This window comes from Schistocerca piceifrons, chromosome 3 (genome assembly GCF_021461385.2).
Source record: "Schistocerca piceifrons isolate TAMUIC-IGC-003096 chromosome 3, iqSchPice1.1, whole genome shotgun sequence".
Classification (NCBI taxonomy): Eukaryota; Metazoa; Arthropoda; class Insecta; order Orthoptera; family Acrididae; genus Schistocerca; species Schistocerca piceifrons.
This window is the reverse complement of record NC_060140.1, coordinates 848,575,391-848,719,569: the sequence shown is the minus strand read 5'-3', so window position 1 is coordinate 848,719,569 and position 144,179 is coordinate 848,575,391. Positions and strand designations below refer to the sequence as shown.

The following is a 144,179-nucleotide window of genomic DNA, read 5'->3' as shown; positions in this document are numbered from 1 at the left end:
ACCTCAAAGTTTTTATTTCTTCTCCATGAATTTTAATACCTACTCCGAATTTTTCTTTTGTTTCCTTTACTGCTTGCTCAATATACAGATTGAACAACATCGGGGAGAGGCTACAACCCTGTCTTACTCCCTTCCCAACCACTGCTTCCCTTTCATGTCCCTCGACTCTTATAACTGCCATCTGGTTTCTGTACAAATTGTAAATAGCCTTTCGCTCCCTGTATTTTACCCCTGCCACCTTTAGAATTTGAAAGAGAGTATTCCAGTCAACATTGTCAAAAGCTTTCTCTAAGTCTACAAATGCTAGAAACGTAGGTTTGCCTTTCCTTAATCTTTCTTCTAAGATAAGTCGTAAGGTCAGTATTGCCAAAAGGATACAGCACCGAATCCAGAGTGGTGGTTCACCAGCCTCTGCATACAGACTCAAAACCAGGCTGGTCCGAAAGGCTCCAGTCAATATCAGAATGCCTTCATGGTGGATAGTACTAACATCTTCATCTTCAGGTAGGAGGTACAGCTGATATGTAGATCACACTGCCATAATTTAAACATGATGGAAGAAATGCCCTATCAAAATGCTGGAGGCGGGACCTGTCAGCTCCTCATACTTCTCTGCTAAGGCATTTCAAAATATTCGATTTGAAGCCCTTTGTTTGTGGGTCTTTCAAGTGTGGGAGCCAAGTTAATTTCTAGTCAAATAATAACCTCAAAAAACGCACAGTTTCTTGAAAACGTAAAATATTGTACACCACTGTGAGCACTGGTTTGTTAAAACTTTGACGAGTATGGTTAAAATTGATACATGTAGTATTCTTGGGTGAGAACCAAAAACCAGTTGTCCTGGCCCAGGTTTCCAGCCTCCTAATAGTCAGCTGTAGCTGCCTCATCATCGTTATAAGATCAGATGAAGAGGAGAGGATTACAAAGTCATTCACAAACAAAGACCATTTGACAGGGCTCCTGACTGTGGAGGAAATGCCATTGATAGCGACGGCAAACAATGTGACACTGAGAACACTGCCTTGGGGGACCCCATTCTCTTGAACATAGCAGTCAGACAAGGCATCACCAAAGTGACATTGAAAATGCCGGTCCTTGAGAAAAGATTGGCTAAGAAGAGGCAGGTGTCCACGTAGTCCCCAGTCATAAAAATTGGTGAAGAATGTTGTATCTCCAAGTAGTCATATGCGTTTTTGACTTTAAAATAAAAACCAACAAACCTGTATCGCCATCTTCAGTAGAATTAAGTTGTTGAGGGGTGGAGCAGTACCGCCTCAAACTGCACTGGGTGTGACTCAGGTGACCTCAGGATTTTAGCAGCCTGACGAGGCATCAGCTGACCATGCGTTCAAGAGTCTTACCATACAACTGGTGAGGGCTACAGTCCGGTAACTGTTAGGGGCACTATGTTCCTTCTCTGGTTTCCAGAATGGAGTTAATGTTGCCTCCTTCCAAGTGATGGGGTTCTGTCCATCAAACCAGATCTGATTGAAAAAGAGAGGAGATATCCTTCCACTTCAGGGCTCAGATGATGAAGTATGGTGTAACAGTCTCATCACATCCTGGAGCAGTGTCTCTGGCTCCAGACAAAGCTAATTCCAGTTCCCACATGGAAATGGAAGGTTGTAGACTTCATAATTATGCGAGAAGAAATCGAGCTCTCTCATCTCTGCAGTCCTATGAAGCACCTGAAAAACAGGAGCTTGTCTGGATGACTTAGTGACATTAAAGAAGTGTTGAGCTAAAACCTCAGCCATGTCTTCTGATGTGTGCACCAAGATCCCATTACTTGGCAAAGTCATAAGGGGACATGTACTGCCCTTGCCTGAAATCTATCTTATTGAGTCAGAAACTTGTGCAGTGAAAGTGGACCAATTAATGTTCCCTCCAGGAAGTCCTCTTTCATTCTCTTATCACTTGCCTCGCACGTGCTCTCATAGATCTGAAGGCATTAAGGTTTTCTGTAGTTGGACGGTGTTTGAAGTTCCACAGAGCTGTTCGTCTGGCCCCGATTGCCAATTGACAGTTGTCATTCCACCAAGGTACAGGCTTTCATCTAAGTTGGTTACTAGACAGAGGGATGGACTGTGGCAGCCTGATGAATCTCACAAGTGATATGGGCCACCATCTCCTGTGCACAATTGTTTTATTCAAAAATAGCTTGTCTACTGTACTCCCATTTCCTCTTTGTATCATCCATCTGCATGCTCTCCTGTCAGACGCCATCCTAGTTGCCACACAGATCCACACTGGGAAGTGGTCACTAGAAAGTAAATCTGTAGCTACTTCACACTGAACTGAATCTACAATAGCTGGGGAAACAAAAACAAAGGTCAATGGCTGAAAAAGACCCTGTAGCTGTGGAAAAGTGTGTCATCTGACCTACGTTCAGAAGGCAGATATTCTCACAATATACGAGTCACTCGATCATACGACCCCTGGAGCAAGTGGTAGCCAAGCCCCAGAGCACAGTGTATGCATTGAAGTCCCACACAAGGAGGAATGGGCGTGGGAGTGCCTGGAAGAGTTCTTTCATTGTGTCTGCATCCAAAGTGTCATTAGGTGGAAAATACAAGGAATGCACTGTGATATTAAAGGGTGCCAGAACTTTCACAGCAACTGCTTGTATGGTCGTGGTAAGAACGACAGGAGAGCAGTGGCATCTGTCATGAAAACAGCCACTCCACCTTTAGCCCTATCTCCAGTAATATCGTCCTTCCTGTATAGGTGGTAACCCATAATGCAGGTGTGTGAGTGACTAAGATGTGTTTCTTGTAAGCATATGCAGAATGGTTTCTCCTGGACTAGGAGCTGTAATTCTTCCTAATGTGAGCAATATCCATTTAAATTCCACTGCAACACAGAAGTCCTTGTGGAAGCCATTGTTTAACAAAGGTTGTTCTTGTCTTTCTCCCTCAGAGATGGTGATTTACTGGGGAGTTCAGAGGGAACGTTAGCCAGTTCCAAGCTCTCCAGTTCCTCCAATTGGGAGTCCTTATCCTCACGAGCATATAGTCCCTATCAGAGAGGGAGAGAGATTGCTGATCTAAAGGATTAACTAACACTTTCTTCGATTTGGAACAACTTTTTGAAGGACAGTTTTCTTTCCTTATGAGAGGAGGTGGTTGCTTGGGTTGAGGGAACAGCTTAGTTGGCTTTTGATGGTGGACTGTGGTATGTGGCTTAGATGATAAGCTCATTGCTGACAGCTTCCAAGTGACTTCTGTTCCAAGTGGAGCATTTTCCCGACAGGTACACTAACAAGTGCATGTGCTCACACTTGAATCTGTGGTCTGAGTTTGTGTGGGGGCATCACACTTAGCAATTGGCATCTTAAGGGCTGATGCAAAAGAAGTAGCAAAAACTGGTGGTTGCATAGCTTTGAAAGCCTTGCTAGCCTCACCATCAGGTATGCACCTGGACTTTCAACTCCTGAATTTGCCTTTCCTCATTGTAAATCTTACACTTTTTGCTCCACACTGGGTGACCCTGGTACAGTTTACACATTTCGGAGGAACTGCACAATTGCCCAATTCACGAGCTGAGCCTTCACAATTATTACACGTAGCCTCACATTACACCCCATAGTGGTATAGCCAAATCTCTGATGTTTTTAGCATCGCATTGGGTTAGGAACAAATGGGCAAACCTTAAGATGGATATAGCCTGCAAGGAAATGCTCGGGTAATTCCAGAATACTAAACTTTAGAATAAATGTTGCAGATTTTTCCAATTTGCCATTGACTCTCCTCATATACCTCTGCACATCCGTGACAATCATTTTTCCATTCTTCACACAACTCTCGGGGTCCACCTCCATTATATTGGAGGACGTAAACAAACCCTTCCTAATGTTTAGGGTGTTATGCAACTCAATCTCGACTGGGTAGTCACCTGAGGCCTTACATCCCAGAAGCTTACATATTTGGTTTGAATTAGCAGTTTCAGCTACATGTGTTCCATTATGAAGTTCTTTGAGGATTTTTAGAGACCCAGTGATACCTTCCAGTGCCTTGTGAATATAGAAAGGGGAGATCTTATCAAAGGTTTCCCCTGTTCGCTTGATTACAATGAAAGTGTAATGGCACACTAATGCCCTGTTACTGTGATCCTGAGACATCTTTTTAGGCGGACTTACCAACTGAGATCTCTCTTGTGAGTGGGTGTAGGTACTACCTGATGGTACACCCATCCTGGCAGTAGTAGTAGTTTGGTGAGACCATACCACTGGGATCCCACAAGAAGCTAGGGACACACCCATTGACCCAGGCAGGGTCCTGCATGCCTGAGCAAGCCTTATACAAATGGATGGCAGTAGGTGCCCCAGAGGTTGCCCGCTAGACTCTTTTACCTCAACATCCATTCACTTCATCAGGATGTAGCACACCTTGAGGTCGAGGGGATTTCTTTAGAGAGGTGTCTACCTTTCTTGCAGTCCAGACGGTGAAGACAAGGCACCCATTCTCTGAATCACACAACATTCCACCACTGTGCACCTGGAAGCAGCATGTGCAGTGCTGGATGATGATGATGATGCTGATGATGACGGTAATAGTAAGTCGGACAGTGGTGGCCATTGTTGGGGTGCTTGGCACTGCATTACACACACACACACACACACACACACACACACACACACACACACACACACAACAACAACACACACACACACACACAAGAGCGCGCGCGCACTTGCTCCAATTTAATCCTTGTTTCTTGATTAAAACACTTACTGCACTGACAGCACACACTGAAGTAGAATCCATGTGCTGTCCTCATGTGGAGCAGCTGCGTACAGTGAAGCAGAAGGTGGCTACATTGTGAGTGCAAAGTAGAATAAAGCGAGCAAATTTTCTTCTGGCGTGGTTGTCACAGGTCACCAATATGGTACATCTTCACTACGGGTATAGAAGGAGGTACCAGTAAGTCATTCAACACGGTTATGAATACTTTATTACATGAGAACACATGCAAGACACCTGCACAGTGCAAAGTTTGAAACCAGACTGTCTTTGATCTCCAGTCCCACTTCAGAATTGTGGCTCTGAGGTCTCTGGCATTGACAGTGCTTGTCACCAAACACTATTGTCTGTTATTTTTAATTTTGTCCTTTGCCAGAAGCAGTTGCTCTAATTTCTAGTATAATAATTATGCATATCACCTCTCGCGTCCGTCGGCCATCGTAATTTAATATATTATTATTGTTATTTTTTGATTGTTGCCGACTTATGTGGTGGGCCTTAATAAAAATATTTCATTTAATTTTGATTTACGATTAAATGCTTTCCTGAAGTTCTCCTTTTTAACAATATTAATCTCAAGTTATTTGTTACGTTAATGAATGTAGACTCGCTGAATCTTAAAACATGAGCATATAAATTGAACAATGTAATAAACTTTTCATATTAATTTCCTCGGCTAGTCAGTTCACTTTAAAGAAAGAAATCTTTAGTTATTAACTACAATTGCGGCCCACACACGCGTGAGTATTTTTCTTACCTCCGTTAACCATTGTATTGTAGCCGGAGTCCTGGCTCTGGCTCTCGGCTAAGGTACTGAAAATAAGAATCTTAAAGCTACGTATTTCTGCAACTTCGTGCAGCTGTGGAGAAAAATTAATATTATGTTAATAGCAGGCGAGTATTTCGCTTCCGCTAATTTTTCATAAGTTAATATCGCCACGTAATGGTGTCGTTGGCTGCATCGGCCACTGTGATTGTTGAACTGTAAATTACTTGAATGCAGGTTAATTCAAGAAAGGCGGACATGAAATCGGGATCACCTCTTACAAATTAAAAGTGCACAATGATATTAAATCAATATATTATCTGCTTAACTCATACAAATATGCTTACATTTGCCAGCACTCGCAAGATGTCCGTCTATACACAATCAAGACAAGAGAAGAAGTGAAGACGACTAAAAAATTAATAAAAGAGCGTAGCTTGTCGTCTCTTTAGATCACTTTGTTATATTTCTTTGCATTTGAAACTTAGACAGAGAAATTGTTGTTTTACGGCTACATGATAAAAATATATTATTCAATTTTTAAATGTCTCTTCTTTATAAATACTATTTTTTAAGTCTTTTCATAATATAGCACTGGCGACACTATACACCACACTTGGGTACTTTGTTTCTACTATTCAGAAACACAAAGCAAGTTTATACAGATATAAGGAATATACTGTTAAATATTTATAGTCCACAAAGGTTTCACTAAAGGACTCTCTGGACCTTAGTCCATACATTACTCTAACTGCTCTCCTGTAATATCAATATTCTATTCAGGGGCAGGTTTGCAGCACAGCCACAGAGTTCAATATCATAATAAGGGATGGATAAATTGTTCCATAGTACACAATTTTTAGAGTCTGATTTGGATCAGTCTTTGCAGTTGGCTTATCCAATACCAGCTGCTGCTGATTTTTTTCACATACAGAACAAATGTGGTCTATCCAACAAAGATTTTTTTTTCCATGTGAACACCAAGAAATTTAATGTTATCTGTTTGTAATGATGTAATACCACATATATATTTCTTAATTTACACTTCATGAGAGCCAGTTGTTTGAAATGTTAGAGGCTGGTATTTACTGATGCTAGTGATTAGATCTTGGTGTCAAAAATGTGTGGTTACTTGGGTGAAGGACTGTGTCATGCCATTGAAATAAACCACGAAGAGGAAGGAACCAAGGCTTGACCCCTGCTGCACCCTCTGGATTACTCTATGACATTTATTTATTTTGCATGAAAGTTTAGTTCACTGCTTGCAATTTCTTAAGTATGTGGACAGTAACTGCACATATAAATCCTTAGTGTTATCTTTCATCAATTCCTTAATGAGCCTCCCATGCTTGACAGAGTCAAAGACGTTGGAAAGAATTAAGAATATACCTGTTGTCCTTATTCCTTCATCTAGAAGGTTGCACATTTTATGCAAATTCAGTAACTGCAGTTGTGCAGCTATCTTTCCTAAAGTCATGCTGTGTTTCTGTTAAACTATTTGTTTTTTGTAAATTAACCAGAGAGCAGTGGAATGACAACCACTTCAAAAACTTTTCTAAAGGTAGGAATCAACGATATTTGGCAGAAATCTGAAGCCTCTTTTGTACTCCTTTCTTATGCATTAGATTTTAACAACACTTATTTTTAGACTACTAGGACGTTTTATTTAATACTACAGTATTTAAGGTAAGTTATTGATTTGACTACTACTTTGATACTTTTTTTTTAAACATAGCATTCGATACCATCCCATGAAGCTGAGTATTTGTTTTTTAATGTAAGGATTATCTTGCTCATTTCATTTACCTTAACCTCCTGATTCAAAATCCACTGTTTGAGTGAACTAATTCAGTATCACTGAATCACATCACTCAAACAATAGATTTTGAATCTGCGGAGGTTAAAGTAAATGAAATAAGGAAGATAATCCTCACATTAAAGAACAAACACAGCTGGATGGGATGGTATATCAGGTGCTATAGTTAAAAAATGTATAAAAGAAATAGTTAAATCACTAACTTACCTCTAACTGCAGCATTAAAGAAAACACCCTGGTAATCTAAAAATAAGTCAATATCAATAATCTGTGGTTGATTTTCTGCTGATGATATGAAATATTTATTAAAAAGGTTGCATACTGCATTTGGGTCTTTTATAATATTATCATCCCATATAACGCACAAGAGTCTGTTAACCCTAACTGTGTCGGTTTTTAATACTTACTGATCAGTTTATTGGAGGCCTTGCTTACATTGGTGGACGGTGATATGTCATTACCATGGATCTGTTTTCTAAGGTTTGAAAGTTCTGCTTTAGTTTTTTTCTGTTTGGAAATATGCAGTTTTGTTCATCTGTACACGACACATAGGTCATGTATATTCTAAGTACATCAAAGATGGCTGGAAATCTTGGTTTTGTTATTTCTTTCACTTTGGGTGCATATGGGCCCTGCCTGCATTTCTATAATGGAGCAGCAGGAATCAAAGTGTCTCAGTAAAATAGTGTTATCTGACACTTCCACATGGTAGACTGGGTACATCTCTCCCCAGATTTTTTAATTTTAAGGGAGCTGATGTTACTGTTATGTGGTTACTTCCCCAAGCATTTACTTAAGGTTAGTTCATTTGTACATGCAGATGACAAACTTAATGATAATCAGTAATCAGTACAAAGGACAAACTCCAAGCCACAGTCAATGAAAACACCGACAAATACACAGAAAACTGTAAGCATGAACCTCCAACATGTGAGAATATTAGCCCTTGTTATGCACATATACATGTTGGCAGAAACAGCATTTTAAATCTACAGCATAACATATTTCCTGGCCTTCACTCAAATAAAATTTTTATATAACTGAAACAAGCTATGAGAATAATAGCATCTAAGAAAGTTGAGCACCATAAACCACTATTCCAATCATTAAAAATCCTGCCATCACCAAGCATTTATATACTACATTTAACAGAAAAGTGCTTATAACCCTTTCACAAAAATGAAGACACTAGTAAAAAAAATGTAATTATAAAACAAAATTACATGTCAATTGTGTCAAATGTACAGTAGTAAAAAATACAACCACCTCCATGCAGATAAAAGGACACCCAATGGCCATTCAAAATAAGATATACACTGAAACAGTTACTATAAAGTTACTGTTTCTATATTTCTAGAAACAAAACTGTACATATGTTATCTTTCTAGTCATACAACTATGGTATTTAATATGGTATACTTCTTAGTAAAGCTGATGTGTTGTAACTCACCATATAGTGCAGATGCTGAGTTGCAGATAGGCACAACAAAGAGACCCTATCGATTAAAGCTTTCGGCCATTAACACACACACACACACACACACACACACACACACACACACACACACACAGTCTCAGGCAACTGAAACCACACTGCGAACAGTAGCACCAGTGCATGATGGGATTGATGACTGAGTGGGGGTAAGGAGAAGGCTGGGGTGGGGAGGGGGGGATAGTATGGTAGGGGTGGTGGACAGTGAAGTGCTGCAGGTTAGACGGAGGGCAGGGGAGAGGTGGGGAGGGGGGGGGAGGAAGTAGTGGAAAAGGAGAGAAATAAAAAAAACTGGGGGTGTTAGTGGAATGGCCACAGGAAAGTGGCTGGATGGATGAGGACAGTGACTAACAGGGGTTGAGGCCAGGAGGGTTATGGGAGTGTAGGATGTATTGCAGGGAAAGTTCCCACCTGCACAGTTCAGCAAAGCTGGTTTTGGTGGGAAGGATCCATATGGCACAGGCTACAAAGCTGTCATTGAAATGAAAGATGATATGTTTGCCAGCTTGTTTAGCAACAGGGTGGTCCACTTGTTTCTTGGCCACAGTTTGTTGGTGGCCATTCGTGTGGACAGATAGCTTGTTGGTTGTCCTGCCTACATAGAATGCAGCACAGTGGTTGCAGCTTAGCTTGTAGACCACATGATTGGTTCCACAGGTAGCCCTGCCTTTGATAGGATAGGTGATGTTAGTGACCAGACTGGAGTAGGTGTTGGTGGGAGGATGTGTGGGACAGGTATTATATCTCGGTATATTACAGGGATATGAGCCATTGGGTTAGGGATTGGGAGCAGGGGTTGTGTAAGGACAGACAAGTATATTGTGTAGGTTCAGTGGACAGCAGAATACAACTGTGGGAGGGGTGGGGAAGATAGTGGGCAGGACATTTCTGACTTCAAGGCACAATGAGAGGTAATCGAAAGTTTGTTGGCGGGAATTCTGACGTGTCCTGGGGTCCACACAAACACCATGGAATGGTGGGACTGTTCCAGGGCATAGGTGGACTCCTGAATTGACGTTACCAGAGTGTGGCGTAGGTAGCACTGGTCGATAGCTTGTAAGCTGCTCAATGAGTCAGTACACAGTAGAAATGACTTACCAGGGCATGAGCGGATGTACTCAAGAGCATGAGATATGGCCGCCAGCTCTGCAGTGAGAACACTGCAGCCAACTGGCAAGTAGTGCTGCTCAATACGTCCTCCATGAACATAAGCGAAGCGTACGTGACCATCAGCCACTGAGCTGTCGGTGTAAACCACTTCAGAGCCCCGGAACACGTCAAGAATTGAGGGGAAGTGACAGCGAAGAACGGTGGGGTTAACGGAGCCCTTAGGGCCATGAAAAAGGTCCAGACAAAGCTGTGGCTGAGGCGTACACAATGTAGGCGTACATGAATGGATCACATGTAGAGGTGGTAAAGGGAAGGACTCCAGTTCGGAGAGAAGGGAGCGCACGTGAACCGCAATTGTTAGGCCAGATCTGGGCTGCTGATGCAGGAGATGGACTGTTGCAGGCGGGAAAAGTAGACGGTAATTCGGATGCTCAGGGGAACCATTAATGTGTGCTGCGTAACTGGCGAGCAGTTTTGCACATCCAATCTGCAATGGAGGGACACCAGCCTCCACCAGTACGCTGGTCACCGGAACTCGTCCTAAAAGCTCCTGTCGCTAATCGAACCTCACACTGGTGCACAGGGTCAAGGAATTGCAATGCTGAAGGCACTGTCGATCCATAAATGACACTCCCATAGTCAATTCGGGTTGGGCAAGGGCTCTGTAGAGCTGCAGCACTGTACAGCGATCTGCACCCCAATTGGTGTTGCTCAGGCAACGGAGGCATTGAGGTGCTGCTAGCACTTCTGCTTAAGCTGATGAAGATGAGGGGGCCAAGTCAATCGAGCATCAAAAACAAGTCCTAGGAATATATATGTCTCCACTATAGTGAGTGGATCATCATTCAGCTAAACTGTGAGTTCCGGATGAATGGTACGACGCCAACAGAAGTGCAGGACACACGACTTTGTGGCTGAAAACTGGAACCTGTGGGCTAGAGCCCATGACTGTGCCTTGTGGATGGCTCCCTGGAGGCGCCACTCAGCAACAATAGTACTGGAGCAGCAGTACGAAATGCAGAAGTCATCTGCATACAGAGAATGTGAGACGGAGGGGGCGCTAGACCATTAATGACCACTAAAAATAGAGAGACACTCAATACAGAGCCCTGCGGGACTCCATTCTCCTGGATATGGATGGAACTATGGGAGTCACCAACTTCGACACGGGAAGTACGGAGCAACAGGAAGTTTTGGATAAAAATAGGAAGTGGTCCCCAGAGATCCCACTCATACAATGTGGCAAGGATATGATGGTGCCATGTCATGTCGTATGCTTTACATAAGTCAAAAAAGACGGCAGTCAGGTGTTGGCATCTGGAAAAGGCTGTTCGGATGGCAGACTCGATGGACACAAGATTATCAGTGGTAGAGCGACCCTGGTGGAAGCTGCGCTGACATGGAGCCAGCAAGCCACATGACTCCAGGACCCTACCCAACTGCTGACATACCATATGTTCCAGCAGCTTACAAACAACATTGGTCAGGCTGAATGGCTGATAGCTATCCACATCAAGCAGGTTTTTACCGGGTTTGAGCACCAGAATGATGGTGCTCTCCCGCCATTGCGATGGAAAGACACCATCGCACCAGATACAGTTGAATATGATGAGAAGATGTCATTTGTAGTCAGATGAGAGATGGTTAATCATCTGGCTGTGGATGTGATCAGGCCCAGGAGATGTGATGGGGCAATGTGCAATGGCACTGAGGAGCTCCCACTCTGTAAATAGGGCGTTATAGGATTCACTGCAGTGTGCAGTGAATGAGAGGACATTCCCTTCCAGCTGCTGTTTGAGTGTGCGAAAGACTGGAGAGTAATTCTCCAATACAGAGGGGCGAGTATAGTGCTCAGCAAAGTGCTCGGCAATGGCATTTGCGTCGGTACACAACTCGACATTTATGGTAACACCGGGGACAGCTGTTGGTGCCTGGTACCCGAAAAGACGTTTGATCTTTGCCCAGACTTGGGAAGGTGATGTGTGGCACCCAATGGTGGAGACGTATCTCTCCCAACACGCTTCCTTCCGTTGTTTGATAAGGTAGCGAACACAGGCACGGAGCCGTTTAAAGGCTATGAGGTGCTCCAGGGAAGGGTGCCGCTTATGCCGCTGTAGAGCTCGCCAATGCTCCTTAATTGCTTCAGTGACTTACGGCGACCACCAAAGGACTGCCTTATGCCTCGGGCACCCTAAAGATTGAGGGATCGCATTTTCTGCCACAGAAACAATTGTGCTAGTCACCTACTCAACCATCACATTGACATTACCGTGTGGGGGAGATTCAGCGGTGACAGCAGATGTGAAAGTTCCCCAGTCCGACTTGTTCAAAGCTCATCTGGGCAGGCGTTGTCGTGCCTGATGCTGGGGCAATGACAGGAAGATGGGGAAGTGGTCACTATCATACAGGTCATCATGTGCTCTCCAGTGGATAGATGGGAGTAATTACCATGAGCCACACTGAAATGTGTGGCAGCCCCAGTAATTAAGAGGCAGAGGTCGAATTGCGACAGTAAAGTTTCGACATCTCTGCCTCGGGCAGTAAGCATGAAACCGCCCCACAAGGGGTTATGGGCATTAAAATCTCCTAGAAGTAGGAAAGGTTTAGGGAGTTGATCAATCAGTGCAACTAATACATTCAGGGGTACTGCACTATCTTGAGGAAGATATACATTGCAGACAGTTATTTCCTGCGTCATCCTTCTCTGACAGCCACAGTTTCAAGAGGGGCTTGAAGGGGCATATGTTCACTACAGAGCGAGTTTAGGACATAAACGCTAACTCCACCTGACACTCAATTATAGTCTTTACGGTTCCTGTAATATCCCTTATAGATGCGGAGGGCATGGGGTTAGCATTGCTGGGAACCACATTTCCTGAAGGGCATTGCAGATAGCAGGTGTAAAGCTTAACAGTTGCCGTAGCTCAGCTAGGTGGTAGAAAAAACTGCCGCAATTCCACTGCTTGTTGACATCGTGAATCTGGGAAGGCATGGAACATTTAAGGAGGCAGTTTATGCCTCAGAGTCACCTGCTGCCACCGATTGATTGCCTGAGCAGCCTATATCCATAGTGTGTGTGGGTCTGGCGAGATCTAGGTCCTCAATGGATGCCAAAATCTCCACCCCATCCTCAGCCGCAGAGATTATAGGTAGCTGTGGTGTGGGTGCCACCACAATTTCCTTGGTCTTAAGGGTTTTCTTTTTAGATTTCTCTCGTTGCTCCTTGGGTTTCCCTGGCTGGGAGGACTTCACTGGCAAAGTCTCCGGGACTGAAGATGAGCATGAAGCCCTATGACCAGCTGCTTTTGGGCTCTTCTTCAGCCACTGGCGGGTGTCATCTTTCCCACTAGAAGAAACCTGACAAGGGAGTGACCCAAGGGACCCCTTCATAACGAGAAAAGCCGAAGAAGACTTACGTTTCTCCAGCTTAGAAGTGGGGACGGATGTCCCCAATGGTTTGGGGGAGGGGGGGGGGGGGAGCATTGCTCCCGAAGTAGGTGGTGCAGGAGAAACAAGGAGGGAAATGGCCCCCACCATCAAGGGGGCAGGTGTAGTCTTCTGGCTCTGAGAGGTGACCTGGGTTGGAGGAGCTGATGGTGCCAGAACTGTTGTGGCGGCGGCATAAGACGACGTAATATGCACAGGATGCAGGCATTCAAATTTTCTCTTAGCCACAGTGTAGACCAGTCTGTCCAGGGTCTTATACTCCATGATTTTCCTCAATTTCTGGAGAATCCTGCAGTCAGGCGAGCAAGGCAAATGGTGCTCTCCGCAGTTGTCACAGATGGGAGGCGAGGCACATGGAGTATTGGGATGTGATAGGTCTCTGCAATCTCGGCATGTGACGCCGGAAGTACAGTGGGAAGACATGTGGCCGAACTTCCAGCACTTAAAGCACTGCATCGGGAGAGGGATATAGGGCTTTACATCACACCGGTAGACCATCGCCCTGACCTTCTCGGGCAATGTATCACCCTCAAAGGCCAAGATGAAGGCACCGGTGGCAACCTGATTACCCTTCGGACCCCAGTGGACATGCCAGACGAAATGTACACCACGCCGCTATAAATTGGTGCGCAGCTCATCGTTGGACTGCAAAAGAAGATCCCTGTGAAATATGATACCCTGGACCATATTTAAGCTCTTATGGGGCGTGATGGTCACAGAAACATCCCCCAGTTTGTCACAATTGAGTAACTCCCGTGACTGGGCACAGGATGCTGTTTTGATCAAGACTGACCCAGGTCACATTTTGGACAATCCCTCCACTTCCCCAAATTTGTCCTCTAAATGCTCAACAAAAATCTGAAGCTTCATCACCATGAACGATTCCCCATCAGCTCTCGAACATACAAGGTAGTGGGACAAATAAGATCCGCTGTTATCCTTAGCCTGATGTTCCTCCCATGATGTGACCAGGGAAGGGAACGATTTGGGGTTGTGCTTCTGTGTGTTGAATTGAGCTCGCTATCACTTAGAGACTGCTAGTGTTTCACCACCAGCAAGAGATGATTGTTTACACTTCATCACTTGTCATGCACCCTGATGCTACCCACTCTGACCAGGGCCCTTCCCACAGGCGCTACCCAGCCGCAGCAAAGGCCACCTGGCAGGATGGCCATTGACAGGAGTCCCAATGCCCCAGGGGGATGGGCATCTACCCCTTGGCATACATGGGGAGTTAATGGCGCAGGTATCAGCAGAGTGATCTCTGTGTGGTCAGGGGGCAACAACCAACAGGGTACATGATGGCCCCACTACAACTCACAGGTTCCGTGCTGGATATCAGGTGCATTGTCAACGCAGAAGTCGACACTGAAAATGCACCCAGGAAGGTGTCCTCGCCCAAGAGATGGAGAATGAGCGGGACTGCAATGCGATGACAAGGAAGTGGGCTAAAGATCTCAAGGCACGATGGACACAATGCACCTTGTAAGGTGCCCTTCCCCAATTGGTTCTCTCTTCGGGAAAATTTTGAAGAACGGAGGTCAAACCCTACAGGGGACCATCACATAAAGGCTGAAACGTGTGAAACACCTTTTAGTCACCTTGTACGACAGGCAGGAATACCTCGGGCCTATTCTAAGCCCCAGACCCGCAAGGGAGTGTACACCTAACTCTACTGATTTAATTCATGAGAAAAATTAAAATAAAATATATGGTAATCATCCATGAGAAATAAAATCAAGAAAATGAGATACAAGGTTTGAATCATATTTGAATCTTTACTGGTAGAACACAGTTCCTGTTCTATTAAAGAATGTCTGGCAGTGTACTTCTAATTTTTGTATTCTTTAATAGTTTGCTGTTAAATTATTTCAGGAATATTTTATTGTAGTGCTGTACTTCCATAGTATGTAAAAAAGTTGCTATAATGTAATGCACTTTGCAACCATACATTCCAGTAAAACTGCTTAAATCAAATTACTGTATTAATAAGTCTATTTCAGCGACGAAAATGCAGTTCACAAATGTACTTATTGAAGTCTTTCACAAACCACCCACAATTACTTCATTATAATGCCATATCACAAATCATATGTACACACATCATGCATGCAAACACTTTTAATCTAGTTTGTAAACTTAATATTACTTCATTAATATTCACGATTTCTTTGAGCTTCACATCCGTGAATCATTAGACTTCAAGAGTGAAGGTTGGTTTGTGGGGGTTAAAGGGACCAGATGGTGATGGTCATCGGTCCCTTTTTCCAAAAAAACTAAAATCTCCCACAGAGAATATAAAAAAACAAACAATAGATAAGACGTCAGACGACACAGGACAAGAAAGACTCAGACAGAGATCAGACAAAACAAATCAAAATCACACAGAGTGTGATGGTGGTTGGCCGACTATAGAGAAAAAAAGGAAAAGCCAACCACCGAGAACACATTAAAAACTCAGTTTAAAATCAGAGGCCAAATGTCAGAATCAACACTAAAAACATAAATACTCAGATTAAATGATAAAAACCCCCTGCCCGAATAAAACGCAGAACTAAGTCCACCATGGCAGAGTCGTCTATTAAAAGGGCAGGGAGCGTGTCAGGCAGTGCAAACATCTGCCTGAGCACAGCTAAAAGGCGACACTCCAACAAAATGTGGACCACACACAAAACGGAGCCGCAGCGACATAGAGGTGGGTCCTCACGGCGCAATAAGTGGCCGTGGGTCATCCGTGTGTGCCCAATGCGCAGTCGGCAGAGGACGACAGACTCCTTGTGAGAGACTCGCAAGGAGGAATGCCACACAGTCATCGTCTCCTTGACGGCACGGAGTTTGTTAGGGGTGGCCAGACCGCGCCATTCAGCGTCCCAAAGTGAGATAACTTTGCAGCATAAGACTGCCCTCAAATCAGTCTCCGGGAGGCCAATGTCCAGAGATGGTGTACTGGTGGCCTCTTTCGCCAGGCGGTCAACATTTTCATTGCCGGGTATCCCAACATGACCTGGGGTCCACACAAAGACCACAGAGCGGCCGCAACGGGCAAGAGTATGCATGGACTCCTGGATAGCCATCACCAGACGAGAACGAGGGAAACACTGGTCGAGAGCTCGTAAACCGCTCAGGGAATCGCTACAGACCATGAAGGACTCACCTGAGCAGGAGCGGATATACTCTAGGGCTCGAAAGATGGTGACCAGCTCAGCAATGTAAACGCTGCAGCCGGCCAGCAAGGAACGTTGTTCAGAATGGTCCCCTAGAGTTAGCGCATAACCGACATGACCAGCATCCATCGAGCTGTCAGTGTAAACAATGCCAGAGCCCTGATACGTTGCGAGGATGGAAAGAAAGTGGCGGCGGAAGGCCTCCGGAGGGACTGAGTCCTTCGGGCGCTGTGCCAATTTCAGCTGAAGGCGAGGGCGAGGCACACACCACGGGGGTGTACGCAGAGGTCCCCGGAAAGGAGGCGGAAGAGGTAAGGCCCCAAGCCCGGAGAGAAGCTCTCGGACGCGGACCGCGATCGTACATCCAGCCCTGGGCCGACATTCTGGAAGATGGACGTGCGACTGTGGGAATAGTAGCTGATAGTTAGGATGCCCGGGCAAGCTGAAAACATGGGCAGCATAAGTGGCCAGCAAACGTTGGCGCCGTAACCGCAGTGGAGGGACACCTGCCTCCACTAGTATGCTGTCCACAGGGCTGGTACAGAAAGCACCAGTGGCAAGGCGTATCCCGCTGTGGAGGATTGGGTCCAGCACCCGCAATGCAGATGGGGATGCTGAGCCATAAGCCAGGCTCCCATAATCCAGACGGAACTGGATTAACGCCTGGTAGAGCCGTAACAGGGTAGATCGGTCGGCGCCCCAGCGGGTGTGGCTCAAGCATCGCAGAGCATTTAGATGCCGCCAACACATTTGTTTAAGCTGCCGAATATGAGGCAGCCAAGTCAACCGAGCATCAAAGACCACCCTCAAAAACCTATGTGACTCCACCACTGCAAGGAGTTCGCCATCAAGATAAAGCCGTGGCTCCGGGTGGACAGTGCGTCGCCGACAGAAATGCATAACGCAGGTCTTGGCTGCCGAAAACTGGAACCCATGAGCTACAGCCCAAGACTGCGCCTTATGGATAGCGCCCTGTAGCTGACGTTCAGCAGCTGCAATGCCAATAGAGCTGTAGTAAAGGCAGAAGTCATCAGCATACAAGGACGCTGAGACAGACGTTCCCACCGCCGCAGCGAGCCCGTTAATGGCTATTAAAATCAGGCAGACACTTAAAACAGAACCCTGTGGCACACCATTCTCCTGGACTTGGGAGGAACTATATGAGGCCACGACTTGCACGCGGAAGGTTCGATGCGACAGAAAATTTCGGATAAAAATCAGCAGTGGACCCCGAAGACCCCATCCATGAAGCGTAGAAAGGATGTGATGACGCCATGTCATATCGTACACCTTCTGCATGTTGAAAAAGACAGCGACCAGGTGCTGACGGCGGGCAAAGGCAGTACGGACGGCTGACTCCAGGCTCACCAGATTGTCGGCGGCGGAGCGGCCTTTACGGAACCCACCCTGAGACGTGAGACGGAGCCAGAAGGCCCCGAGGCTCCAGTACCCAATTCAACCGCCAGCTCACCATCCGTTCAAGCAACTTGCAAAGAACGTTGGTGAGGCTAATGGGCCGGTAGCTGTCCACCTCCAAAGGGTTCTTTCCAGGTTTCAAAACGGGGATGATAATACTTTCCCGCCATTGCAACGGAAACTCCCCCTTGACCCAAATATGTTTGTAAAGGTCGAGGAGGCGTCACTGGCAGTCCACTGAAAGGTGTTTCAGCATCTGACAGTGGATGCTATCTGGCCCAGGAGCGGTATCAGGACAAGCGGCGAGGGCACTGTGAAATTCCCACTCACTGAAAGGAACATTGTAGGATTCAGGATGGTGGGTGCGAAAAGAAAGGCTCCGACGTTCCATCCGCTCTTTAATGGAGTGGAAGGCCAGTAGGTAATTGGAAGCGGAACACAGAGCAAAATGCTCTGCCAAGCTGTTGGCAATGTCGTTGGAGCCTGTACAAACTGCTCCATTCAGTGAGAGCGCAGGGACGCTGACAGGGGTCCGATAGCCATAGAGGCGTCGGATCTTGGCCTAGACCTGCGATGGAGAGACATGGAGGCCAATGGTGAACACATACCGCTCCCAGCACTTCCGCTTGCGTTGACGGATAAGGCGGCGGGCCCGCGCACGCAGCCGTTTGAAGGTGATAAGGTGTTCAACGGAGGGATGTCGCTTGTGACGCTGTAGCGCCCGCTGGCGATCTTTAATCGCCTCAGCGATCTCAGGCGACCACCAAGGCACAGTCCTCCTCCGAGGGGACCCAGAAGAACGGGGAATGGAAGATTCTGCGGCAGTAACGATGCCGGTGGTGACCGAGTGAACCACCGCATCCATGGCGTCATTAGAGAGAGGCTCAATTGCGGCAATGGAGGAGAACAAGTCCCAGTCAGCCTTATTCATAGCCCATCTGCTAGGGCGCCCAGGAGAGTGACACTGTGGCAGTGACAGAAAGATTGGAAAGTGGCCACTACCACACAGGTTGTCATGCACTCTCCATTGGACAGAAGGTAAGAGGCTACGGCTGCTGATCGAAAGGTCAATGGCGGAGTACGTGCCATGCGCCACGCTGAAGTGCATGATGGCACCATCATTTAAAATGGAAAGATCGAGCTGTGCCAATAAATGCTCAATGGTGGTGCCTCGAGCTGTTGCCACTGACCCACCCCACAGAGGATTATGGGCGTTGAAGTCGCCCAGTAACAAGAAAGGTGGCGACAACTGGGCTATCAGCGCAGCCAGAACATGCTGCGCGACATCACCATCTGGTGGAAGGTAAAGACTGCAGACGGTAACAGCCTGTGGCGTCCACACCCGAACAGCGACAGCCTCCAAAGGTGTTCGGAGAGGGACAGACTCACTGTGCAGAGAGTGAAGGACATAGATGCAGACGCCACCAGATACCCTTTCTTAAGCTACCCGGTTCTTATAATAACCCCGATAGCCACGGAGGGCGGGGATTCGTATTGCTGGAAACCAAGTTTCCTGAAGAGCAATGCAGAAGAAAGGGTGAAGGCTGATAAGTTGGCGGAGCTCAGCTAGATGGTGGAAGAAACCGCTGCAGTTCCACTGGAGGATGGTATTGTCCATGTCTGAGAAAGGCGTGACGGGACTGGGAAGGCAGATTACGCCGCTGGGTCACCACTGCCGCCGATTGAGCACCTCTGCTAGTGCTATCCATGGTGTCTGAGGGACCGGCGAGATCGAGGTCCTCAGCGGACGCCAGAATCTCCACCTCATCCTCAGATGCAGTTCTGGAAGGTTGCGGTGGGGTGGGTGCCACCGTCAGTTCCTTGGGCTTAGAGCTCTTCTTAGATTTCTCACGCTGCTCCTTGGGTTTCACCGGCTGGGAGGGCTTCACCGATTCAGTCTCCGGGACTGAGGAGGATCGCAAAGCCCTACGACCAGCTGATTGTGGGCACTTACGCCACTGTCGGTTGTCAGCCTTCCCGCTGGTGGAAACCTGGGAAGGGAGGGACCCCTTGCGAGCGTGAGAAGCCAAAGAAGTTGGACACTTCTCCGGCTGAGAAGTGGGGACGGATGTCCCGGATGTGTGAGGGGGTGTTGCTCCCAAGGTATGGGGCGTGGGAGCAACAGGGGGGATAGTGCCCCCCATGGGCAAGGGGGCATGTGGAGTTGCGTGGCTCTGTGATGTGACTGGAGTATGCTGAACTGATGGGGCTAACACGGTTGTCGTTGCAGCAGCATAGGAGGAAGTTATCCATACCGGATGTAGTCGTTCATATTTCCGCTTGGCCTCAGTATACGTCAGCCGGTCCCGGGTCTTATATTCCATGATTTTGCGTTCTTTCTGTAAGTTCCTGCAGTCTGGCGAGCAAGGTGAATGGTGCTCTCCGCAGTTGACACAGATGGGAGGCGGGGCACATGGAGTATCGGGATGTGATGGGTGTCCGCAATCTCGACATGTGAGGCTGGTAGTGCAACGGGAAGACATGTGGCCGAACTTCCAGCACTTAAAGCACCGCATCGGTGGAGGGATATAGGGTTTGACGTCACATCGGTAGACCATCACCTTGACCTTCTCTGGTAATGTATCACTTTCGAAGGCCAAGATGAAGGCACTGGTAGCTATCTGATTGTCCCTCGGACCCCGATGAACACGCCGGACGAAATGTACACCTCGGCGCTCTAAATTGGCGCGCAGCTCGTCATCAGACTGCAAAAGATGGACCCTATGGAAAATAACACCCTGGACCATATTTAAACTCTTATGTGGGGTGATGGTAACGTTAACATCCCCCAACTTGTCACAAGCAAGTAACCTGCGTGACTGGGCAGAGGATGCTGTTTTTATCAAGACTGACCCAGAGCGCATTTTGGACAAGCCCTCCACCTCCCCAAACTTGTCCTCTAAATGCTCGACGAAGAACTGAGGCTTTGTGGATAGAAAAGACTCCCCATCAGCTCTCGTACAAACTAAGAATCACTGCGAATAACTGTGACTGCCATCCTCAGACTTACACTCCTCCCACGGTGTGGCCAGGGAGGGCAACGTTTTCAGATCGTACTTCTAAGCATTAAATTGAGCCCGAGAATGCTTAGAGACTGCTGGCGGCTGGCCACCAGTGAGAGATGATGTACCACGCTTCATTGCGGGTCATCCGCCCTGATGCCACCTACTCCGACCAAGGGTCCTCCCCACGGGCGCCACCCAGCCTCAGCAAGAGCCACCTGGCAGGATGGCCATTGCCGGGAGTCCTGATGCCCCAGGGAGATGGGCATCTACTCCATGGCATACGTGGGGAGTTAACGACGCAGGCATCAGTAGAGCGATCCCTGTGTTGTCAGGGGGTTACAACCAACAGGGTACATGGTAGCCCCACCACAACGGACTGGCTACCGTGCTGGATTTTAGGTGACACGTAGTCCATGGTCGTTGTCTCCGCAAAAAGCAACACTACACAGTGCATAGTGAAAATTGCATCCATGAACACATCCTCGCCCAAGAGATGGAGAACGAGCGGGACGGCAATGCGGCGACGAGAAAGCGGGCTAGAGGTCTTAATGCACGATGGACAAAATGCACCATGTAAGGCGCCCTTCCCCAATCGGCTCGCTCTTCGGAAGAATTTTGTGATATGGAGGTCAAACCCGACAGGGGACCATCACATAAGGCCGAAACTTTTGAGACTCCCTTTAGTCGCCTCTTACGACAGGCAGGAATACCGCGGGCCTATTCTAACCCCCGAACCCGCAGGGGGAAGTGAATTTAGAGTCCAAAATATTTCATGAATGTACTAACAGAAGAAGATACTTCCGATGGCATGTGTATGATGATGTCAGTGATTGTACAGTGTGCTCAGTGAAAATAGATGCAGATGGCATTTAACTATATTTTGATTGCTCTCTATAGACCACAATTAAATACTCTCGTCTTGGTTATTTTGTACTTATAATGCTGAATGTCACTGATTGTTTCTGTGCTAGTGTGGTGGTTTCTTTGTTAGTGTGGTGGTGAGTTTGACAGTGTCATTGACCTGTGAATTGTATTCTGCAGGCTCTGTCTACATCTTGAACAGTACACCTGCAGGGTGTTTCACGATTCACGTTACACACTTCTAGAAGCTGTAGAGGGGACTTGTTAGATGAAGTTTTACACTGGAGCCTATGTCTGGAAACTTCATCCGACGATGATATAGAGTGTCAAAGTTTTAAGCGTTGGCACCTGAATTTGTATGTATATGTATGGTGTGATTCTATGATGATGGTCCAGTCTTTCAAGGATGATGGAGAAGGATAAATGCATGAATCTGAGGAGAGGGTCCTTGTACAGGAAACAAATGGATCAAAAGTTGTAAGTGAAAACTGTTCTGATACCTCCGACAGTGGAATACATGTACTAGTACCTTTGTTGCTGAGATTGTAGAATACGCAACTTTCAAAGATGGTAGTATGACCCAAAAAAAGGAAACAATATCCAGTAAATATGGGCCCTAACATGCAGACCTGAGGAGAGATGAACACTTTTACATCTTTGCTCCTGTGAAATACACCTCCTCTCCTAAACAAGTGCTCATAGCTTGTAAGGTATGTATTTTAGAGTACATATTTACTGCACATTTTTTCTTGCTTTGGTACATGTTACCTCCTCTGAATGTTACCTGCCCTACAATCTTAGCAGTAATAACACCAGTATATGTATTCCACCGTCAGATGTATGAGGACAGTTTTCACTTAAACTTTACACTCATTTGTTTCTGGTACAGGAACCCTTAACCTCAAATTAATATAATTATCCTTCTCCATCATCCTGGAAAGTTTGTAAAATCATCACAGAATCAGGCTGTATATACACATTCAAATACAGGAGCTGGTGCCTATAGCTTAGATGCTCTGTAGCATCATCAGATGACGTCTCGATATTGGTTCCTTGATCTATTAAGTCCCCTCTACAACCTTTAGATGTGGGTAATATGAATTGTTAAACACCCTGTATGTATTATTGCTGTTTAGCATATGTGCATGTTGTTGAGCACAACAATTTGACACAAATTTTATGTAATTTGTGGAAGTCTTAACAAATATACCGAAGTTACTCTTAATTTCATTATTCCTTTGGCTTTAGTAGTAAGTGTATGGTGGTGAGAATACTACGTGTAAGTCTTTTCTTGGTAAATTTTCTTGACAAATTATGTATTAGTATCTTCATGATATGGATGATAAATAAAGCTAAATTACTAGTGCTCCCCTTCTTCAGAAATAGCCCTCCCCCCCCCCCCCCCCCCAAAAAAAAAAAACACACACACACACACACACACACACACACACAAAACAGAAGATTACTTGCTGTTTGTGATTTAATCACAATGTGCCTTGCTCACATGAATTTTTAATGGCTGATGGAACATTTGCTGAAGTTGTCCTTGCAGGAAGGAAGATCAGGGTTTCGTATACCAGTGAAGATAAGGTCATTAGCGATGGAGCTTAAGCTCACTTGGATCAGAGAACCAGTGTTCTTTTCACAGAACCATGTCTGTATCTAAGTTGTTTAAGGTAACTATGTGAAAACTTCACTCTGAATGCCTAGATGGAAATTTGAACTGCTGTTCTCTCACATGTTGGTCCGTTGTGTTAATTTGTTCACAAGCTTGCTTCATAAATTACCCTCGGACATGGCTCTGAAGACACACTGCACATCATGGCATCAGAACTTGTAAAATTCAATGTAGTGTGAGATGACAGTAGAAGCCACTGAAACAGGCCCTTTAACAAATTCTGTAAAAATAATCTTCATAATTTGTTAGCAGTTGTTCACTGTTCACATTACACTTCCTTCCATTCTTGCAGTTTCCTCTTTGAGACTACTACTTCATAAACATACTGCCTCCGCAAGTACTGAGTCAGGTACTTTAGAAGGAGTGTGTCTCATCTCTTGTGGAAACTGGTAGATTTAGTCATGGACAAGTCTCCAAGTACAACTTATTTCAATTTCTTTCAGTGTCACATTATTACTGACCAGTTACTATGGAAACACTCCAGCCATGGCACAGAAATTCTAAAAATGTAAAGGATCATGCACTGTTAGAATAATGTGCAAACGTGGTCCCAAGGGAGACTGTCAACTCTCTTTTATTAACATGAAAATAGTAAGAACAATTCCAGAACGATGTCCTGATCAATCTACAGCCTTCAGCAGCTTCAAAGTTACTTACTGTTTATGACTGTTTACTGAAAAGGGGGGGGGGGGAGGAGGGGAGAAAGAGTTCTATCAACTGAGTGAATTCCTTGATATGAGCAACACTGGTATTAGTGTTGAAGAATACTTGTATAAAAGTAATCCTACTTTTTATAAGAATTACGGAGTAAAACAAGAAACAAAAGCAATAGCTACTTTAATGATGAAGACTATTCCACTGTTTGTAGTCAACAGTAAATGAAGCATTGAGATGAATTAAACTCTAATCAGGCTATTTGTTATAACATCATTGTGATACGACTTTCAACATTTTATTCCACAATGTTATTGTCATGACTTGCCTCACCACTATTAACCTCTTCCAAATTTTTTGCATTCCACAATAGTTATAGTTTTATTAAATAAATTGGAAAATGTGCAAGTATTAGGCATAATGTAATTTAAAATTTTTGAATAAGATATTACTTTCCATCTGTCAGGCATAGTGTAAGAATATAATTTTGGTCTGACAGCTCAACCTGTTTTCAGCTTATAAACTGCCTTTATTTTAACACACAAAGAAGATATTTATTCATTCACACATCCTTTCCCACAACTCCCACCATCAAGGAGAGCCTTCAGGGATATTGAACGAGCAACGTTAAACATTTCCATGGAGAAGCAACCAGCAAGTTCTATAACATATACTAACAGCCAATTAAAACTACAGTGAAATCCCTGTTTTACATTTTCGTGCCATCCAGACCTAAAAAACGCAAAACTGAGGAAAATGTTAACCCCTCCCTCCCCCCCAGAATATGAATAAAAATACACGTAACTGGAATATATATATATATATATATATATATATATATATATATATATATATATATATATATATATATATATATATATATATATATATATATATATATATATAAAAAATATATACAAAGATGAGGTGACTTACCGAACAAAAACGCTGGCAGGTCGATAGACACACAAACAAACACAAACATACACACAAAATTCAAGCTTTCGCAACAAATTGTTGCCTCATCAGGAAAGAGGGAAGGAGAGGGGAAGACGAAAGGAAGTGGGTTTTAAAGGAGAGGGTAAGGAGTCATTCCAATCCCGGGAGCGGAAAGACTTACCTTAGGGGGAAAAAAGGACAGGTATACACTCGCACACACGCACATATCCATCCACACATACAGACACAAGCAGACATATTTAAAGACAAAGAGTTTGGGCAGAGATGTCAGTCGAGGCAGAAGTGTAGAGGCAAAGAAGTTGTTGAAAGACAGGTGAGGTATGAGTGGCGGCAACTTGAAATTAGCGGAGATTGAGGCCTGGCGGATGACGAGAAGAGAGGATATACTGAAGGGCAAGTTCCCATCTCCGGAGTTCGGATAGGTTGGTGTTGGTGGGAAGTATCCAGATAACCCGGACGGTGTAACACTGTGCCAAGATGTGCCTTCGCCCTAGCCAGATTACACTCCCATATTCTATTTTCTCAGGCTTGTCTGACATTTGGCATCACCCCCAAAGGCCTTACACTTAAAGTTCCCATCTCTGGCTGCAACCCTTCCTTCCATCAGTCCCTATACCAGTTCCAAACTGAACAATCCATTGCCCTCACCCACCTAATCCTTCACCTACACATCAACTCAGCCAATGAACACACCCGTCAACTCCTATCCTTAATAAAAGTCCTTAATCTTTCCTCTCCCACATCCACACCGGCTGTCCAGAGCATCCTCCTACAGGCCAACCGTAAATTAGAACAGCATGCCACCCTCCACCTCAAAAAACTATCCAATCTCCTGGTTTCCCACCTCCGGAAAGGCAACTCACTCACCCTTCACAACCTTTCCAGCAAACCTCAACCTCCTCTCATTGCACACAAACCCAGTCTCTCCCATCTACTCAATCTCCCACTTCCAGCTCCACTCCCTCCAAAACCTCAAAATTCCGATCAACACAATCTGGAACCACAACACCCCAATTCAGTAGTTAACCTTTCCTCCAAACCTCTCTCCCAATCCGAAACCTCTGTCCTATCCAAAGGCCTCACCTTCAGCCCCACTCCCAGATTCAACCAAACAGCCCTCGTCAAAGATTTACTGTCCTACACTCGTACTCTCTGCTGGAAGTATCACTTTGCCACGAAGAAAAATGATCCTAATCCTACTCCTAATGATCCGACTCCTCAAGACACCATCCAAATTGAACCCTGCCTGGAACAGTTCCGTCCTCCGTCACAGCGGGACCCACCTCCTCTTCCTCAAAATCACCCTCTCCAAACCTTCCAGGAATATCTGACTTCCAGCCTTGCATCTCAATCCTTCTTAAAAAACCTTAATCCTACACCCAACATCACCACTGCTGAAGCCCAGGCTATCCGTGATCTGAAGGCTGACCGATCCATCATCATTCTTCCGGCAGACAAGGGTTCCACGACCGTGGTACTTGATCGTCGGGAGTATGTGGCTGAGGGACTGCGTCAGCTTTCAGACAACACCACATACAAAGTTTGCCAAGGTAACCCCATTCCCGATGTCCAGGCGGAGCTTCAAGGAATCCTCAGAACCTTAGGCCCCCTGCAAAACCTTTCACCTGACTCCATCAACCTCCTGACCCCACCGACACCCCGCACCCCTACCTTCTACCTTCTTCCTAAAATCCACAAACCCAATCATCCCGGCCGCCCCATTGTAGCTGGTTACCAAGCCCCCACAGAACGTATCTCTGCCTACGTAGATCAACACCTTCAACCCATTACATGCAGTCTCCCATCCTTCATCAAGGACACCAACCACTTCCTTGAACGCCTGGAATCCTTACCCAATCTGTTACCCCCGGAAACCATCCTTGTAACCATTGATGCCACGTCCTTATACACAAATATTCCGCACGTCCAGGGCCTCGCTGCGATGGAGCATTTCCTTTCACGCCGATCACCTGCCACCCTACCTAAAACCTCTTTCCTCATCACCTTAGCCAGCTTCATCCTGACCCACAACTTCTTCACTTTTGAAGGCCAGACATACCAACAATTAAAGGGAACAGCCATGGGTACCAGGATGGCCCCCTCGTACGCCAACCTATTCATGGGTCGCTTAGAGGAAGCCTTCTTGGTTACCCAAGTCTGCCAACCCAAAGTTTGGTACAGATTTATTGATGACATCTTCATGATCTGGACTCACAGTGAAGAAGAACTCCAGAATTTCCTCTCCAACCTCAACTCCTTTGGTTCCATCAGTTTCACCTGGTCCTACTCCAAATCCCATGCCACTTTCCTTGACGTTGACCTCCACCTGTCCAATGGCCAACTTCACACGTCTGTCCACATCAAACCCACCAACAAGCAACAGTACCTCCATTATGACAGCTGCCACCCATTCCACATCAAACGGTCCCTTCCCTACAGCCTAGGTCTTCGTGGCAAACGAATCTGCTCCAGTCCGGAATCCCTGAATCATTACACCAACAACCTGAAAACAGCTTTCGCATCCCGCAACTACCCTCCCGACCTGGTACAGAAGCAAATAACCAGAGCCACTTCCTCGTCCCCTCAAACCCAGAATCCCCCACAGAAGAACCACAAAAGTGCCCCACTTGTGACAGGATACTTTCCGGGACTGGACCAGACTCTGAATGTGGCTCTCCAGCAGGGATACGACTTCCTCAAATCCTGCCCTGAAATGAGATCCATCCTTCATGAAATCCTCCCCACTCCGCCAAGAGTGTCTTTCCGCCGTCCACCTAACCTTCGTAACCTGTTAGTTCATCCCTATGAAATCCCCAAACCACCTTCCCTACCCTCTGGCTCCTATCCTTGTAACCGCCCCCGATGCAAAACCTGTCCCATGCACCCTCCCACCACTACCTACTCCAGTCCTGTAACCCGGAAGGTGTACACGATCAAAGGCAGAGCCACGTGTGAAAGCACCCACGTGATTTACCAACTGACCTGTCTACACTGTGACGCATTCTATGTGGGAATGACCAGCAACAAACTGTCCATTCGCATGAATGGACACAGGCAGACAGTGTTTGTTGGTAATGAGGATCACCCTGTGGCTAAACATGCCTTGGTGCACGGCCAGCACATCTTGGCACAGTGTTACACCGTCCGGGTTATCTGGATACTTCCCACCAACACCAACCTATCCGAACTCCGGAGATGGGAACTTGCCCTTCAGTATATCCTCTCTTCTCGTCATCCGCCAGGCCTCAATCTCCGCTAATTTCAAGTTGCCGCCACTCATACCTCACCTGTCTTTCAACAACTTCTTTGCCTCTACACTTCTGCCTCGACTGACATCTCTGCCCAAACTCTTTGTCTTTAAATATGTCTGCTTGTGTCTGTATGTGTGGATGGATATGTGCGTGTGCGCGAGTGTATACCTGTCCTTTTTTCCCCCTAAGGTAAGTCTTTCCGCTCCCGGGATTGGAATGACTCCTTACCCTCTCCTTTAAAACCCACTTCCTTTCATCTTCCCCTCTCCTTCCCTCTTTCCTGATGAGGCAACAATTTGTTGCGAAAGCTTGAATTTTGTGTGTATGTTTGTGTTTGTTTGTGTGTCTATCGACCTGCCAGCGTTTTTGTTCGGTAAGTCACCTCATCTTTGTATTTATATATAATTTTTCCCACGTGGAATGTTTCCTTCCATTATATATATATATATATATCTAAAAAGAAAGATGATGAAACTTACCAAACAAAAGCGCTGGCAGGTCGATAGACACACAAACAAACACAAACATACACACAAAATTCTAGCTTTCGCAACCAATGGTTGCCTCGTCAGGAAAGAGGGAAGGAGCGAAAGCTAGAATTTTGTGTGTATGTTTGTGTGTCTATCGACCTGCCAGCGCTTTTGTTTGGTAAGTTTCATCATCTTTCTTTTTAGATATATTTTTCCCACGTGGAATGTTTCCCTCTATTTTATATATATATATATATATATATATATATATATATATATATATATATATATATATATATATGATTAAAAATTACAATCCTCTCCCATACTTTGTATAAAATCTGTCTAAGTGAAGGAAATTAAAAGTACAATACAATTTTTAGAACATTATTTGCAGTAATGAATTTCATCAGTTCTTAAAAAATTGCAGATGTGTAACGGCAAGTAAAAACTCTTCGAAAAATTGAAATTAGCGTCTGGGTACAAGGTCATCGAGCTGTTTTCAGACACACTATTACTACAAATTACACGTTCAAAACATGCATTTTTGAGAGATCATCCTTTGTGCTCACCCAGAGAAAAGGAAAATTTTATGAACATGTTGAATTAAACCAAAAACATCACAGCAGATAAATGGTTAAACCTCAAGCATAATTGTTGACATTTGCTTACAGACATACTTCATCACCATCGCTGTTATAGTTAAATGCTCGCCTTATGAGCTGCACTTTATACACTCACCACTGTTAAAGTGTTACAGTTTGTGGTGCAAAGTACATGCATGAGTAGTGCACTTAGTTGGTGCAACTGTATCATGTCTGATGTGAACATGAAAGTCTTTCAAATGTGCTATCGCAATACCCTCCTTCTATTTCCTTCTGATATCTTTGTCACGGCACATCACCTGCATGAAAAGTATATTTTCAGCACTTCACAAAATGCTTTCATCCCTACCTGCAGTCCTGTTGCTGAAAGGCCACCCCCCCCCCCCCCCGCACACATCCAGGACGTGTTAGTGCGGTGGCTGCATTGGCTACTGAGCGACTTAACAAGTCGTCAGCAAATAAGAGTTCACTAACCGAAAATGAGTGAAGTTTCCTTGATTATGACTGAGCGTATTCTTCGAGACTCAGTGTTTGAATTTAAAAACGTTGACGGTTTGACATTGTTGCTGAATACAGTACATCAGAAACACATGCAGAAAGATGAGACTGAGTTATAAGTGGCACAAGAAAAGATGGTGGCTGGACTCATTCGTCACGTATTGGCTCGGTCCAGAACACTTCGCATTTACTGTCATGGGTTTTGACAGGGGCTACAAATTAATTGTGTAAAATCAGAGAATGTAAAATCAAAGTTCCACTGTAGTTCTAACCCAATCATATTATCTGCCCCTGGTAGCTGAGTTGTCAGCGCGACGGAATGTCATACCTAAGGGCCTGGGTTCGATTCCCAGCTGGGTTGGAGATTTTCTCCGCTCAGGGAATGGGTGTGTGTTGTCCTTATCATCATTTCATCCCCATTGACATGCAAGTTGCCAAAGTGGTGTCAACTTGAAAGACTTGCACCACGCGAACGGTCTACGTGACAGGAGGCCCTATCCACAGGGCATTTCCGTTTATCTAATCATATTGATATTTGCAGTAATCACTTGCATTCCTTCTGTCCAGACTCTGCAGCAAAAGTCCTTAATATGCAAGCCCCTCACTAGACTCATACCTCTTTCGACAGACCTCTTATCACCCCCTGATCCATACACCACCGCCTTCTACCTGCTTGCTAAAATTAACAAAAACAATCTTCCTGGTTGCCGTACAGTAGCTGGCTTTCGAAGTCCTCAAAGAATGCACCTTGGCCCTGACTGAACAGCAACTCGAAACTTTCATCCAGAGCCTCGCATCTTATATAAAAGACACCACCATCTTCTTGAATGTCTGCCAAATCCATTCCACACAGTAGTGTTTTTATTTAGAACAGGATGTAGCAGAAAGATCTGACAGTTCTCAAATAATAATACCCGATTTGTCACGCCTTTTAATATGCTTACTGATACAACATTTTGCAAGTATTTCACAGGGGGAGGGGGGGGGGGGGAGATCTATAAAATGAAGTCTTAGAACTTGAAACTGATGCCACATTAGTGGTGTCCATTTTTTTGCTATGCACTCTTTGAGTCTCCTTTCGCCCAAACATTTGGTACAGCTTGATAGAGACTTTCTAGCGAATGGCCTCTTTCGGCTTTTACTATGTCTTTAACCCTCAAATAATCAATCACAATGGTGACAAGTATAAGGTAGAGAACTATCGGCCAATATCACTCCTTCCAGCATTTACCAAAATATTAGAAAAATTGATGAAGCACAGAATCAACAAATAGCTAAATGACACTTTATTGCTAAACAATACTCAGCATGCGTTTCAGGCAGGTAAAAATATAGAAACAGCAGAAATGTACTTCATAGAAGGAATAATCAAAAATATAGAAAAAGACAATAGCGTAGCAGGATTAAATTTACATCTCTCCAAGGCATTTGATATTGTCAGTCATGGCATTCTTTTAGAAAAATTGGATATATTAGGTATTCAAGAGTCAGGGAAAAGTGGTTTGAGTCATAACTGTAAAACAGAACACAGATTGTAGGATGATATCAGCTTGCTTCAACCACAAAATAAATTTTATATCATACGAAAAAATAGAGGAAATAGAAGTACCACAAGACAGTATCCTAGGTCACACATTGTTTCCTGTCTAACAAATGACATCCACACATCAGATGGTGTAGCACACGGCATTCTATTCACAGATGGTACTAGTGTGATAATAAGTGCACCAAAGCAACTGCTTCAAACAACTACTGATCAAGTCATAAAGAACGTCCACACCTGGTTCAGTGCAAACAGGTTGCACTAAACACAAATAAAACAAATTACATCCAGTTCGAAAATATAAGCCAAAACATAAATCTTCATCTGCTGTTGGGTAACAAAACCATAGACAGAGGACCATGTACTGAAGCTTTCACAGAAACTAAATTCAGCCTGTTTTTCTCTTATAATTATTGTAAATGATAGTATCACAGAGGTTTTGAGGTTCCAGAACTTGCCACATATTATATAAACAAAGATGATGTGACTTACCAAATGAAAGTGCTGGCAGGTCGACAGACACACAAACAAACACAAACATACACACAAAATTCAAGGTTTCGCGTGCGAGTGTATACCCTTCCGTTTTTCCCCCTAAGGTAAGTCTTTCCGTTCCCGGGATTGGAAGGACTCCTTACCCTCTCCCTTAAAACCCACATCCTTTCGTCTTTCCTTCTCCTTCCCTCTTTCCTGATGAGGCAACAGTTTGTTGCGAAAGCTTGAATTTTTTGTGTATGTTCGTGTTTGTTTGTGTGTCTGTCGACCTGCCAGCACTTTCATTTGGTAAGTCACATCATCTTTGTTTTTAGATATATATTTCCTATGTGGAATGTTTCCCTCCATAACACCACACCGTCATCCACGGGCTCACTGCAAACTCTTATTCACAAAGTTTCAAATATTAAAAATATTCATTACAGACATACAAATGTGTTGTATATGTCAGCGCCCACCTTGTAAATTTTCAAACAAATGCCAACTTCCATAACAGCAATAACTGAAATAGCACAGAAGTCTATACTTTGCGAACTAAAAGAAGAAACACTCAAATGCATGTGAGCCACGCTGGTCCAAACCTTTACAACAGACTGCCAGTCAACACTAGAAAGTTAGACATGAAAACAAATTTAAAGCAGAATTTTAAAAAAAATTCTACCCTAACAATGTTTCTCCCCAGTAAATGACTATGTATACCAACAAACATTTTCTGAAATTATTTATATTAGGGCAAAACTGAAAATTCCATATTTCACCCCTAAACCTCTTAAGTTATTAGGATATGTAACAGAAAGCTGTTGTGTGGTATACCACAAGCATGAAGTTGTACAACGTATTCTATGATTTTGCATTATTCTGTGTTATATTTTATGACCTTATTTGTTTGTGTCTGTACTTTTTTTATTTACCTATGTGTATGTTCTATTTGCTTGAAATGGTTTCCCGTAAATTACATGTACACTTGGCCAACATCCATAAAATATTTATTGTCTATGAATGGATACATACAATAAAAATAAATAAATAAATAAACAGTGTCAGTTGTGTGAGCAGCTACCCCATCTGGTTGGAACCACATTAATTTAAGATTTCGAAGCTGTCTTCTTAATTCGGCTACCGAAATGTTCAAGTAATGCTCTTCAGTTACCAAAACTGTCTGCATATCTAAGGCTCACATGATGCAGTTCAAAATCAAACAGTCAAAATGTGAGCAGATTAAGATTGTGCACAACAATCAAGGTATAAAAGAAATTGACTCAGTCAAATTCTTAGGTTTAAATGTAGATAAAAAACTGAGCTGGCAGGCACACATTGAACACCTGGCAAACAAACTGAGCAGCTTTGCATTTGCAGTGCAAATATTATCAACTGCAACTGACATGGACACATGAATAGTAGTATATACGAGCTACTTCGAATCCATTTTTAGGTATGGTATTGTTTTTTGGGATAACTTGCCAAACGTGGTACGGATACTAAAAATGCAGAGAAAAATAATACGAAATATGTGCACTGCAAACCACAAAGAACCATGTCGACCATTATTTAGAAAACTAAAAATATTAACTTTGCTGTCCTTATACATAAATGAGATTATTATATTTTTGTACACCAGACATTAAGCTCCCCACCTACCACCTCAGACTGTATGCCCAGGGACCTATACATGAGAATGAAAATTTGAAGTAAATTAAAAGAGAAACAGTTGATGCAGAAGAATTTAGGTTCACTTAAAAGAAACGTATATGAGGTACTAACACTGAAGTGTTATTACTCAGTGGATGAATTCATGCGGGACAAACTGGAAATTTGAGTTGGATACAATGTATTACATATTCCAAGAAATATCCTTATTGTGTTATTATTTATTATAGTGCTATTATTTATTAATGTAAAAATCATTGTAACTGTTTTGTAAATTATTGACATGTCTCCTGTACAGAAACAAAATGGATTGCAAATGTACATCATGAAATGAATAAAACACAATTCACAATTCTGCCATCCCCCTCTAAGAACTATTGCCGAATGACATACAACTACTTACAAGTCACCATGTCACTGTTGAAGACATGTTATTGCAAGTCTTTAGGGATTTTATTTAACAAACAGCATAAATTAAATAGTGAACATAATCAGATAAATGGAAACGAGCTTTGTCATTCATCATGAGATCAATATCCCCAGCGAAGCATTTGTTCTTCAACTATTACATAGTCTGAGTGACCTTGGAATTCCATTTCTGAACCATGGCTATTTGTAATGATGAAAGTGTAAATTCTGATGAAGTATTCATATTACACTGTGGTCTGAGGCATGCATAGCAGAAGCATGCTTTCCAAACTGGATCATATAACTAATATTCACAACCTGTCTAACTTATTGGAGTTTTCTGGTGTTTGGGTTGATAAGGGACCCGCTAATTGTCATTTTAGAGCTGAAGCTGTTTTTTCTTTCATCCTTAATAAAATTGTTTTATGGAATAGAACCTGTCCTTTTTGATCCTCCTGAAAGTCCTGGCGGAACTGATCCCCGAGTTACAATGCAAGAATTGCTCATTCAAAACAATGTTTTCACAACAAATGCGTAGTGCATATACATCCAGATCTTCAGGGTTTCTGAAATGAAATGACATAAGCAACAATGTGTTGGTGTGCAACAACGTTAGCTCCATTCACGTAAAGCAGGTCGTAACGTACACTTCGGTTTAACGGTAGAATGCTAGGGAAGTGCAACCAGTCTACAAAGGAGACTGCTTGCTAATCACTTGTTCCACTGGTTCTAGAGTATTGGTCAAGTGTGGGAGACCATACCAAATAGGACTAACAGCGGAAATTGAACATATACAGAGACAGGCAGCATATTTGTTTAATCCATGGCAGAGTTTCACAGAGATACCGAAGGAACTGAACTGGAAGGCTCTTGAAGATAGCTGTAAACCATCCCGAAAAAAAAAAAAAAAAAACAAAGTTTCAACAACCGGCTTTAAATGGTGGCTCTAGGAATATATTACAATTCCCAACATATTGCTCACATAGGGATCGTGAGAATCAGATCAGAATAATTACTGCATGCACAAACGCATTCAAACCATCATCCTTCCCACACTCCATACCTGAATGAAATAGGAAGAAACCCTAAAAACTGGTACAGTGGGATGTACCATCCACCATGCACCTCACAGTGGTTTGCCAAGTATAGATGCAGAGGTAAATGGAAATGTTGTGATATATGAGAGTTACCTAGACCATCATAAAAAGAATTTAAAAAACTTTACTGTTCAGACAGCACTGTAGCTGATTATATACTGGAAGAGTTAAAAACCAGAGCAGTATGAATTTTAGACACTGCAAATCTTTTACGACTACCAATGATCTTAGCTGGGGTTGGTGTAGGAGCTGCATAAATGGAAGGAAGTTAAGAAAATGAGAATTGACAAAGGAAAGAAAAAGGTGGGTGTACAGATGGCATGGTGGCAGTAATGAGGAAATGGTTGGGCAAAGGGGATGGACCAAGGACAACGATTAGCGTATAGTATATCAATGTGTTTGCTAAACACAGAATATGTTATAGAGGAATTCCATGCCTCTTACGCTATAGTTGGGGGGGAGGGGGGGTGGCGGAAAGCCTGACAACATGGTTTCAAGCATATCTGTTACAATCTGCAACATTAAACTGAGCGACATGTTCCACAATTGGATAGTTTGCAGTCACATGCAAACTGCAAAGTTGATAGAGAATTTGACTGCATTCCCTGGAGCAAATGGGAACTTACCCTGCTACCCACGTAGTCTCAATAATCCCTATCCTTCATCTGTCCCATCTCTCATCCCCTTTCTTTCTCTAGTTCCTAAGACAGTCTCCCATTCTCCCTTGTCATTTTTTCATTCCACACTTGGGCTTCACTTATATTCGTTTTCTTACCTAATTCTCTTGACGTCTTCCTTTTTCGGTACTATTTTCCCAGTATTTCTTCTAACAGTTTCTACTCTGCCCATTAACAGTTTAACACTGTACAAAATTATTACTGTTTCACCACTCTATTGAAAATTGTAAACAATGTGATGCTATACCAATAAATTGTCGACGTTAACAACCTGACAGTCACAGGAGCCGCAATTAATAGTCAAGGGTAACGTCGCAATACGAAAATATTACAACAAAACAACTGACAAATTAACAGGATCTGTATGGGAATTTGAAGTTTCGGCCAGGGTACGAAAACACTTTGTGAGATGTAGGCATGTGTCCGTTGTTCAGTCTACAAGGAAATACTCTAGAAACGAAGAACACTCTTCTAGCGATACGCTTACACCTGCTATACGTACATATACAACCATTAACATTATTTCACCTAATATGAGAACTATATGTCCTGATTAATGGCGTGTTTAAAATTGTTCAACGAAGTTGCCGATTTCATCTCGAAGCACATAATTTTCCAATCACGCCGAGAAAACCGGTGACTCACAAACTTTCTGAACTTTAATTGCGTCTCGTTTATTTATGTTTCATTAACTTTTAGCTAGTCACAGGCGATTCTGGATTGAAATCAGTAATTTTGTTAATTTACAACATCATCAACCCACCTGCCACTCGCATTTAATAGTAACTTCATAGCTGAAGTTTTTTAGTACGACGAACACGCAAAATATTTTTTTCACAAAAAGATGACAGCGTCCCACTTCGTATCTTAGTCTCTATCATGTGCTGTGTGATATCCGACTATCTGGTAACACTTCTGCCAAAACGAATATTAAATCGTATTTTCAACTACGCAAAGTATTACAAAGCAAACTACATTAGTATATTTTCAGGCATTACATGTCTCGTCTATTAGGAGGTAAACCAAGCAAAATTGGGCGTTATTACGATGATACTACGAACGGACAAGATGTAGTGGTACCCAAGCGTTCCCGCGCATACTTCGTATTCCTCGACAGAAATGTTACTTCCTCTCTCACCCATAATACAAAGTTAAGTTGCTCTTTCTATTTCTGCTTTTCATATTGGTATCACTGTCATCGTTACAGAGCTTAAAGATCACAGTACTGCTTATGGACTTCCTGAGCCGTAGGGGCGGAACACATGCGCACAACTAAGTTCTTAGAAAAATGTGCAATGTGAAAAAGGCTTCTATGCAAATCCAAAATTGATATTCTTACTTTAAGAATCTATAATAGTATTTATAAGGAACAACTTACCAATATTGCCTTCATTTAACACTTAAAACGCTATTCATTCATATGTTTATTTCTCAGTAACAGGTCTAAGTCACTTTATGTTGTTTGAAAACATAATTTATCTTAAAAAAATGTATATGAAGAATGTTTTAACTAACAATTAGGATTTTTGCTCTGAAAAATTTCTTTGCTATTTCATGTATCGAGAGCAAGGAAGTTCAGTGCAAAGAGCCACCAATGGAAAGCACCCTACGTAATCCCGCCGACCAAGCGCTCGGAACAATAGAACGCCATCGTATCGCCATTTTGTAATCTGTCGAGAGGTTGGAGGCATTGAGCGTTTAGTAGTGTTGTGTAATATTTGATCATTTTTACCAACTTTTCTGCAAATTGCGGCAGTATGGCAGAACTTCAGGGGCCAGCAGTGTCGCAAGATGCGTTATCCGTAGCACAGTTGGAGTTAGGAGGTAATCCAAACGCATTTGCATTAAGGAGGCCTTTTGATCCTGTTGCACATGAGTTAGACGCTACTTTCCGTCTGACGCGTTTTGCTGATCTGAAAGGATGAGGGTGTAAAGCTCCTCAGGAGGTTCTGTGGAAACTCCTCGAGGGGCTCCAGCAAGACGATAACAATGCACAGGATGAACATGCACACTTCATGCATATGCATATTCCTCGTATTGGAATTGGTATGGATTCCTCCGTGACTCCACTGAGGCATGGAGGGCTGTGCCTTGTGCAAACAACAGATTTCTTTTATCCATTAGTTGATGATCCCTACATGATGGGTAAGATTGCTTGTGCCAATGTGTTGAGTGATCTTTACGCCATGGGTGTTACGGAATGCGACAACATGCTGATGTTACTTGGTGTGTCAACAAAAATGACTGAAAAGGAAAGGGATGTTGTTATTCCACTGATTATGAGAGGATTTAAGGATTCGGCGTGGGAGGCAGGCACCACCGTGACAGGAGGTCAAACTGTTGTGAATCCCTGGTGTACAATTGGAGGTGTAGCGACATCTGTGTGCCAACCAAATGAATATATTGTTCCTGATAATGCAGTTGTTGGAGATGTATTGGTTTTGACTAAGCCTTTAGGCACACAAGTAGCAGTTAATGCACATCAGTGGTTAGAGCAGCCAGAGAGATGGAACCGCATTAAACTTGTTGTGTCAGAGGATGATGTTAGAAAGGCCTATCAGAGATCGATGGATTCCATGGCAAGACTTAATCGTATAGCAGCTCGTTTGATGCACAAGTACAACGCTCATGGTGCGACGGATGTTACAGGCTTTGGATTACTTGGTCACGCCCAAAATCTTGCTAGACATCAAAAGAACGAGGTGTCTTTTGTGATTCACAACTTACCAGTTATAGCAAAAATGGCAGCTGTTGCAAAAGCATGTGGTAATATGTTTCAACTTCTCCAAGGACATTCCCCTGAGACATCAGGGGGGTTGCTAATTTGCCTACCAAGAGAACAAGCAGCAGCATACTGTAAAGATATTGAGAAACAGGAAGGTTACCAAGCATGGATAATTGGCATAGTAGAGAAAGGGAACCGCTCTGCAAGAATAATTGATAAACCTCGTATCATTGAAGTTCCAGCAAAAGAAAAGGATGGAGAGTTGTGGTAATACAAGTAAGTTGTAATAATTTACTTTTCTGTATCTCATATTAAAGATGTTTAAGTTTCTGTATTGGCAGACTAAAATAGTGTTAATCATTCAGATATCTATTGTGTGAAATGAGAATTGGAGAACTTATTTTATTTGCTGTAATGAAATCCTGCTTTATTTGCGTAATGGTGACCTACTGGATGTAATAATGTTTTACTAAAACATGTATTTAAATGCACATTGTAGAATTACAGCATGTTTTTGATGTCAGCAGTAAGAGTTGTTTACTCCAAGATTTTGTAGTTGGTTAATGTTGCTTGACAGCTTGTTTACCACAAGTTCACTTTATTTTGCCTTTTCTGTGTCTAGAGAAACTCATTTAGCTTATTGCTGTTGTTGCCAGTGTTACTTGAGTGTTTAATAATTAACATCTGTTAGCATATGTCAAAATATTCAGCATTTTAAAATCAGTTTTCGGTTCTGTAAAGGAAAATTTAAGATTTCATCTTCAAATTTATGTTTCGTTTTTACATTAAAGCTCACTCCAAACTATGGAGAAAACGTTGACTATTTGCAACTGAAACTGATGATTGTACCAGATTGAACTGTCTTTTTATAATCACACTGTTTATTGCACTTTTGCGTTTAAAAACTAAAACTGCAAGGTAAATTCATAAAACCTGTATTACATAGGTGACCAGTCTTGTATGGATATGTTGGCACATGTTATGTACTTTGTATTGTCTGTATACTGTGAAAAGTGAGAGGAGTGGGCATGTATGTATATACTTGTTCCTATATGGGAGATTTGAAGTTAAGGATATTAGCTCAGTAACTTAGCAGTAAAAATGTTCAATTTAAACTCAATCTTATATTTGTACAGGTGACTTGCTTTCAGTGTATTGAAAGTGATTCCGATAAGAGTCAGAATATTTCTGTCGACTCACCAGAGTTTCCCTGTAAAACTAACAGTGCATCTAATTTAACACTCTCAACTCGTCATTCAATATTTTCACGATTCTTGTGATGTCTGCATGTTGTAGTGTAGTAATGCTTAGAGTTGAATTAGATTAAGGTGTATAATATAATGTGCAGCATGAAATGAAAAGTGAAGTGCCAACAGTATGGTCTACCAGTGGAATTTCTGGTGACATGGGGTGGCCATAGTTATTCATCAGAACAACTATGCTATTACCCTCCTCTGAGTTACACATAAAGTCACAGGCTATTTGAACAACACTATAGGTGATGGTCTTAACTGAGAAGCCGAAACAATGTGACCTCCTGCTTCGTAGCTAATTGACCTCTTTTTGAAATGCAGTACAGCAGTGTCTCTTTGTAACATGGATTCAGCTACTTGACAGGTTTCTAATGGTACACGACACTAGATGTCGGTACACAGGTCATGCAATTTCAGTAAATTATGGGCATGTGGTTTGTGGGTGTGGAGCTGGCGGGTGATACTGTACCAAGTGGATTTCATTGTGTTCTGATCAGGTGAATTTGATGGCAAAACACGACTTCACTCTTATGCCCCTTAAACCACTGTAGCTTGGTCCTGATATTCGATGTGGACAGTTATCCTGCTGGAAGATGCCATCACTGTTGAAGAAATAAGCATGAGGGAAAGCAGGCAGTCCACAAGGTAGACATGATCCGCAGTGGCCATTGTGCATCAGATTCCTATCATTGGCCCCATGGAAGCCCTGGTGAAAGTGCACCATAGCATAATAGCAACCCCACTGAGCAACCATCTGTGGTACAGTAGGTATTTCAAGCTGCTGGTCACGTGGCCGACTGCAAATCCAGACATGACCATTAACTTGGTGTCATAAGAAACTTGTTTCATGCGACCGACCCATTTCCTTTGATCCATGGGCCAATTTCTATGGTCCTTTATTCACTACAATCACAAATGACAATGTCATCGGGTCAAGCTGGCAATATGTAAGGTTAGTCAGGCGTGGAGCCCCATGTTCAACATTGTGCATTCAGTTGTCTTCACTGAAACGCTTCTGCCATCACAAACATTGTACTGTACAGATTGCTGTCTATCTTGCATTACGGTGTTGGCATACCTCTGACCTCCATGTTCTGTGATGTATGGAAGTGCAACACTTTGTCACCTACTCCTTGTTTCACTGCCCTAGAACCTCCTTCCATAAATGCTCATGACAGTATGTGTAAACGACCTTCTTGAAACTAGTGGATGTGATCCAAATTCAAAGAGCTGTAACACTTTAAAATAAGTTAATCTTACAGTATGGAAAAGGAATAGTGTGTTAAATTGTACACAAGTTGGAACATATTTTCACTACAGTTTAAAATTAAACTTGTCATGCACAGTTTAACATTTTTTTTCTCATCAGTTATTGGAACTGAATTGTTGGGTGCAGCGGTGCTTTAATGACTGATGGCGAAACTGTGGGATTGAATTGTAATGTTTGAATTCTGCCCTTTCCAAACTAATTTTAAGGATTATGTGCTAAATAAGTAATTTGAAGTGTAGTTTACATGCATAAAAATATTTATGTAATACCAGTAGGGTGGCATCTACAGGACATTGATAGATTTTCTGCTAATGTGTATTTTGCAACAGCTTTCAGTTGTTTAAATCACATTTATCTAGTGTTACAGTTTTGGGAAATACGGAAGCATCCGATCCCGCCCGTCTGCTTTGACCCATGACGTCACAAATATGGCGGAAACAAAAACAAACATACACACTTTCCACAAGAAGCCTAATGATACTAACGGGACAAGCGCGGGAAATGGGGTGTTTTGGGTGGGGGGGGGGGCAAACTAAATATAAACAAATTTAGACGCCTTGCGTAGCTACAACGTGTAAGTGAAGACAGCCATGCATGAATACCCACCCACCTCCCCAGGGGTCGTAACCCCTGCAACCCATATAAGATAAAGATGCTTCAGTAGCTGATTAGTGTTTTTTGTCTTTTTAAAAAAAAAAATCTCACGGGATAGAACGAACAGATCAGAAAGATAAATATAACAAACTAAAACAGAAATTGGAGGAAACATAATTAACATAAGTAATAAGTGTTTTTAAATTTAAAAAAAAAAATCTCACGAGATAGAACGAACAGATCAGAAAAGTAAATAAAATAAGATAAAACAGAACTGGAGACAGCCACACTCAAACCAAACTCCGCGCCGTCATGACGTCACACACGACAACACCCTTACGTCACAGGTCAAAGCAGACGCGTGGGATCGGACGCTTCTGTCGACCCCAGTTTTGATTATGCTGTTATTGTGGATTAATAGAGCTACTGCTACTTAGTGGCAGCTCTGATTTCTTGCTGTTAAATTATTGCCTGTTCAATCATTTTTCTGTTAATATTGTTGTTCCACTCATAGCAGTGTCATAGTAGGGTGCTGGCGAGTTGAAAAAACATTGCAGATGGGATGTATTAACAAACTGGATTTTCAGTTGGAATGATTCACTACAACCAGTATGTCTTAAAATATAATGGCAGTACCGTATTTTAATCCAGGTATCCTCTACAGTTTGCCGATTTCAGCACTGCAGTGGCTTTTACGTGGGTCCCGAAGTAGATGTCATCTACTTTAATAATTTGATTTTACTGCTTACATTAATATTCCAGGCAATAATGAAGACTGCTCTAACTTGTGTTTTGCTAATGACATAATTGTCTCTGGTTTCAATTGGTATAGTGTAATTATTTGTCCATGAATCACTTTAAAAACCGTATTGGAAATAAATTCTGAAAATATGTAATTACATTGAAAATATAAATTTGCTGTAATGACATCAGATGATTTTTCTATATTTCATTCTATTTGCCACGAATGTGTGTAATGAGTGTCGTCTTGTATGCTGGTGCCTCTGCTCCTATCAGTTCATCCGTATCCAAGAAAATCTTGCTTGTGATGAAAAGCTGATCATTGGCATAGCGCAAGGTTTAGGTAGGAAGGTGACGGATTGTTTTGAAAGTCAGTGAAAGAATAGGACTGCAAAATATATGTTGTGCTGACAGTCAGATCTGTTGTGTAGCCGGAGGTCCAAGACATCAGTGACAGTAATCTTTCCATATTACATTCACATCAACTGGACATGTGAATCCTGCCTTGTGATTGATGCAGACATTTTTAATTTCATGCAGAATAACTGTTGCCAATGTTTGCTCTCTTTTATGGATATTGAAAATTGCCTGGTAAATTTACACACATTGTGTTATTAAATGGGTAAATATCCGATGATTATTTTAGCCTGTATTATGTAAAATTGGTAAACACCAATTGCTTAAAGAATCCAACTCACATATAAAAAAAACTTCAAATGTCTGATTACTTTACAAATGAGTCCGTCACATATTTGTCGTTAAGTGTATAAGTGAGAAAAAGTTTAGAACAGGTTTTGAAATTATGCTTAAAGTTCATTGGAAGTTAGTTGGTTTTGTGTTCCACAGATAATTTGCACAGTAAATCGTAGTGGTGTAGAATCAGACATTTGGTATTCACATCACAAACTGTAAAGGTTGAAATTACATGTAAATTCTGTTGGAAGTTGCTAACGCGCTCATTCTGCACTGTCAGTTACCCTGCCTCAAGACAAACACGCAGTTTCTAACGGTAACGCTTATTATATTAATCAGTATAACATAATATTATATGTCTTAATTCAGTGAATAATTGCAAAATATCGAAAAAACATTTATTTGTCCCTGGAAGTTGTTAGCTAAGCATCCTACAACTAGGTTTGGATTCCAGGATAGTCACCAAGTAATGTAGATGTCCTATATTATCTGTGTAAAATTTCAAAAGGCGGTGGGGGAGGTGTGTGTGTGTGTGTGTGTGTGTGTGTGTGTGTGTGTGTGTGTGTGTGTGCAGTGTAAATTTTATTGTCTTTCTGCTTGTATTCCTGTTGATGTAAAAATCATTACTGGTGATTGCCATGTCTGCTGCTATACCAACACTTAATGCTCCACCAAACATATGTTGCACATTTTTAGAAGCAGCATCACTGTTCTTGAACTTTGCTTGTCATTCATACTATTGTTGATTTGTTCTGGTTTTCTGCGCCATTATACACTGTTTAACAATAAATTATGTAGAACACATGGAGTTGGTGTTCTGCAAATTAATTCTGCCATTGAATAAAATCATCTTGGTTCTCAAGCCACATGAATGCCAATAAAATTCGATGGCTAGCTCTGACATCGTCGTCTGGAATAAAACTACTGTCAGAACTGGCAATATTCCCTACTTATATACCTACCGTAACGACCGCTGGCACCAGTCTGAGAGGGCCAAAATAACGTGTGAACAGAAAGCGAGTTGGGCAGTTAACAGCAGCTCCAGTCCGCTGTGGGGCCGAGTGATGTCAGGTGGCTCAAGGGGCCGGCGCCAGGTTTGAAACTGCCGTTCCCACCTCCCTACAAGTGTTAAGCAGCCACCGTTGCTTCCTTTCGACATCCAAAGTCCACCGCCCAGCTCCTGCTTAATGTGTACCCCTGGTCTCTGTTGAAATTGTTGCTGTTCATTCTAATATCGGCCTCCTCTTTTATAACTGAGTCCCAGCATGTTGATGCATGGGCCAAGACTCTTGTGTTCTCACACCTTATTTTGTGATCGTTTTTGATGCAGTGCTCAGCTATGGCTAACTTGTTGAGCTCCCTTTGCTTAATATGTCCCTTGTGCTTCGTACAATGCTCTGCAAGTGGGTGACTTGTCTGGTCCATGTACACAAAACATATTAAGCAAAGGGAGCTCAACCCGAGTCGGCCATAGCTGAGCATTGCCTCGAAAATGGTCACAAAATACAGTTTGATGACACAAGATTCTTGGCTCAACCGTCAACATACTGGGACTCAGTTATAAAAGAGGCAGTTAAGATTTGAATGAACAGCAACAATTTCAACAGAGACCAGGACTACACACTTAAGTGGGGGGTGGGCTTTGGATTTCGAAAGGAAGCAACAGCAGATGCTTAATGCTTCTAGGGAGGCGGGAGCGGCAGTTTCAAATGTAGTGCTGGTCCATTGCGCCACCTGACGTCACTCGGTCCGACATTGGGTTGGAGCTGCCATGAGCTGCCCAACTCATCCTCCATGCACGCGTCATTTCAGCCCTCTCTTAATTGGTGCCAGTGGCCATAATCATAGGTATATAAGTGAGGAATAGTGCCAGTCCTGGCAGTCAGTAGTTTTACTCCTGATGACGATGGCAGAGCTAGCCATTGAAAGCTCGAGAATTTTATTGGAATTGATGCAGTTTGCAAATTGAAGATTTTATCGAGTCATGCCCCCGCGAAAGACTTGGAAGACATTCTGCCATTGGTGAAGCAAAGCTGCTATGCTGCCAACCTACACACGATAGAGGTAGTGACCTTGTTTTCACTGCTCCTGTCTTAACTTTGGGCCACAAGTGTCAAGAGAGAATTCAATTTTAAAACAGTTTACAGTAGTCCTTCAAGACAAAACTTGTATTTCTGCTGTGAAGTGTATGCAATAAAATTTGTTTTGTGAGATTTAGAGTGTATAGGGTGGAGAAAAATTGTCACGAAATTTTAACCTGGATAGCTGATGCACAACACGCTCCGATTGGCTGTGGGATTGCCCTGTTGCTGGATGCTCTGGACAATGCATGACCGCGAATGCTTTGCCTGCTGGAGATCATGATGTATCCAAGGCGAGGGACGTTTGTATGTGTGAACCGACACCAAAGTGCTGCCCACCAACCAACGAATGGCAACAGAGCAATCCTACAGTCAACTAGGCTGTGTGGTGTCAAGTTTCTGTAGTTTAAAAATGGTGCGTTGTCGACCTACACAACATTACTATTTTTGGTTCCTACTGGCTTCAGCTACCCAGGTTTAATGTTTTGTGACACAATTTTTCTTCATCCTATATAATAGACTGAAATTAAGTAGACGCTTTGTTGTAGAGATGGATTTGAATAAGTTCACTAAGGAATTAAATACAGTATTATGATGTAGATCTGCTGTTATCTAAAGAGTCAAAATATTTTTTCCTTCCCAAGCAGAATTTCCCTGTAGCGCATTAATAATTTTTTACTCCCCGTTTTGTAGTAGAAATGATAGCATGTCTTTGGAGTCTCCTTTTTTTTATATATAAAATTTGTAACCCTTTTTCACTTGAATTGAGATGTTGTGTCGAGTTTGCAATCATCATTTGATCTTCTGATTGAATTGGGTATAAAGATAAAGTTGTTCAATGTTTTGATCTTGCTCACACATTTCTATAAGCTCATCAAATGTCAGTTCCTGGGCATGTGAATCCAACAGTTCTTGAATGTTTTCACCAATCACTTCCAAATTTCTAGTAATATCGACCACTTCCTAATCACATTATCAATTTAATCAGGCTCTAGGTTTCAGTCATGGCAAAAAAATACACAGATTTCTTCCAGGCACCATTTAAAGTACTTTGTTTGTGTGTGTGTGTGTGTTTTAAGTTTCATTCCAAAATTGTCCAGTAACTCTCATGGTATGTGAAACATTAAATTGCTTCTAAGTCTTCAACAGGGAGCTCATTTTGTCTCATAGTTCATGGAGATATGCAAATAACTGTCCTGTGTAGTAAACCTTAAATGTTTTAATGACACCTTGGTCCATAGATTGAAGCCAGCTGGTCGTATTCAGTGGCAAAAATGCTGCTTTTCACAAGCACGTCAAATTAATTGGAGTAAAAGCAGGATGACTTGGTGCATTGTCAATTAATAGCATCACTTTAAATGAGATTTGTTTTAATTGGCAATAATGTTAATCAGGTATGGAGTGATGACCAAACAAGTCAAAAACGGAATCTGTCACGGAAGCTCAAAATTTCTGTCAATCCAGCTTTAGATGTATTTTTAAAGCATTTGGATTTTCTGATCACAAACTGAGTGATTTTAATTTACAGTCACAAGCTGCATTTGCAACTCTCAGTTGATCTTGGGCAGCTTTAAAACCTGGAAAGATATTCTCTTCATGCACAATAAGTTCTTTTAGGCACCTTCTTCTGGAACAGACCCGTTTCATCTACATTGAATATTGTTTGGCATGAATAGCCGCCTTCTTCTATCATTACCTTGAGTTACTCTGGAGAGAGCCACAGTCTCTTAATCAACACTGGCCACATGTATTTTAAGTTTATAGAAGTTTCTTACAAAAAATATTTTTTTGGAGCTGACTCCACCGAATTTTTTTTTATAGTAAGTGTCTATATCGTCATTAGGAGTGCATTACAAAAAATTGAGCTTTTTATAGATGTTCAGCTCGTCAGTTCAGTGGCTGACATTTCATTATCTACACAAGTTACAATCGGAACTTTCCCATCTTTAATCCTTTTGCTGCTACAGACGTGCTCTCTGCATTAAAGATTTTTTATATATCGGGTGATGCAGCTAAGTCATAACACCCCTTGTTTCTCCCCAACTGTAATAGATACAAAGATGCTGTTTGGACAGTGAATTGCAGGGATAGGGCTACTTGTATACATCACATTTCATGTTTGTGCTGTTTTTTATTAAAGAGATATGAGGCCAACTTTGGTTTTTTAAATGGGACCCTATGTTAAATTTTAGCGTAACATGATGGGCTTAAAAAGTGGTTTCAAATATCTGTATATCATAATATTTAGGCAAATAGTACGTGAGTCCTTCCTTACACACACACACACACACACACACACACACACACACACACACACACACTTACCCGACAATAGTAATACTTACTGTGATATTTTGCGCAAAAATTAACTGATGATGTCGGACAAATATTATTCAGTTGTTTGACAACTGTGATACCAAAATAGGAGACAACGTACAGTATTAAAATACTACAAGATGTTAATATGTTTTAAGTAACAGAAATACAAATGTAAATGAGGAGGAGCTTATTGGTCACAATTACTTCATACGTATTTATTTTTTATTTGAAAATATTTACTATTGTTCGCAATACGAAGCAAATACACACAAAGATGCAAAATACATACTGTACATGATACAAAACTTTACTGAAGCATGTGCTCAAAATGTTTCCCCTCTGCTGCAATGCACATTTGTAGTTGCCGTTCGAACGATTTGTGAATGGCTGTGAGGGTGTCACTTGAGATATCAGCACACGCTTCGATGATACGTTGCTTCATGTCGTCGGGTGTAGTTGGTATTTGAGCATACAATTTGTTTGATTGCTCCCCACAAAAAAAATCAAGAGGGGTCAAATCAGGAGACTGGGCTGGTCACTTCACTTCAGCACACCATCCTATCCAACAATCCAGGAACTTTTCATTTAACAGCTCTGTTGCCACATGAGAAGAATGAGCAGAACAGCTCTCATGTTGGAACCACATGCACTGACGTGTAGTGGTACCTCTTCCAGCAAAATGGGCAGATCCTCTCGCTGGAACTGTGCATAGCTATTTCTATTTAGTATACCCGGAATGACGTACGGCCGCACAATGACTTTTCCGATGGTGCTGCACCACACGTTAACACTCCACGGTTGCTGATGCTGTACCTGTCGAAGCCAATGAGGGTTCTCTATTGACCAGTAATGCATATTGTGCAAATTCACATTACCGTGGCTGGTGAAAGTCTCTTCATCAATTAAAAAAACTCCCATTGAAAAAATCTTTAGATCATCTCCTAGGTGCTGCAGAGGAAAGTGGCAAAATTCCTGACGCCGTTCTAAATCCACACTGGAGAGTGATTGATGTAATGAGAGGTGAAACGGGTGAAATCTATGCTGGTGCAATATGCGTACAGCACTTCTCTGACTTACACCACATTCCGAGGCGATACTTCGTGATGAAACAGTAGGGTCGTTATGCACCAATGCTAGAACGCTTTCTTCATGCACCTCACCAAGTTGTAGTTTTCTGCCTTGTCCTCTGTATGGCGTTCCATGATCCCAGTTAAAATAGTTTCTTGCAAACATGTGCAAGAAGCTGGTGCATAGAATGCTCTTGATCAGGATACAGCTCTCCATATTGCTTTATTGCTCTAACAGCATTCCTTCTGCTTGTACCATACAGTAGAAGCATGTCTAACTTTTCTTTGTTGGTGTACATGTCTGCCCCAAGAAACTGTGACGGAAATGCACTGTCTCATTACCACAGCAGCACATTTATACCCTTCTCTCCAGCTAACTTATGTGTCACCTTGTGGAATTATCGAGAAGCAGGAAAACAATGCCTTCCCTGCTAAGTTCCTCAGTGGTCAACAGGAAACGTCACAATGGACAATGCTGCTTCGAAGGACGAATACGATACGGGAACATATCTGTGTCTCAAAAACTATTTGCCAAAATATTATGATATATACATATTTGAAACCGTCTTTTTAAGCCCATCATGTTACGCTAAAATTTAACATAGGGTTCCATTTAAAAAACCAAATAGGGCCTCATATCTTTGTAATAAAAAATAACACAAACATGAACTGTGATGTATTCAAGTAGTCCCTGTCCCTGCAATTCACTGTCCAAACGGCATCTTTGTATCTATTACAATTCTGGAGATACAAGGAGTGTTATGACTTAGCTGCCTCACCCTGTATAATACTGCTTGCCAAATGCTGGTGCTTGTGTTGAGAGATGGCAATATGAAATACTTACCTTCATATTTTTCGAAAATTAATTGGTGAAAAAATTTGAATTTTGTTCATCTTACGGTCTTATATCTTCGCACGATAAGACTGAATTTCTTTCCATTATATGTCATAGTTACTATGCAGGATTTAATAAAGTAAAACATTGCGCAAAATTTTAAGATCTTGCAGAGGTAAAAATGCATTCCTTAGACTTTTCCTGTGGTTGATTTTAATTTGCAGTGAATGAAATGTAGGTAAAAGATGGAAATTTTTTTTTTTGTATTGAGAGCAGAATTGAAATCTCATTTTGTTCTTGATTTAAGGGCTTTTATATTTGAAGGGTGATCACGAACAGTGCACCTATTCACTTCCTTGTGCATAACAAATCGTGTCATAACAATCGTCATATTTCATACATGATTCAGGATATCAAAATTAGATATTTTTGCACACAATGAGGCACGTACATTGTATGATAAATACTTGAAACTTTGTCGCTCTGTGGCAGCACTGAGTTTGTGGCTCAGGAAGCATGCAGACATCTGTAGCACTGTAAGGAAAACCAAGCGGCGCTCATATATTTGTCCATAGCATCTGGGGGGGAATGATGTAGCAGGGTGTGTAACCATGCCCACAGATGCCAGTGTTGAAAAGCCTCTTGGAGGCCTCAAGATTCTTTTGTGAGGCATATGTTTCGAGCAAGGGCTCGCAAGCTATTGCGGGAACTATTTCCTTTCTTTGTGCTGCAGTCAACAGTCTTGAGTATACTTACTTCACTTCCATTCTTGTTTTGGCTGCTATTGATGTTCACCGTATTATTTCACTAGTTTCTGCTGTATTTCACCATCATCATCATTCATTTCCCCAATCGCTTTGTGGCTGAAACAGTTTTGGTCCTCCTCCTGGGTTTGACATCCATTCTAAAAAAAATTTTCTGTAGCGTTGACCAACTGGAGAAGAATGCATTCGCTTAAAAGCCAACATGGCAGCCACTCCATTGTGGTGGGGTTGTTATGTATCCTTTTGGTAGAACCTCCTGACAACACAGGGGTCATACTCTTGATGACTGAGCTGCTAATGTCATACTTGGGTCAAAGAGTTAATGTCTATTTTATTGGGGAATCAGGACTCCCAGCAACAGCTCTCATGCTGTATTATCTTTGCTGTGGCTAGGTGGTGAGTCTTTGCTGTGGCTAGGTGGTGAGCCTTTGCTGTGGCCAGGTGGTGACTGGGGAGAACCTTCGATCAGAGTAAGTGGCATCAGGACAGGTGTTTTGGGCTAAAACATATTGAATTGAACGAATGCAATTCTGCTATCTCAACAAACATATCTAAGAAAGAAAAGAAACACACAGTGCAAGGTATGTTGTGTGGGAAGGCACACACATCTGGAAACGCACGGCTCGGGCACTGGAGAGTGTCGAAGCCTGAGGCTGAACTGTAGTGACTGTGTGTTCTGATTTGTTTGGGTTTCTGAATACAGAAGATATGCAACCCTTTTGCCATCTGTATATTGCAGATGGATGACCTGAGCCTGACAACATTCCTATGCATGTGCTGCATTCCTCCACACAGTTCTTGTATGGTCTGCTGGCACAATAATGTTGATGATAGCAGTGCAACATGTACCAGTTCACTGCAGAAATGTGTATGGCAAAGCAGATGGCAATGAGAGAGCTGCGGCAATGTCATATGCAGAGTATTTTCCAGGCAGATGTAACCATCATTCCATGTCTGTGGCCATTCATAGATGCCTCAGAAGAGTGGGGAAGTTGCATGTAGGTGTTTTCTGCCTGAGGTTTGTCCATTGTACAGTATAGCAGTAGCACTTCATGCTTGGTACTTGCAAATACTATCCTCAGGCTAGTGTTTGCCCTCTGTTAACTGCCAAAATGTTAAGTCTTCCATGCTTACTACAGCTGGAGCAGGACGAGGAGAGGACCCAGCCACCAGCACTTGGGTGGTGATACAGGCACTGCATAAGGATAAAAGTTCCGTGTGGTGTGTTGTCCATGAACACTGTATCCATCCATACCATCTGCAGAAAGTCCAGGCATTATGGTAGGAGGACTACGCATGACGGGTGGAGTTTGCACAGAGGTACAATGCGTACTCCAGCCACAGTTCCCGAGCTTGGTATTTACGGATGAATGCACGTTTACCAGAGATGACATATTAAGATGATTACCTGACGTTGCCAGCTGCATTGGAAATGCTCTCAGAATCTAAATACAGTTCTTACTACACAGTGTGTATTTTTGTGTGATCTGGGCAAATGAAGTTCTGTAATAAGGACAGCTGTGTTTATGGCATTTTAAACTTGGACAATGTGTGTTTGGGCAGATGCAAATTCTCATGTTCAGATGATTCAGAATTACCAACACAGGATTGGTATTAACGTTGGGGAAGGCATAATTGGCGACCATATCATTGTGCCATATCTACTGCTAGACAGACTATCCTCACATTTATTAGAGATGTTTTGCCTACACTAATGGATTTAGTGCCACTAGATGTTTTGAAAGACATGAGGCTGCAACACGATGGATCTCCAGCACACTTTGATGTCGATATCTGAAATCACCTCAATGTCGCATTTTCCAGTTGATGGATTGGTAGAGGCGGACCACTTTCATGGCCAGCACGCTCGTCGGATCTGACACCTCTTGCCTACTTTCTGTGGAATAGCATGAAGAGTGTTGCATATGGCACACTTGTAATGTCAGCAGAGGACCTTATTGTTTGTCTACAGAGTAATTGAAATTTTTCAGAGACAACTGCACATATTTGCTCATGTGCGTGAGGCCTATAAGACCACTAATATAGGCTTTGCATTGACGTAGGAGGCATGCTGTTTGAAGCCTGTTTGTAATGGAGACAGAGCGATAGGCTGCTCATGTTGGTTTATCGACGTGATGTGGAATTCACATGCATCTCAGACTGCCACACTCTCCAGTGCCTTAGTTCTTTGTCTCTGGATATGGGTTCCTTCTTGAAAACTGGTCAGTGTGTGTTCCTGCACAGCATACTTAAGCATTGTCTGTATCGCCACAGATAAAACTCACTTCGCTGATACCATTCCCCAACACATTGTGGGTACCGTGCATTCTGTCGCAGTCTTACTGGCCGCAAGAGGATCATTGCTGGGGCTTGTATGTTGCTCTGTAAGATGTCAGTGAGTGGATTCCCCTCCATACCATGTTGGAAGCAGTAACAGTTAAAGTGCAAATTGCCACAGTGATCATCATTTGTGACATTTATTTATCTCCCTTGAAGTGACCAACTGCTCTCCCCCATTTCTCTCCTACTTGGGGATTTCAGAATGCACAGTCCATGTGGGGAAGTAATACTTAATCTGGTAGGGGTCTTCTGATTGACCAGTTTCTTTCTGATATCTATCTGTGTTTCCTCAACGACTGTACTCGTACCCACTTTAGTGCCACTCATATGACCTTTTCAGTTATCGGCCTTTCAGTCTGTTCTCCCAGTCTCATGACTTAGCTACATTGGTTACTCCAGATGGTATTTGTGACAGAGACCACTTTTCTGCCCCACCAGGGGGCTCGCCACTCTCTGATGGGTTTGTGCCTGGCTACCACGGGCCCCCAGCCTTTGCAGCATTTTTTCCCTTCCATGCTACATGTCTATCCTCTTGCTATTTTTTTCCCCCTCTCTTAGGTAACATGTCTGGGATGTTATTGGGAATGTTCTGCATTGTGTGTTGCTGATGTAAGAACAGTCTCGCTTTGTTTTGTGCTCCCTTTTCCTTTCTTTGTTTCCCTTTTCCTCTCGTTCCTCCGCTTCGGCATTTGAGGTTCCTCTTTTTCTTCTTCCTCCCTGTGCGCTCCTGAAGGCCGGCCCATGGTGACTGGGTAACACATAATTCCCAGCCCCGGGTTGACAGTAGGGTTTGCATGTACCTCCTGGTACAGGCGAGGCTCAGGGAGAGGTGATTGCCTGAGCTGCAATCTCCCCAAATTGCTGATTGGTCCCTCTGTCAGGTGTTTGGGAGTTGTGACCTGAGGTGTGAACAGTCACCTAAGACGGGTGTGCCACCTTGTGAAGGGAGCCTCCAGTTGGAAGGAGCACGCTTTCGGAGACGCTGGCAATCATGGGAGATTTTCTCGCAATGAGTCAATCATCTTCCCAATCAGCGTCCACGAAAAGTAAACATACTGAGGACAGTGATTCAAAGACACTTCCTGCTGCACTATGGTTCCTCATGGTCTCACGTACTGAAGACAGTCCTTCCCCACGGTCAATCCATTCATTATTCAGGAACATTTTGATGCAGCTGTCGGCCCTGTGAAATCCTGCTCTCATTTAAAGAGTGACACTTTGCTTTTGGATACTACTTCTGATTCTCAAGCACAACAATTGCTTGCTGCCTTACTTCTCCACAGCTACCATGTTTGTGTCGAGCCCTATAGAACTTTGAATTCTTCCTGTGGTGTAATTTACACCAGGCTGGTTGGCGGTCTGAGGCCAAAATCCAATCTTAAGTCTCTGGTCAGGGTGTCATTGCTGTCCATCATGTAATGAAAAATGTAGATTCCTCCTTAGTGCCCACCCACACTTTTTTTCCGCAGCCAAATGTGTGACCTGTGGTAGGGATGCAAACGAGAGCGATTGTCTGCCTCCTTCTCCCCTCTGTATCAACTGCAATGTTGACCATGCCACCTCCTCTCAGGATTGTCCCGTGTATCCTGATGAGCAGGCTGTCCAAGAGTTCCGGGTGAAGAAAAAAGTGCCTTACCCAGTCACTCGCAAGTTACTGGCTAGTTGCAAACCCTGTGTTCTCCCGTCTGGCACCTATAGTTCTGTTCTTGTTACCCCTCGCTCCATGAAGGACATGGCCACACAGAGATGCAAACACAAATTCAGTTCTGAGGTTGTGAAATTGCCCAGAGTCAAGGTACCATCGCAGTCCCCCTTCCAGCTGTGCAACACACTGTCAAACTCTCGCCTCTAGAGGTGAAACCACCAGCTACACAACCAGTAGACCGGAAAGGACAGGAGTAGTACTCTCGTGTAGACTTCTTGTGTCCCTCCAGCCAAACAACACCCGAGTCTTCCTCTGCTAACCGGAAAGGCTCGAAGAAGTCCACCAAAGGCAAACTATCTCTTTCGCCAACTCAATGATCCTCTTCTACGATGTTGCCACGTGGTACATTAGCCTGGCCGGCCTCCATATCGCCGGTGTGCACGACCAACCGATTTTCAGTGTTGGACTCCATAGACTGACCGCACATGCAGTCTGATGCTTCTGTTGACCCTATGGAGCAGGCTCCTGCTTCTGTGCCCTGTAGTAGCAGCTCTACACTGACTGTCACTCGGCAGCTGCCGAGTTGACACCCCTACATTTTTTCCTCATCATGACGGTCCTCCAATGGAACATTCATGGCCTTCAGTCCCACAAAGAGAATTTATGGCTGCTTTTAGCATCACAGCATCCCCTTCAGAAATGAAATTGCACCCTCACGATTGCTTTGAGCTTTTACATTTTTTACTGTTTCACTTTGACATTCCCCCTAAGGTCGGCATTCCATCTCAAGGGAGCATCATGCCCCTCGTACGGGATGACATACATAATCAGCAAATCTCTCTGACTACCCATCTTTAAGCTGTTGCAGTTCGCCATTTCTTTCCCCCACCTGACTTTTCTCACTGTACCATTTATATCCCTCCCTCATTTGATGCCACCAGGGCAAACTTCCTTCAGTTTATTGGGCAGCTACCTCCCCCATTTTTGCCACTCAGTGACTTCAATGCACATCATCCACTTTGGGGTTCTCCCAGGACCTGTCAGAGAGGTGCCCTCTTGGCTGACCTTTTTAACCAACTTAACCTCTTCTGCCTTAATACTGGAAAACCCACTTTCCTTTCCGACTCTTCGCACACCTATTCCCATTTGGACCTATCCTTTTGCACAGCCCAGCATGCCCATTGTCTCGAGTGGTATGTTCATTCTGACACCTACTAGAGTGTCCATTTCCCGTGTGCTATCAGTAGCTGACTCCTACCCCATCCGCGTCCATGCCCAGATGGTATCTTACTAAGGCTGACTGGCAGCTTTACTCCTCCCTGGCAACCTTCGAAGAACAAGATTTCCCCAGTTGAGATGACCAGGTGGAATATCTCACAAACGTTATCCTTACATCTTTAGAACGTTCCATTCCTTTCACTTCCCCTTTACCACGTCATGACTAGTCACTTGGTGGACTGAGGCATGCAGCAATGCCATTCGCACAGGGAGATGTGCTCTCCGTGTTTTCAACTGTCATCTTACAATGGCGTACTCCATTCATTATTAACAGATGCATGCAAATTGTCGCTGTGTCCTTCGGGATAGCAAAAGAACTAGCTGCATTTCATTCACTAGTACTTTTAACAGTTCCATCCCTTCCTGTGTCATGTGGGCCAACCACTTACTGCTCTCTGGGACCAAGATCCATTCCCCAATCAATTTCCGGTCTGACAGTAGCAGGCAATGTTATCAAGGACGTTACTGCTATCTCAAACACCTTGGGCCACCATTTTGTGGAAGTTTCAAGGTCTTCTGACTATCGCCCTGCCGTCCTCCATCGGAAACAAGTGGAGGAAGGTCGGGCAAAACCCTTGTTCTCTGAATCATGAGTACTACAATGCCGCCTTTACTATGAGGGAGCTAGATCATGCTCTCAGTCAATCCCGATCTTTTTGCCCAGTGCCAGACACCATCCGTATTCAGATGTTCCAGCACCTTTCTCCTGTGGGCAAGCACTTTCTGCGTAAAACGTACAACCGCATCTGGGCAGAGGCCATATTTCCCGGCCACTGTCATACCCGTACATAAGCCCGATAAGGTCAAAAACCTTCCTTCTAGCTACTGCCCCACCTTTCTTACCAGCTGTGTTTGCAAGGTCTTGGAATGTATGATTCATGCCCAGCTGGTTTGGTGGCTCGAGTTTTGCAGTTTACTGATGAATGCACAGTGTGGATTTCGAGCGCGGCATTCTGTAGTTGACCATCTCATTACTTTGTCCACCCACGTCATGAATGGTTTTCTGCGGAAATCCCAAACTGTGGTTGTGTTTTTCAATTTGGAGAAGGCCTCCAAGACCAGCTGGAGAACTGGTATCCTCTGTTCTCTTTACACATGAGGCTTCTATGGCCGCCTGTCCTTCAAATTTTAAATGTAAGAGCTTCAAGATGAGTGTGGGTTCTGTCTTGTCAGACACCTTTACCCAGGAAACCAGGTGGCCTTTGGTGCGGCTGGGTGGCGCCTGTGGGGAGTGCCCTTGGTCAGAGTGGGTGGTATGAGGGCGGATGACACGCTATGAAACATAGTATGTCATCTCTTGCTGGTGGTCAAACACCAGCAGTCACCATGTGGTCAAGGTCTAACTTAATGCTAAGAAATACGACCCCAAATCGTTCCCACCCCTGGTCACACTATGGGAGGAACGCCAGGTTAAGGATGGCAGTGAAGCTTATTCACCTCAGTACCTTGTATGTACAAAAGCTGATGGGGAATCTGTCTTGTCAGTGAAACCTCAGTTTTTTTGTGGAGCATTTAGAGGACAAGTTTAGGGAGGGGGTGGGTCTGTCCAAAATGTTGTCAGGGTCGGTCTTGATCAAAACAGCATCCTCTGCCCAGCCATGGGCACTACTCACCTGTGACAAGCTGGGAGATGTTTCTGTTACCATCACACCCCATAAGAGCTTAAATATGGTCTAGGGTATCATATTTCACAGGGACCTTCTTTTGCAGTCTGACGATGAGCTGCACGCCAATTTAGAGTGGCAAGGTGTACATTTTGTCCAGCGTGTCCACCTGTCATAGAGGGATAATCAGGTTGCCACTGGTGCCTTCATTTTGGCCTTCAAGGGTGATACGTTGTCCGAGAAGGTCAAGGTGACGGTCTACCGCTGTGATGTAAAGCTCTATATCCCTCACCCTGATGAGCGCTTTTAAGTGCTGGAAGTTCGCCCATATGTCTTCCCGCTGTACTTTGTGTCACGTGTCTAGTTTGTGGCGTTCTTCACATCCCAATACTCCCTGTGTCCCGCCTCCCATCTGTGTCAACTGCGGAGAGCACCATTCGCCTTTGTGGCCATACTGCAGAATTCTCCCAAAAGAAACAAAAATAATGGAATACAAGACCCTGGCCCAACTGACGTACACTGAGGCTAAGAAAAAATATGAGAGGCTACATCCTGTGCATATGATGTCATTCTGCGCCGCCGCTACAACAATGGTTCTACCATCTCCCGTTCCGCCGTGTACAGTTGGCTCTCAGAACCGTTAGACTCCACCTGTCCCTTTGACGGTGGGGGCACTTCCTTCCCTGTTGCTCCTGCACAACCTGCTTCAGGAGCAGCAGCACCCCTCCCCCCCAATCATCGGGGACTTAAGTCCACACTTCTCAGCCGGAGAAGCGTAACGTCGTTTTCGCTCCTCTTGCCAGGAAGGAGGGATCTCTTGGGGTCACTCCCTTCCCAGGTTCCTACCAGTGGCTGAAGCTGGTTGTAGGGCTCACGGTCCTCCTCAGTCCCTGAGACTGAATCAGTGAAGCTTTCCCAGCCGGACAAACCTAATGAGCAGTGGGAGAAACCTAAACACAATAAGACCCCCAAGTACCAAGGCACTGCAGTGTCACACCATCACTACCTACAAGCTCTGTGTCTGAGGATATGGAGATTCTGGCATCTGCTGAGGACCTATATCTCACTGGGCTCTGAGACACAATGGATGTCGATCCCGCAGGTACTTAGCTGGTGCCAGCAGGTGACCCTGAGGTGTAGCCTTTTACACTAGCCCAGTTGAGAGTCTGTATGCTGAAGCTGCCCATCCCTTAGTGCAACAGTTCCAAGAAAACTGTCACTTGCTCACTCTTGGTGGAGCCAGTGTGATGTTTCTGTGGGTTCCTGGTCATGTCGGTCTGCCAGGAAACGAGGCTGCTGCCAAGGCTGCAGCTCTTGTACCTCAACCTGTGAGTCCATGTATTCCCTCCAGTGATCTCCGTGTTGCTGTCTGTCAGGAGGTGATGTCCCTTTGGCATCTCCAATGGTCCTCACTTCACGGGAATTCATTTTAACTTGGCTACATAATGGGGACTGCCTTTTTAGCAATTGTCATTTGCAAAGTGGCACTACCCCACCACTTTGTACACATTGTGTCCAAGTTTTAACTGTTCGCCACTTCCTGATGGAATGCCCATTTCTTAACCATTTATGTTCCTGCTTGGGTTTGCCGTCTGATTTATTGGTCGTTTTAGCAAATGAGACTTGGGCTGTCAACCGCGTTTTATTTGCCGAAGCGGTATGGCAGAGACCATTTAATGTCTAGTTTTGGACTTCCTTTTCTGTATGGTGTCTTTTAGCTCTTTCTCCATGTCCCTGTTTTTAGCTGTCTTCTCCTATGTCACTTGGGACTGATGTATAGTCGCTTTTTATCTTCTCTCTGTCTTTGTGTTACCTTGTTTTGACTTGGGTGTGTATGACCCCAGTTGTTTTTGTGCCCTAAAACAGCACACTTCCCTGTAATCCTGTCACTTCCTTGTTGCCATCTGGTGAACCAGGTACCGTAATGAGCTCTTCAAAGAGCCAACTGTTAGTTTTATGCCTCTGCTGTCACCCTTGTCCCCTATGTCAGATCACATCAACAAGGTTGTGGGAGATGTCAATGATGCAATGACTGGCACGAGAGCAGCTATTCCTCTTTCTGCAGGCATACTCTGGTGCCGGCCACACCCATGGTTGGCCAAAGATGTAGCAGCAGCAATTTTGGATAATTATAGGGTCCTCTGTCTGAAGTGGCATCCATAACTGGCTGCCCTCCTCACTTTAAAAACTCACTGCACTAAGGCTTGCTATCTAGTTACGCATTGTAAGAAGGAATGTTGGAAGCACTGCATCTCCTCCATAGGATATGCTGCTTTGTCTCAAAATCTGTAGTCCTCTGGGCTGCCAAAATTCAACAACTGTTTCATGTGTTGCCCTTTAGGGTGATGTTTGTGCAGGTGCATTGGTTCTTGCTTAACACCTTGTGACCCACTTTGCAACAGCATTGGTGTCCTCTTCTTACCTATCTATCTTTCTAAGGCAGAAATAGTGGAAGACAACCTCTTCTGTTTCTCCCATTACCAAGCCAAATTATATTTTGAATTTTTTCTGAAAGGCTGCGTGTACTCCTTGTCTTCAACTAGTTTTGGCTTGCAGGACTCTGTCTTCAACGTGGGGAGATGTATCATCATCCCAGTCCTTGAGCCAGACAAAAATCCAACATTTATCGACAGCTATTGACTGATTAGCTTCTTCAATGTACTCTGCGAACTCTTGAGAGGATGGTTGCATGCAGAGTAATACTGGGTTCTTGAATTGGAAGCCGTTTGTTCCGTATCAGTGTGGTTTCCAGGGAACTTTGTATTGCAATTCCCATATTACCATCCTGATATAAAGTTTTTTATTGTTTCCTTGGAGTAAAGGCCGGGATTGGTGTTTCAGTTAAGGTTTATAATTATTTCTTCAGTTTCTTTTTATTTCCATCCTATAGCAATTGTTTTATTGTGTTCAGTTTTTTGTTGTGGTTTCATTTTTAATGAACCTGTGGCATTTGCTTTGCTTGGGATCGTACATAATCAAAATTTTTGTCTTGTGGTAAGTGTGTTATAGTTTCCACGATGTCATGTCTTAATGTGCAAGTTTATGTATAAACCAAACCTGTATAACTGAATATTTGGGAGTTCCTACCTTCTCTTCTAACTGGGAGGTTAGATCCCCACCTAACATCCATACATCGTGTCCAGAATGTTTTAATTTTTTGTGATTTCTTTTTTTTTTTTTTAAAGAATTTGGACTAAATATGTAATTGGAATATTAAAATATAGTTATGAGTTTATGCTCTAATAGTTTGTGTGCTCATTCTCGTGTTGTTATTGAAGAACCACAACTTCAGATCAGAAGGTTCTAAATTTTCTTAGAATCTGCTTTCTAGATTTCTGCATAATTAAAATAATATATTAATTTGGTCAGTAGATATGAAATTTTAGAAAACTACTCTTAGTACCAATAAGATAGCAACATTATTTTGTATTTTAAGTTTTGACTGATGAAACTTCAGTTTATGGGAATTTTACTGCTTTGAGATTGTGTGCGATAATCTTCTCCTTCTACCTAATCTTTTTACACTTTTTTCTGAACCTTGTGCACAATCCAAACTGTTGTTTGAAACCAGATTTTGATACTGCTGATTCATTTCAAACATATACAAGAATAGAAGTTAGTGTTACAGATGCTGGCTATAAAATTTGATTTTCGAACATAAGATATTCAAATTTACATTGTAGAGCATTGTGTAGTAAGTAACAGGAGAGTACATCGTGCTTTAATACAACTTTTCAGCCTTTGTATTCAGTGCATTCTGCCAATAATCCTCTGAGTAACTAGATTATTTTCAATTTTATCATTATTTATTATATGAAAGATCAATGTATGAAGTAAAATTTTCAGTTGCGTAAAGCACAAGCTCGTCAAGTCACCAATGTCAAAGTTGCCTTGTGAAGTGTTGTGACATTGTTGCTGTGTACAACAAGACTTGGCGGTAATATTTTACTGATGTTTACAGGCACTGTTGCAGTCTGATAGGTTGTGCCATGTTGACACAAGAAACCAAGTGGCATGACTGGACTTGGATTGTGTAGAACAGCAGTTCAGATGCCCTCTGGCTATCCAGATTCTTATGTACCTTAAACTCTTTAGGTATATGTTGGGGTGGTTCCTTTGAAAAGGACATAGGCGATTTCTTACCCCCTCCCCCGGTCTCCATGCTCATTGAAACTTGTTTTCATTTTCTTAGTAGTCATGTCAATGGGTCATTAAACTGTAAGCTTTCACGCATTGAGATAGTAGACTGCCTGCCTGGAAGAAACGTTTGGTGATCTTATAGCCAGGCTCACATGGTAAACAGATGTCACTGGCATCATGTTTTAGAACAGTAGGAGCAGCTTACTGGCCTGTTCATCTTTCTAGGAGTGTCGTTATCAATTTGCTGTTCTTGCAGTATTAGATTCAGAAATTTCCTGCAGCTAGTCATATTTGATAATTTGAAAGTGTGCTTAGGTTGTAAGTCTTATAGTTGCTTACTGTGTGTAAACTTCATTCCATCACCTCTGTGCTGTCTTTAAGCATTGGGACTACGCAGGGACAGTACTTCCTGGGTCTCCATGGCCATGGGCTGCATGTGGCATGAGGGACACTTCTAGAAACTCTTTGTATTGGGGTTACGAATACCACGTGTCAGGCTTATCATGGCCTGCCCCAGGAACAGAACCTTCAGGCCAATACAAGTGAGAGTACTGCAAGGGTTCGTTCTTGGCCCCTTTCTGTAGTCTCTCTAATAATTGGACAAGTCAAAAGTCAAAAAAGTTGCATTAGTGTTGTGTGCAGATCAAAGTTTATATCATGTGCCACTGTCTCCAGATGGCAAGTGGTATGCTGGGAGTTACGACTACTATAATCCGTTCACCATAAGAATAAACCTGATGTAAACATTGCACTATATATTCTTCGGCGTTTTCTGAACCTCATTGGATTTCCGTTTCACGTGGGACTGCAGCCAAACTGTCTGGAGTACTGTCTAGTACGATAATAAGGGTACGTTTTGTGCTGTGCGTTACGCGCACATCGACTTAGCGATTATACGGGACACCAGCTTTAACGGCACATTTAACTTGCACAGCACTGGTCATACAGCTAGCCAGCAGTGACGTGGCCAGATGCAGTTCACAAGTAAAAAGAGATGAGCAGAGGAGCTTCGAATGTCATTTAATTTTTGAGCAGAATGAAATAATACACTGCAAATCTCTCACAATACACACTCCTCAGATGAAAACTGCAACACATTATTGTTTTTAACTAACATACTATTGTAATTAAAAACAAGAATGATGAAAATTCCTGATATAACGGCAAGGTAATTTTTCTGCATGGTCTGTGTGTAACATAAGAGAGTATTGAAGGATTTCTCCATATAGTTAAATACTGAAGGTATTACTTGCAGTCAGTCGTCTGGTAATCTCTTAGCTCCTTCCTTATCCGAATCCGAAAATACATTTCGGTTCTGGAAGTGTCACCTTCTACGTTGATAACGAGCATATCAACAACAGAATCCACGAAGTCAACCAGGCAATTCATTTTCTCTTCTTTTATGACGCACCATGCTATATCCTGCCTGCATTCAGCAGTGACGTGTGAAAAAGCTGCGTGCGTTAGTTCCAGTGCGTCTGGCAGCTTAACAGTCTTGTTACTTCCGGGCCAAATCGCGCAGCTTGGGTCCAGATCAGATCTGTTCGGTTCATATTGTAATGGTACAGTAGCAAATGTAAAAATGCAGCATTTGTATAATGTGCTCGATGCTGTGAAAAAGATCGTTTTTCTTGTTTCTATTATACTTATCTTTCTCTGTGTTACGAAATGATGGACATGGTCCAAATAGAGAATTTGGTTTTTCATTTTTGCGTTAAAAATTAAATTGTTATGTTTTCTTAATTTAAACATCTTTTAAGTCGTTCATAAAACATCGATAATTAAGAATTTGTATTTGAAATGGAAACAGGAGTTTCATGTCCAGTATGTAATTAGAAACAAGACGACATGTATTATTCATAAAAAATGATGATGAACTTTATAATTACAAGATCTAGGTATTTCAAATTGAACGAGGAGAGAAGAAAAAAAAAGATAGTGTGGGGATTTGAACCAATGCACATGTAACCACAATGATTTCACATTCTATTACGCTAGGGAGTGCGCTATACATTCAGTGCAGGAGAGTTTATCAACTGCAGTATAAAAACTGTTGGGAAAACGTTAAAGCCATTACCTCCATAAATTTGTGAGATACGTATAGAATAGCCTATTTCTCGGCAATTTCACTATGGAACAGAAAGCAGCTTCAACCATTTTCATACTGCAAATCAACATCACGACAATCAGAGCACAATGCTGCAGAGGCTGTGACTGTACACGATTTTTTAAATAAAAACTACATAGCTAATGCGTGATTAAGAAAAACGTTGATGGTTGTTAGTACATTTGAATATCTTAAAGTTTCATTTAACGTAACTCAGTAATAATATATGTAATACATAAGTAGGACCTACTTCCGCGAGCGTAGCAACACCAGTGTATGCATGCTACGCCCTCTGACCAATCATCGTGTTTGTGTTTGTTTATTCTTATGATGAACGGATGAAAAGTGCGGTCTGAAGTGCAGTGCTGCTGCAAAAAGCCAGGCCTGGAGAATCGTCTGAAAAAGAGTGCCAGTAGTTCTTCAGCCATTGGGGAGCATGGGAGGCCCCATCCCGTAGTCTTGCATTGCGAAGTATCTTTAGGGCTAACCCTAGATACACACCTCACCTGGGAACAACACATTAGAGATGAGAGGCAGTCGCTTTATCCCATTCTGAATCCAGAGTCCACTCTGTCCTAACACTGCAGTACTACACTATATCTAACATTGATGCAGCCAGGGTAATTCCATACCAAACGGTTCAGGAAAGAAATAATTGGTTGCTCGACCATCTCAGAAAATATTGATATTTGCTGGGTGAATTTTCTAATGTTTAGTGGGCTGAAAAACACTGTTAAAATTTTTTATTTTATATCATTTAGAAACAGTGGTCATTTCAGTTTCTGGGCTCAATTGGTCATTTTGCATGTAGAAGCATCTGTGGTTTTTTGAATTATCCACTAATGGGATGCCCCATACCTTTCAAATAAGAAGCGTTTAGTTCAGGGCATGCTCCTAGTCCACCACCAGCAATTGAGAGTGAAGCTTTGACAATGTCACTACTCGTGCAGGCGACATGTCAGAAAAATTAAAGAAATCTCAGCCGAAGACCCGAGACAAGCAAACTGGCAGTTTGCCAAGCCTGTGTGTTGTCTTCCCCTTTCCACAAACAACTGTTCACTTGTATTCAGTTAACAGTGAGCCCCTGAAGTGTGCTGTTTAACAATAATTTAAGATTACAGTGAAGAAGAAAGTGTTGATTTACTTAAGAGTTGGCTCAGAGGTGAGCTGAAGTTGCAAGTACCATGAAATTAAATACTTAAAGAAATTTCATTGAAGTTTTGTCCAGTCTTGCTTGGGCCCTTTTAAGAAGCATAAAAAAAACCTATAACAAAAGGTCTGAGAGAAATGTTTGATCAGTATTTTAAAAATAAAAGCCCTTATATCAATATAATACCAGGAAAGTCATTGTGTCCAACATGTTGTTCTAAAATATTTGTTATTAACAAAGACAGAGTGAGTGATAGTTCAGATAAAGAATTTAGTGACTCATTTGTAACTATAAAAAAGTGTATTTAGCTTGTGAACTCCTCGATGTATCATCTGCTAGTAAAATTAGAAAATTAAGTGAAGAAAAAAGACCTTTTGCATTGAATGCAAAACTTGAGAAAGTAGCAACCACTGTCCAAAATAATTTGGAAGTTTCATTTCAAAAGAAAAGATGCAGTAACCTGGATGGAAGTTCTCAAAATTCTCTGACCAAATACGATGATTTGATAGAAAAGCTAAAAACTAAATTTCATATTTCAAACAAAGAGGATAAAGTTAAGATTCCAAATTCTGGAAGTCGAGCAAAAGTTAGCCAACATTCTGACAAATTCATCGCTAACTAAAAAGGCGGTTTGTAAAAGAGCAAGGAATATTACCTCAAGTACAAAGGAAAAATACAATATCATAGAAACAAACGTATCGAAAAGGTTATAAAGTTTTATGAAGATTATGATAACAGCCATTTGATGCCTGGCAGAAAGGATTGTTTTTCTGTGAAAGAAAATGGTACTAAGATTCAGAGACAAAGAAGGTTAATACAATGTAATTTAAATGAAAGCTTCACTGACGTCAAAAAAGAAAATATTGACATAAAATGATATGGTCGAAATTTTACGAATTGAGACCGAAATGCCACATTGTTGAAGGGGCACCTGGCATCCATAATGTTTGTATCACCAGAATGTAAAGTGGATGATAGATGGGGTCAGTCATAAAGACTTGACTACAAAGATCTTTTGGCAGTTCCGGTTTACAGTATTGACAGTTAAAGTTGTGTGATCATGAGAAAATTTCAGTACTGTCCAAGCAAACTAACTTACCTGACATGTTTGAAGAATCGGAAGAAGACAATTTGATGCCTGACAGAACACAATGGATGACACAAGATAGAATGGTAATGGCAACAATTGCAAAACCAAAAGTTTTTTGAAGTGTTGGTAGCTAATCTTGAAAACACATCATTTTATTGCCAAAGCTTGGTAAATTTCTGAAAGAAAAAGCAAACCTTGGCAGTTGACGAATGCTTCGTTCTTACTGACTTGTGTAAACTATTCTTTTGTTGTTCAAAGATGAAGTAAAAGGACACCACTGGGCAAACAAACAGGCCGCAGTTCATCCATTTGTGTTGCATTATATTGTAAGTGACTACTGTGAACACAATGCTATTATACATTTTTCAACTGCAGTTAACTACATAAAACTGCATTGCTCTTCCATAAACAAACTAATCAACATCTCTGGTGGTGCTGCAAGCCAATGTAAAAACAAGACAAAGTTATTACGATCTCCTCTCACGAAGAAGACCGTGGACTTGACAGCCCTGGATCCAAGATGTTTGCGAACCGGGGTAAAAACTTGATAGTGGCACCCCCCTTCAACATTTGAGATAAAACATGTATGTTCGGGAAAATGTAAGAGATGAAAATTTGCATGCTTTATTGCCTATTAGCTTATAACTTTCTCTTTTATACGACATAAAATTAAATATAGGAAACATAAACCATTAAAAACAAGAGACAAGTAGGACAGTACACAGCTCAGTTCTTAGGTCCCAGCATTTTTTTTTCTCTATGATCTTGCTACAGCTTGACACCATGTGCTTTCCTTTCTGCGGTATTCCTCCGGATCACGTTGTGCAAATTCCACAATATTTCCATGGAGCAACTATCTGACATCTTCAGGTGGTTTAACCTTGCTGGTGACTAAGTATGACTGACGGTATCTGCACATCGACGCACCTTTCCTAGTACATGTGCATGAAGAATGCGCAGGTATGGAAATCACGCATGCGCAATTACCTGTAGATAGATGGTACCATACTCAAATGCCCTCTGCTGAAAATCGCAGAGCGGCTCTCTGAGCATGCTCTGTATGCTGTGTTTACTAATAGTGCGGCCAGACATTACTCACTAAAGACCGTACTAGACCAATGTTATGACAGGTCTGTTATTGAAAAATCTTGATTTTTGTTTCGTGATTTAATAGAGCCAATGCAGGGTTTCAGGCTGTGCTCAGTTGAAATGCCACATCCCTGTTGATGAGATTAGTGGCTGTACAGATATGTATTGCTTCCTTAATGATACAATCCCAGGAAGATGCCGGGGATAAAATGTCCGTATTTCCATAAATCATGCGATGTCCTGTATTCAGAAAGTGTTGTGCAATTGCTGCCTTTTCCGGTTGACGAAGGCATGTATGATGCTGATGTTCATTGCGGCATTGTTGTACTATGCGACATGTCTGGCCTATATATACTGCCCCACATTGAAAAGGAATCTTGTACACACTGCATTTCCTCAGGCCAAGATCATCCTTAACCGAACCCAACAGGTTCCTCAGTTTTGCAGACGGTTGAAACAAACACCTAATGCCATACATTTCTTCTGAGTACTCTTCTCATTCTTAATGACATGGCACCAAAATGCAGCAAATAGGCCAAAGTGGTGGGTGTCTCTGTATCTTCATTCTTCTCCATAGATCGAACATTCACTCGTTTGGGATTATATGGCTCAGCTGTTACAGCCCCGTCTCCTTTTCTCTGCGGGAAAGTTTCTGTTTCTAGATGCAATGGGGATTCCCCTAGCAGAGACGACATGTAAACTATGCTCGCATTTGAAAATCAACTTCATGATTCATTCAGAAATCGACTTAGAATGTGTTCAGAAATGTTCAACAACTGCAAGGGATGCGTTTCAAAATCATATAAATAATTGATAGAGCAGCGTGCTTTGTGGAACAAGGTTTTTTTTTCTTCAAGAATATGAATTTGGTGCCCCCTTGCCCCCTGAAATTTCTGCTCATTGCAGATACCTTGGTTCGCCCCCGTCTAGATGTGGACCTGGGACTGATCCAGAGTGGCACTTTTTCCATCGTGCCATGAGAAGAATGCATGTGATGGTGTCAGGGATACAGAAATGTTAGCTGTCGCAAAAGCTAGTCTGCAGTGAACGAATGAGAACCACATCTTGACACCACAAGAGATCTTTAAATTCTGTAAAGAATAGGTAAAAGGGATTACCTATGGTTCTGTAAAATGTGAAAAATACAAATATTCTGTGCCAGTGTCTTGAAAGAAAGATTCAACACCTAATTAGATTAAAGGCACATGATCTTTTCATTGTTTTATACTTGAGCCACACATCTTGCTCCAGTGTAAGTTCCCACAAATATCCCCTGATAGTGAACTTAATAATTGTGGAAAATGTGTACCATTGACACTTCAAACTATGGACATAGTGGCTTTTGTTTATTACTAACTATGGTGGATTGCTGAAGTTAATAATATTGATTATGAAAGCCAAGATTTGTGTGTTACATTTTACCACCCACCAGGACCAAGGACCTGCTTTTAAAAAGTTTAAAAGGATCAAGTCTTGATTCCTGTTAAAAATTTACTGAAGAAGCTGTCTCCTCAGGAATTCAGGATGTGACTGGGAAAACTTTTAACCTAATGCCCAAACTGAGTGAAGAAATTTGTCTGTTGTTCAGTGAATAATGTAACAAAAACAAATAAGGTGAAACAAGTTAATGTAATTAGATGGTTCATTAAAAAAAGATAAGATTATATATATGTTTAAATTATGTAACTCGTACACTTTATCTGTTAGTCCTGATATTGCAGATATTAAAGAAATGTATGTTTGACTCATATTAGGACTATTATTTATTTATTTTTGCTAATTCCCATTAAATCTCAGAGTTCGAAATTTATACTGAAGTTTGAATTTGTGAGCAGTACCTTTGAGCCATTAAAAATGTATTAAGGATTACATTCAGCAGCTAGATGATGATGGATTTAATTTATCGTTCAATGTGTGCTGAACTAAATGCTTCTTATTTGAAAGGGCTGGGACAACCCATTACTGAATAATTTAGTAAACCGCAGATACTTGTAAATGCAAAAAAAAAAAAAACTTGCCGCCTGAAACAAAAATGGCCACTGTTTCTAAGTGGTAAGCAATGAAATTTTTTAAAAAATATTTTTGAGTCCACCAAACATGAGTAATTTACCAAGAGAATATCAATGTTTTCCATCATGGTCAAGCAACAAGCACTGGACCACTTAGAATGGTTTGATCCACCAGTGCTAGAATTAGGGTTGAGAAGAACCCATGTATTTTTAAAAAAAATGCAACCCGTTAGGTTAAATTGTTTTTTGTGAATTTTTCTTGTACTGACAAATAGTTCAGTTTAAATAGTTGTGATTAAATTATTCAAAACTCTAACCCATTCTTACTACTACTACTTTATTCTAAATATGTTGAAATCGTAACAGAGCACTCTGAAGTAGTCCACGCTAACATTAGAAAAATCTTGGATAAAGTTGAAATTTATGAAGATGCCATTCCGCTCCTCTGACAATTGTCAGTTTAAAGTGTCTTGGACCTTTAAGCAGACAGCACAAAGCTTGCACAGGTTGTCAGACTATGGATCGATCTTTCAGAAAGTGCTTATATGGAACCATGGTTCGTTGAGGTTATTCAGTCTGAAGACAGATCCAATGCAGCTCTCCATGCTACTCTACCTTGAGCAAACCTCTTCATCTCCAAATAATTACTGCAACGTACAGCCTTCTGAGTGCTTACTGTATTTATCTCTTTGTCCTGCCTTGCCGTTTTTACTCCAAACCCTAACACTTGCTCTAAACAAACACACACACACACTTATTAAATTGGTGATCCTTTGTCGTCTCAAAATAACCCTTCTTTTAGTCAAGTTGTGCCACAAATTTCCTTCCTTCCCAATTCTATCAGTACCTCCTTACTAGTTATGTTGATCTATCTATCTAATCTTCAGCATTCTTCTATAGCAACAAATTTCAGAAGCTTCTGTTCTCTTCTTGTCTGGACTGTTTGTTGTGCACATTTCACATTTGTACATGGCTACACTCCACACGATACTTTCAGAAAAGAGGTCTTAGCGCTTCAGAGTGTGTATGCAATGTTAACAAATTTTTCTTCTTCAGGATTGCTTTGGTGCCATTGCCAGTTTGTGCTTTGTATCTCTACTTTGGCCATCAGTTATTTTATTGCCCATCGGATTAATTCGGTTACATTCCATTATCCTTGTCTTGCTTATGTTGATGTTCATTTTATATCCCCCTTTCAAGACACTGTCCATTCCATTTCAATGCTCTTCCAAGTCTTTCGTTGTATCTGACAGAATTACATGTCATTGGCAAGCCTTAAAAAAAAAAACTTATTTCTTTTCCCTGAACTTTAATTCCTTTTCCAAATTTTTCTTTAGTTTCCCTTACTGCTTGCTCAGTGTATCGATTGAATATCGGGGATAGGCTACAACCTTGTCTCACTCCTTTCTACACCACTGCTTCCCTTACAGGCCCCTCAAGTCTCTTAACTGTTATCTGGTTTATGTACAAAATGCAGATAACCTATTGCTCCCCATACTTTACTCCTGCTACCTTCAGAATTCCAAAGATTATAGTCCAGTCGACTAGATCGAAAGCTTTCTACAAACACAGTTTTTCTGTTCTTCTTCTGTAAAGAATTCATGTCCCCTCCTGCGGGTCCGGGGGTAAGAATAGGCCTGAGGTATTCCTACCTGTCGTAAGAGGCAACTAAAAGGAGTTCCACAGGTTACGGTCTTTACGTGATGGTCCTCTGTAGGGTTTGACCTCCATTCTTCAATATTTTCCCGAAGAGTGAGCGAGTCGGGGAAGGGTGCCTCACATGCTCAGAGTGTATATGACGCGGGACAACCAGGAGATCTGGGAATTTTGTAATTTTGACTGGTAAGAACAGATACTCTAACAAAGGATATTATTGTGTCCTGCTACTGCAGAATAATTCTTCAACAATAAAACATAAACGAGAGAAAAAAAGTGAAAATAACTTAAATTGCAAAGGAAATGCATCATATACGATGACACACAGTGCTCATGCAAGTGTCTGCCAACAGCAAAATGTGTCAAAGGCTTTAGGAAGACTATACAATGCTTCATAACAACAAATTGCCTACGATGAGTGTGAAGTCACAACTGTTTACATTAGATTCGTTTTAGCAGTTATGAGCGGGCTCATGCGCATGGACAGTTGAGTCATGTTTGACTAGTAGATACTCCCGCTTCTGGCTGCAGGAATGTTGCTGTTGGCTGTGCAAGTAGTCGCTGCAAGTGGCTAAATGCTACCAGGAAAAGGGGTGCCAAATTCATGTTCTTGAGGGGGAAAAAACTGGTTTCAAAAAGCGCCTAGCATCTAGCGCACATTTGCCTATCGATTATTCATATGATTTTGAAACGCTTCCATGTTGGTTTGTGAACATTTTTGAACACATTTTAAGTTGATTTCTGAATGAATCGTAAGTTGATTTTTGAATGCGTGCATAGTGTACGTGATGTTCCTGTCAGGAGAATCCTCGTCGCATCTAGAAATAAACTTTCCGCAGACAAAAATGGATGGGGCTATAAGAGCTGAGCGGAGTAAAGCCAAATGGATGAAGGCCAATTGCTGTCTGATTATGTGGTTGATTAGGTTTGTGAATGATCAGCATTGTTACAATTACTAGTGACATCCATAGATTCAGACTACCAGAATGGAAATAAAGGACTGACAGGAATAACAGGTGAGAAAGATTACGTATTATCTTCTGGATGTCTCCAAGAAAATGAAATCTTGACAGAAAATTTTTGGCCAGATCACTACACTAGTAAGGACCAGTTGTACAGTCCCTGGCTAGCAGCAGCTTAAGTTCTATTCTGGAAGTAACGCGGAAAAAGTGTTGTACCAACACGTAATAATGCCTAACTGGAAAGTAATCGTGGGATAACTAAAGCTGTGATTCTGGCAGGGTTAGTGAAGTTAATCAGTGAACAAATTTTGACAATGGCAGGAATAGCTACAGAATTGGTGATGACAAGATTGTTTCCAGAATGAGATTTTCACTCCGCAGCAGAGTGTGCGCTGATATGAAACTTCCTGGCAGATTAAAACTGTGTGCCAGACCGAGACTCGAACTCGGGACCTTTGCCTTTCGCGGGCAAGTACTCTACCATCTGAGCTACCGAAGCACGACTCACGCCCAGTACTCACAGCTTTACTTCTGCCAGTACCTCGTCTCCTACCTTCCAAACTTTACAGAAGCTCTCCTGCGAACCTTGCAGAACTAGCACTGGCAGAAGTAAAGCTGTGAGTACCGGGCGTGAGCCGTGCTTTGGTAGCTCAGATGGTAGAGTACTTGCCCGCAAAAGGCAAAGGTCCCGAGTTCGAGTCTCGGTCGGGCACACAGTTTTAATCTGCCAGGAAGTTTCACAAGATTGATTGTTAGAACGAGGAAGGAGAAGAAATGGGGCCATCGCACAAATTATGGAAGAATAAAAAGATTCCAAATTTTATATAAAAATTTCGTAATACTACTGTTCGATCTCGTACTTGAGAAACTGGTCGTATGAATGAAATGTGAAACTAATTCCTAACATAAAGCTTTTTGCTAGTAATAGGCCTAATAGGCATTTGATATTGGTACTTTGTGAATTATATTTGGTCGTTTTATAGAAATGACTATTTGTGTCAAAACAGTCTCGTTTATTTGGTGTGTGTTACAAAATTGCTGCAATATTAGAAAGGCCTATTTTGTTTTATCAAGCAGTGACAAAATCGACGTAAACAGATCGAGAAACCACACCAGTCTTGGGTATTTTATTTGTATTAACAGCTTTTTCAGAATTAGATAACGACATTTTGATTTTTCATGTAGAAAAACGTTTGAACTTTGATGAGGTAATGGATTCTTTCGCAGAAAGGAAAGCACACCATGTAAAGCTGTAGCAAAATTGGAGAGAAAAGAATGCTAAAAGCTAAGGATTGAAGGAAATGTTTACTTTCTTGCTTGTCTCTTGCCTTTATTTTATGTATCCTATATTTAATTTTTTGTCACACAAAACAGCACGTTATTGGCCAATAGGCAATAAAGAGTGCAAATTTTCTGAAGAGTTCTTTTTCTTCCGATTACAGATAATCCCATCCGCTATTAACTGCGAAATTTTTTATTTTATTTTTAAAAAAAGGGGTGGCAGGCTGTCCAACTGGCCAACTGAGCAGGATAGGCACCACACGACATTTCAGTTTCCACTGTCCTGAATATAGTTTGATGGCATCCATTACAAAATATACACGTTTCAATTCCACAGAGTGAAATACAGTGACATCCGATAGAAGAATGCTGTATGAAGAGGCGTGGCACTGCACGTTGGCACACTTAAGACCAAATAACATGTCTTATGTTTCCTCACACATGTTTTATGTTTCAGACTTTTCAGAAAGATGCGCGCTACAAGATGAACATATATTTGAAAATTCAATTTTTTTAGTATTGACCCGGTTAGCAAATATCGTAGATCTGGGGCTGATCCGCAGAGCAGTCTGAGTTATAGTGGGTAGTCTCCACGTGACCCATGTTTACATTTAGTGATTTTGCTCTTTACCCTCATGTCAAATGAAAACCAAATGGATACCTGTGGTCGGGAGCTATCAAGTGAGTTAAAATACATTAACATAATTACTGAAGGCTAATATATGTTTTTAGTTTCCGATTTTGTTTTATTTCCACCTTTCTGACAGTCAAGCATTAATCGCCTTCCAGAACAATGAAGTTATTTTTGTCTGTTTGCTAAAGAAATGTGACTTTCATAAACCCTTTCTACAGAGGCAGTCAATGTATTTCAAACTAAATGTTTAATTCCACACTACTGGCTAGTTTCAACTGTTCACTGCATTTCAAGTGCACAAAATCTTCTGGCACATACGGCGTTACGCCATAATAAAGAACCAAACATGATATAATATAGTACTGATGCTCCAAGAAAATTTACAGCCCGAAAAAACCACACAGAAAAGCTTAAAATCAGGTTGAAGTCTACTTCATTGGGAATTTGGAGATAAAAATGTGCCCTTTAAATGTGCATGTTTTAGTATGGTTCACGAAATTCCAATACTCTTGGAGTATCCTCTGATGTCTTGTTTCTTTTATGACATAATGTATGATCTTTCAACGTTTCACACGTACGTACATACGGGATTCTTACGTCAGGGTAGCTGTGCAAGTGCGGTGTCGCCTGTTACCTGCGCTCTCCAGCAACTGCTGAAAAGAACCTATTCCTAAAGGTCGCGGGAAAATATTTCGAATGGTGGCTTGAAAAGTGTTACTTTCCAAGTAAATATCTTTTTATGGAAGTTGAACTAAGTGCTAGAACGTACCATGAATTTCTTAAATCACAGAGCGTTTGAATCTCATTTAAAAATCAACTCTTTGATGAGGAGCCATTTAGAATTTCGAACCCTGAAGACCAGACATTTATGTCATTATTAAAAATTTTACTGGCACATTGTGTGTGATATCTTAAAGTGTAACATGCGTAAAAAAGATCAACATTATATGCGAAAGCTTAGCTTCTCTTACAGCTTATTAACCTGAGAGACCAATATTGTAAATGAAAGCTTTTCTTTTCTTGTAGCAATACTATGTATATTAATTTAACCGTAGGATGCATATACAGGGCCTCCTAGGCCCTTGTATGTCTTCCCCCCCCCCCCCCCCCCCCCCCACTAACACTGTGATATTCTTCCTATCAAGTCTGAATGAGATACCTTTTTAAGTTTTTAGTATAATTCAATACGTTTACCCATATACTGTGAATGCATAAGCATGGCTTCAGAAGCCCTCACACATTTATAAATGTTCTTTAGCGTATATTGTCTTCAAAATTTGTTTGGGAACAATTATTAGTTCAACAATAACTGTAGTGGTATTTCCAGCAACAGGAGCGCCAACAGCAGCAGTAGCTGTAGTAGTAATAGTATAACTAAAAAATAATGCACACTACTTTCACATATTGGCAGTGTCGATGTATTATTGATCTTTTTGCTATCAAATGTTTCATTATTGCATAGGATTGTTATCCTGTGCTGCTCTTGTCAGCCTCATTGTTACTGTAGTTTGTTTGTTGCTGCAAGGCCCCTATTGTTAAGAGTATGACTCATTTAGTGCTGCACAAGCTGCTGTTAGAGAGAGACGTCTTTTGCTATGGCTTCGGCACGCAAAGCAAGAGAGTCAGTACGTGCAAATGCAGCTAATTTTGAAAGTGTTGTGGCTCAGTGGTTTGAAGAAGATGATTCTTGCGAGGAAGGAAATTTTTTGAAGATGCAAGTAGTGAAGAATCAGCCAATGAACCTGCAGATGTGAATATTGACGCAGATGACAGTCCTTCCGATAATATTACTTCATCAGAGTCTGAAAATGAAAAACTATCACAAAAAAGGATGGAAGACCACACATACATTAGCTGGAATGGAACGATTTGGAAATTAGATCCTCCTTTAACTTTTTGTACGCCTGTCCATAATATCATAAACCTAAGGATGCCTGGGACTATTTAATGTCCAAGGAAATACTAGAGGAAATCATCAGCTGCACAAATATTGAAGGCAGAAGAGTGGCTGCTTCACGTGGTAAAATGTGGAAAAACGTTTCGCTTGCTGAAATGGAGAGTTTTCTTGGTCTTTTACTGCTTTCTGGTGTTGAGAAGAGTTGGGATGTCCCTATTAGAGAATTATTCTTGGATAAAAAGGCAAATCCTACATATAAGGCCACCATGTCAGTAAATAGACTCAAAGATATAAGGAGAATGATTAGATTTGATGGCAGGCGTACCCGTGAAGCTCAATCTGCAGATGACAAGCTTGCCGCTGTCCGCTGTGTATGGGAACTATTGCTTGACGAGTGTAGAAATAGAATGATTCCCAATGATTCGATCACAGTTGGCGAATAGCTAGTCCCATTTCGTGGAACATGCAGCTTCACTCAGTATATGCCCTCTAAACCAGCCAAGTATGGCATAAAAATATTTTGGTTATGTGATGTATATCTGCGTATGCTGTAGATGGAATTGTTTACACGGGAAGGAAGCCCCATGAACCTAATCAGAAAAATCTTGGATTGAATATGGTGAAATATCTTGCTAAAAGCATTGAAGGATCATCAAAAAATATTACTGTTGACAACTTCTTTAGTAGTGTGCAGCTGGCAGAAGAGATGCTTCAGAAGCAAATTACAGTGGTGGGAACAATCAAACAAAATAAACCAGAAATTCCTAATGAGATGAAACCATCTGCCTCAAGAGCGATTCATTTCTCTTTGTTTGCATTTAGAGTTGACATGGTGAGTTAAGTTCCCAAAAAGAAAAAGTCTGTAGTTCTCATTAGCACAATGCATCACAACAGAAACATTGGTGAAACTCGTGCAAAAAAGAAACCAGACATAATAAAGTTCTATAACTCTACGAAGGGTGGAGTAGATCAAATGGACCAGAAAATTCGTTATTACACTTGCAAGAGACAAACAAGATGATGGCCATTTGCATTATGGATGAATATCATGGACATTGCAGCAATGAACAGTGAAATTTTATTTTCTGCCCAGCATCTAACATACCATAGTGGAAGAAGTGATAAAAGGCATTTGTTCCTAAGAGATTTGGCAGAAGAAATTGTAAGACCATTAATGGAACTTTATATTCAGATCCCTAATCTTCCAAAGAAAATCATTGATGGCATGCAAAGATGTGGTGTTCAAAAAGATGTCATATTGCCGAACCAACTACCTGTTTCAGGAAAAAGAACAATTATTGTCCATATAATAAACACAGGAAAAGTGCTATGACATGCATTAAGTGTAAAACGAACATTTGTAAGGAACATCGTGGCGTTCTTTGTGCTTCTTGTTTGTCACATGTTGAAAACTTGAGGAAAATGCAATTTTGTGTGAACAATGAATAATAACTTGTCAAAATATTGCCTATATATATAATATTGTGAATAATGAGTATGCTTTAATTGAAGAAATTGGTTGAAATAAATGTTATAAAATGTAAACTGCAACTTATAAGTCAATTAATAAAATTATTTGTATATGTTGTATGTAAATGGATGTAAGTAATCAAAATTCACTCTTACAGTTCTTTAAAAAAATTAATAAAATGTTAATCAGGCCCACCAGATCCTGTTACTGTATCTTAGGAATCTTTCAATGTGACAATAAATTTGACAGAAATAAATTTAACTCCAAAGAATGATTATATGAAAATAAGAAAATTTTAAATTAGGGCAGGGCCTTGGAGGCCCTGCATATGCATTCGTGTTTGTTTTCGGCACCATGCATCCTAGGGTTAAACTATTAACTTACCCTGTTTGTGTGTTCGTGCTACTTAAGTGATGTTACTGTTGGCTGACTACATCATGTGTCCTATGCTTTGAATATCCGCTCTCATCGGCTGGCGAGATAATGTGAAATGAGCTATGACTGGGTTAGAAAAGCGCATCGCAATCTAGATTTCAATGATTCAGAAAGTAACGTGCGGCGTTTGATGGAATTCCAATGTATACTTTCGTGATGTGAAAATATGCAGCGTACATGTTGCTGCACATGAAAGATATTTCCAAAACGTGTCGTTTTCCCTGAGTTTCATTTTCTAAATTGCCAATAAAGTCTGCCTGTGTATAAAACCATACCCATTCAAAGGATTGATAAGTTTTGCAGTCCTGAGGGAAAATACTCTGTGACTTAACACAGAAAAAGTGTGTTTTTAACCGGGACAAAGTGTATTTTTAACCGGGAAAAACCCGGGAATTTTTTTCCTTGTCCGCGTATACACTCTGTTGTCTCTTGTCTTTACTGGTTTTGTGTGTCCTACATTTAATTTTACGTCACACAAAACAGCAAGTTATTTGCTAATAGGCAATAAAGAGTGCAAATTTTATGAAGAGTCCTTGTTCTGCTGGTTACAAATAATCCCCTCCATTATTAATTGCAAGTTTTTTTTTTAAGAGGGTCAGGCTGAAACCTCCTGGCAGATTAAAACTGTGTGCTGGACCGAGACTCGAACTCGGGACCTTTGCCTTTCGCGGGCAAGTGCTCTACCAACTGAGCTACCCAAGCACGACTCACACCCGGTCCTCACAGCTTTACTTCTGCCAGTATCTCGTCTCCTACCTTCCAAACTTTACAGAAGCTCTCCTTGCAGAACTAGCACTCCTAAAAGAAAGGATATTGCGGAGACATGGCTTAGCCACAGCGTGGGGGCTGTTTCCAGAATGAGATTTTCACTCTGCAGCAGAGTGTGAGCTGATATGAAACTTCCTGGCAGATTAAAACTGCCCGCGAAAGGCAAAGGTCCCGAGTTCGAGTCTCTGTCTAGCACACAGTTTTAATCTGCCAGGAAGTTTCATATCAGCACACTCTCATTCAGGGACAGGCTGTCAAACTGTCCAACTGGGAGTAGGAGAGGCACCATAGGACATTTCAATTTGCAATGTACTGAATATAGTTTGATGGCATCCATTACAAAATACACACATTTCGATTCCACAGAGCGAAATACAGTGACGTGCAGTAAAAGAATACTTTGTGATGGGGCATGGCACTGCACTTTGGCACAGTTTTGACCAAATAATATGTCTTACATTTTCTCAAACACACGTTTTATGTTTCAGACGTTTCAGAAAGATGTGTGCTACAAGATGAACATATTTTTGAAAATTTGATTTTTTTTTTTTTTTTTTTAAGTATTGACCCGGTTTGCAAATATCTTAGATCTGAGACTGATGCGCAGAGCAGTCAGAGTTATAGTGACCCGTGTTTACATTTGGTGATTTTGCCATTTCCCCTTCATTTACTCTCACGTCAAATGAAAACAAAATGGATATCTGTGGCGAGGAGCTATCAAGTGAATTAAAATACATTCACATAATTTCGGAAGGCTAAATTATGTCACTAGTTTCAGATTTGATTTTATTTCCAACTTTCCTACAGTCAAGCATTTATCGCCTTGCAGAACAATGAAGTTATTTTTGTCTGCTTGCTGAAGAAATTTGATTTTTAATAACCGTTTCTGCAGAGGCAGTCAATGTATTTGAAAGGGAATGTTTAATTCCATAGTGCTGGCTAGTTTCAACTGTTTGCTGCATTTGAAGTGCACATTTTCATCTTCTAGCACATATGGCATTATGCCATATTAAAGAACCAAACATGACACAATACAGTAATGGTGCTCCGAGAAAATTTACATCCCAAAAACCACACTGAAAAGCTTAATACCAGGTCGAGGTCTACTTCATTGGGAATCTGGACATACAAATGCGCACTTTAAGTATGCATTTTAAATGTACACATTTTAGTATGGTTCACGAAATTCCGATGCTCTTGGAGTATCCTCTGATGTCTTGTTTCTTTTATGACATAATGTGTGATCTTTCGATGTTTTCCACGTACATACATACGGGCTTCCTACATCATGATAGCAGCGCAAGTGGGGTGTCACGTGTTATCTGGCAACTGCTGAAACGAACCTGTTTCTAACAGGTCGTGGGAAAATATTGCGAATGGTGGTTTGAAAAGCGTTACTTCCCAAGGAAATATCCTTTTACTTAAGTTGAACTGTGTGCAAGAATGTACCATGAATTTATTAAAGCAGAGCATTTGACTCTCATGTAAAAATCAACTCTTTGATGAGGAGCCATTCTAGAAGAATTTTGAACCCTGGAGATCGCATATTTATGTAATCATTAAAAATTTTACTGGCACATTTGTGTGATATATCTTAAAGTGTGAAATGTGCAAAAACGATCAACATTATATGTGGAAGCTTAGCTTTTCTTGTAGCAACACTGTGTATATTAATTTAAACTATTAACTTTCCCTGTTTGTGTGTTCATGCTACTTAAGTGATATTGCTGTTGGCTGACTACACCACGTGTCCTATGCTGTGAATATCCGCTGTCATCGGCTGGTGAGATCATGTGACATGAGCTATGACGCTTACAAAAGCGCATTGCAATCTCAGTTTGAATGATTCGGAAGGTAACATGCGGTGTTTGGTGGAATTCCAATGTATATTTTTGTAATACGAAAATACGCAGCGTACATGTTGGCGCACATCAAAGATATTTCCAAAACGTGTCTCACCCCCCCCCCCCCCCCCCCCCCCCCAGTTTCGTTTTCTGAAGTGATGGGAAATTCTACGCCCATGTATAAAACCATAACCATTCAAAGAATTGTTAAGGTAAAATATACTGTCACTTCACACGGAAAAAGCGTTTTTTCACGTGGGAGAAAGTGTATTTTTAACCAGGAAATTCTGGAATTTTTTTCCTTGGCCGCGTATACACCCTGATGGTGCGTTGTGTCCGTCGTGCATTGGGATCTTTAGCCCACTTTCTCATCGTCGCATTTCAGTCCTGCTCATTCTTCTTGTCTTGAACGAGGACACCTTCCTGGATGCATTTCCACCATGCACTACACAGTGTTGCTTTCTGTGTCGACGATGGCCATGGACTTCTTTGCACTTGATATCCAGCATGGTAGCCAGTCCATTGTGGTGTGGCCACCATGTACCCTGTTGGTTGTAGTCCCCTGACCACACAGGGATCACTCTGCTGATGCCTGTGCCATGAACTCTCCACGTGTGCCAAGTGTTAGATGCCCATCCTCCTGGGGCATCGGGACTCCCGGCAATGGCCATCCTGCCAGGTGGCCTTTACTGTGGCTTGGTGGCGCCCGTGAGGAGGACCCCTGGTCGGAGTGGGTGGCATCAGGGCAGATGAAACACAATGAAGTGTAATCCTCCATCTCTTGCTGGTGGTGAAACACCAGCAGTCTCTTAGCGATCAAGAGGTCAATTCAATGCACATAAGTACAACCGCAAATCGTTCCACTCCCTGGCCACACCATGGGAGGACGTCAGGCAAAGGATGGCAGCAGATCTCATTCGCCCCGGTACCTTGTATGTTAGAGAGCTGATGGGGAATCTTTCGTGACGATGAAGCCTCGTTGTTGAGCATTTAGAGGACAAGTTTGGGGAAGTGGAGGGATTGTCCAAAGTGAGACATGGATCAGTCTTGATCAAAACAGCAACCTCTGCCCAGTCATGGGCATACTTGTAACAAGATGGGGATGTTTCTGTTACAATCATGCCACATAATAGTTGAAATATGGTCCAGGGTATCATATTTCACAGGGACCTTCTTTTGCAGTCAAACGATTCTGTGTGTGCCAATTTACAGTGGCGAGGTGTACATTTCGTCCAGCGTGTCCACCGAGGTCAGAAGGATAATCAGGTTGCCACCGGTGCCTTCATCTTGGCCTTTGAGGGTGATACATTACCCGAGAAGGTCAAGGTGATGGTCTACTGGTGTGATGTGAAGCCCTATATCCCTCCCCCGATGCAGTGCTTTAAGTGCTGGAAGTTCGGCCATATGTCTTCCCACTGTACTTCCAGCATCACATACTGAGATTGCGGACGTCCATCACATCCCAATACTCCATGTGCCCCACCTCCCACCTGTGTCAACCGTGGAGAGCACCATTCACCTTGCTCGCCTAACTGCAGGATTCTCCAGAAAAAAAGAAAAATCATGGAGTACAAGACCCTGGACCGACTGACCTACACTGAGGTTAAGAGAAAATTCGAACGCCTGCATCGTGTGCGTATGACAGTCTTCTGCCGCCGCTACAACAGTTCTGGCACCTTCAGCTTCACCATCCCCTGTCATCTCTCAGAGCTGGAAGACTAAACCTGCCCCCTTGATGGTGGGGGCCATTTCCGTACCTGTTCCTCCTGCACCACCTACTTCGGGTGCAAACCCCCCCCCCCCCCCCCAACCATCGGGGACATCCGTCCCCACTTCTAAGCTGGAGAAACGTAAGTCTTCTTCGGCTTCTCTCACTAGGAAGGAGTCCCTTGGGTTACTGCCTTTCCAGGTTTCTGCTAGTGGGAAAGATGACCCCGCCAATGGTTGAAGAGCTCAAAAGCAGCTGGTTGTAGGACTTCACGCTCATCTTCAGTCCTGGAGAATGAGCCAATGAAGTCCTCCCAGCCAGGGAAACCCAAGGAGCAGCAAGAGAAATCTAAAAAGAAGACCCCTAAGACCAAGGAAATTGCAGTGGCACCCACACCACAGCTACCTACAAGCTCTGCGTCTGAGGATGGGGTGGAGATCCTGGTGTCCACTGAGGACCTAGATCTTGCCAGACTTTCATACACAATGGATATAGACTGCTCAGGCAGTAAGTCGGTGGCAGCAGGTGACCCTGAGGTGTAAACGGCCTTTGAATGTTCCATACCTTCCCAGTCTCACAATGACATCATCCTCCAGTGGAATTGCAGCGGTTTTTTCGCCACCTGGCTGAGCTACGGCAACTGTTAAGCTTTACACTTGCTTTCTGCATTGCTCTCCAGGAAAGCTGGTTCCCGTCAATGCGGACCCCTGCCCTCTGTGGCTATAAGGGATATTACGGGAACCGTAGCAGCTATAATAAAATGTCAGGTGTCTATGTCCTGAAAGTAGTATACAGTGATCCTGTGTCCCTTCAAATCCCTCTTGAAGCTGTGGCTGTCAGGATAGGGACAACGTAGGAAGTAACTGTCTGCAGTACCCCTGAATGCATTGGCTGCACTGATTGATCAACTCCCTAAACCTTTCCTACGTTTGCGAGATTTTAACACTCATAACCCATTGCAGGGCGACACAGTTCTTACTGGCCAAGGGAGATATGTCGAAAATTTACTGTCGCAAATCGACCTCTGCCTCTTAAATACCGGGGCTGCCACACATTTCAGTGTGCCACATGGCACATATTCGGCCCTTGATCTCTCGATTTGCAGTCCTGGTCTTCTCCCATCTATCCAATCAAACGACAGAAGCAGGAGTTTTGGGAGAGGTATGTGTCGACCATTGAGTGCCATACGTCCCTTTCCCATGTCTGGGCCAAGATGAAACGAGTTTTTGGGTACCAGACCCCAACAGGTGTTCCTGGTGTTAACATAAATGGCGTATTGTCTACCGACACAGACGCGATTGCCGAGCACTTTGCTGAGCACTATGCTCTTGCCTCTGCGTCGGAGAATTACCCACAACCTTTCACACTCTCAAACGGGCGGATGAAAGGGAAAGTGATTTCGTTCACTACATGCCACAGTGAACTCTATAATGCCCCATTTACAGAGTGGGAGCTCCTCAGCGCCCTTGCATGTTGCCCAACACAGCTCCTGGGCCAGACAGGATCCACAGTCAGATGATTAAACATCTCTTGCCTTTCTACAAGTGGCGTCTCCTCATCTTCAACCAGATATGGTGCGATGGCATCTTTCCACCGCAATGGCGTCAGAGCACCGTCATTCCAGTGCTCAAACCCGGTAAGAACCCGCTTGACATGGATAGCTATTAGCCTCACCAGCATTCTTTGTAAGCTGCTGGAATGTATGGTGTGTCGGCGGTTGAGTTAGGTCCTGGAGTCATGTAGCCTCCTGGCCCCATGTCAGGAAGGCTTCTGCCAAGGTCACTCTACCACTGGTAATCTTGTCCCCCTCGAGTCTGCCATCCAAACAGCCTTTTCCAGATGCCAACACCTGGTTGACGTCATTTTTGACTTGTGTAAAGCATACAACACGACCTGGTGACGTCATATCCTTGCCACATCGTATGAGTGGGGTCTCTGGGGCCTGCTCCCAATTTTCATCCAAAACTTCCTGTTGCTTCACACTTTCCATGTCCAAGTTGATGCCTCCCGTAGTTACCCCTATATCCAGGAGAATGGCACCTCGCAGGGCTCTGTATTGATTATCTATTTCTTTTTAGTGGCCATGAACAATCTAGCAGCAGCCTATAGGGCTTCATTCTTACCATCCCTGTATGCAGACGATTTCTGTATTTCGTACTGCTCCACCAGTACTGGTGTTGCTGAGCCGCACCTACAGGGAGCCATCCACAAGGTGCAGTCATGGGCTCTAGCCCATGGCTTACAGTTTTCAGCCGCAAAGTTGTGTGTCGTGCACTTTTGTCGGCGTCGTACCATTCTTCCGGACCTAGATCATGATGTTCCACCCACTGTAGTGGAGACATTTCGATTCTTAAGACTGATATTCGACTTTGGATTAACTTGGCTTCCTCACCTTAGTCAGCTTGAGTGGAAGTGCTGGCAGCACCTTAGCGCCCTCAGTTGCCTGAGCAACACCAGTTGGGGTGCAAATCACTGTACGCTGCAGCAGATCTACAGAGCCCTTGTCCAATCCCACATTGACTGGGTTTGTGGTTTATGATTCGACAGTGCCCTCAGCATTGCATTTACTTACCCTGTGTACCACTGCAGGGTTCGACTAGCGACAGGAGCTTTAAGGACGAGTCTTGTGACCAGAGTATTGGTGGAGGTTGGGTCCCTCCATTGCAGATCAGATATGCACAACTGCTTGCCAGTTGCACTGCACATATTCATAGTTCTCCTGAGCATCTGAATTACCATCTCCTTTTCCCACCCGCAGCAGTCCATCTCCCGCATTGCCAGCCCAGGTTGGGGTTAACGATTGCGGTTCGTGTGTGGTCCCTTCTCTCTGAACTGGAGTCCATCCCTTTATCACCTCTACTATTTGTGGTCCATTCACATACGCCTCGGCTGCAGATTCGTCTTGACCTTTTGCATTTCCCTAAGGACTTCATTAACTTGCTGCTCTCCACTGTCACTTCCTCTCTATTCTTGACGTGTCCTGGGGCCCTGACATGGTTTACACAGACGGCTCAATGGCTGATGGTCACGTAGACTTTGCATATGTTCATGGAGGACGTATTGAACAGCACTCCTTACCAGATGGCTGCAGTGTTTTCACTGTAGAGCTGGCGGCCATATGTCGTGCTCTTGAGCACACCTGCTCATGCCATTGCGTGTCATTTCTCCTTTGTACTGACTCATTGAGCAGCCTACAAGCTATCGACCAGTGCTACCCTCGCCATCCCCTGGTAGCGTCCATCCAGGAGTCCATCTATTCTGTGGAATGCTCCCATCGTTCAGTGGTGTGTGTGTGGACTGCAGGACACCTCAGAATCCCAGGCAACGAACTTGCCGACAGGCTGGCCAAACAGGCAATGCGGAAACTGCTTCTGGGGATGGGCATCTCCGAAGCTGACCTGCGTTCTGTCTTATGCTGCAGGGTTTTCCGGCTTTGGGAGATGGAATGGCATAACACTATGCACAACAAACTACGTGTCATTAAGGAGACTATTAATGTGTGGAAGTCTTACATGCAGGACCCTCGCAAGGAAGCAGTTGTCACCTGCTGGCTCCGCATTGGCCATACATGGCTAACGCACGTTACCTACTCCATTGCGAGGACCCACCTCTGTTTCGCTGTGGCTTCCAAATGACAGTTGTCCACCTCTTGCTGGACTGCCCACTCTTAGCCTCCCTTCTGTGGACTTTTAACTTTCCCAGCTCCCCTACCTTCGGTGTTGGGCAATGATGCCTCAGCAGCAGCTTTAGTTTTATGTTTTATCCTCGAGAGTGGGTTTTGTACTTTTATGTAGGTTTTAGTGCATGTCCTTTGTCCCTCTGTGTCCTCCACCCTAGTGCTTTTATGGTGGAAGTTATAATGTGTTGCAGAGAGGCTGGCTTTTCCTTGTTATTCACGTGGTCGGCCAGCTACTGTAATATACTTTCTTGTTTTACTCACTTCTGTTTCTAGCGTCTCTTGTTGTTTTTCTTGTCCTCTTTAGTTCATTTTAGTGTTCGTTGCCTTTCCTTTGTTCCTGTGGTTTTTCCTTTCTTTCCGTTTTGTGTTTTATATTTCTCATTCGTTTTATTCTCACACTTGTGGCATGTTTTTATTAGGAACAAGGGACCGATGACCTCGTAGTTTGGTCCCTTCCCCCCTCTTTTAAACCAACCAACCAAGAATTCATATCATTATTTTGCAACTATAACTTATTAAACTGATAGTTCATTAATATTCACACCTGTTAGCACCTGCTTTCTTTGGCATTGGAATTAATATTGTTCTTTAATTCTGAGGGTATTATACCCGTCTTGTACATATTACACACCAGGTGGAATATTTTTTTCACGGTTGGCTCTTCCAAGGATTTCAGTAGTTCTGGTGGAATGTCATTTACTCCAGGGTGCTATAAGAAGTTAATAAAACAGGGAAAGGAACAAGAACTAGGATCCTTTCGCTGCCTTGCTAGTATGTTAGATCCAAGATTTAGAGGGAGCAGGTTAACTGATGAACAAGCAGAAAGTGCAGAAAACTGGCTGCTCATAGAGATGCATCCAGAGTGGATTTGACTGTTACGTCTTTTAGGGTTGCTGATTCTGATTATTTTCCTGCCACTGTGTGTGATGCATTTGTAACACAATTCCATCCAAACAAATGGTGGAAGATGATGAAGCTGAAACCAGTAAAAAAAAATGGAACTTACCAACTTTGTTTATTAATTTTGTATGTTGCTTTGTTAATTTTGTGAAAAGCCTCATTTCTTGCCCAGCCAGCACTGCATCCATTTAGAGTATCTTCTCCACCTACAGGCTTGTTTAGCCAAGATTAAGAAATAATTTAGGAGAGAAAAGAGCTGAGAAATCAGCGAAGATCTATAAATTTTTTGCATGCTTCCAAAAAGGAGTAATTGTACTTCATCAGTCATTACGATCCCACATTAATGCTAATAAAATATTTTCAGGCTTCTAACTGTGTGAAGTGGTTAAAATATCATGAACTTTCAACCGAGCTCTCCTCCGACATTCTCAAAGGTAAATGACTGCTGTATCGCCGTGGCCTCACTGTTTCATATCTGCGCTGGTGGGTGTGACATCGCTGATGCCGTGTTCCTTACTGCTGAGTTGCGAACTGCCATCCTTGTTCATGGTGTTTTCTGATATTTTTATTTCTGCTGCTTCTTTTATGGTGCTATCATGAAATCCCTTCGTCCTTATAATGACAAATCTTTTGTTGGAAAGAATTCGGTGTCAACTTCTTTTTTAGCATGTTCTGCCACAGCTGATTTTTCAGTCTAGCATCGGCGTAAACACATCGTTGCTTCACAGTGTGTGATGTTTGACGTAGCATCAACCACACTGACATTTTATTTTGTTCATTCCAGTTCTAAATCCTAGATCGTCCTTCACAGGCCTCAGGAGTTGATGCTTTTTCCTGGGGACTGAACGCTGATGTGTTGTTTTCACGAGCCAGCTAATCTTTTCCTGAGACTGTGCCACAGAAAGACTAAAACACAAGTTTCTTGTTCTCTTCTTTGGTGGTTTTATTCCTACTTCTCTCACCAGAAGTAGCCCGTGATAAGAGGTGATGAACCGATCCATGTGCGTAGGCTTGCTATGCTCTGCGGCTTAGTTGTCACAGTGGGTTGAAGAGAAGCAGCTATTTTGTGGACTTCGCTAGCCCATAGAGCACAGGTGGTCTTTATGCCTGAGGGAGGAGATTCTTAATAAAGGCCTCTTCCAATTATGAATGTTTCAGGCGCTCTGATGTCTGTTGTCACATCCCGTGGCAGTTTCTGGAAGGTGTCCTCCTTGAGAGTCAACTGAAATTTGGCGTTGCTGTCAGCTTTATTCAGATTGACACATGTGCTGCCCTTGTCTACTGTCAGAACCATGATGTGATTGTGGATAGTGTGAAGTCCATAGCATTCAGCCCTAGTCAAGTTAGATGACGGTGGTTTCGATTTTGAAATAATTGGACACATTTCACGACGAATGTGCACTCTTGCTAGATATCTTTACCATGAGGCCCCAGCCTTTACATTATCTTTTCTGTTCCATGTTGCACGTTTGTCCTCTTGCTTTGCTGGTCTTTTTTCCCTCCCTTGGGGACCATGTCCGGGCTGTTTTTGAAAATGTATTCTGCATTTTCGATTGTCAATAACAGAATACACTACTGTTTTTTGTTCCTTTTTTGCTTTTCTCGCTCCTCTTCTCATATCCTTCCTCCTTATTAGCGATTGAGATTCCTCTTTTTCTTCTTCCTTCCCGTGTGCTCCTGAAGGCTGACCCATGCATCTGATGCACAACAGGTGACTGGATAACGCATAATTCCCTTCACCAGGTCGACAGGTATTGTTCACATAAAACTCCTGGTTCTGGCCAGGCCCAGGGAGGGGTGATTGCCTGAGCTCCTACCTTTCCTAATTGTTGGTTGGTCCCTCTGTCACGTGTTCGGGTGGTGTGACCTGAGGTGTGAATGGTTACTTAAGGTGGTTACACCCTCTTCTGGAAGTGGCCCCCAGTTGGAAGGAGTGCCATCAGGGATGCTGGCAAGCATGGGGGATTTTCTCACCATGAGCCAATCATCTTCACAGTCAGTGGTTATGAAACGGAATGAGGCTAACAATTCAAAAACCCTTAGAGCTGCACCAAGGTTTCTCGTGGTTTCACGTACTGAAGATGGACAGTCTTTTGCTACTGCAATTGCTGACCCTGTGAAATCCTGCTCTCATTTATGCAATGGCACTTTGCTTTTGGAGACAGCTTCTGATTCTCAAGCACAACTGCTTGCAGATTCGCTCCTCCATGGCTATCCTGCTTGTGTCGAGGCTCATCGAATGCTGAATTCTTCCCGTGTTATTATTTACACTAGGTTGCTCGATGGCCTGACAAAGGCAGAAATACGAATGTACCTCTCTGATGAAGGTGTCATTGCAGTCCATCAGGTTACAAGAAAAGTAGATGCGTGTACACACACACACACACACACACACACACACACACACACACACACACACACACACACACACATTTTCGATATAGTGATTCTTGCGTCAAAGATCAAAGTAGGTTATGAAGTTGTCACTGTCAGACCATATATTCCGAATGTGATGCACTGCTACAAGTGTCATTGTTACAACCACACTCAAGAATCTTGTCAACACCCAGCCATAGGTGTAACCTGTGGTAGGGAGGGGCAAGTGTCCATATCCTTGTCCCCGTTGCATCAACTGCAATGACGACCAAGCCACTTCCTCCCATGATTGTCCCATGTATTTAATGAGCAGGCTGTCAAGAAGATCTCGGTGAAGGAAAAAGTGCCTTACCTGGTCGTTTGCAAGTTGTTGGCTAGTTGGAAAACCTGTGTTCTACCATCTGGTACCTACAGTACTGTTCTCCACAAAGGACATGGTCATGCAGACATGCGACCTCAAATTTTGCACCATGGTTGTGAAATCGCCCAGTGGCATAGTAGCATCTCTGTCCTCTCCTCCAGCTGCGCAAAATGCCACCAGACCTCTGCCTTACGGGGTGAAGTCACCAGTACACAACCGACAGGTCGGAAAGGACAAAGGAACACTCCCATGAAGACCTCCTACATCCTTCGTCTACCAACATGAGAGTCTTTCTATCAAGCATTCAAGGGCAAATGGTCTTCTCCTTCACCGACTCAAAGATCCTCTTCAACAGTGTCGCCGTGTGATACCCTTGCCTGGCCGACCTCCGTGTCACCGGTGCCCACCAACCATTTTTCTGCCTTGGACTCGCAGGCCGACAGAGGAGAAAGCCGATGCTTCTGTAGACCTCGTGGAGCAGGTTGCTGCTGCCTCTGTGCTGTATGCCAGCGAGTCTTCGAAGGCTGGCACTTGGCAGCCTCCTCATGCTCTCCTCCAATGGAATGTTCACGACCTTTGATCCAACAAAGATTATTTACAGCTGCTCTTAGAATCACAGCATCCACTTGTTCTCTGCCTTGAGGAAGCAAAACTGCATCCTCACAACCACTTCGAGCTCTCACATTTATTCCCGGTCCATTTTGACCTTTCCCCTGCAGGTGGCATTCTCATAGGACAGTCGTGCTGCTCACACAGGATGACGTCCATAGTCAACCCATCTCCCTGACTACCTGCCTTCAAACTGTTGATGTTCGCCTTTTCCTTCCTCACTTGACCGTTTCCCTTTGCACCGTTTACATCACTCTGCCATTTGTTGTCACCACGGCAGACTTCCTTCAGCTTATTCGGCAGCTGGTTTACCCCTTTCTACTGCTCAGCATCTTTAATGCGCACCGTCCCATTTGGAGTTCTCCCAGAACCTGTCAGAGAGGTGCCCTCTTGGCTGATCTCAATCAACTTAATCTCCTCTGCTTAACATAGGAGCACCCCTGTTCCCTTCGGACTCCACACACACCTATTCCCATTTGGACCTGTCTCTCTACACTGCCCAGCTTGCCCATCGTCTTGAGTGGTCCATCCTCTCTGACACCTATTAGAGTGACCATTTCTTGTATATTATCTGTTTGCTGACTTGTGCCCCACCTACGAGCACACACGAATGGCAGCTTACTAAAGCCAACTGGAGGCTTCATTCCTCCCTGGCGACCTTTGACGAACATTATTTCTCCAGTTGTGAGACCAGATAGAATATCTTACAAACGTTATCCTTACCACTTCAGAACATTCCATTCCTGATACTTCCTCTTGGTGGACTGAGATGTACTGCGTCGCAATTTGCGCCTGGAGACGTGCTCCCTGCATTTTTAACTGTCATCCTATGAAGGCAAACTGCATTTGTTACAAACAGTTCCATGCACAGTGTCGGCATGTTCTTTGGGATAGCAAAAATGCTAACTGGATTTCATTCACTAGTTCTTTCAACAATTCCAGTCCCTCTTCTGTCACGTAGGCCAACTTCCGATGGGTCTCTGGGACCAATATCCATTTCCCAATTTCCAGCCTAACAGTAACATACAATGACATTGTGGACCCTATTGCCATCTCCAACACTTTGGGCCACTATTTTGTGAAGATTTCTAGCTCCTCCCACTATCACCCTGTCTTCCTCCGTCGGAAATGAGCGGAGGAAGCTCGGGCGATACACTTTTCTTCTCAGAATCGTGAGTGCTACACTGCGCTTTTACCATGAGGGCTTTAGATGGTCCTCTCAGTTCATCATGATACTCCGCCCCAGGGCCAGACGATGTTAACATTCTGATGTTGCAGCATCTTTCTACTGCGGGCAAGCACTCTTCTTCTTCTTCATACGCACAAGCGTACCTGGGCAGATGACACGTTTCCAGACATTGGCGTGAAGCCACTGTCATACCCATACCTAAGTCCGGTAAGGACAAATGCCTTCCTTCTAGCTACCACCCCATTTCTCTCACCAGCTGTTTTTGCAAGGTCATGGAATGTATGGTTCATGCCTGGCTGATATGACGGCTTGAATCTCACAGTTTACAAACCACTGCACAGTGTGGATTTAGAGTGCGGCGGCATTCTGCAGTTGACCATCTCGTCACTTTGTCCACACATGTCATGAGTTGTTTTCTGCGGAAATCCTAGACTGTGGCCATATTTATTGATTTGGAGAAAGCCCACGACACCTGCTGGAGGATTCTTATCCTCTGTACTCTCTACAAGTGGGGTTTTCATGATGATTTTGCCATCTATTGCACTTCTCCTTAACCTGTCTCATTGAGCATGGTATTCAGGAGTGGCTCAGTTGTCTTTATTCACCCGTCAGCCCACTGTGCGCAGTCCCTCAGTGGCCTACATGTCCTCAGTGGGGAGCAGATTGAGCCACTCTCCCGTGTTCATACTGGTTACCTTGCCTGTTTGAAACTAGACTTCGTGTTTCGTTTTACATATGTACGTCCATCCCTCTTACGCCGTCTCAATATTATCCACCATCGTGGCATTCTGTTTGGCCACTGGCACATTTTACACTAGCCTGGTTGAGAGTCTGTGTGCAGAAGCTGCTGAACTACCACTGTCCTCCCGCCGTGACTTTCTCGTCGGCAGATTTGCATGCCATTTGTTTGCCATGCCTGGCAACCCATCCTATGCCGCCTCGTTCAATGACTCCTTTGACCGCCAGTATGGGACTCATCCCTCTTCTCTCTTACCCGCTGGAGTTCACGTTTGGCTCTTGCTCAGGCAGCTTAACTTCACACTGCCTACAGCTTACTCAGTGGGTGTAAACCCATCACCACCTTGGCTTTGTGCAGTGGCCTGTGTTCGCCTTGGCCTTCATTTGCTTCCTAAGGACATTACTCCAGGCCTCGCTTTATCACCTCCAGTTTCACAACCTTTGCACAGAACTTTGCGATAGTACCTTTGTGTACACTGATGGCTCCCGAACTGACCTTGGTGTTAGTGTGCCTCCGTACTGGCACAGATGTTTCTCAGTATCGCCTTCTGGAATACCGCTCAGCATTTACAGCAGAGCTCTTTGCCCCGTATCAAGCCACGCTGTACATCTGACAATGCAGGCTTTTCAATTGCCTCGTCTGCTCCCACTCTCTGTGCCCTTCAAAGCCCCTGTGTGTTGTACACCATCCATCCCCTAGTGAAATGGGTCCAGGAAAGATGTCACTTGTTCATGATGGAGCCACTGTGATGTTTATGTGGGTTCACAGTCACGTCGATCTGACAGGAAATGAGGCCGCTGACGCTGCTGCACAGGCTGCAGTCTTCGTACCTCAGCCCATTAGTTCTTACTTTCCCTCTGATGATCTGTGTCGTCTGCAGCAGGTGGTGTCACTTTGATGTTACTACCAGTCCTCCCTTCACAGAAAAAAAGCTCCGGGTTATTAAGCTTCTCCCAGCCACTTGAATGACCTCTTCTCGGTCCTCTCGCCATGAGGAAATCATTTAACCTAAGTTACATATTAGTTGTCTTCGTGTTCTACAGTTATAATTGGATGCATTATGACTCTAGTTATTTTTGTGCCTTAAAGCAAAACAGACAAACCAGGCATCTTGTCGACTGCTTCTCAACCCCACAACCTGTATTACTTGGGGTACTCAGAGGTGCTGGTGCAAAGTTAAGACTGTTCTTAAGTGCTGAAATGGCACCCGTGTCAATATGTCTCCGCGTATTGATACAGTTCGTTCAGTAGATTTTCGTTCTGCATCGTGTTGCTGTTGAGAGAACCTGATGAATTTCTCATTCTGTTTCTTTGATGACACCTGTTGTGCTATGGTGGCCACATTGATCCACTCCTAATCTAGTTCCGAGGGTACCTCTGTCAATTGCAGGTGGACAGCCAGTAGCTTGCGACTATTTGAATTAGCTCACAACCATTTTAATCCAGCTGCCTCTTAGTGTAATGTAAGCTTCCCCACAGCAGGGCAGAGTTGGCACGATGGTAGATTCTTCTGGCTGCTGAAGTGTTCATGTGATGACGCAACATGACAAATCTTGGAATAGTTTTCTGATCTTGGCAGCGCAGCAGGAAGGTTAGAGAGCTTAACAGGTACCCTTCTTAGCACACAGTTTCCCCAGGCATTTAATGCTGCACCATGTTTCCTCTATGTAGAGGTATGTAATGTATATGTGGTCTTGCAGTGATATGAATTAATAAAATTTTCCAGGACTTCCGGCTGAGTCAGGTGGTTAACTTCCCACAAGCTTTCAACCGAGTTCTCCTCAGTCATTGTCAAGTGGTAAATGACTGCCGTGTCGCTGTTGCCTCACTGTTATATAGCAGAACTGCTGGCTATGACGTCACTGATGCTGTCTTCCTTGCCAACTGTGGTAATGTTTATGTCCCTTGTCTGTCGTGCCCGCTTCATGCTCTCAGTTGCCGGGTCCTGGGCTGTGGTGAGCTACAAACTGCCATCCTCATTGATGATGTTTTCAAATATTTTTATTTGTACCCTTTCTTTTATGATGCCTCCCAAAATCCCTTCATCCTCCTAATGACAGATGAGGTTGAAGCATTCCTGATAGGTGGCAAGGAAGAGGGCACCAGTGATGTCACAGCCAGCAACATGGCTATATAACACGGAGGGTACAGCACTTGTTTACCACTTGACAGTTTCCGAGGAGAACTCGCTTGAAAGCTTGTGAGATATTAACCAACCGATGCGGATAGAAGCCCAAGAAGATCTTATTAATTTATATTGCCGTGATACCATGCATCCACGTGATTTCCCCCCTCCCCCCCCCCTTTTTTCACTCCCTCCCTCTGAGTTAAATGTTATATAACTATGTTTAAAATATTGCAAGGAAAGTTAAAACCCAATATTAGTTCTACTCAAAAGAATGTCACCTTCCCTCCGTGGATTCCCATTTGAGTTCTGGGAGCAACTCCGTAATACTTGTGTGTTGTTCAAATTTACTGGTAGCAAATCAAAAAGCCTGCTCCTAAATTGCTTTGTCATCCTTTAATCCAGCCTGATTTGTATGTCAAACACTCAAACACTAATCAGCAATACATCACACTATAGTTAAATTCTTTTATCTTGGCGGCTCGCGCATGCCTGCCCAGACGCGGGAGATTGCTGCGTTGCCAGTTGCACGCACCAAGAGAAGCAGCGCCATAGTATAGTATAGTTCGCAAACTTAACGTTTAGGAGGGAGCGCGCAGTTTATGAAGTAAAGCCACCAAGGCCGCATTAACCCTTTCACTACTTCAGAGATGTGCTCCCCGCTTTGCGCGATTTTGTCATCACCGCACTGCTCACCTGTGCAGACACATGGTGTTCCGACTGCTTTGACACACTTATCATTTGATTTCACAAAAAGTATTTGGCCCAAAACTTTGATTTTTACACATCTTCTTGACTGATACCTTCCCCCCATAAATGACTTAATTTTGTTTCGATGTTCAACACAGTTATTGTGCAGCATTAAATGTAGCAAACCATTCCACGAAATTTTGAAGAGTTTGCAGTAGTAAAAGTCCACAGCGCATACTTTCCATATGATCGATTTTAGTTGCCACTAGAAATTTCAAAAAATTACATTCAAACGAATAAAATTCATGAAATAACACTTCAATATTGTTTTCAAGTAAAAAAAAAAAAAATGAGGCACCGAACAAGATTTGAACTCTGAACCTTTAGCTTAGTAGCCCAACACCTTTACCATTACGCTAATGCAGCTCGTTGTTCAACCAGATTCCTAGAGGATTTTAATGAGTCACGCAAAATACCGACAAACGCTGTTGGTATGACTATGAATTACTCACGTTTCGTCGAAATACAATAGGAAATAAATAATTACCGCTGTTATTTATTGCGAAAAAGCGGTTAGTAAGAATGAATTTCCTTGCTGTCACCTGAATTAGGAGACTTATTGCTTATTAATTAGTTAATAGAATATGAAGAAGCAGTTGGTATAAAGAATGCTTTTTCCAAACTTTCTTTTATAGAAAGTCTGCTATCAAGACATTGCTTTTGTTCAATTACTTTATTTATGACTGAACGTTTCTAAAACTGAAGACACTCGTCCATGCTCTGTACTGCAGTCGAGCTCTACACTCGTCCATGCTCTGTACTGCAGTCGAGCTCTACACTCGTCCATGCTCTGTACTGCAGTCGAGCTCTACACTCGTCCATGCTCTGTACTGCAGTAGTGCTCTACACTCGTCCATGCTCTGTACTGCAGTCGAGCTCTACACTCGTCCATGCTCTGTACTGCAGTCGAGCTCTACACTCGTCCATGCTCTGTACTGCAGTCGAGCTCTGGCAACGTCGTTCTCTGTTCATTGGCTGACTGTGTTTTCAGATGCACAGAACTAACCTAAACACGGCCGCCGTCGTAAATGATGCGCACTTTTGTGTGCTAAATACAATCTCCTTTAGAGATGAACCACTTTCCTTAAATTCTCCTCTTTAACCAAAGTTGACTACTTGTTTGACATTTTCATTCCATTTCATACTGGTTTGCAACGTCATGCTCGGATATTTAATAAATGTTGTATCTTTCTACAGTCACTCAGCGATGACACCTTCTCTTACACCACAGCATTATCAGCAGGCTGATGCTTACCCTGTCTCCCAGATCATTTATGTTTATAGACAATAACAGCAGTCCTGTTACAATACAGTTCCATCACTTTTTGTGTAAAACTGCTATGCAAGTCAGGACCATCGTAAAACATTAGGTCAGTGAAAAGTGCAAAGTTAGGAAATGTAGGAATAGTACTAACCACTTGCTTGCACGACAAAGAGACAGTTAGGCTTGTCCATTTAGGTTAGAGCGTCATTGCCTCTGTCGTAGAGCAGTAATGTTATTTTGAATTACTCTGTGAGGTTGAGTAATGACAGTATTCTTTCTTACTGATAAATTAATAATTTATTGCTTGGATGAAGCTTGTAATTATTTAAATTAGTGAGACGGCTTGCTACTTTTCTCTTGTTTTTAAGGTAAAGTGTGTAAATTTTTAAACTTATTCAATTATTTTTTGATAACAATTTTTGGTCTTATTAGATTTTCATATTGAATGCCTTTCTCTGGGCTTCTCTGTAGATATTTGTAAATTAAATTTGTTGCTCACATGATTTGATTTAGATACTATCTTATCTTCTAATCATCTGCAAACATTATTCTTAAGTTTCTGTTGCAAATTGTCAAGTTGCCTCATCTCTGTATGCCATCTTTTGTGACTTAGTCTTTTATGTGTTGAATAGTGCTGATGATAGCAGGTGCTTCTATCTGATTCTTGTTTTATGTTTGCTGTAAGATGAACCATATAGCGTAAGTGTTATTACCTGATGTTACTCATTTCGATGTTTATCTCTGTCTCTTTTTTGTTACATAAAGAGAGAAGGTTCTATGGAGCTCTTCTCATTTCGAAAAATAATAAATAAATTCCACAAACCTATTCAAAGGACCTGTTCATTCTGTTTAATAAAACTTCAATTTCTCACCAAATAACAAAGCAGCTTTGAAAATTCTGGATTTGAGGGTAGTATCAACTTGTTTCGGTAATTGACACTTGTTTCTTATTCATTATTTATTATTATTGTTATTATATATCAGATAGAACGAGGCTGCTATAGCCTTTCTTGTAAATTTGCAATCTAATGTCTCCAGTCCATTTAGGTGCAAAACTGGTGACAAATATCTTTATGTAATGATAAATTTTGGTATTTTTTGCAGATTTCAGTTTTATTTAAGCCATTTTCTGTTATTTTCACAAAATTTCTGTTCATATTGTGGTAGTAAGCATCAAACAGTTGAGTATTTAAAAAATCCGTTTTAACAACAGAATCAGGTTGTGGTAGAGTAGTGATGAAATACTCAGACAGCAAAGTTTGTGTGGCTAAGAAAAATTCCAGATTGAGCACAAGACTCGCCGGACTGTCAGTGTCAATCTCAAAATATTTTTTCAGTGAATGTATTATCTACATTCCATTGACATGGAATTCCATTCTGTTGGCAGTGAGAATGAATAGTGCGTATTTTATTTATTCAATGTTCTTAGGAGTCTGGCCCAGAATGCAGTTGATTTCCAGTGTTGGTTGAATAATTTTAAATGTTTCTTGCAGAATGGCTGGCGCTAAGAAGTTACATTCCACTATTAATAATTTCTCTCTCTGAGCTAGTCAGTCCTATGCAAACCTTTGCATAACTGATGCAACCGAAGTCGATTTGAGCCCGCTTACTGTATTCAAACATTGATATCTTTGTGCCATTTTACCCCCTACACTTTCTTTCTTTACCAAATTGACATCTTATTTATGAACCAGGGTCATTTTATATTAAATGCTAACAGAGTTCTGTTTTTGAAATATTATTTTGTAGCTATTGTCAGTCTTCATTTATATTTTCTCTAGTATAGCTGTTTGCTTCCCAAATTGCAGAACTCGGTCAATTGCTTTCAGTGCCTCATTTTGTAACCTACAGTAATTCCATCAGCCTCGACTGATTTAACTAGACTGCTTTACATTACTCTTTTATGTTTCTCAATGTTAGTTTTGTAATCTATTTTCAAAAAATGCACTTCAGAGTCTTTTGCCATTTCCAATTACTGTAACACTAGCAGATCTCAAAGATTCCCTTTTTAAATATGTCCTTGGTTTCCTTAATTGCTTGCTCAATGTACAGACTGAATAACAGAGGTTATAGGTCATAGTCCTGTCTCACTACCTTTTCAGTTACTGCTTCCCTTTCATGTCCATAGACTCTAACTGCAGTCTGGTATCTATACAGATTGTATATAACATTTCCCTCCCTGTATTACAAAAACTTCCTCTCACTCTGTAAACATAGATTTGTCTTCCTTTAACCATCTTCTAAAGTCAGTCATAGGAGGGTCATTATTGCATTGTGTGCTCCTACCTTACTTTGTAACCCAAATGGATCCGTTAGTTCCGTCTGTCACAGATAATACGCAGAAAGTTAAATGTGTTGTATTGAGCCAATTGTAGGTGATCATGATGTCCCATAAAAAGTTAATTCAATACATTTTGTGATAAATACCACAAAAAAATAATTCATATGCCACATTGGAAGGTTTGGTTTTGGACAACTGTGCCTTCAGTGATGTGAAATTTGCATTTGAAAGCAAGGCATGGCAGACATTCTTTTTATGGAAAGTTTTTGGTGGAATCTGGATAATGTAGAAGTAAAGTAGACCACTTCACTGAAAAGTAGAAGCATTAAGCTCTTGACAGGCACACAACAGAATAAAAACATGATAGCTTATGAAAAATCCTTTAATGAGCTAAAGCACGCATATGCAACTACTCCCCCCCCCCCCCTCCCACACACACACACACACACACACACACACACACACACACACACACACACACACACACACACACACACACACCGAGTGGTCTAAGATGAGGGTGTTGTCAGGTAGGCAGCAGGTATACAGGATAGGAATGTGACATGCAGATGTGTTGAGCAGGACATTAGAGATAAATCAGTACTTCACGACCTGTGCCATCTGGATCCTCCAGCTAACACATTGGATTGCATGCGGGAGGACGGGGGTTGAGATCCTTGGCTGACCATCCTGATTTATGTTTTCCGTAATTTCTGTAAATTGATGTAGGCAAATGCCGAGATGGTCCCAGTGAAAGGGAACGGCTGATTTTCTTCCCTATTGTTGCCACAATCCATCTAATGACCTTGATGTCCATGGCATGTTAAACCCAACATTCCCTCCTTTCTTCCAACTGACCCTTCCACCCAGCAACAACTTTTTAAAGTATGCAGATGGAGTTATCCTTGTAATACCCCCCTTCATTCCTGTAATAGTTGTGTCCTCGGCCTCTGCTAACCCTCTGCACGCGTTCTCCAGCTTGTTAAAGGATTTATCCGAAAGAGAGCAAGTTTTCATTCTTTTGTGTGTGCCTGTCGATGGCTCAATGTCTGTACTATTTGGTGAATGATCTCCTTTACTCCTAAATGTTTTTTTTACAGTCCAGGGTGTACTGCCGGTTGATAGTGTAAATGGGCACTATATTTTGCCAATCAGACATGTCATCATCGTTAGAGGTGCTGATGAACTGAGTTCTCAAGGGTGCGCAGAGTTTATAACCACAGTCATAGTATATAAGATTGTCCCTGGTGTAAATTTTGATGGATTCTCTATAGCACTGCCCAAGTGTTTTGAAGTCTGCTAAAATCCTAGTACCTTCATATTCTAGCGCATGATTCTTTGACATACAATGCTCTGAGACTGCTGACTTGTTGAGATACATTGGTCCAGTATGTCACTGGTGTTATCAGCATCAGTTTTCAATGGTGCATACAGTGGTATGGAATCTGATATACTGTGGCCTTTTGCAGATTGAGCTAATTTTTGACGCTCCCCAATTATGCTGGTGTTTTATTGAGCAGGCAAAAGACAATTCTTCTTTGGTGCTTTTTCAGTATGGACCTGACTTTTTCCGCTAGCGTGCTATGTTGGTATGCAGTATAATGGCTGTGGTTACCTCTTCCTGCATGACTTCTTCGATCTCCACAGGTTGTACTGTAGTGGTGGCATGAAGAATGTGCTCAATAGGCCATTTTGCATAACTGTTTTTCTGTAGTATAGTTCTGAGATGTTCCAGTTCCTGGGGCAGACACACAGTCCTTTGTTAATGATTTCTTTTGACATCCTCATGTAACTCGTCAGTCCGGTCTCGTTCTCCACCTTCTTGGCAAGGTCAGCATTGATCTTCCTGTAGGAGTTGTCATCTAACAGGCTCTGCATCGTCTTAGTACAGTCCTTGTTGGAGAGTGTAACAGTAGTAGTGCCTTTTTCTGCATTAAGATAACAATCTCAGGGCACACTCTGGTCCGGAATGGCTGCCCTTTCTCTGATGGTAATGTTTGACTTTGTAACCTTAGTTCTCATCAGAGCACAAGTTTCTCTATGTACTTCAATTGCTTTAGGCCGTAGTTGTACTGTAACCTCTTCAGCTTTGCTGATGATGTCTGTGACTAGTATGAACAAGGGGATGGGAGCAAAGTTAAGTCTTTTCTCCAGACCTGAAACCGCTCCACCACTTAGCTGCATGTTAGCCATGTGAATAAGCCTTGCACAAGGCTTGTGGTTTTGGTTTGTCAACAAATACTCAGGGAAAAACTGAAAATGACATGTATTTTTGTAATTAAGACTTGTGTAAATTTAAGTAACGAAGAAAATTAGTGAATGGACTGTTCACAGAATTGGTTTCTATTGTGTTGCTATTTTTAGTTCAGTGCACGAAGAAATTGTGCTCTTGATAGTAAGTCCCACACAATTTTCTTTTGTGGCCTTTACAAGGGATTAAACATCTGTAGCTTTTTTGAAGTGAAAGAACCATTATAGCACCAACATTATATTAATATGCAAAATAACTCTTGTCTGTTTCATGACTTCTAGAGGGGGTCTTGATGTTCTGATATAGTGTCTAGTTCCAAATTTCTCGTGTAAGCTTTTGGGTTGTTGTTGATGATTTCTTACTCAGTTTCATGTTCTTTGTTGTATAGAATAGAATATTTTGCTCTCGTGGGGCATTTCATTTAATTGTTCACCGTAACCTTTCAGTCTATTAATAATTCATTTCTGGGACTTAGCACTAGCCTATCTGTGTGCAATAATTATTTTACATTATGCCACTCTTTGTCTTCTTAATCACTAACAGGTGTAAAATGCAATAAATTACTCATCTATGCTGGTAAGTATGTTGTTTTTATAATTCAACAGAGTGATCTGACCGGTTTGTGCTGGAATTCATTTGGCATGACAGCTTACTCTCTCATTCATATAGTTTTATCAGTGTCACTGTTTATCTACAAAAATAATCAGTGTTTGGAAATATAATAGGAATAAATACAAATGTCTGGGCATCAAGTGGCAGTAGGGGAAAACATGAATAAAAAAAAAAGGATTGTGCTAATTTTGGAACTGGCAGCAGAGGGATGAAGGGAAACGAAGTCGGATGGAGGAGGAAAAGGACTGGTGAGGTTTAAGGAATGGAAATAGTTGTGGGAAATTCACCCCGATCTGTGGACATGGGGTTACTTATTGGGCGGGATTAGAGGAAAAGACAGATTGTTGGTATCTGCATTGGACAAGATTTGAAAACTGGATAACTTAAATGTGGAAGAACAGGTAATAAGCAAGACAGAGATTACTGAAAAATATCCGGAGAAAGAGGCCAGGTGGGAGAGGTGGATGAGAAAAGTCAGAAAATATTAATAAAAAATAGAGGATAAAAGGAACAGATAATGAAAGGAAAAGCTGAGAACACAGAATTTAACATAAATTTAGGCCACATTGATAGTGGAAACCAACACAATTCCTGCATGTTAAATATATTGTGAAACAGGCACCTACACATGCTATCTGGATTCTCCCCAACATAAGTGTCTTGGAACTTAGCACGTGAGAACTGGCTTTGTGGTCTGTGCTTGGTTTTCGGCACCCGCCTAAATTTTATGGTAATTTCTGTGGTCTTGGCATTTCCATTCATTAACTATTCCTTTGCTTCACTTCCTTTTATCTTTTAGTGCTTAATGGCCTTTTCCCCTTGGCTTCACCCGCCAGGCTTCATCTGCACATGCATTATACATCTACATTGAACACACTACCTTCTCCCCTCTCTGTGTCCATCTCATCCTCCTGCCTTTCATTTCCTCATCTCCACTCTTTGCCTCTTCATCTCCTCCTCCCCCCTCATTCTCCATTTCCTCCATCCCCTCTCTGACTGTATATTCCTCCCCCTCTCTCCTTCCACCTCTGCCCCATATTCTCCATTTCAATTTAATAAAATAGGCCGACACTACTCCCACAATATGCCTGTGATGCAGGCTGCACATCAGGAGTTTGAAAATCATTTATTTGCCCCTGACATACAGGCTGCCATGCAAAGCAGATCCATAAAGCTTGGCCAGTACCACTGCAACATAAAACACCAGTCATGTAGGGCAGTCTAACAGGGCCCAGAAAAATGTTTGTTGTGCCCGTCATGTAGGCTGCCGTGCAAAGCAGGTTGATTTGGCAGGCCTATACTGTTCCTGCACAACATGCCTGCTGTGCAGGGCAGCCTGTGTGTCAGGGACTGTAAAGAAACTTTTTGCCCATATCTCCCCTCTATTGGAACTGGGTCGTTATAACCACTACAGTGCTGCTACTTGAGAGTCCAGCTGTTTCTGTGCCAAATTTGAAATCATTCCAGGGGAGGATATCCTGAACATACACTGCTTTGTATGTATAAGAACTTTCTGAACTAATTTTCCCTTTCCCCTCTCCTGTCTAACATGTATTATACACTTAGTTCTCTGCTCTTATGAAACTTTTGCAGTATTTTTACAGTGAACTCCCATCTTGCTTATTACCATATCTTCTGCATTTAAGTTCTCTGGTTTTCAAATCTCATCTGGTGTGGGTACCAACAGTAAGTCTTTCCCTCTCCTGTCCAGTAAGTTTACCCTGACTTGAGGTTTATTTGACTTCAACAGTAATTTTCTTTCATCCCTCTACATTTTCCTTCAGCTCTACTGTGTGGAGGAATCATTGGCTCCAAAATATCACACTTTTCCTCATTTTGTGTGTTTTTGTAGTATACCTCTCGTAATTATTTACAGAATTCTGTTGTAGCCAAACTTCATCTGGGCCATGTAGTAAAAGTGGTGATGAACATAGTCTCCTAGTTTTTTTTATAAAATGCAGAAGTGAGTTTTTAAATTTTATATATGCAAACAGCTATTCTTGTTAACACTTCTCCCTCTTACCAATTTTTACCATGCAGAATCTGCTTACAGTTATTTTGTTGTCCGTTTTTGCAGCAGTAGTCATAATCGAATTCTCGCAGCTTTTACGAGGGCAGTTCAATAAGTAATGCAACACATTTTTTTTCTCGGCCAATTTTGGTTGAAAAAACCAGAAATTTCTTGTGGAATATTTTCAAACATTCCCGCTTCGTCTCGTATAGTTTCACTGACTTCCGACAGGTGGCAGCGCTGTACGGAGCTGTTAAAATGGCGTCTGTAACGGATGTGCGTTGCAAACAACGGGCAGTGATTGAGTTTCTTTTGGCGGAAAACCAGGGCATCTCAGATATTCAAAGGCGCTTGCAGAATGTCTACGGTGATCTGGCAGTGGACAAAAGCACGGTGAGTCGTTGGGCAAAGCGTGTGTCGTCATCGCCGCAAGGTCAAGCAAGACTGTCTGATCTCCCGCATGCGGGCCGGCCGTGCACAGCTGTGACTCCTGCAATGGCGGAGCGTGCGAACACACTCGTTCGAGATGATCGACGGATCACCATCAAACAACTCAGTGCTCAACTTGACATCTCTGTTGGTAGTGCTGTCACAGTTGTTCACCACTTGGGATATTCAAAGGTTTGTTCCCGCTGGGTCCCTCGTTGTCTAACCGAACACCATAAAGAGCAAAGGAGAACCATCTGTGCGGAATTGCTTGCTCGTCATGTGGCTGAGGGTGACAATTTCTTGTCAAAGATTGTTACAGGTGATGAAACATGGGTTCATCACTTCGAACCTGAAACAAAACGGCAATCAATGGAGTGGCGCCACACCCACTCCCCTACCAAGAAAACGTTTAAAGCCATACCCTCAGCCGGTAAAGTCATGGTTACAGTCTTCTGGGACGCTGAAGGGTTATTCCGTTCGGTGTCCTTCCCCGTGGTCAAACGATCAACTCTGAAGTGTACTGTGCTACTCTTGAGAAATTGAAGAAACGACTTCAGCGTGTTCGTAGGCACAAAAATCTGAACGAACTTCTCCTTCTTCATGACAACGCAAGACGTCACACAAGTCTTTGCACCCGAGAGGAGCTCACAAAACTTCGGTGGACTGTTCTTCCTCATGCACCCTACAGCCCCGATCTCGCACCGTCGGATTTCCATATGTTTGGCCCAATGAAGGACGCAATCCATGGGAGGCACTACGCGGATGATGAAGAAGTTATTGATGCAGTACGACGTTGGCTCCGACATCGACCATTGGAATGGTACCATGCAGGCATACAGGCCCTCATTTCAAGGTGGCGTAAGGCCGTAGCATTGAATGGAGATTACGTTGAAAAATAGTGTTGTGTAGCTAAAAGATTGGGGAATAACCTGGTGTATTTCAATGCTGAATAAAACAACCCCTGTTTCAGAAAAAAAAAAGTGTTGCATTACTTATTGAACTGCCCTCGTATTATTATAGTGCTTGTTAGTAATGTGCATATCATGAGTGCAGTACAAAACAGTTCTAAGAATGGGTAGCGGACACACTGTGCCTGGATGTCTGGCGTTGTTTATTAGATTAGCTCATTGGAAAAGCCGTATCTGTATAGTTCTCTCTATCTTTAAGTTTTGACGCACGCTGTCTAGTTGCTTTGCTGAAAATATTCGCTACTGGTTCCTTCAGCTCTATGCTGTGTCGGCATTTGCCTTTGCTAGTGTAAACCATTAAAATCCTGCCACTTTGATTAATGAATGTTCCTTCAGTATGGCAGGTAGAATCTGCTGGCTGTTGATCATAAATGAATATGCATAAGTTAAATTGCAAAATGAGAGAAGAGTCAAGTGTATAACGTGTCATTAAATGAATACACAAATTAACTTTTGGGAAAATTTAATAATGAACTGAAGACCTGCGTAAGTTTAGGATATATTATATCATTATATATTATATAAAATTTATGAGCATTGAAATGCCTAATATCAATTGTCCTAGAAGTATATGTGGAATGAGTTGCTAGTGTGAGTTTTTGCTCATTAGAATATTTTAGTGCATATTTAGATTTGTAAATATACTGTAACTATAATTGCCCACTGTTTCTTTCCAGGTTTTCAGGAGATAGTGAAACCCTACATGATTTACACTCACAGCAACCTCAGATATCAACCTGATTACTGGAAGAAATGTTTTAAGTTCATGGGAACTTAAAAACTGACAGCACGATGTTAAGTGTCATCATGTTACTACATAAATTATCTTGTTTCAAATGTTTTTGAATCATGTAAATATTCATTTGTTTGCACACGCTGAATGAAATGAATTTAAACAAATTATCGTTTTTAGCTTTTGAACAATGATTTCTTTATTGAACTGTTGAATTAATTTCTGGTAACCTGAAGTTTATGAGGAATGTTATATTCTTCTCTAACCTTAACTGTCAGAAATTCTACAAGTAGAGCAAGAAATTTATAGCAGTGTGTTCATATTTTACTGACTGAATGCCACATTTAGAGATATGACTTTTAGGACTGTGGAAGTTGATGTAGCCAATTGTGTATATAGTAGACCATTATTCTGTCCTGGTTGAAAATAGCACTCTCCTGTTGTGCTTCATTATATAGAGTATCAATAAATGCCATGAACATTTTTTGCATTATTTTAAGAGATAATTGAAATATTGAAATAGAAAAAATATGTAACAAATGTTGAAAGTGTAGATCTGAAAGAAGCTTTGCTTTTTCTGGTGCCATCAGAGGGAGCATATACATTGTTAGAGTGGTTTATATTTGCACATATTTTTTTAAAATCCTTGCCTTGTGCATTTCATATTCTTAGCTTAAGCAGTTACATTTTAGAAATAGCTTATTTTTCACATTAGTATTATATCAATCATATTATCTCATTTGTAACTGGAGGGAGTTGAAATATGTACTATGCCTTAATATCTTCAAGGTATTGCATTTGAAGTAAACTATGTGACAGTTTGATAGTATGGCAAGACGATTGACTGTGTGGAATTCTATCAAAGACAGAAATTTATTTTGAGAGAAGTGGAAGTTACTTAGAGTATCAGATTTTAATATTAGAGTCTTACATTTATGAAGTGATTCCTATTCTGAATTTAACCAACTTTGTTTTCAAATATATAGTTCATTTCAACATGAATTTCTGTTAAATGTTCTGTTGGTTTAAATTGGATTGGATTTTATGTAATTATAGGGATGTAATACCTAAAATCAGAACAAATATCCTACAATGCTTATAAGTTCTGCTTATATCGTTATTTGTGTTGATAAAAGATTTATTTACATATTGACAACTTTGCTGTTTGATGTATTTTGTGTCCCTCTCATGCTTGGTTATGTAATGTTCTGATTTTGTTACATAGTTCGTAATAATACAATAAAGTTTGTCATATAACATTTACTTCAACTACAGAAAGTTTTGTTTTAAAATGTAAGAATTTTAATGTAAGATTTTGGGCAAGCAAAGGCTAGAATTTTAAGACAAAAATTATTCTGGGAGGAAAATAAAAGTAAACTGTGAAAAACAAGTTGTGTTTATTATCATATAAATAAAAGTATAATAATTATTAATATTGTTACTTGGAAGTGTCATTGTCATTATGAACATTTATGTAGGTGGAAATAATTTATTACGTGATTCGCTTTGGAACAAACGCAAACTGAATTTTGTGTGTAAGGTTCTCTATCGTGCGCAGTCTTCCTTATCTGCCTCCTATGGCATTTTGCTAGACATTTGTGACACTTGCATTGATTAAACAAACCCATGGTGAATTGTACAGTTCTTTAAACCTTTTATAGCTCTTCTATTGGTCTGACTTGATTAGGGTCCAGGATAAAGGATTGGCTGAGTGAGGGTTTTGTAAAAATCTTTCTTGTAAGCTGTGTAATCAGTGTTGCCTGTTTATCTGTGTTATTTACATTCGTTTACTCATAATTAGCAGCCAATCTTTGCTCAGTGTGCTGATCATCTGCAAGTTGATCCAGATTTTGTAGTGATTCCCTAACAGTTGTAACTACTTTGTCTGCAAACATCTTCATAAGAATACAGATATCCACCAAGTTCATATGTACAATCATTAACAGCAGTGGCATGGTGAACCCACTTTGAGGAATGCCAGAAGCATCTGGAATTTTATGACATGTCTGATGATGCCTCTCAATTAAGAAAGACATACTGAATACTGTTTACTAGGAAGTCATCTGTCTTGCCTTGTGTGTTCTTAGTATTTTGTTTACTGGGTGATGGCTTTCAGGAAGTAAAAAAAAATACAGCATCTACCTGAGCTCTGCTATCTGCTGCTTTGTGCAGCTCCTGAATGAACAAAGAAAGCTGGATTTCACATGATCAGCACTTGGTGTAAACCACTTAATTCCTACATACTATTGGTAATATCTCCAGAAAACTTGTAGTATGCAAGTGCAACATATGTTCCATAAATCTATAAACAACAATGTTAGGAAAAGAATAGATTGCTACTCACCGTGAAGATTACCTGTCGAGTTGCACACAGGCACAATGAAAAAGACACATATTATAGCTTCTGTCCACAACCTTCTTCAGTAAATAAAACACACACATTCACACAGACAAGCACACATGGCCAGTGCCACTGGCAGCTCTGACCAGAATGATATTGTCAATACGAATAGCAATCTAGAGTGGGGTGGGGAAGGAGAGGGGTAACGGTACAGGTGGGTGAGAGAGCTACTTGGCAAGGCGTTGCATGTGCAGCACTTGGAGGTGGGGTGTAGGGGAAAACATGGTGAGCGGAAAAGGAAAGGAGCAGAGAAGGGGAAAAGACAGTCGGGTACATTGGCAGAGGGCAGCACATGAATAGGGTGAGGGAATGTTGTTTTAAGGATAACACAATCTCTGCTCCTGAAATTATTTTGATCTCAATCTTTGGCAATATGCTGTTCCCACACCCTCCATCCAACAATTTTTGCCCCCTTGTCCTGTCGCCTCCTCCCTTTTCGCATTCCCTCAGCCAGGTACCTGCCCATTCTGTCCCCTTCCCCGCTCCTCTCCTTTTCCGCTCCTGATTTTCCCCTACACATTCCACTTCGCGATGCTGCATCTGGCAGTTTCTAGTGCCTGCATGCCCCACCAGACAGTGCTCTCCCCCCAATTGTACCCTGCTATACTTCCCCCTTCTCTGCCCCACTCCAGAATGCTGTTCACAGGACAGCCACATTCCAATCGGAGCAGCTAGTAGTGGTCGTGTGTGTGTGGGGGAGGGGGGGGGGGGGTTGCACGCACACTTCTTTGTTTAAGAAGGTTTGAGCCGAAAGCTAGCAGTATTTTCATCATGCCTTTCTGCAACTCAGTGGGTCATCTTTACAGTAAGTAACAATCTATCTTTTTCCTAATGTTTTTGATAGTCCAACTTTGAGTGTCCATAATTCTATAAAACAGTTTATAAAAGTGAGAATGTAATATACATATGCTAATCATTTGATAGAATACTGGAGACATGTCAAAGTATGGTTAATACAATTTCAGTTATATAAAGCTACCATTAATAAGATCCGAGTTCTATTTATGCATTAATGCAACTTTTTTGTGAAAAGATACCTTTACATATTCACATAAGACAATTTATAAACTGCATTCTGCTCAAATGTTCAGTTCATTGTTCATGAAATATTCAGCTGAGTAGTAGCATTGCTGAAGCAGAGTATCATGTAACTTTTGTTTCAGTGAATCTAGGTTGATATGCAAAATGTTCTTGGGTTTTGATTGGTTATAAATTTTAATTCCCAAATACTGGGGAGTTTCAGCATAGGAGTTTAAATGCTGAGCAGGGAGCATAAAATTTTCTGTATTTATTATGAAAAGGATAGTTGCTATTCGCTGTACAGAGAAGATGCTGAGTCACAGATAGTCACTACAAAAAGACTGTTGGAAAGTGAGCTGGCCTTGTTGAAAACACGCATGCGTGCATGCAACCACAGTGTCTGGCAGCTGGAGCCAGACTTGGCCAGAGACTGTGGCCGTGTGTTTGTGAGTTGTGTTTGCAGCCCCCTCCCCGTGTGTGTGTGTGTGTGTGTGTGTGTGTGTGTGTGTGTGTGTGTGTGAGAGAGAGAGAGGGGGGGGGGGGGGGGGGGAGCGAGGTGTTGCTGGCTGAAAGCTCACTTTCCAACATATGCTGAGTAGGAACTATCATTTTCATAATATTGTTACTTTCCATCATGGAATCTCCATGGTTTGTTTTTATATTTCTTGTCTTATGAGTGTGATCAAAGCAGTTATTCTTGCATATTCTAAATTGATACACAAAAAAAAAAAAAATATCATAGATATACAGGGTGTTACAAAAAGGTATGGCCAAACTTTCAGGAAACATTCCTCGCACACAAAGAAAATATGTTATGTGGACATGTGTCCGGAAACGCTTACTTTCCATGTTAGAGCTCATTTTATTACTTCTCTTCAAATCACATTAATCATGGAATGGAAACACACAGCAACAGAACGTACCAGTGTGACTTCAAACACTTTGTTACAGGAAATGTTCAAAATGTCCTCCATTAGTGAGGATACATGCATCCACCATCCGTCGCATGGAATCCCTGATGCGCTGATGCAGCGCTGGAGAATGGTGTATTGTATCACAGCCGTCCACAATACGAGCACGAAGAGTTTCTACATTTGGTACCGGGGTTGCGTAGACAAGAGCTTTCAAATCCCCCCATAAATGAAAGTCAAGAGGGTCCTTCCCAGTCGCGAGTCATAGGCTGGAATGTTCTGTGCCCCCTAAGACAGCGATCAATTGCTTTGAACGTCGTCATGTCGGGACCTTTGTTCTGGTAATCTGTCTCGATACAAACGTACCACGCCACGGCTATTGATCCGTGCTAATCCATACATCAAATGGGCATCTGCCAACTCCGCATTTGTAAACATTGCTCTGACTGCAAAACCACGTTCGTGATTAACACTAACTTGTTGATGCTACGTACTGATGTGCTTGATGCTAGTACTGTAGAGCAATGAGTCGCATGTCAACACAAGCACCGAAGTCAACATTACCTTCCTTCAATTCGGCCAACTGGCGGTGAATTGAGTAAGTACAGTACATACTGACGAAACTAAAATGAGCTCTAACATGGAAATTAACCGTTTCCGGACACATATCCACATAACGTCTTTTCTTTATTTGTGTGTGAGGAATGTTTCCTGAAAGTTTGGCCGTACCTTTTTGTAACACCCTGTATATAGAGGGTACTGTTAATGATTTCCAGATTTTTATACAATGGATGACATGATTTCCTTGAGTGTACAGCAGACATTTCTAATAATTCTTTTCTGTAATTTCAGAATGCGCATCAGGTCACTAGAGTTTCCCAAAAAAAAAAAAATACCACTGTACCTTACAATTGACTGGAAGTAGCTATGGTACACAATTTTCTTTGTGTCAATGTCAGTGGCATTTGACAATATTTGCATTACAAAGCTACATAGTTTGTTTACTAGATATTCCACATGTTTATTCCCATTTAAATTCGGTTCATTGTAAAAGTTTCATAGAATTCACGTCTAGAATTTGATTTTTATGGTTTATCAGTTTCGTGGGGTGTTGACTGTTTTGTTCTGAACTGGATCACACGGGTTCTTGGGTTGAAACCATGTTTCTAAGTGACCTATTGTACTGATGATACTGACAGGAATGTTCTCATGCTCCTCAAGTAATACAGATGTGTCATCTGCATTTATGTTGATTGACAGATCATTAATGTAGAATAGAAACAAAATGGGTTCTAGGATAGAAACTTGAGGGACACGTTATATTACTGTCTTAGTATTTGGAAGAATAATTTGCTGCATTTGTAGAGGCATCTACTCTTTGCTTCTTATTTCACATGTATGAAGTAAGCCAGTGTAGAACACTACCTACCCCTAATTCCATACTTGTCAAGTTTATGGATAAGAAGTGAGTGATAAAAAGAAAGCTTTTGAGGACACAAAAGATCTTTGCAACTTTATTTATATTGTCTAGTGATGTGCTAATGTTCTCCACAAACTTGTTAATTGTGTCTATGTGCTTTTTCCACACTGAAAGCCACATTGGTTTTCCAAAATCTCGTATTTTCCAGTAACCTTCACTAAACCAGAGTTCATTTAAACAAAGGACTTCAATATTTTTAAACTTGAACAAAATTTGAAGCTCATCTAGTTTAGAACTTTCATCATCTGAGTATTCAGCATATAATCCATTTAAATTTTAGTGCATGATATATGCAACCTAGTCTCAGCTCTACTTAACAGTTTTAGATTTACAATTGGTTGGAACTTGTTTAGATTCTTTAACATCCCCTTATTTCATATTGTACCACAGGTGTCAGTGAACATTCTACTATATGTTTCGGAACCCAGTCTGTTAAAATGTAAATCATCTTTCTCCAACCATTTATAATTTAAGAATTTACTAGAATCTATAAATACAGCTCCTACCCCATTACAGTACTCCTTGATTCTGGAATTTATTCTCACTATGTACAGTTTGCTCACTGATCTGTATATTATGTCACTTATTACAACCGTAGAAGCTTTGTAGAAGTCTATTGCTGTTGGAATAATGTTACTTGTCTCACCGGTGATTTCTACCGCAGCAGGGCAGCCCAAGCCACACCAGTCCATTCGCCAAATAGCTTGTCGTTCCAAGAGCGGCTTTGTCTGCACATTTCAAATTGGTCATGCATTGTCATTCATAAAAATGAATTCAGGCCCAAATGCACGTCAGAAAAGACGCACATGAGTACGGTGTCACAATAACTTTAATCGGAGAGTGTGCCGTGTTCAGAAGATTTCTAGGTCAGTACGCCTATGCAACATTATGCCTCCCAACACCACAACATCTGGACCCCTAAAACAATCATTTTTGACAGTGTTCCTAGTTGCATTACACGTTCCCACCTCTCGCCATATGAGGGTATGTGCTGCACCCAGTAACAATGTCAAACATTCTTTTGGTGGTTCAGCTGTTATGGTGTTGGTAGGCATTATGTTGTGTGGACATACTGACTTCTAGATCTTTGAGCATAGTAAACTCTCTGGACAGTGTTATTGTAAACCTGTTCTCTCCCTTGTGCATCTTTTCCTAGATGCATTCAGACCTGACATTTTTATGATGGCTGTGCATGACCAATCCAATCTGGCCAGGGCGAGCAGCTCTTGGAACAAGAGGACATGCGGTGAATGGATTGCCCCGCTCGTTACCCTGACTTGATATATCACAAGCACATGTGGGATGCATTTGGGAGAGGTGTTGCAGAATATCCATATACACCAATGACCATCCAGCACTTGTCAGCTGTGCTGGTGAAGAAATGGAATGCCCTAGCCGAAGAACTCCCTACCAACCTTGTGGCCAGCATGAGAACACATTGCAAAACAAATTTTCATCTATGGTGTGTTGATCACTATTAAGAATCATGTCCAGTATTTTATAATATCCAGGGAACCATCGTAAATCATGGTGGTTTCAGTGGAATTGTCTTTGAATAAATGAATTAAATTCTCATTGTGTTTTCTTTCAGAGGCATTCTGTATATTATACTGTAGCATTTCTTTCTATTTATGGCTGAAGTTTCATCAAGCTGTGTTACTTGGCAGTAACATATCATTGCGGAAGGTATTTTTGTCCATAAGTTTCGCACACCACTGTAGTAGGGAAAGTTCTGCCAGAATAATTTAAGAATAAAGGACACCACTCACAAAAGCAGTAGTGTTAGCTGTTGACAAGTACACACTATAGTGTGCCCTCTACATTTCTACAGTTTGGTAAGTGGTTTCCTTTGCCCTTAAATTATTTTCATTATAGGTCTATACTATGTAGACAATACAGCAGAAATTTAACTTCATAGCTTCCAGCACTTGCAATTATACTTTGACGACAACCTCTGGCTGGTTAAAATTAGTTACTGCATTTCGAAATGTTTGTTATTAGAAGAAGATGGTCACTTATTATCCGTTAAGTCATATTTTTCCAAAACTTTAAATCCTGACCTACCCCCAAAAATAAAGGGTTCCAGTGCATATAAGAATTCATGTGTACCTAATGTTTCGATGTTGTACTTTCGGATTCTAGGATGTTGATGTTCTGTTATATACCTCCCAGATTACTCTATATGCTTTTTGTAATTAAAATGAAAGGGCAAGGTAGAAATTTCGTGACTTTGACAGAGAAAGGCCATGTTACACTCACGCTGTTGGCTTCTTTGGGACATGACAATCCCATGCCGCTCTCACTATCTGCCTCCTGTTCTTCCTGTCTTTTGCCACTTCCTCGCATTTAGTGATACCCAGCATTCTGCAGTCTGAGATCGCCTTGTGTTACCATCTGCTTCTGGTCTTCCAGGGGGTCTGGAGCCTTCCATCTTCTTGTCATATATCTGATGCACTATTCTGTCCTGGTCCATTCTAACATGGCCTGCCCATTGCAAATTTCTCGCTTTGGCGATGCTCGCTAACAAGGGTTGGTCAGTTAGCTTAATTAGTTCTTCATTGGATCTCCCAGATTTTTCTGTACGCTTTATTTAGGAAGGTTTGGTCATGCTCCATACTTCAGCTCTGTATAGCCTGATGATTGCTTTGTAGAGTTTCAGCTTGGTTTTCCTCATCAAGAGTTTGGGAATAGAAGTTCTTGGAGGGAAAAGTAAACTTTATTTGCATTCCATAGTCAAGTTTAGTGTTAGACTTGTCTCTTATTGCAGTCAGTTATATTTACACCTGTCCGCCCCTCGTGGTCTCGCACTAGCGTTCTCGCTTCCCGAGCACGGGGTCTCGGGTTCGATTCCCGGCGGGGTCAGGGATTTTTCCTGCCTCGAGATGACTGGGTGTTGTTGTGTCGTCTTCATTGTCATCATTCATCCCCATTACGGTCGGAGGAAGGCAACGGCAAACCACCTCCATTAGGACCTTGCCTAGTAAGGCGGTGCGGGTCTCCCGCATCGTTCCCCTACGCTCTGTAAAGAAGCATGGGACTTCATTTCGTTTCCATTTTTATATTTACACCTAGACATTTAGAATTGAGTGTGTTCTTGGAAGTGTCATTTTCTATGTGAAGGTTATCACATTGCCATGTAGTCATATTTTCCTCTCATATGATCATGTATTCTCTGTCTTCTTCAGTAATTTTTAAACTTATTTTCATGCCTGTTTCATTTAGTTTCTTGAACAGTTTTTCAGTTTTATCACTGTTACTTCCTATTGGAACTAGGTCATCTGCTTAGACCAGGATATTTTTTTGTTTGTCAATGATGCTCTCATTTGTTGCTCATTTGGTTTTTCTTACCAATTTTCCCCTGACAAGGTTGATAATAAGTGGGGATAGAATATCACCTTGCTTCAGTCCAGTTTTGTTCTCAAAAGTCTGATAGTCAGCCACAGTATGTCACCTTGCTTGCTGCCTTCTCCATATGTATTTTGACCAAGCTGATGAGTTTCTTGAGAATTCCATATTCTGCCACGATTTCCCATACCGTTTTTCTGTGCACCGAATTGTAGGCTTTTTGGAAGTATATGAACAGGTAATAGATGCTCTTATATTACCAATTTTTTTCATTGATGGTCTTGATGCAGAATATGCTGTCTATTGTTGATCTATTTTTCTGAAAACCATTTGATAGTCCCCTGCTGTGCCCTCAGTATAGGTGGTGAGTCTTTGTGATATTAAATGTGACAGTACTTCGTACGTGGCTGGTAGGAATATTAGTCTGTAATTCTTGCATTTTCATTTATTTCCTTTCTTGTGTTTAGGGACAATGGTTGATCCCTCCATTCATCAAATCTCGCCAAATCTTAAGGATAAAATGAAACAATTTTTCATGAAATTTATGACTAGACCGCGGATTTTTAGGTCGTAAGAAAGTGTGTTTTAGGCACCCAAAATAGGGTCCTTCAGTAGTTCATTTAGATTATATAAAACCTAAAATAGGCTCTAATAAAAATGATGCAGAGAAAATAAAAATAAATTAAAATACACAGTGTTGACAGTATGAACATCTCATCAGTCATTAAAACAAGGAGAATGAATATTTACACAGTTACAGAGCACAGCAATCTACAACATTAATGTTGAACATAACTCCAAATATTTTTGAGTTCCTGCAAGATAAAGATCTCCGTAAAAAAGATGACCATAGCTTCACAATAAATAACCAAAATCTTTTCTAGGTTTTCTTGTGAAAAACTGTGGCGCTAGTCAGTCAGAATCAATTTATACGCTGGAAAAGAACGTTCTACATCAACAGATGTGACAGGAGCGTACTTCATTTTCGGCAAATGTTGAACAGGAATGCTGCAGTCAGGAGTGCTGGATTTTCCACTAAGTATGTCAGCAGCTGCACACAACTCCTTCAGGCCAGTTTTCTTCTGCAAAACGGTCTGAATTTTGCCCGTACTTTTTCCCCTACTTCACATGGCACTTCATTAATTTTCATTTTGACTTCTTCAAGCAGAGAAATATTGTCGTAGATAGGTCTCCCTGAGCCTTCTAAGTGTAAAATTATTCTTGCCATAAATGTGTAGTGGGCCCTAGTGTAAGATAAGTCCCGTTTTAAAGAAGAATCTTTGAGTAACTCCATTGCTGCAGTTACGGATGCAGCATCCTCCGGTATAGTTTCAACCACCTTCCGGACATTTGAGTGATGCGTACTATAGTATTCTGCTGCTATCAGCCACGTGCCCCAGTGGGTTACAACAGGCTCTGGCGGCAATGGGACATCTGGAAGCTGTTCTTTGAATGCCTGTATTCTTGATGGTGCCTTAACAAAAATTTTCTTCGCCATAGATATTACTTTATTTACTTTAGGAAATTGTAGCCTTACTTGCCCTGCTATGCGGTTGATCCCATGCACTACACAAGTTACATGCAGCATCAATGGGTAGAATACTTTTAATACTTGAAACGTTGCTATAATATATGCAGCAGTATCAGTGACGGCCAGAAGCACCTTATTCTCATCCACTACGTTTGGGTATAACACCTGAAGCCCATTGTTTGCAAGCTGTTTTGAGTATACCAAATGAGCCCTGGATGGAGCATCTGGATCTAGCTTGCCAATAATCAGGTTTGCAATATAACGGCCAAGACTGTCAGTAGTTTCATCCATAGAAATCCATATACAAGATTCTCCAACATCTTCTCGGATTCTGTGCAATGCAGCATTGTAAGCTGAATCCACATAATTCTTACGTAATGTTTACTCTGCAGGAATAGTCTGATGGCAGTACTTCTCGAGAAAACCTCTGAAAATAGGGTTTTTTAGTTTGCGAAAGGGGATGTTTGCTGCCACAAGTGCATGACACAAATCACTGCTGAACTTGTTTTTTTCAGAGGATTCACCAGATTTATTGATTAAAAGAATTTGCTTCAATTTAACCTAAAGATCCGTGATCTATTTTTTACATATGAATAATAAAACACCTATAAAGAGTATTTGGTATTAACCGGGTTAGCGATATAAAAAAAGACCGAAGTGTTAGGCAAATACGAAGCATGAGCGCATATCAACTAGCCGCCTTGCTGCACGCTGGGCAGAAAATATTTTTTTTCCATCTGTTGTATAGTGTGGAAAAACTTGAAGCCACTGTCTTATGTAATGAAATATGCACTTTTTAAGATATTAAAGCCGAAATAAGCACTAACGTCGAAATATGCTTTTTTAGGTCCTATAGAATTAATGCTATTAAGTGTAAATAGTCATGAAATGCATAAATACAAAATTTTATGCAAATAGGAACTCAGGAACAAAATAGGTTTTTACCTAAAATCAGCGGTCTATTTATGACCACCATATTTCAGCAATTCCCCTGGTGTTTCATCATTGTCTGCCACTATGTGGTCTGTCAGTTTTTTCAAACTGTTGTTTACCTTGGGCCTGTGTAATAAGTTGTCAAAATATTCCTTCCAAGCCTTCTGTATATCATCTGATCTAGCGATAATGTTTCCATTTATATTGCCAATAGCTGCTGTTTGCAGTTGACATCCCTTTCTGCTGTTATTGACAGTGCCATTTATTTTGCGAATGTTGTTTTCGTTCTGGTCATTATCAATACTCTCTACCGTGTACTTCAGTTAAAGCCTTTTTCCTCTTTGTAGGGTCTTCCTTGTGTTTCTCTCTGTAGGTGTGTTCTGATTCTTCGTTTTTTTTCTGTCGTGTAGCGATGCCTTCCTAGCTGTGATGTGAGCTGCTACCACTGTTTTGCATATATAATGTTGAATCACTTCTTTCATTCTACTTCTGGTAATGTATTTTCGGCTGACTCTTAAATTACTTTCTTGAAATTAATCCAGAGTACAGTGATTCTTTAGTCTTGCTTTCATTCATCTCTTCTGTTTTTTGTCAAGTACTTCCAATCTGAAGCTCACTTCCACTTGTTACTGACTAGTTTCAGGATTGTCCCTCAATGGTTGGACATCATATGCACTGTGCATCCTTTGTGCTTTCTGTGATTTGTTTTGAGGTTGAGTTCCATAACCACAAAGTTGAGTCATAGGCTACGTTGGAACCCCAGTACATGCAGATTGCTGATTGTACTCCATAGTCTGAGATCAATATGTGGTTGATTTGGTTTGATGTGTCTCCATTTGCAGAGTACCATGTCTCATTGAGTGGAAAGTTTATATTTCTAACATTTGTGCTTTCTGATTCAGTGATATGGATCATTCTCAGTCCATTTAATTGGTTTCATCATAGAGGCTTTCATTACCTGTCATTGGTTCCAAATTTTCTGTTTCCCTATCTTGACATTAAACTTTCCCAGTACAATTTAGGTGTCATGTTGCAGTTGGTTGTCATACACACTCCCTCCAGGTATTCATAGAAATTGTCTTTTACATCATCTTCTTTGTTGTTTGTAGGTGCACGACTGTTGACAATCGACCTTACACCAGTATATGATATATTCTTTCATTAATTGCCTCAAACTGATAACTGTTTCAACCAGCTCCTTTGAAATGAGAGATGCTGTTACAAATTCATGCTTTTCTGTTTGTGCACCGCTGTTATACATAATGTATTGTCCTTGGTTCTGCATGTATTCTCCAGGAAATCTTGTTTCTTGAATTGCAGCAATTGTTACTTGTATTTCTTTATCTTGTATTGCAATCTTTGCATGTTTCCAGGTTTATAGAGACTCCTTGCATTCCATATACCAATTCATAAGTCAGTTTTTTGTTTGCCATGTCATCATAGAGCATTGTTTCTTAATCCATTCCGATGTGTAAGTTAGGGATTTGTAACTATTTCTTTTTGCTGAGAGGGTTGTTAGCCCTAAGCACAACACCCAACCTGTGAGACCAGAGACCCTTCTGTCAGGGTTACCATACCGTAGACAGTAAAAGGTAGGGAAGCAATAATTAAGGTCAGCAGAAGAGTTATTCATTCACCTAGTGGCTTTTAGATTAGGAAAGGGTGTGTCCTATCAATGAATGCCTTCTTTTAGTAAAGTTTTGCCATAATTTTTGTTTTTTCCACAATTCAATTAAGTATCTCCTCATTAGCTACTTGATCTGCTCATCTGTAGTACCACATGTGAAAAGCTTCTTTTCTTGTGTGAATCACTTATTGTCCATGTTTCACATTTCTACAAGGCTATAGCCCAGGCAGATAAATTTAAGAAATGACTATATAACATTTAAAGTTTATATGCAGTGTAGTAAATTTCTCTTTTTTAAAAATGATTTATTTCCATTGCATTTTATAGCTCTTTGTTTCAACCACCACAACTTATGTTGCTGCCACAGTAACAAAAGTCACCTACTGCTTTTAGTGTAACATTTCTGATCTAATTTTCTCAGCATTAGCCGATTTTAATTTGACTGCATTCCATTACCCATGTTTTATTTTTGCTTATGTTTGTTTTTGAAGACAGTATCTATTATGTTCAGTTGCTCTTCCAAGTATTTTGCCTTCAATGGCTGTATTACTATGTTATCAGCAATCCCCAAGTTATTTCTTTCCCTCTGCTTCCTTTACTGCTTCCTCAGTGTGCATAACAAATAATGTCAGGGATGGACCACAACCCTGTCTCACCCTTCTCAACCACTGCTTCCCTTTCACGAATTTTTTCTCTGCAATAGGACGTCTATACAAGCTATAAAAAAATTTCACTCCTTGTATTTTATACTACTTTTAGTATTTCAAATAGTGCATTCCAACCCAAAAATTCCTCCAAATCAATATGTAGGCTAGTCTTTCTTTATCCTATATATTAAGAAGTTGTAGGGTCAGGACTGCCTCTTGCATACCTGTATTTCTCTGAAACCCAAACTGCTGTTCCTCGAGGTACCCTTCTGCCAGTTTCTCTCTACTTCTGTTAGTAATTTGTGTCAGTATTATGCAACCATGACTTATTAGACTGATAGTCCGATTATATTACACCTGTCAGCACCTGCCTTCTTTGAAATTGGAATTATTACGTTCTTCTTAAAGCCGGATTATTTTGTATTTCTCGTATATCTTGCATACCAGTGGGAATAGTTTTGTCTTGGTCTACCCTGTCAAGAGTCTCGGTAATTCTCAGTGAACACCATCCATTCAATGTGCCTATTTTTAACCTAGGCTTTTTAGTGCTCTGCCTAATTATTATTGCAGTATCTCCTAATCTATCATCTTCTTTTATTTTATTTTCTTATTTTCCTCTTCTGCTTACTACTGACTTACCATCTGCACTGCTAATATCCATGCAGATGCTTTTTTTCTTCTCCAAAATTTCTCTCTCCTGTAGGCAGCATCTAGTTTTCCCTTGGTCATGCATGCTTCCATAGGCTTGCATTTCTCCTGCTTTGCCATTTTGCATTTTCTGTCACACTCATTTTTTTAGATGTTTCTGTTGTTTTTCACCTGTTTCAGTTGCATTTTTATATTTACTCCTTTTGTTAGTTAAAGGCAATATGTTTTGGGTTATCAAATGATTTTTACTAGGTGTTGTCTTTTTGCTTATTTGATCATCTGCCACTTTCACTATTTTATCTCTGAAAGCTATCATTTTGTCTCCTTTTTTTCTTGTGTTCTAGTCAGTTGTTGTCCAACAGTCCTTTTGAAACTCTCAACAGTCTGAGTCTTTCAATTAATCTAGGTCGTATCTCTTATATTTCCTACCTTCCTGCAGTTTTTTTTTTCATCACCAAAATTCAGGATTGCCTAAGTTTACATCTGCCCCTAGATGTGTTTTGAAGTTTACAATCTGCTTTTGAAATCTGCTGTATCATTACATAATCCATCAGAAACATCCAAAATGTGAGAGAAAAGTTCTAGTTGGAAAGAGGAGTGTGTTATTCTAGCAAGAATGTGAAACAAGTGAATGAGTCTTCATTTTTGTCAATAGAGCAAAAAGGGAAGGAAATAAATGGAAACGAGTCGTCACTTTTTATATATAAGGTATAACATGGTTGTAGGAGCACCTATAAAGTTTTGCATACATTTTCAGCTTGATATTGGGTAATTCTGAGTAGTCTCACAGAGAGTGGTAAGGTGACCATTTCAGAATAATCATATCTGTTACATGGATACCTACAAGTTTTAATAATAAAACTGCTAACTGGCAGGGTCTGAAGGCTCAAGGGTATGTATCCGGTCATTAGTCAGGTACCAATTTCCCCGTTTTCAGAGCTCTACCATTTAGTAATGAGTTCGCCTACAGGCCTCAGTTTTTTTTATGCATCTAATATGTATGCTAAAAAGTTCATAGCGTATAAAAAGTAGAAAACATCATTCAGATTTTTTATAAAGAATGTTGAGAAACACTTTTTCCCATACTGCTTTTTTTAAGCATAAGTTCGTACAGGGAGACAGTATAGACCTAAGCTGGTGCTCTGTAACTCATTAGTCCTAATATTAATCTTGAATAATAGTCCTAATATTAATCTTGAATAATAATGAAAAGCATTTAGTGTTGCAATTAATAGTTCTTATCTTCACTTGAAGATTACTCCATGGGAAAAATGTCAAATTTGACAAACTTCAATGTCTTGGGTGAGGAGGGGGTGGTATGTAGATGATTGTAAATCAACTAGATTTTTTTTGCTGAAATGTTTACATACCTGAAAGCAAACATAGGTGCAAAGAATAATATCATAACTCACTTTATTCATGGGCAAAAAATAAAATAAAAATGCCACTTACACATGCCATCCACACTGAACACCACAGGGAATTGGTAAATAAAAACAGTGTGTATTCCTTGATAAATTGTCCCTAAAATATTTGTGGAATACCTGTAGATCATAACTGTAAATAGATGAGAGCCGAAAATAGTTTTCAGTCATTTTTCTTAATGTATATGTTGCATTTCACTGTTAAATGCCTTGTCATTCTGAGACAACTTGGGTGCACAAATATGGATATATATCCTTATTATGAAAAGGCTAGACTGCTACTGACTATATAGTGGAGATGTTGAGTCCAGAGGAAGGCATTTTGGCCGAGAGCTTACTTGTTTAGCTGTCTTTCTGTTGTACTTGTTGGTGAGTAGTAAACTGTCCTTTTCATAATATTGTCAATATTCCATTCTGGATTTTCCATTGTTTGTAGATCCTTATTCTGTTACTCTAAATTAAAAAGTTTGCTTGTATGAAACAAAAGAAAAGATGCAATCAACAATGAGAGACATTAAAATTATTTACATATGTACCAGTATACACTGAACTAAATATTCTGCAAAGGACAGTTTCATCAACAAACTCAGATATAGAGAAGCAATTGTATCTAGAACTCTTGATTAGAGAATGAAATAGGTTCACTTAAAGGTTGGTGACAAAATATTTTCATAACATTTGTTGTCAAATTTACACAGGCATGCACTGTGATTTTCTAATTATCGGTCAGCCATCTTACATGTAACACTGGAGAAGTGGACCCAAACTGCATCTTTCTTGCTGAGTCATGAAAAGAATTGCGAGTCAGCAGGAGGTGTGCTGTTAATCTAAATATCTTTAAATTCTTGTGATATCTGGGAAATGTGTCCTATGAGCCAGTATTCGGCCTATTTGAAAACAGCATACTGCCCCACCTGTAGCTTTTTTTTAAATGAATTATGTCCACAAGCTGCCAGAACAAGAGTGGTCTCATTTGCATCTTTTGAAAGTCTCTTCATTAGAAAGGTGTTAGTAGCAGTGACTAGCAATGCAAGTGCAATCATGTTCCTTTGTTCCAAGAAAACTTCATACAATTTGCTCTCCTGTGAAGAAACAAAAACATGTTAGTGCCCTGCATTTTGTGGAGTGACCATGTGAACATTGTAATGGAGCTCCTAACTCAGAAATGTAGTTCAGCTCACACTTTGTCAAAAAAAAAAAAGAGAGAGAGAGAGAGAGAAAGAAAAGACAACTGATTGCTGTGCTCTATCATTTGGAAGATTGACAATAAGTGTCATGAAAACATTGTACCTCTCACCTGTAAATGAACCTATTACATTTTTGGATCAAGGAAAACAATGTTGTATGCAAGGTGGAGGAGTTTTAAAGACGCAATTTCGTTCTTTATATTTGAGTTTGTGTATGAAACTGTTCTTTGCAGAACATTTATTTTGGTGTATAGTGGTATATATACAAACAATTATTAATGTCTAAAATTATTGCTTGCATCTTTTCTTTTGTTTATTGTAGTTGACTTTTTAATGTACAGTAACAGAATAAGAACATATTACCATATTTGTGCACCCTAAACTCTCTCTTGTAATTTGTTACACTGAAAAGGCATTTAATGGTGAAGTACAACATATATATTAAGAAAAATGATTGATAATTGTTTTCAGCTCTCACCTATTTACAGGTCTGACCTAGAGGTCATCCCCAAGTAGGAACACTTTGTCAAGGAATACACATGGTTTGTATTTACCAGTTCCTTGTAGTGTTGAATGTAGATGGTAAGTGTAAGTGGCTCGTACCACTACTTGTCATTCACTTTCCGTCTCACTTGCAAATAGTGAGGGAAAAACTACTGTCTGTATGCCTCCATATGAGCCATAATTTCTCGTATCTTATCTTCGTGGTCCTTACGTACAATGTATGTTGGCAGCAGTAGAATTATTCGGCAGTCAGCTTCAAATCCCAGTCCTATAAATTTTCTCAATAGTGTTTCTCGAAAAGTACATCGCCTTCTCTCCAGGAATTCCCATTCGAGTTCCCGAAGCATCTCTGTAACACTTAACATGTTGTTCAAATGTACTGGTAACAAATCTAGCAGCTCACCTCTGAATTGCTTCAGTGTCTTCCTTCAATCCTACCTGGTACGAATACCAAACACTCAAGCAGTACTAAAGAATAGGTCACACCAGCATTCTATATGTGGTCTCATTTACAGATGAACCACTCTTTCCTAAAATTCTCCCAATAAACTGAAGTCAACCATTTGCCTTCCGTACCACAGTTCTCACATGCTCGTTTTACCTCATATTGTTTTGCAGCATTACGCCCAAATATTTAAACGACTTGACTGTCAAGCAGGATACTTGTAATACAGTATCCTATTCATCTGCATTAACTTACATTTTTCTGCATTCAGGCCTAGCTACCATTCATCACACCAACTGGAAATTTGGTCTAATTTGTCTTGTATCTTCCTACAGTCCCTCAACTTTGACAACTTACCATACAACATGTCATCGCCAGCTAACAACCACAGATTGCTGCCCGCCCTATCCATCAAATCATTTACATGTACAGAGAACAACAGTGGACCTGTCACACTTCCCTGGAGCATTCCTGACGATACCCTTGTCTCTCATGAACACTCGCCGTCAAGGACAACATACTGGGTTCTATTATTTAAGATGTCTTTGGTCCATTCACATATCTATGAACTTATTCCATACGCTCTTACCTTCATTAACAGCATGCGCAATAGGGTATGTGGCAAATGCTTTCTGGGAATCTAGAAATTCAGAACCTGCCCGTTGTCCTTCATCCATAGTTCTCGGTATATCGTGAGAAAAAGGCAAGCTGAGTTTCACACAAGTGATGCTTTTTAAAACCATGCTGATTGGTAGACATAACCTTCTCTGTCTCAACAAAGTTTATTATATTCGAACTGAGAATATATTCAAAGATTCTGCAGCAGACAGAAGTTAGGAATATTATTCTGTAATTTTGTGGGTCCGTTCTATTATATTTCTTATATACTGGAGTCACCTGCACTTTTTTTACAGTCGCTTGGAACTGTCTGCTGGGTGAGAAATTCAAGCTAGGTAAGGGGCCAATGTCGTAGAGGAGTCTGTAAAACCAATTCCATCTGGACCTGGTTCTTATTTGCTTTCAAATATTTCATTTGTTTCACTACACCAGGTATGCTTATTACTGTGTGTGTGGGAGTCTGTCCGATGGTCAAATGATGGTATGTTTGTACGATTCTCAGTTGTGAACGATTTCTTGAACGTGAAATTTAAAACTTTGGCTTTCGTTTTGCTATTTTCAACTGCCAGACTGGTCAACAAGGGACCGAATGGAAGTGTTAGACCCCGTTAGCGATTTTACCTATGGGCAGAATTTTCTTGGGTTCTCTGCCAGATCTTTTGTTAAGGTATGACAGTGGTAGTTATATGCTTTGTGCATAGGTCTTTTCACAGACACAAGAATCTCTACTAACCTACGCTTGTTGTCATGTGTGCGTTCCCTTTTGAACGAGAGTGCAGCAGCCTCTGCTTCCTCAGCATCACAAAATTTCGTTACTGAACCATGATGGTTCTTTTCCATCCTGTGTCCGCTCACTATGCACATAACTCTCCACACCAGATTTTACTATCTCCTTAAACTTTGCCCATAATTCCTGTACATCCATCTTACTGGAACTAAGTGATGCCAATTCACTGTCTAAGTGAAATATTAATAACCGCTTATCTGCTCTGTCTAGCAGAAACACTATCCTAGCCTTATTGTCTGATTTATTGACTTCCATAATCATAGTTGCTGTAATGACATCATGATCACTAATCCCCGTTTCTATACCGGCATTGTCGATAAGGTCCAGCCTGTTTTTAGCTACAAGGCCTAATATATTTCCATTTCATGTAGGCTCCCCAGCAAGTTGCTTGACTGTGTCCCTGTCCCCCCCTCCCCCGCAATGAATCCATAGACATCCCAGTCAATCCTTTGGCAGGTTCAAGTCGCCTCCAAGTAGTATTGCATGTTCTGGGTATTTACTCACTATTGACCGTAGACTTTCTTTGAATGACTCTAGAATTGTCATAGCAAAATTGGCTGGCCAGTAAACACATCCAACAATTAACTTGGTTTCACCTACACTTGTTATATGCAGCAAGATAACTTCACTGCCACACACGACTTTGACCTCAATAGATACAATATTTTCGTCAACTGCAGTGAACACTCCCTTTCCTATGGCCTCTAACCTGTCTTTCCGATACACAATCCATGACTTGCTAAATATCTCAGAGCCTTCTACTTCGGGTTTCAGCCAGCTCTTAATTCCAAGAATAATTTGAGCGTGAGATCTTTCCTGGAGGGCAGTAAATTCAGGAACTTCATTACAAATACACTCCTGGAAATGGAAAAAAGAACACATTGACACCGGTGTGTCAGACCCACCATACTTGCTCCGGACACTGCGAGAGGGCTGTACAAGCAATGATCACACGCACGGCACAGTGGACACACCAGGAACCGCGGTGTTGGCCGTCGAATGGCGCTAGCTGCGCAGCATTTGTGCACCGCCGCCGTCAGTGTCAGCCAGTTTGCCGTGGCATACGGAGCTCCATCACAGTCTTTAACACTGGTAGCATGCCGCGACAGCATGGACGTGAACCGTATGTGCAGTTGACGGACTTTGAGCGAGGGCGTATAGTGGGCATGCGGGAGGCCGGGTGGACGTACCGCCGAATTGCTCAACACGTGGGGCGTGAGGTCTCCACAGTACATCGATGTTGTCGCCAGTGGTCGGCGGAAGGTGCACGTGCCCGTCGACCTGGGACCGGACCGCAGCGACGCACGGATGCACGCCAAGACCGTAGGATCCTACGCAGTGCCGTAGGGGACCGCACCGCCACTTCCCAGCAAATTAGGGACACTGTTGCTCCTGGGGTATCGGCGAGGACCATTTGCAACCGTCTCCATGAAGCTGGGCTACGGTCCCGCACACCGTTAGGCCGTCTTCCGCTCACGCCCCAACATCGTGCAGCCCGCCTCCAGTGGTGTCGCGACAGGCGTGAATGGAGGGACGAATGGAGACGTGTCGTCTTCAGCGATGAGAGTCGCTTCTGCCTTGGTGCCAATGATGGTCGTATGCGTGTTTGGCGCCGTGCAGGTGAGCGCCACAATCAGGACTGCATACGACCGAGGCACACAGGGCCAACACCCGGCATCATGGTGTGGGGAGCGATCTCCTACACTGGCCGTACACCACTGGTGATCGTCGAGGGGACACTGAATAGTGCACGGTACATCCAAACCGTCATCGAATCCACCGTTCTACCATTCCTAGACCGGCAAGGGAACATGCTGTTCCAACAGGACAATGCACGTCCGCATGTATCCCGTGCCACCCAACGTGCTCTAGAAGGTGTAAGTCAACTACCCTGGCCAGCAAGATCTCCGGATCTGTCCCCCATTGAGCATGTTTGGGACTGGATGAAGCGTCGTCTCACGCGGTCTGCACGTCCAGCACGAACGCTGGTCCAACTGAGGCGCCAGGTGGAAATGGCATGGCAAGCCGTTCCACAGGACTACATCCAGCATCTCTACGATCGTCTCCATGGGAGAATAGCAGCCTGCATTGCTGCGAAAGGTGGATATACACTGTACTAGTGCCGACATTGTGCATGCTCTGTTGCCTGTGTCTATGTGCCTGTGGTTCTGTCAGTGTGATCATGTGATGTATCTGACCCCAGGAATGTGTCAATAAAGTTTCCCCTTCCTGGGACAATGAATTCACGGTGTTCTTATTTCAATTTCCAGGAGTGTACTTCGACAGTTTACTGATGAAATTGTGACTGACGGAGTGCCTTTATCTTGAATGCCATTTGACTTCCCTTGCAGCATATCGACTGGCGAGTGTTCATCAGAACACCTCAAACTACTGCGTAGCCTAAAAAACCCTCAAGTGCACTCCACAAGTACTCTGTTACCAAAGTAGCTGCTTCCTCTGTGTGTTGTGCACCCATGACATATCAAGGGGAGTCCTACGAATCCCCACATGATAACACAGGTTTAGAAATCTGCAGCCAAGACCATCACAGAGTCGATGAAGCTTTTGGTTGAGACCCTCAACTCGGCTCCAAACCAAAGGATCCCTGATCAACTCTGGGAACGATGCTGCAAATTGCGAGCTCTGCTTGCAGCGTGTGAGGCCAGTGGTCTTCACCACCTCCGCAAGCCTTCTGTACGAACTGAGAATTACCTCGGAACTCTTGCGACATGCGTTGTTGGTGTCAACATGAGCCACAACATACAGACGACTGCACACCGGATAGTCACAGGAAAGGCTGCCTCCACATCTCAGATGAGGCCCCCCAGCAGACATACCAAGTGCACATTGGCATTTTTTCCAGCCCTAAACGATTACTGCTAAGGAGCTCCTTAACGTGCTTAACACTGCAGTTCCCAATAACTAGTAAGACCCCCCCCCCCTCTATGTGCCTTCTCAGACCCTGCTGAAGGAGTGGCCACCTGTTCACTCACAGGGTTAATGGGTGATGTCAGGCAGCCAGTATCCACATTAGCCCTCTGCCTCGAGCTACGCGAACGTGTTACCACCAGCCACTCACCCTGCTGTGAGGGCAGATCCACTGCATCGAGTGCACTAGAAGGTGCCTTGGAAGCCGAGCTTGTGGGCTAAACAAGTGATACCTGAGGTGTCCCATGTGACGTGCCAGATTCTCTGCCACCGCTGCAACCCAAGGCAGCAGCCCGAAGGTGACTGACCATAGCCAAACGCACATTCAGCAATGCACGAACTGCGACCACCTCCTCCTGTGTCTGCACACAGCATGCACACATCCTAGCAAGACCAACTGAAGAAGTGAACTATAAAAACAGACAATCCTAGATATGCAATTTGTTATGCTCCTAATGTGTCATCAATGTACGCCAATGCATTAATGAGCTGCATAGCTGGCTGTTCAGTGAGCAACTATTGTGCTAAGGCTGAATGAATTTACACTTACAAAAACTCAAGATTAAACCTCTTAAACAGAGAAACATGCACAAAATACTATGTTGAAAACACAGAAAAGATAAACACTCCCAAGATTGCTACCAGATATGTAAAAATAGATTTGTAATCATTTCAGCAAAAAATTGAGTTGAGATTCAATTTACTATGTACCCCCAAGATATAGAAGTTCATCAAATGTGACGTTTTTTCCCCAGTAGTCATCTTTAAGTGAAAGTAAGAACTATAGTGCATCCGCAAAGTCCCTCCATGGCAGCGAGCTTCGCAGGACTCACGTAGAAGGGAGGACGTAAGTTTGGCAGCACTTGCATGTTGCTGTAGAAGCTAGGGGCCAGGATTTGCTGGTAGTGGCTGCAGTTATGTTGAGAAGTGGGATTCAACATTATTTCAATTAAAATAATGAAATTAATTATATTAATTACAATTAAAAACACTGTACTCACCAATATCACAGTAGGTGCTGGAAACATTTTCGTCTTTCTTGAAGGCATTGTTCAACACATTCACATTTATTTGTGAGCACTTTTACCAATGTTTCACATGTAATCAAATGTAGATAATTATTGCTGTCTTCTGTTCATCTATATTCTTTGGATTGTTTTGATACGCAGTTTTAGCCACACCACCGAGGAAATAGTCAGTGAGTGCAGGAGCCTGAGACGTTTTGTAATTACTCTGTCACCAAAGATTTCATCTAAAAGTTGTAGGGAGTGGTATGTTTTCATTGAGCTGGGTAATAAATGTACAAATTATCTGGGAACAGTAGACATCAGAAGAGATAGTAGTATCCAAAAAGATCAGCCCTATAATCTGTGCTTGCGTTTTGGCAATGCAGTGGCGTTTTTCTTAAGGCATGTTAATTTTCTGATCACCAAATTAGTGAATTTTGGGAATTAATGTAGCTATATGGGTGAAACAAAGCCTCATCATTGAAAAAAGGTTAGATCTAAAACACCAACTTGACGTCAGTTAATAAATAGCTGAAACCATTCAGAATAAGATATTCATTTCACATGATCCATACAATGTAATTGTTGCACAGCAGTAATTTTATACGGGTACATCCCCAGTTCTTTGGTTATGGCCTTATGTGCTGTTGTATGAAAGACTTTAGCCTCTTGTCATAATCTGCTCACTGATTTTGTTGGACTCTGCAACGTGATGTCTGTTCTGTTGTGGGCCTACCAGTTTGTGGTGCATTATGAACTCAACCTGTTGTCTGGAATTGGTGAATTAAACCACGTACAGTGTCACGATGTTGACACCTTGAAACAGGAAAACCAAATCTAAATTTCCACCTCACATGTTCCTCCTGCATGGAAAACGTCTTCCATTAAAAACCTCTCTCTGCAATAGTAAGCTTTCACTTACACAGGAACTAGACAATAACAAAACTAACAGCTGCAATGCTCACGCAACACTGCTAACCCCACCCTACCACTGTAGGTCCACGGAACACGTGCAGGGAGGACTTGACAGTGCTGCCAACCTTGTGCATCCCGCATAGATGAGACATATGAGGCTACCACAGCAGAGAGACTTTGCGGATGCACTGTATTAATGGTAATGCCAGATACTTTTCGTTATTATTTTTACTTAATACTAGGACTAGAGAGTTACAGTGCACAAGCTGAGGTGTTTATTGTTTCCCTGCACAGAGTTATGCTTTAAAAAAAAATGAACTTAAAGCGTAGCATGGAAAAAGTGTATCATTCAACAGTTGTCGTAAAAAGTCTGAATGATGTATCCTACTTTTTATATGTTATATCAAATTTTTGGCACACATACCAGATGCATAAAGAAATTGACATCTGCGGGTGAATTCAGATAGGCACAATTAAAAGATACTTGCATAAAGCTTTCAGCCACAGGGGTTCACCAGCTAAAGAGAAATACACCATTCATACACACAAGCAAGCACATCTTGTGCGCACATGACTGCCAACTCCAGCATATTGTTCTGGAAAGCAACTATCGTGGGGTGCAAGCAGCAAACTGGAGTAGAAGGGGAAGGGATAGCAGTGTTTGGGTGGGGGAGAGAGATGAACACTGTCTGGTGGAGTGTGCAGGGACTAGAATGCCAACAAGCAAAGGGTCAGAGAGATGAACGCTGTCTGGTGGAGTGTGCAGGGACTAGAATGCCAACAAGCAAAGGGTCAGAAGGTTTTGGGGCTGGGAGGTGGGGAAAAAAAGGAGACAAGCGGGGAAAGATGGGTAGGTGCATTGGAAGACAGTGGCAAATAAACAAGGTGGGAGACGAGGGTGGGGAGGAGACGACAGAACAATGGGGATCTGGAAACTGTTGGGTGGAGGTTGTGGGGACACTATGTTACCGTAGGTTGAAGCTGGGATAATTATGGGACCTCAGAATGTTTTGTAAGGATAACTCCCATCTGCACATTTCCAAAAAGCTGGTGATGGAGGGAAGGATCCAGATGGTTGGGATAGTGAAGCTGCCATTGATATCAAGTATGTTACGTTCAGCTGCATGTTGTGCAACAGGGTGGTCTACTTTGCTGTTGGCTACAATTTGGCACTGAACATTCATCCTTGTGGACAGCTGGTTGGTAGTCATACCAATATAAAAAGCTGTGCAATGATTGCAGCAGAGCTGGTAAATGACATGGCTGCTTTCACAGGTGGCCCGCCCCTGATGGGGTAGGAAAAAACCTGTGACAGGACTGGAATAGCAAGTGCTTGGTAGGTGGACTGAGCAGGTCTCACACCTGGGACTTCCACAGGGACATGGTCCTTGTGGCAAGGGGTTGGGATTTAGAGTGGCATAGGGATAGACTATGATGTTGTGGAGGTTGGGTGGGTGACGGGGACACCACTTTAGGAGGGGGCGGGATGTATCTCAGGTAGGATGTCCCTCATTTCAGGGCATGATGGTAGTCAACCAAAGCCCTGGTGAAGGATGTGGTTCAGTTGTTCCAGTCTGGGGTGGTACTGGGTGATGGTTCTTGGGTCTGGTGCGGGATTGGGGGTGTGATGGGAAATGGCACATGAGATCTGTTTGCTTACAAGGTCTGGGGGACAGTGCCTTTCTGTGAAGGCCTTGGTGAGACCCTCAGCATACTGAGCAAAGGAGTTCTTGTCACTGCAGGTACACTGTCTCCAGGTGGTTAGGCTGTATGGGAGAGATTTTTTTGTGTGAAACGGATGACAGCTGTTGAAATGCAGGTACTGTTGGTGAGTTTAATGTGGACAGAGGTGTGGATGGAGCCATCAGACAGGAGGAGGTTAACATCCAGGAAGATGGCATGCTGGGTTGTGGGGGGACCATGTGAAGTGGATAGGAGAGAAAGTATTGGAACGAAGATAGGATGTCTTGGCCCTGAGACCAGATCATGAAGGTATCATCAATGAACCTGAACCTGACTAGGGATTTGGCATTTTGGGAAGCTACAAAGGTTTCCTTTACATGGCCCATAAAAAGGTCGGCATGGTAGGGTGCCATCTAGGTGCCCACGGCTTTGCCGCGGATTTCTTTATGTACCTTCCCTTCAAAGGAGAAATGGTTGTGGGTTAAGATAAACTTAATAATATGTATGAGGTAGTGGGTTTGGTGTCTGAAGCATGTTGGGAAAGGTTATTTTCAATAGCAGTAAGACCATGGACATGAGGGATGTTGGTGTATAGGGAGGTGGCGTCCACTGTGACAAGTAGAGACCCATTTGCCACCTTCCAGGAATTCCTTACCTCCAACTTATGACGGAAACTCCCCATTGTACACCCCTCAGATTAGTAGTAAGAGGGCCCAGTGGACAGCCCATCAAGAAATCCTTAAAGGGATTCAACATGATACTCTTGGACGTATGCTGCACATAAGTTTCCCACTTTTTTCTGTCCCATAAAGATTTTCTATGAAGTTAGCATGCTATTCCTCAAGATTATACAATAACACATAAGGGAACAAAAATAACTGAAGAGGCTGATTTAGGGACGGTGATGTCATTAAGATAATATAGAATTCTTGGGGCAAATTTCACTGAAGGTAATCTTGTTATTGTCTGGAGAATGTGATGTTTCCAGTTCTAAAATCTTTGAAAAATTTATATGCTTAATTAGTTAGTTGTTACATATGACAATAATTCCTTCTGGAGTCTTGTGTTTGTGGAGTTGAATGATCCTAATTTTACTTTCTTATTGATAGAGAGTTTGTCGTGAACCACACCATGACTTCTTTGGGTATGGCATTGACATAACATTCTAAGTCACCATAGACACATTATCCAAGCTCTTTTCAAGACATCTAGAGCCATCCTCTGCTCCTGCCTTTGAAGTATGATTTTAAAACATTAACTTCTCATCTGATGACACTATACGGAGGGCTTTCTCTATGAGTATCTGATGACCCGCCCTTTGTCAATTTACAGCAATACCTGTTGGACACTTTTACAGTTCAGAGAGTCCAAGGTGTTGTTTGTGAACAAGAAAAGGGTTTATAAAACAATAGAAATGGTCAACCTAAATTTAAATAGTGTAAGTGACATTGTAATTAAGTGCGTACCTAATCTTATTGTTACATGGAAAGAACTTAGGGGTAATAGTGGAGAGTGATTCAAAGGAGAAAATTTACTGTACAACTGTTATTATATACTTGCCCCATAGAAAATTTAGTTTACAACTGTTCTTTTATAGTTGCCCCAAACATGCAAAAACAGAATTTTAAAAAAATTAAATAAACTTCATTTTTTGGCCAGTTCTTTGTAGTATTCCTTTAATGTTTTCTCTGACTGACTATTATACTTGGGTTTTCTTCTTACACTCTCTGTTACATCTTCCTGCTTAGCTCTGGGTCAGTATTTATTGAGAAAGCCTTTTGCAAAAGCATTAGAAGTCTCAAACCTTTCTGAAATATCCATACTCCAGTCTGAACTTACCCCTTTAAGTGACATGCTGCCTTTTATGTGTACTGTTTGAACTGCAGTATGCCCTTCCTGAACCTCCTTTTCAAGTAACCCCATTCTGACCTGTGTTGAAGATGTGGTCTATATTATTTTTTTCCACCTTTTCCATAGCATATTCCTTATGGTCTTGGAAAACATGACAGCAGTGAATTTTAACTTGGTCTTTGCCTTGACTACATTCTTTTGCTTGGTATTCAATAACTTTATCCAAGTTTTGCCTTCGTCTATTTATTCTCAATTCTAATTTTTTTTGTTTGATATAGTTATCCTCAGTAGTTTCTGAAATTATTTCCCTCATTTTGTTTTTAAATCCTGCTACCTCCTCTTTAAAACCTTTTACTGTTTCTTGTACCTTATCTTCCACCTCCTCCTTCATCTTTAAATTAAACATTTCACATTGCTTTTTGAGCCCAATGAATTACCCATTTAATGCTTCATAAATTTTTTGTGGGCCTTCATTTTATATTGCACTTTACCATTGACCTCATGAGTTTTAGATTCAACACCCCTTATTTAAGATTCAACACCACTGATTTTAGATTCAACATCTTTCACTCCAGCAGTGACCCCATAGATTGTCTATAATAATGTTTGTAACATATTATCCATATCCTTTTCATTATCAATTCGTACTGATATCTGATCCTATTTATATTTCTTTCCTAATATTTTCCGGGTTGCTTTATCCCCTACCACTTGAAAACTATGCCTCCCCTCTTCTTCTTATGGAATATAAAAAAAAAATCTGCAACAATCAGTAACTGGCAATTAAAGAGGACATACCTGCTATTCAAATCAACAGATTTTGCTCCAGACATAACTCCACTCTGAATAGCTAGCAACCTGGTGGAACATAACTTCAATATTCCTGAAGCTTGGATGCAAGTATGGTGTAATAACAGTCCACCACTGCCCTGTAGGATATACAGTACAGTCAACAGGATCCAGATTAACCATGGAAGATGCAGTGTCGTATTACACAGATGGAGAAAGATAATTGCTGTGGAATGGATCAATTGCTTTTCAAGTTATATTGTTGAAGGGTGCCCTCGAAATTTGTTCCCAGGAAACCTCTCAGATTTCCTGGATTCTACTGCAGATGTGATCAGTAATGTAAATAATATGTCTTTAAATTTGTAAATTTTGTACATATTTCATATGCATTTCTAAAGTGATGTGTAGTTGCCATGTGATTTATTATTATTATTATTTTGAACACACAGTGTGAAACCTAACAAAATTGCCTCTGTAGCCCGCTAAACAGTACCTGACTTCTCCCCCCAAGCTGCAGGTTCAGGACTGTTGAATATAAAATTCCCAAGTCCTGTCACGCATGACACAATGTATAACACAACGGTAATAATCGACCCAATTTTAAATAGTGTAATAGCTGTGTAATCAAGTGGTGGCCTAATCTGATCATATTACAATGAATTAACTTAACTGGGTTAGTTAACAGTGATTCATTCCATGTGTGAGGTTCTGAGCTAAAAGAATGGAATTAAATTACTGTGCAACTCAAATGTAATGAAGCTGTATTCGTGTACTCACTTCGCACCTTAAATGCTAAAAACATGATCAAGAAAACGGAATAACATCAAATAGGGTTTCCACACCTGAAATAGATAGCAGCAAATTTTTGAAGAAAAATTTAATTGTATATCAAAAGTATAGGATCTATGGTATACAGCCATTGGAAAGAAATTTCTAAAAAAAAACAGAGACTACTGCGTAATGGGTGTAAAACAAAGTGTACGACTATAGACAGAAAGACGTTGAATGAAACTCATTTGGCCCTCAAGAGGACAATATCTGAACCCTTCAGTGACTATTGTAGCAGAATATTGTCAAATGATCTTTCACAAAACCCAAAGAAATTCTGGTTATATGTAAGGGCTGTTAGTGGCACCATAGTTAGTGCCCAGATCCTAGCAAATGAGACAGGAGCTGAAATTGAGGGTAGTGAAGCAAAAGCCGAAATGCTTAACTCTGTTTTCAAATATTCCTTTAAAAAGGAAAACCCAGGAGAATTCCCCCAGTTTAATCCTCATACAACTGAAAAGATGAGTGAACTCAGTATTAGTGTAAGTGGTGTTGAAAAACAGCTGAAATCGTTAAAACTGAACAACGCTCCAGGGCCCGACAGAATCCCTATCAGATTCTATTCTGAACTTGCTGCTGAGTTAGCCCTCCTTTTCTAACTATTTTCTATTGTAGATCCCTCGAATAGTGCAACAGGCCCCCAGGGGCTCGACATTCAGGTGCCGGGTACGGGCTTGGTGACCCCGGGGTTTCTGAGCTGGGGACTGGTAAGCACTGCCAGTCCCCTGTCACCGTAAGCTCTGGGCATACTTCAGCAACCACCAAGTGGCGCGGCGGTGGGACGTTGTGTGTCTCAGGGAATGGGGATCTTGGCTCGACCGCCCGGATTGCGAGGATGGAATAAACCTCTATAAACAACCCCTCAATCTCAAGGTGTGCTGCGCGCTGATGAGATGCATGGTTGTTGAGGTGGAACAGTCATTTGCGGGCAACCTCTGGGGAACCTGCCGCACCTCAGTTGTATAAGGCTTATCTAGGCACGCGGGGCTCTGTCTAGGTGGATTTCTGGTTCCCTAGCTGCTCGTGGTACCGAGATTGATCCTTTGAAATCCTCTTTTCTTCCTCCCAGCAGAAAGGGTGGGCCGCTGGAAGGTTCTAACACCCAGTCTCTTAAAAGAGGGCTCATGCAGTCAGTCCCACTGACTCCGGCACTTCTTTGACAAGTCCAGTCTTAGGTAACAGAATGCATTCTGGTAATCATAATGTGTTTCTCATTGTGAAACGGAAGGAGGGTGGTTTCAAGAAGGTTTTGCCCTTCTATATACAAAAGGGTTTGGAGGGAATCTGTGGCTCCTTAAAATCGGTGAAGCACTTCCGTAATGGGACCTTGCTAATGGAAACTTCCACTTCCCAGCAAGCAACTAACCTCTAATCTGCTAAATGCCTTGGAGAGTATGCCATAGACACTGAACTGCACAGCACCATGAATTACAGCAAAGGTGTTGTGACATGCCAGGATGTAGTTGACATTCCCAAGGAAGGACTGCAACGTGAGTGGGCTCTGGAAGGTATCGTTGATGTCCAACATATCAGAAAGAGGATTGATGGCAATCTTGGCAAATCCGACTCCTTTATTCTGACCTTCAGTAGCACAAAACTTCCTGAACATGTTAAAGCTGGCTTCCTTTGCCTTAGTGTGAGGCCTTATTTCCCAACCCCAATGCGCTGTTTTAAATGCCAGCATTTTGGGCATATCACCTTAGGATGTAAAGGCGAAGTGACTTGTGGCAACTGTGGTAAGGCTGCTCATGAAGGAGTTGGTTGCTCGTCTCCAGGCAAATGTATCAATTGCTCTGGAAACCACCCTGTTTGGAGTAGGGACTGCCGAATATTTTTAGAGGAACGCAAAGTCCAGGAAATAAAAACAACCAAGCGTATCCCCTATGGTGAGGCCAAAAAGATCTACAAGTCTATGCAACCTCCCACATTTGCTACATCTTTTGCATCCATCGATCAGAAGCCTACTCCAAAAGCCAATGCCTCAACACAGACAGAAGTGGTGAGTGTTGGCACTAACACCTGCAGATGTCAGTGCACTTGCAATGCAGCCAGCATTTCAGAGCCTGTAGCCCCTACTCGAACGGCAGACAAAGGTACAATGGCGAACTTGGGCCAGCCCCTGGCGCCTCCAACAGCTGAGGTTGTTCCGAAGCCCTGTATGGCCATTACCACTCCCACGTCGGCTCCTCCAAAGCCCACCAAACCGCAGAAAGCTCCTGTACAGCAGCAACAGCGAGCCAAATCCCTTGGTAAACCGCCTGACCATGCAGATATTGTTTTACGTGATGCTTCATCTGACTCTTGCCCAGAGGTGATGGAATACGACGTATGTATGGGGCAATCATCTCGCCCCACGCCTGCCCCTCCACCTGCTCCAGTCTCCCCGCTCCGTCGGAGAGACAGGATGAAGGTGCTACCCCCATCATAGATGGCTCCCATCCTTCAGTGGAACTTGCAAGGGTTCAGGACGCATGTGGAGGAACTTTGTCTACTTTCTCAGGGTAGACCACTGTGTCTGTGTCTCCAAGAGACTTATTTCCATCCATCATACTCCCCTGAGCTACAAGGCTATACGCTCCACAAAAAGGATGACCTGCGTGGAGAGAGAGCTAGAGGAGGCGTAGTTATTTTCATCAGGACGGACTACCACTCCTCGCCTCTCTCGCTTACGATGACTTTACAGGCCGTCGCTGTGTCCGTGCACGTCCATCATCCATTGACTGTATGTTTGCTTTACTTGTCTCCACATGATGCACTTGATGAAGCAGCCCTCACAGACCTTCTTACACAGCTCCCCCAGCCATTCATTTTTTGTGGTGATTTTAATGCCCACAATGTGCTTTGGGGCTCTGCAGTTACCTGCCCCAGGGGTCGAGCAATTGAGAGGCTTCTCCTGTCATCCTGTGCCTACTTGCTCAATGGAGGACATAGCATTCATTTCTGCACAGCAACTGGGTCGTTCTCTGCCATTGATCTCTTGCTTTGCTCTCCAGCTCTTGCCACCAGTGCTCACTGGGAAGTGGTTGCTGAATTGCATGGCAGTGATCATTTCCCAATCTGGATTCACCTGCCAGATGGCTTGGACCCCGAAAGGAGACCACCAAGATGGGTGCTCAGTGGAGCCAACTGGACACTTTATAGCCAGTTGGCCCAGTTTGAACACTGTGAATGTTGAGGCATGGGTGGATCATATTACCAAAATGGTCCACCATGCCGCTGCAGCATCCATTCCACAGGCCACCAGAAGAGGCAGCCTGTCCCTTGGTGGAGTGCCGAATGCCGCTCTGCAATCAGGACCAGGCGTGCAGCTCTGCGTCGGTTCCAGTGTCGGTCGACTGCTGAGAATCTTGCAGCCTTTCAGGTGGCAAGGGCAAGATGTCGCCGCATTTTTCGTGAGAGCAAGAAGAGGTCATGGCAAAAGTTCCTGAACACCATCAATCGTTCCACCAAAAGTTCCAATGTGTGGGAGATCATCAGGAGAATTTTTGGCAGAGGAGGGAGGTGCCCCATGGCTGCTGTAATGAATAACGGCACTCTCCACACAGATCCACGAGACATTGCTCAGACTATGGCAGTGTATTTTGCCATGGTTACTGCAACAACCAGTCAGGATCCGGGTTTCCAGTGCCATAGAGCGGTTGCTGAGAGGTGTAGTCTGGACTTCCAGTCCACCTATCATGAAGTTTACAACTGCCCATTTTCTATGTGGGAGCTGGATTCTGCATTGTCTGCAGCTCGTGACACATCCCCTGGTCATGACAGGATCCATTACAGTATGCTAAGGCACCTCACAATGCGCAACAAAGAAATCCTCCTCGCACTTTTTAATGCTATTTGGGAGTGAGGTCACTTTCCTGACTCATGTCGTGAGGCAGTTTTAATTCCTTTTTTAAAACCTGGGAAAGACCGCACAAGCCCGAGTAGCTACCGTAGTGTTGCCCTCACTAGTTGCATGGGAAAGACCTTGGAGTGGATGGTCAACCGCTGCCTTGTCTGGATGTTCGAATCCTGACAACTCCTTAGTCACTTTCAATGTGGGTTCAGGAGGTATCTTTCCACCTTCAATAACCTTGCCCTCCTGGAGGCGGCTATACAACAAGCTTTCCTATGCCGTCATCACCTTCTAGGTGTATTTTTCGACATCGAGAAGGCCTACGATACCACTTGGAGGCATCCCATCTTGGAGCAGCTTCAGGAATGGGGTTTTCGTGGTTGTCTTCCTCTTTTTATTCAGTCTTTCCTCTCGCCATGATATTTTAGATACTGAATTGGTGACGTCCTGTCTGATCGCTTTGAGCAGGAGAACGGTGTCCCTCAGGGTAGCATTTTAAGTGTGACTCTCTTTGCCATCGCTATTAATAGCATTACGTCCATAGTGAAAAGTCCTGTCCAGTGTTTCTTGTTTGTGGATGATTTCTCTTTGTTTTGCTCTTCTACAAGCCTTGCAACGACAACGCGTCAGTTGCAACTTACTCTTAGACATTTGGATGACTGGGCGCAGAAGAGTGGTTTTAATTTTTCCACCGAGAAGTCCGTATGTGTTCTTTTTCACTGTTCTCATTCGATTTTAACCTTTCCTGAGTTGAGGACGAGGGACACTATTCTTACTTTTAAAGACACGGTGAAATTTCTGGGGCTCATTTTTTACTTGAAGCTTACATGGTTACCTTGTCTTAAAGAGCTGAAATGACGGTCATTTAAGGCATTAAGTATTTTAAAATGTCTTAGCCACAGTACATGGGGAGCTGACAGGACTTGTCTGCTCCAGTTTTACAGGGCGTTTGTGCGATCTCGGCTCGATTATGGGTGCACAGTATATGGGTCTGCGAGGCCTTCTTACTTAAAGTTGTTGGATGTTGTGCATCATGAAGGGCTTCGGTTGGCCACCGGGGCATTCAGAACTAGCCCCATACCAAGCCTCTGTGCAGAGGCTGGTGAACCGGCACCTCCTATGCGGCAACGGCTACTTACAGTGTGCCAGGCCTATAAAACTTTGTCCACACCATACGCACCTGAATACCATACCGTTGCTCATCCTCCTCTGGCACGGCTATTTCATAACTGGCAATGTGCGATGCAGCCCTATGGGATTCGCGCACAGGATTGCCTCGCTGCGATGTCTATGGCTGGTCTTCGTGTTTTACGTCACGGTTGGAGCAGATTTCCACCTTGGCTCCTCCGGAGACCCAAACTTATTTTAGATTTGACTAATTTTAAGAAAGGTAGCACACCAGATTTTAGATTCCAATCTCTGTTTTTTAACATTTTAGATGTGCATCACGGTTTCACCGTCGTTTACACTGATGGCTCCAAACATGAGAATTTCCTTGGCTGTTCTGTGGTGTTCCCTGATCATGTTACCCGGCTTTGCCTCCCTGATGACTATACCGTTTTCGCAGCAAAGCTCCACGCGCTCCTGAAGGCACTGGAGCAGATGAATCATGTTCGAGGTGATCGATTTCTTCTCTGCTCCGATTCTCTTAGTGCCTTACAATCACTGCAGAATCTGTACCCAACTGAGATGGTCCAGCTGATATATGACCAACTGTACTTTTTCCAACGGCAGGGTAAGGACGTATCCTTCTGCTGGGTGTCTGGTCATGTAGGAATATAGGGGAATGAACAGGCCAATCGGGCTGCCAAGGAGGCCTGCAGTGAGCAGGATGTGGTCCAGTGTCCTGTTTCCTTGTAGTCTATCATCTCTGCACTCCACAGGAAGTGCACGGAGTTGTGGGAGGAAGAATGGCTGGCGGTGACGGCCAATAAACTGCGGTTGGTGAAGTCAACAACTCGGCCGTGGCGTTCCTCCTGCCAGTTGCTCAGGCGGGAAGAAGTGGCTCTCACACGTCTTTGGATCGGGCACTGTCCTCTCACACATAGCTTTTTATTATGGCGGGAGGATCCTCCGTTTTGTGATGCTTGTGGTGTGCACATCTCTGTCCAGCACATTTTAACAGACTGCATTTTATACTGTGATGCAAGGGCAGAAGCACGAGTTGATGGGGATCTGCCTTGTGTTTTAGCTAACGATGAGACGTGTGTGTCTAGGGTTTTAAAGTTTTGTGATGTGTCTGGACTCTGGCCTAAACTTTTAGGCTGGAGGTTTTAGTGTATTGCAGAATGGCTGACTCCTTCCTTTTTTTCTTGCAGTCAGCCAGCCACTTCCATCTGCTACATTGTTTTAGCTCCCTCTACCACTTTCTTCCTGTGTTGTCCACATTTTACTGCTGACGCCCTGCTTCGTCCCACACTTTGGTGTGGGTAGGCACATATTTTTCAAAGCTTGTTACCTGTGTTTTATGTTCTGTTTTATCTTACTGTTCTGAGTATTTTCTTGACACCCATCTCACTATGTTACTGAGCGGGCGCTGAACACCTTGCTGTCGTGCGCCCAAAAAAACCCTCTACTACTACTACTAGTGCAACAGGTCACGCCAATCTCTAAGGATAGTAGAAGTGATCCACAAAACTACTATCCAATATCTTTGACATCAATTTGTTGTAGAATCATAGAACTTATTCTGTGCTCAAAGGCTGGCCAATGTGGCCGAGCGGTTCTAGGCAATTCACTCTGGAATCATGTGACTGCTGCGGTTGCAGGTTCAAATCTTGCCTCGGGCATGGATGTGTGTGATGTCCTTAGATTAGTTAGGTTTAAGTAGTTTTTAGTTCTAGGGGACTGATGACCTCGAATGTTAAGTCCCATACTGCTCAGAGCCATTTGAACCATTTTGTGCTCAAAGATAATGAGATATCTTGAACAGAATGATCTCCTCCATTTCAACCAGCGTGGATTCTGAAAATATTGATTGTGTGAAACTCAACCCGCACTTATCTCACATGACATACTGAAAGCTTTGGATCAAGGCAGTCAAGTGTATACTGTCTTTCTTTTTGAAAATCATTTGACTCAATATTTCACTGTCAATAGTTCAGTCTTACGGGGTATCAAGTTAAATTTGTGACTGGATTGAGGACTTTTTGGTAGGAGGACACAACATGTTATCTTGGATGAAGACTCATCACCAGATGTAGAAGTAACTTTGGGTGTACCCTAGGGAAGTATGTTGGGAGCTAGTTGTGCCCCAGGGAAGTGTGTTGAGACCCTAGCTGTTCATGTTGTATATTAATTACCGTACGGACAATATTAACAGTAACCTCAAATTTTTGCCGGAGATACAGTGATCTATAATGAATTACTGTCTGAAAGATGCTGCATACATATACATATTCAGTCAGATTTTAGTAAGATTTCAAAGTGGTGTGAAGATCAACAATTTGCTTCAAATGTTTATAAATGTACAATTACGCATTTGAAAAACCATAGCATCATATGACTGTAATACCAATGAGCCACAGTTGGAATCGGCCAGTTCATACAAAAACCTGGATGTAGTGCTTTGTAGGGATATGAAGTGGAGTGATCATATAGGCTCATTTGTGAGTAAAGCTGGTGGTAGAGTTTGATTTATTGGTAGAATACTGGGGAAATGCTATCAGTCTACAAAGGAGATTGCTTACAAACCACGTCTGTGACCCATTCTACAATATTGTTGTGTGGGATCCATACCAAGTAGGACTAACAGGGGATATTGAACATATACAGAGAAGAGCAGCATGAATGGTCACAGGTTTGCTTGACCCGTGGGCAAGTGCTACAGAGATGCTCAAGAAACTGAACTTGCAGACTCTTCAAGATAGACATAAACTGTCCCAAGGAAATAAAGTAACAAAATTTCAAGAATTGGGTTTCAATGATGGTTAGTAGTATACTACAATCCCACATGTATTGCTCACATAGGGATCATGAGGACAAGATTAGAATAATTACAGCACTCACAGAGGCATTCAAATAATCATTCTTCCAACACTCCATACATGAATGGAACAGGAAGAAACACTCATAACTGGTACAATGGGATGAACCATCTGCCACACACTTCACTGTGGTTTGCAGAGTATAGGTGTAGATGTAGTACCAATGTCATTTAATAATAAATATACATACACTCAGTTACATTATTACATCGAACCCATGAAGCTTGCATAATATAGTAAACAAACCAGTCCCAAACACACATATACCAGCTATGAAATTAAAATAGCCCACATTCTCTCATTCTCAGCCAATCAGAATGAAGCGCAGCACACTTACGAACTACAACCAGCCATCATACGGCGTGTATGTGAACCTATTATAAATGTGCTTGGTCCTGATTGGACAAGAACAACAGTTTGCACAGTATCTGAGAATGATAGCTAGTATATATGAATTTTGGGCTGGTTTGTTTGTGATATTATGCAAGTTGCATTGATGGGTGTGCCAGTGTATTTCAAGAATAACTGAGTGCATTTCTACGTACATGTATATTTATTGCTTGACACATTCATACTGTAACCGTGTGGCATCAATATCGTTGACAGAAGATGGTGCTTATTTAATTTTCTTTATACTGGTTTTTCATGTTTGAACCTAGAGGTACAGGGTGAGTATATGAGTACAGCTTTACTGCTTTTGAGTTTCACAGTAAATTTAATATCACTCGTTTGCCTCAGAATCTCACACATGGAATTAATCACTGTTATCTAACACACTTAAGTTCATTTAGTGTAATATAACGGAATTAGATAATTGCACAATCACATACACCATCTTAATTTAGACGACCATTTCCATTGTGCTATACATTTCATGCATAGAAGCATCTTTCTGAAGGCAAACTGTTTCTTGTTAATGTCATTTTAAGTTTCCAAGATGCTCGAAAACCAATGCTCTCTTGAGAAATTTTAAGGAAAAAAAGAAAAAAAACAGTCTTGGTTGTAGGGAAAACAATACTTTTATTGATGCATTTTGCTCTTCAGAAAATTTTAATACACTGCAAAATTTGCATTCATCACATCTCTGAGGACCGTTTTGTGTACCTTACACACCAGGGTCAGTCGAAAAAGCAGTGCTGTCATAGAACCAACTTACAGCGAATTTGTAAGTCTAGCTGAAATGAATTATTGCTTATTGTACAGATTGTGTTAAGTGGTTTCAAAACTTGTAGGTGGATCCTATACCAGCACTACTTTACCAGTTAACTCTGCTGTGTGTAAGCTACACACAGTGGTCCCCACAGATGTGATGAATGCAAATTTTGCAGAATATTGTAATCTGTGGAAAAATGCTTCTATCGGATCACAAAAAAAGCAAATATGTTTTTGTTCACTGAAAAATGGGGTACCAGCCACCTCATTGTACCTTCTTCGCCACCTTTAAAAATTTTCCCAAAAATTTTGGCATGTGAATATATTTGCACTTTTTTAACATGCAGCTCACCTCAATCTCCCACAAGCTCTCCTAACTGTAGCTCACCTCTATCTCCCACAAGCTCTCCTAACTGTAGCTCACCTCAATCTCCCACAAGCTCTCCTAACTGTAGCTCACTCACACCCACTAGACCATCACTGTAAGTCGCTCATATCCATCTACTTGCAGTTGTCCTTTCTCACTCACTCATTACTGCTGCTCTCTCCATCACAGCCACAGTCTCCTTCATTCTGTCCTGCTAATACACCTTGCTCTCACTGTCACTGTCTCCTTCTTGTTCTCTCTTACTGTTACTATCTCATTCCTTCCTTCCTACTGCTGCTCTCTCTTCTCACTGTTACTATCGCTCTCTTCCTTATTGTCGTTGTTGTATACTCTGTCTCACATTATCACTGGCTCTCATCCACTTCCAGTTTCTGTTTCTCTATATTCCTCTCCCCTGGCACTGTCTCCTTCACTCTTTACATAGCACTGTTCTGTCACTGTCAACTGTGTTCCACTGCCATTGTGTCCCTCTCTTCCCCTCACATTGAGATTGTCACATTCGCTCTTTCTATAACACAACCACTGTCTGCTTTCTTCCTGTATTATTTACTTTCCTGTCTCTTGGCCACTGCCACTTACTTCTTCTGTCCCAGCATAGAAAAAATGTGCAAATATTTTTGTGTGCCAAAATTTTTGGGGAAAATTTTAAAGGTGCCGAGGAAGGTAGAATGTGGCAGCTGGTACCACACTTTTCAGTCAGAATTTTCTAATTAAACAGGTATTTCCATTTTTTGAGCTTCAGTAGGAGCATCTTTCTGCTGGTTCCCTTCTTTTCCCTGCAGC

At 42.1% G+C, this 144,179-nt stretch overlaps 1 protein-coding gene across 1 annotated transcript; it reads left to right on the top strand.

The window, feature by feature from the left end:
* The first annotated feature begins 37,438 nt into the window (after positions 1 to 37,438).
* LOC124788129 (inactive selenide, water dikinase-like protein) lies at positions 37,439 to 104,596 on the top strand. The gene is made up of 2 exons (XM_047255268.1): positions 37,439 to 38,803; positions 104,474 to 104,596. The coding sequence occupies exon 1, from the start codon at positions 37,560 to 37,562 to the stop codon at positions 38,796 to 38,798; it is 1,239 nt and encodes a 412-aa protein (XP_047111224.1). The 5' UTR covers positions 37,439 to 37,559; the 3' UTR covers positions 38,799 to 38,803; positions 104,474 to 104,596.
* The last annotated feature ends 39,583 nt before the right edge of the window (positions 104,597 to 144,179 follow it).